The 142083-nt window shown below is 42.9% G+C and overlaps 9 protein-coding genes across 14 annotated transcripts in view; 1 reads left to right on the top strand and 8 right to left on the bottom strand.

The window, feature by feature from the left end:
• Positions 1-2535: 2535 nt before the first annotated feature.
• Positions 2536-13506, bottom strand: wdr45b (WD repeat domain 45B). The gene is made up of 10 exons (XM_058061389.2): positions 13177-13506; positions 11746-11820; positions 11211-11312; positions 11038-11125; positions 10068-10162; positions 9220-9410; positions 9052-9137; positions 7643-7744; positions 6296-6417; positions 2536-5173 (listed from the first exon to the last, which is right to left on the bottom strand). Exons 1-10 carry the CDS (start codon positions 13241-13243, stop codon positions 5067-5069), a joined length of 1035 nt encoding a protein of 344 aa, XP_057917372.1. The 5' UTR covers positions 13244-13506; the 3' UTR covers positions 2536-5066.
• Positions 13507-14924: 1418 nt separating this feature from the next.
• Positions 14925-23671, bottom strand: LOC131109419 (uncharacterized). The gene is made up of 7 exons (XM_058061381.2): positions 23494-23671; positions 20979-21181; positions 19993-20094; positions 18825-18920; positions 18436-18546; positions 17866-17989; positions 14925-17140 (listed from the first exon to the last, which is right to left on the bottom strand). The coding sequence occupies exons 1-7, from the start codon at positions 23525-23527 to the stop codon at positions 15135-15137; spliced, it is 2676 nt and encodes an 891-aa protein (XP_057917364.2). The 5' UTR covers positions 23528-23671; the 3' UTR covers positions 14925-15134.
• Positions 23672-24304: 633 nt separating this feature from the next.
• On the bottom strand, positions 24305-28533 carry LOC131109952 (ER lumen protein-retaining receptor 2). 2 transcript variants are annotated; one of them, XM_058062536.2, is made up of 5 exons: positions 28255-28533; positions 26735-26835; positions 26433-26591; positions 26100-26352; positions 24305-25942 (listed from the first exon to the last, which is right to left on the bottom strand). In XM_058062536.2, the coding sequence occupies exons 1-5, from the start codon at positions 28343-28345 to the stop codon at positions 25908-25910; spliced, it is 639 nt and encodes a 212-aa protein (XP_057918519.2). In that variant the 5' UTR covers positions 28346-28533; the 3' UTR covers positions 24305-25907. The 2 variants fall into 2 exon arrangements, with proteins under 2 accessions (XP_057918519.2, XP_057918520.2); XM_058062537.2 differs by lacking the exon at positions 28255-28533 and adding an exon at positions 26955-27220.
• A 314-nt stretch (positions 28534-28847) lies between these two features.
• mettl9 (methyltransferase 9, His-X-His N1-histidine) lies at positions 28848-32342 on the bottom strand. 3 transcript variants are annotated; one of them, XM_058062534.2, is made up of 6 exons: positions 32210-32342; positions 31910-32009; positions 30568-30758; positions 30287-30496; positions 29405-29589; positions 28848-29333 (listed from the first exon to the last, which is right to left on the bottom strand). In XM_058062534.2, exons 2-6 carry the CDS (start codon positions 32003-32005, stop codon positions 29104-29106), a joined length of 912 nt encoding a protein of 303 aa, XP_057918517.2. In that variant the 5' UTR covers positions 32006-32009; positions 32210-32342; the 3' UTR covers positions 28848-29103. The 3 variants fall into 3 exon arrangements, with proteins under 3 accessions (XP_057918517.2, XP_057918516.2, XP_057918515.2); XM_058062533.2 differs by having other exon boundaries at positions 31910-32071; positions 32210-32331; XM_058062532.2 differs by lacking the exon at positions 32210-32342 and having other exon boundaries at positions 31910-32139.
• An 881-nt stretch (positions 32343-33223) lies between these two features.
• fasn (fatty acid synthase) lies at positions 33224-67506 on the bottom strand. 2 transcript variants are annotated; one of them, XM_058061661.2, is made up of 43 exons: positions 67392-67506; positions 66669-67000; positions 58876-59011; positions 57993-58145; positions 56701-56874; positions 56422-56622; positions 56210-56332; positions 55918-56033; positions 55657-55791; positions 54059-54521; positions 53799-53986; positions 53479-53668; positions 52558-52652; positions 52305-52439; positions 52029-52232; positions 51071-51186; positions 50823-50998; positions 50552-50743; positions 50032-50112; positions 49706-49891; positions 48845-49024; positions 48504-48707; positions 48122-48438; positions 47651-48049; positions 47181-47345; positions 46984-47099; positions 45847-46001; positions 45393-45596; positions 45152-45302; positions 44617-44795; positions 44390-44509; positions 44126-44248; positions 43343-43566; positions 42984-43185; positions 41858-42009; positions 40001-40092; positions 39524-39918; positions 39254-39445; positions 37769-37978; positions 37326-37537; positions 36539-36637; positions 36000-36251; positions 33224-34718 (listed from the first exon to the last, which is right to left on the bottom strand). In XM_058061661.2, the coding sequence occupies exons 3-43, from the start codon at positions 59000-59002 to the stop codon at positions 34581-34583; spliced, it is 7536 nt and encodes a 2511-aa protein (XP_057917644.2). In that variant the 5' UTR covers positions 59003-59011; positions 66669-67000; positions 67392-67506; the 3' UTR covers positions 33224-34580. The 2 variants fall into 2 exon arrangements, with proteins under 2 accessions (XP_057917644.2, XP_078645011.1); XM_078788885.1 differs by lacking the exon at positions 67392-67506 and having other exon boundaries at positions 66669-67326.
• Positions 67507-68526: 1020 nt separating this feature from the next.
• ccdc57 (coiled-coil domain containing 57) lies at positions 68527-86600 on the bottom strand. The gene is made up of 20 exons (XM_078788886.1): positions 86364-86600; positions 84259-84435; positions 83081-83203; positions 82753-82884; positions 82461-82569; positions 80885-80986; positions 80143-80300; positions 80004-80078; positions 78201-78401; positions 76854-77012; positions 76632-76794; positions 76420-76512; positions 74881-75148; positions 74596-74763; positions 72929-73011; positions 71739-71961; positions 71483-71580; positions 71046-71162; positions 69296-69434; positions 68527-68817 (listed from the first exon to the last, which is right to left on the bottom strand). Exons 2-20 carry the CDS (start codon positions 84426-84428, stop codon positions 68624-68626), a joined length of 2775 nt encoding a protein of 924 aa, XP_078645012.1. The 5' UTR covers positions 84429-84435; positions 86364-86600; the 3' UTR covers positions 68527-68623.
• Positions 86601-87266: 666 nt separating this feature from the next.
• slc16a3b (solute carrier family 16 member 3b) lies at positions 87267-93982 on the top strand. Its single transcript, XM_078788890.1, has 6 exons — positions 87267-87508; positions 90354-90618; positions 90696-90839; positions 90965-91575; positions 91645-91825; positions 93110-93982. The coding sequence occupies exons 2-6, from the start codon at positions 90396-90398 to the stop codon at positions 93400-93402; spliced, it is 1452 nt and encodes a 483-aa protein (XP_078645016.1). The 5' UTR covers positions 87267-87508; positions 90354-90395; the 3' UTR covers positions 93403-93982.
• Positions 93983-95799: 1817 nt separating this feature from the next.
• Positions 95800-108200, bottom strand: csnk1db (casein kinase 1, delta b). Of its 2 annotated transcripts, XM_058061717.2 has the most exons (10): positions 107720-108200; positions 104726-104836; positions 103621-103769; positions 101851-102079; positions 101569-101739; positions 101341-101489; positions 100480-100648; positions 99968-100101; positions 99626-99696; positions 95800-96950 (listed from the first exon to the last, which is right to left on the bottom strand). In XM_058061717.2, exons 1-9 carry the CDS (start codon positions 107793-107795, stop codon positions 99664-99666), a joined length of 1221 nt encoding a protein of 406 aa, XP_057917700.1. In that variant the 5' UTR covers positions 107796-108200; the 3' UTR covers positions 95800-96950; positions 99626-99663. The 2 variants fall into 2 exon arrangements, with proteins under 2 accessions (XP_057917700.1, XP_057917698.1); XM_058061715.2 differs by lacking the exon at positions 99626-99696.
• A 28686-nt stretch (positions 108201-136886) lies between these two features.
• The window catches only part of rbfox3a (RNA binding fox-1 homolog 3a), a 335564-nt gene continuing 330367 nt past the window's right edge, over positions 136887-142083 (bottom strand). The window contains exon 17 of the mRNA XM_078788898.1: positions 136887-137750. Within this exon, the coding sequence (XP_078645024.1) occupies positions 137748-137750 (3 nt within the window). The 3' untranslated portion in view covers positions 136887-137747. The remainder of the gene's footprint in view (positions 137751-142083) is intronic.

The following is a 142083-nucleotide window of genomic DNA, read 5'->3' on the forward strand; positions in this document are numbered from 1 at the left end:
AGCGGTAATACTAGGGGGATAAAGCGGTAATACTAGGGGGATAAAGCGGTAATACTAGGGGAATAAAGCGGTAATGCTAGGGTGATAAAGCGGTAATACTAGGGACAATAAAGCGGTAATACTGGAGGAATAAAGCGGTAATACTCGGGGGATAAAGCGGTAATACTCGGGCGATAAAGCGTAGGGGGATAAAGCGGTAATACTAGGGGAATAAAGCGGTAATGCTAGGGTGATAAAGCGGTAATACTAGGGACAATAAAGCGGTAATACTCGAGGAATAAAGCGGTAATACTCGGGGGATAAAGCGGTAATACTCGGGGGATAAAGCGGTAATACTCGGGGGATAAAGCGGTAATACTCGGGCGATAAAGCGGTACTACTAGGGGGATAAAGCGGTAATGCTAGGGTGATAAAGCGGTACTACTAGGGGAATAAAGCGGTACTACTAGGGGGATAAAGCAGTACTACTAGGGGGATAAAGCGGTAATGCTAGGGTGATAAAGTGGTAATACTAGGGACAATAAAGCGGTAATACTGGAGGAATAAAGCGGTAATACTCGGGGGATAAAGCGGTAATACTCGGGGGATAAAGGGGTAATACTCGGGGGATAAAGCGGTAATATGAATATAGTCGATAGAATATGAAGGAACGTCACTGTGCACCTTTGGCCTTAACCCATGCAGTATGTCACACCACGCTTTGGCCTTCTAGAATGTGCCTGTAGAAATAGCTCGGCGTTCTTTTGACGGAGCTTTTTTTATCACTGCTTTCTGTTCTTTCGAATATTTAACCGAGAGTGGCATTATTCCGAATAATGCCTTTGAAGCTTTCCATTGGCTGAAATTGTAAATGACCTACTTATGACCAAAATCAGATCATCTGCATCATGTCCACTATTCCATCCATGCATATTTTCCCAACTGTATATATTTATGTCATCTCTATTTTTCTAAATACTTTTGTCCTAAAAAAAAAACAAAGCCAGCTGTTATATCTCCAGGCCGAGTCCATGTATTTATTCCTGTTTGTACTGTTTGATGTATTTATAGCGACATTCCTTTCTATAGTTAGCGGTCCAGGCTTCTTATGGACTGAAAAGGAAAGTCCGGTGCTGCAAAATGAGCACAGACGTCATGCAAAGTGAAATAACCACTTTGGAATGAAAGCTGGGGCCTTCATAAAATGTCCAGTACTAGCACTTGTCAATAATAAATGGAAGAATGATGGAGAATATGGACGCCACGTGTCTTTGTGCTACTCGCCTGGCTGCCGCCACACGCTTGCACCACGTTGTCCTGGGCTCACCGGTCCCATCAGCCATGTTTCTTGTGCGTCATCTATAGGATTCCATGTGGGGTAAAGTCAAGCGAAGCCATTTGATGCCGTGAACAAGGAAATACACGCAGCCATTTTTGCTTAGCACACAAAGGATCTTGCTAGGACGACGGCACCTAAAGCACCCACTCATCAGGTCCTTAAAGTGGACCTCTTACATGGAGTTACAATGTTGCATTCTCCTGCTAAACCATGACAAAGTTTCACATAATCACCTTTGCATATTATATATCTCTGTGATGTCACAGTGAGCCCGACTTCCTCATATGGGCGTGTCTGGGAATAAGCTGTGTGTGACCAATCACAGCGCAGTGGGCGTGCCTAGAGACTGTGGCTTAGGGTTAGGGTTAGGAAACAGGGTATTTTGGGAGTCCAAGGAAATCCAGCTGGAATAGGTGCAGACTGTGGAAGATCTAGAAGGCTTTGTGTGCGGCTTACGGTGTGAAGCCGCTCTATAGAAGTCCACAACTCAATACAAAGGTCATAGGTCCCCTTTAAGAACTGCAAGGAGAGAGGTTCAGTTGTTGTTTGGTCTTGAGACAGTGCCACAGAGGAAAAGACAGGAAGCAGAACTGGACGTAGCAGAGATGAGGATGCTGAGGTTCTCATTGGGAGTGACCGGGATGGATAGGATCAGGAAGAAGTACAGAGGGACATTACATGTTAAAGGCCATGGAGATAAGGCCTTGGAGAAGTCAAAGAGGCCAGACTGAGATGGTTGAGACATGTCTGCTGCCAGGTAGGAGGCGTAGAGGAAGACCAAAGAGGAGGACATGGGGGTAGTTGGTGTGAGAGAGACAGATGCAGAAGACAGGGTTGGATGGAAGAGATTGGTTTGCTGTGGCGACCAATGAACACAGACAAGCCCAAAGAGAAAGAAGAAGGAGAGGTTCAGTTGTTGTGAAGAGGTTTTCAAGCCGCCCGAGAAGGTCCAGCTTTACTGCCTCTGAAAGGTGATCCAGTAGCGGGCAGGGGGCACCAACCGTGCAGTGGGAGCACAGTCGTGGATAAAGACCTGCACCAAAGCCATCTCACAGAGCAACTTCTCTCAACTTTTAGTGCCGAAGGTGAAAACACTGAAAGCAGCCAACTGTGTGAAAAGCATGAAAACCTTGGTGGGTGGGGCCAGGACTTCATGAGGAAACATGAACTTCTAAGTCAACCCTAGCAGTCCAACCCTGAGAACACAAAAACCTGGGTGGATCTTTACCAATGTTTTATTCACAGGTTCATTCGCCGATTTGCTTTTACAATCCAACTAAACATGTGAGGAGTTTTAACACTTGCCTTGCGTCCCTTTCCTTGTTCAGTAACCCAAAGGCGGCCGAGAGTACAAATATACAATCTGATGAACACAAACGAAATGTTTTGTTTTGCTGTGAAACGGCTAGACCATAGAAGAAAATGAAAGTACATTTCTATTATTTTAGTCAGGTGTGAAGCATCTGTGCAAAAAGCCACGCCCCTGACTGGCATCAGCAGGATGTAGAGTACGTATGCAGATATGCTCTATGCCGTCAATGATGATATTATGTAATACAGTCATGTGACCATCAGATATACATGGCGCATGTCCCCCATAAGCATAGTCAGTCTTATCTAGGTGATGTGGACCACGCAATGCCTCCCTACTAAGTTGCGGTGGCGCGGGACTGGGGTAAAGGGGGGGTATCTCCGCTGGACTTTTGACACTCCTTGTGCAAAATGCACTCCCTTTCCTGTTACATATACATGAACATGACCCAGCTATAAGCCATCCATCACTGACCTGGCTGGGTTAGACGTTGACATCAGTTTCTTCTGGCGTTGCATTTCTTAGCATTCATCTTTCGTCTTCATACTAAGCTGACAAAACCAGCAAAAGAAAGAACAAAAGCATCATTACACCTTTAGTAAGAGAAGGATACCTTGGTAAAAGCAAAGCTTGTATAGCGCTCAACTTTATCAAAAACAAAACAAAAACATGATTGGAACATTAGGTCAGTGTGGTGTTCAGACGGTGAATGATGAATATAGCCTACAGCGGGGGTGTCCTAACATTAGGTCAGTGCGGTGTTCAGAGAGTGAATGATGAATATAGCCTATAGCGGGGGTGTCCTAACATTAGGTCAGTGTGGTGTTCAGAGAGTGAATGATGAATATAGCCTACAGCGGGGGTGTCCCAACATTAGGTCAGTGTGGTGTTCAGAGAGTGAATGATGAATATAGCCTACAGCCGGGGTGTCCTAACATTAGGTCAGTATGGTGTTCAGAGAGTGAATGATGAATATAGCCTACAGCCGGGGTGTCCTAACATTAAGTCATTGTGGTGTTCAGAGAGTGAATGATGAATATAGCCTACAGCCGGGGTGTCCTAACATTAGGTCAGTGTGGTGTTCAGAGAGTGAATGATGAATATAGCCTACAGCCGGGGTGTCCTAACATTAGGTCAGTGTGGTGTTCAGAGAGTGAATGATGAATATAGCCTACAGCCGGGGTGTCCTAACATTAGGTCAGTGTGGTGTTCAGAGAGTGAATGATGAATATAGCCTACAGCGGGGGTGTCCTAACATTAGGTCAGTGTGGTGTTTAGAGAGTGAGTGATGAATATAGCCTACAGCGGGGGTGTCCTAACATTAAGTCAGTGTGGTGTTCAGAGAGTGAATGATGAATATAGCCTACAGCCGGGGTGTCCTAACATTAGGTCAGTGTGGTGTTCAGAGAGTGAATGATGAATATAGCCTACAGCCGGGGTGTCCTAACATTAGTTCAGTGTGGTGTTCAGAGAGTGAATGATGAATATAGCCTACAGCGGGGGTGTCCTAACATTAGGTCAGTGTGGTGTTCAGAGAGTGAATGATGAATATAGCCTACAGCCGGGGTGTCCTAACTTTAGGTCAGTGTGTGTCTATTACCAACTAAATTGACTTGTTAAATAGTGTTTTCCCTATTATGAATATTTCATTCCCATATTTCCCCCAAACTAATCATCCAAAAATTCCAATCCCTTTCCTTAAATCACAACTTAATTTGTTATTGTTTGTTTTTCATAATGGTATGACGTTTTTTTATTTCTAGAATATGAAGTAAAAATGACAATGTTCCATTATTCTTGGAAAAGTATGTCTATTTCTCTTTTGACTGTTAAAATGACAGATTTTGCAGTTTTGGGTTGTATTTCTTGTTAAATGGTATATTATTAGAATGTGCCGTGGGCCAATAAAAACACAGCCACGAGCTGCAAATGGCCCCCAGGCTGCACTTTGGACACCCCTGCTTTACAGCTATGTGGGTACTTGGTTGTTCCGTGTGATCCCGCTGCGAGGACACACACACACACACACACACACACACACACACAGAATGTGTTTGCAGGTTCTGTCTCCAGTCAGAGGCACTCGCTAGGATTAGCTTAGGTGGTGTTAGTCGACAACAATCGCTCCATCTAGGAGTTTTCAAAAATATCCATCCATTGCCAAGTTCAAGTCCTGGGAAGACACGTGGACCAAGGTCCTTGCCGTTTGTTCCTCCTCTGTGGTGTTTGCCTCGAGAGTTGGCATCCACATCACTCTGAAAGTCCAGAGAGACTACCCGGATACAAAGTTTCTTCCCTGTTAATTTTTTGCCACGCTCTTTTGGGCAGAGTCTTGTCAGTGGGAAGGGAAGTCAATCCGTCCCTTCCAGATCATGAAAAAAGGGGTGGTGGTGGTGGAAAAAAAAAAGAAGAAAGAAAAGAGGCTGTGCAGTGGTGTCATATTTTGTCATCGGTCATCTCCAGGAATTGGGCATAGACGTCCCTGGAACACTCCCCCTTCTGGTTGAACAGGAACTTGTAGTAGCTGCCATCAGCACAGATGGCTGCAAAGAACCAGAGCAAGAAAGCTTTACTGCGTACATGCATGTACCCCAACGTTAGCATGGACAAAATACTCACTCTCTGCAGTACTATCACAGTATTATACTCTTTATCGTAGTCTCTGCGGTACTGTCACACTATTATATTCTTTATCCTAGTCTTTGCAGTACTGTCAGACTATTATACTCTTAATTCTAGTCTTTGCTGTACTGTCACACTATTATACTCTTTATTCTAGTCTTTGCAGTACTGTCACACTATTATACTCTTTATTCTAGTCTTTGCAGTACTGTCACACTATTATACTCTTTATTCTAGTCTTTGCAGTACTGTCACACTATTATACTCTTTATTCTAGTCTTTGCAGTACTGTCACACTATTATACTCTTTATTCTAGTCTTTGCAGTACTGTCACACTATTATACTCTTTATTCTAGTGTTTGCGGTACTGTCACACTATTATACTCTTTATTCTAGTCTCTGCAGTACTGTCACACTATTATAATCTTTATCGTAGTCTCTGCAGTACTGTCACACTATTATAGTCTTTATTCTAGTAATTGCAGTACTGTCACACTATTATACTCTTTATCGTAGTCTCTGCAGTACTGTCACACTATTATAATCTTTATTCTAGTAATTGCAGTACTGTCACACTATTATACTCTTTATCCTAGTCTTTGCAGTACTGTCACACTATTATACTCTTTATCCTAGTCTCTGCAGTACTGTCACACTATTATACTCTTTATTCTAGTGTTAGCGGTACTGTCACACTATTATACTCTTTATTCTAGTCTTTGCGGTACTGTCACACTATTATACTCTTTATTCTAGTCTCTGCAGTACTGTCACACTATTATACTCTTTATTCTAATCTTTGCAGTACTGTCACACTATTATACTCTTTATCCTAGTCTCTGCAGTACTGTCACACTATTATACTCTTTATCCTAGTCTTTGCAGTACTGTCACACTATTATACTCTTTATCCTAGTCTTTGCAGTACTGTCACACTATTATACTCTTTATCCTAGTCTTTGCAGTACTGTCACACTGTTAGCTGTTTGTCATCCGACCTTGTGACAGTAACCCCCCCCCAGCCAACCTAATGTGTTCTCACCTATGACGGCGTTGGGCTCCGTCCCGAAGGCACACAAGCAAGGGGAGCCTGAGGGCAGCTGGAACCTGGAGAAGCTCCACTTGGAGCTGAAGTATTTTGGAAGAAAGCTGGCTGATGCCAAACTGCAGAGAGAGATTAAGGGATGTTATATTTACATACACTAGCGCTCAAAAGTTTGGGATCACTTGGAATTTTTTGGTTTTCCACAGAAACATACATGAGATTAGTCTGAATATGAAATATAGCAAATGAAGAGGACATGGTGACATTGTCCGAGTTAGAAATAATGATTTTAATGGACATGATGAATGTGTACTTTGCTTTCATCAAAAAATCCACCTTTTGCAGTAATTACAGCCTGGCAGACTTGAGGCATTCTAGCTGTGAATCTTTCAAGGTAATCTGATGAGATTTCACCATAAGCTTCCTGAAGCATCTCCTACAAGATGCATTATGGAGTCTTCGTACGTACCTTACGGTCAAGCTGCTCCCACAACAGTTCAATAGGGTTCAGATGAGGAGACGGTTCTGGCCATTACAGTCAGAATTCTGGCTTATTCTTTGAATATTTCTGACACATTTTGGAGGTGTGTTTTGGATCATTATCCTGTTCTAGGATGAAATTAGCCCCAATCAAGCGCTGTCCTTCCTCAAGGTCCCTACCACCCTGTACAAATCTCCTATTTTACCCCCTCCAAAGAAACCCCAGACCATCACACTGCCTCCACCATGTTTGATCGATGGTATTAAGCATCTTTTCATTTGTTCTGTTCACCCAGTTTGTGCTGCTCTCTGAACCCACTGTTTGGCTACTTGGCTACATCAGGCATTGTGTCTGAGCAACGCATTCAATGACGCCCGCTTCCTCTGGACTCTGGCTCCCTCTGGTGGACAGCAGCAGTACTGCAAGTGTCATTTTCTATGCTCTCCGTGCTCCTCCAATCAAAGAACATGCATTATGGGAATACTTTAAAATGTTGTTTTTTATATTTAACTCTTCAGGAGGTATAACCGTTCAGTGTTATGTTTCTGTGTGATGAGATGACATCGTGAGCCAGTTTGTTATATTGAGTAATATGTGAATATTAGTATGAATAGCATTAATAGTATTATATCAGCATTTAATAACGAATGCTTCCTGATACATGATACATGCTCCATGATACTAACTAGGTGTTTGTTGGGAAGCGCTTCGTTAAAAAGGAATGGCTGCTTTAACGCGTCTGCACCATCATCATTATCATGTGAGACTGATTCTCCCACTGATGAACAAGGAGTCACCGGGCTGATGTAGCAAAGGAAAGAATGCTTCCGTACGCCAAGTTAAGATGATTCAGATAAACAAACCTGGACTGCTTGTTCCTCTTTGCGTCTTCGGCTGCAAAGATGTGCACTGTGCCATGGTCACTGGACACGCAAATGAGGGATGCGTCTTGGTTGAAATTGATGCTTTGAAAAGAAAGATTGAGAAGAGAAATAAGAGAATAAATACACGCTGGTTCAGGATTGAAACTGAACTTGATGCTTTTTTTTGTCCCTGCATAAAAGATGCAGTCCAGAGTTATTTGGTGCTTCAATTCCACCCCAAAGCAGAAGGGATACTGATGACTCGTCTGAATGCAGGATCTGGCTATTCCACTGATGAATAAATCCACTGAGAAATATCCTTTCCTTCAGAACTACTGCTAGTTGTTGAAATAGAGAAAATAAACCATTCAAGATGGGTTAGCTTGCCTGGGAGCAGAAGTGGGTAGTGGACAGGAAGCAATGTTGTGAGTATTTATTATTATGTTTTTTAATTATGATTATTACTGTGTGTTGTTATTTTTATTGTTGATTGTGATTATTACTGAAACCAGCAGGATAAGCCTGTTGTTCAAGTCTAGCTCTTGTCTGACTGAACAATTACTGACACCTAGTGGCCAATGTAAAATACTACATTCTCCCAGTGGAATGTTGGTACTGTGTATTTTAGGTTAGACATTTTATGCTTGAAAATGCTAAATATGGGGGGGTTAATGTATTTTCTTTTGACTGATAATAGGTCATAGTCAACCATGAAACAGTGGTAGTTGTGATGTCATTATTCCAAAATGGCAACAGAGTGAATGTATTACTCTATTCCAGGGGTGGGCAAACTTTTTGACTAGTGGGCCGCGTTGAGTTAACAAAATTGTGCGGGGGGCCAGACCATATATTTAACACACACACACTATTTTATGCTTATAATTCTTAACAGTCCGCCTTGAATTATTAGTCTAATTGTATTTGTAAAAGTGTCATACTATCAGCTGTATGTTTTCATTTCCCTCAAACTACGCGATTTAATTTTAGGTTTGTTTTTTTTAACTGAATAAGACATCATGTTAAAAGTTGAAATACTCCAAAAGTAACTGGCGGGCCGGATTCAAATGCTTGGTGGGCCGCATGTGGCCCCCGGGCCGCAGTTTGCCCACCCCTGCTCTATTCCCTTACTGAAAGTGCAAAGCTGACATCTGATCGCATAGCAACCATTATGAAACTTGTCTTACCTTTTTCCGTCTTCTGCCCATAACTTAGTTTCACTTAACTGACCATTCGGTAACCCGGCCGTCACAGTTTGCCGTGACATTGAAACAATTTGGATGTTTTGGATACAAAAGTGAACCATAATGTGGATACGCCTCAAAGCGTCGCATGTGGACTCCATGGTAAAGCTCATGGAACAACTGACACCACATTATGGAGATAGGATCTGCCTTGTACTAAAAGCTCACCAGTAAATGTTTGCTGTCTGAGAGCCTCGTCTCAGCTCCTGTATGAGTTGGCCCGCTGATGTGTCAAAAATTCTGATAAGGGTCCCCTGCGGACGACAACACACACGTTAGGTCACCGTGCAGACGACAACAACGGAAAAGAAGAACGGCTTACAGCTTCGGGCCTACCTTCTCTGACGCGGTAGCTATTCTGGTCCCCTGGAGGTTGAGGGCGATGCAGCACAGGGAGCCCTCGTGGGCTGGGATGTCAACCGGGGGCTTCTCTGTGTTTGCCAGGTCTACGATTTGAACATGGCCTGAGTGGGTCCCGGGAAAGGCCAGAAGAGAGTTGTTGCTGTTGGGACACAGCACACACAGTCCTGTGGAAAGACAGGGATTGGGGTACGTGTGAGCATTTCGTGCTTGCACTCATTCACTAACCTTGACGTGGACACAATATCCCGTATTAGGAAATAAGAAGAATACAAGGAAATAGAGGCAAGTCAGTAAAAATGACTTCTACTGTCACCACTCTCAAGAATCAGGAGGGCATGACAGTGTCAATGCCTGACAGAAAATGACTATTTTCAGCAGATTTGGGCTTTTATTGTATATATGTATATATATATATTTATTGTGTATAGCTTTTGATTAGGTGAAAAAAAACCTATTTGACTTCATTCTAATTCTTCAATAATAAAAAAAATTCCAAATGTTTTTTTGTCGCACTCCCCCTTCTGCTTTTGCACAGTGAACTCTACTTCAAACCTCATTAAGGTCCTCATTAAGGTGCACAATGCATATGCATCTAATAATAAACAGCAGTGCAATGTTACAGGCAATATTATATTCTATAATATACTATTTTTCCACTGGCCTTAAGATTTAGATGAGGGCTGTATGTGGTTTTAAGAGTGGTGGTGTGGTGTAGCATCTTGGTGTGGGCATCCTGGTGCCTTCCTCGTCTTCTCAGTGCAGCCCTATTTTAGCTTTATTTTGACAACAAACCACAGGCCATCACCCTACCAACGACTGACCTTTGGGATTGTAGCAGGTCTCAAACACATGTAGCTGGTGGGGGTTGTGGGTAAAGGTGAACACTTTGATCATAGAGTCCAGGACCACCACAATTCTGTCCAAACAAAAAAAAGGTACAACAATGACATGTGCTGTTGTCAAGCAAACATGATGCATCTAAAGGCATCGAGTGATGCATTCTGAAAAGGAAAAACAAACATTATGTCAGAAAAAGAGCCAACCCATCACTAGATGCTCAACTAAACGCTGCACATAAAAGTTGTGGTAGGTGGGGCTTGATGATATCATTGTCTAATTTGCATAATGCAAATAGAAGTGAGTAAGAATACAAACTTGGTAAGAGAATATAAAGGGGGGCTATGCCAGTGGGACACGTGTGCCTTCCTGGCCACTCAGAACATAGAACATAGAACACGCACATCCCTGTAGCTGCTCTTCAACACTATGTTTTGCTTTGCATCTTTAACAATGTGTGAGAATTGTTACATGGTAACAACCATGGTGCACTGGAGTGAGACACCATTTTATGATCACAAACACGTACTGAAGTGGAATAGGCTGGATAGCATCATGATTCCTGTTTTAGAGGGGTTTGGAGGTGGTTTTTCCTGAGCTCTGCACTTACATGGGGGCGCCATGAGACAGTACACGAGACAGCACGATGCACGAGATTGGATCTACGAGGTTTTAAGGTTACATTAATACGAGTACAAGGTTATAATAATAAATATTACATTGTATTTGTATAGCGCTTTTCAAAGTACTCAAAGACGCTTTACAGTGTAAAATAAAGTTGAGTCAAAACAGAGTAGAAGACACATTAAAATACAACATTCATTCATTCGGAGCTAAAAACAAGGCCAAAGGCGGGGCGCAGAAGTCAGGTATAAGAAGTTAGACATTAAAAATGATTTAAACAGGTAGCATTTGAGTTGCTTTGTGATTTCAATTGGAGATGGGTGGGGTCACCTGTCACGTCGGAGCTTCACTGCTTTGACCTCTGTGGAAAACTCAATCTCAATGACCGTCTTCTTCTTCAGGTCATCCCAGATCATCACTACACGGATGTCAAAAGACAACATTTAAGATTCTAAACTCGCAAGCACTAAGCAAGAACCTGGCGTGTTCTGTTAAAACCATACCTTTATTGGTTGGGTACTTGGGTTTCTTCCCCCCTCCCACGAGAGCAAGGTAGTTACACCTGAAGAGCATCTCCACGTGGCCGACCCCGCCCTCCAAGAACTCTGAAAGTAGACAGAAGTGTGATCTTTTCCATCCGAGTGAAAAGAATGTTGGTTAGATTAAGATCATGATAGCCTCATAATCACGTCTCTGGCTCAGAGGACTGACGCAGGATTCCACACCTCCCACTCAAATATCAGCATGGAAAGCCGCCCCACGCCCCACAGCACAACATACTTTCATAAGTAACCCTGGACAAGGTTGTGCTGAGCAATAGATTTCACAAATGACTGGAGGGGACAGTTCCTCTTCCTCCCCACTGATGGTGTGCCAATACGCTCCACGTGCATCCTGAGTCATTGGAACAAACCTCCTTACCGAAAACCTTCCTGGATGCATCCATCACCTAGGTTGGAACCACCCTTCCAGGGGCCACATACAAAAACCATTGCAGATTTTTGGTCACAAATGTGAATAAGCGGGAATATACTGCACCTTGTTTCTCCTTCTCTTTAAGAGGATCCGTGTTGTAAACCCGAAATCCATTCTCCATCCCACAGGCAAAGCACCCTGCAGAGAGGCACACTTTCATGACAATTCCGAGTACAGTCGCCACTTGGCATTCCATTCCAACACTGTGCACTTACTCTATCACGTTTTTGCAAAAATGTACTAAAATGATCGCTGTTTAGTGGGTGAGTACAATCTATTGGTTTAAAATGTATATTTAAGCACAGGTTTATGTATTATTGGACTAAGATATGCATTTTCAAGTATAAGAATGGATAAATGAAGTAAAAGTCAGACAGTTATTAAAAGAGGCATTAAAAGATGTTTCAGAAGTGTAGTCTCCACTGGCCACTAGGTGTCACTAGTAACACACGCACCAGACTTGACTAACATGCTTTTATTGCAGGTTAACACAATTATCGACATATATCATCTCTCAACACTTACTCAAGCTAAAACTCAACTCTGACGTCACTTCCTGTCCACACGTCCGGAAGACATTTTTGTGTTTTAAAGGCTTATTTTATCGGATTCTATCAACTATATGAGGTTCCTTTGGTGTGCTAGTTCATGTCTAGAGGGCTCTAAAACCACATTTTAGGCTCTAGCTACGTAAATATTTGATTTAAAAATAGGAAAAATAGCGATAAACGATTTAAACAGTTGCTGCCATATCACGGACATCTCAGTCTCCACCAATCTGCAGAGTAATGAATCATAAAAATGTGTGTGTGCGCATAAACGGGCGAATTGAGTATCATTCATAGTTAGAAGTCCGCCTAACATTACCGTAATCACTGTAGACAAGTGGAAAGAGCATTCCTTAAAAAAAATAAGGATGACCCTATAGCCCACTTCAGGTATTAATGGCTAATGTGGACGTAGACACTTAATTGGTTAAGAACACGCTACCTATACGCAATGCTACAATAATGGAGAAAAAAAAACATACAGTGTAGGGCACGACTTCGGAACTGTCAAACTTGGCAAGGCTAACAGCTCGTTAGCTCGCTAGAGGTAGCTGTAGCTGTTCCACGGCGTGAATATATTGTCGTTTGCATCCATTACCATGACAGTACTAAAATTGTCTATGCTTCTTTAAGCGTCTCGACTAACATTAAACTAACTAAGATTAAACTCGAGTGTATGGCCACTCACTCTAGAATCGCAACTTCAAGAGCTAGCAAGAATAAGTTAGCCCTGGTTGGCTAACAGTAAGAAGACGGTTGGCGTTGCAAGCTAACGGTTCCACTGGTAGTTGTGGCGGCTTTCGGGTGTTCCTGACTTATGGAAGTCCATTTGCTAGCATTTATATAACATGTTAGGCTCCGAGAAGGCGTCGCGTCAGTAAGGTTAGCCTAGCGTCCGCGGTACTGTGTGGGGGAAGAGGAATAACAAGCAAGCGTCACTTCTCACCATGGTCCTGGTTAAATCCAGCGTAAAGGAGCCCGTTTCCTTGTGGATTGGACAACAGAGAATTCATTGTTTCTCCAAAAAGCGAACCAATCCCAATGAAGTTGTTAGTGAATTATCCAACAACTGCTGCTTGATCAGCAAGCTAGCTGGCTGGCTAACGTCATCATTTCCCCAGTGCGCTGTGTGGAAGAAACGATACAACCGACTGGTTCCTGTTGGCCTGCGTGTCAAATCAATGAGAGGTTGCCTTTGCACTTTCACATTACACGTGTTATTTGTGACAATACATGATTGACAAAAACACCAAAATAGTCGCTTGAATGGAAATGAGCTACATGTGAATGATGGCGTTGCGTGCGGTCATCAAAAAGTCCAACAAACAAACAAGCATTTAAGTGAGTGAAAAAAAAACAACTAATTGATTTCTTTGTCCTGGTGTTTTATGATTACAATCCTGATGAAGTAGAAGGCAAAAATTACAAAATCATTCGATATTGACATTTTTCGTGTAAAAAAATAACAGTATCAATATTGCTATCGCCAATTGGTAGAGGCAGCTGCGCCTCTAAGTGCGCCGTGGCCTCTAGGGGGCGCCAAAAGTCGGGGAGAAGTAATCTTGGCTCTCCTTGAGTTAGCGGTTTTCGGTTAATGTCGAAAATTTACGCGGCAACTTTGCTTGTTTGCGTACATTCTGCGGTTAGCGTACAATATGGCGTCTTGTGTTAACATACTGCAAGAGTCAAACGTTTTTAAAGTATGTTTTTAATAACAAAACGTCCCTCTCTGTTAGCATCCGGTTAGCTAGCTAAACAAAAGGGCACCTGTCATAATGTCTCAAACACCTTATAGTTTACATGCATGATACCAAAGGTTACAATAACACCCACTACTACTGGAGAGCTGCCAGCTGCTGCTCAGGTCCAACATGTGTCCTCTGTGATAGGTCGTAAGATTGGAAAGGGGTGGAACAGTTTGGGGTTGAATGGTTGCAGAATGTTGCAGCAGTAAATGGCACTTGTTCATGCTGGGATTCTAGCCTTACAAAAACTGCCAGTGTTACTTTTGCTTGTGAATTGTGGCTTCAGTACCTGGGGTCAACAGTTCAGAACAACAGAAATTGTGAAAAGGAGGTGAAGAAGCGTGTGCAGGCAGGATGGAACAGGTGGAGGAAGACGAAGTTTCAGCTAAAATGAAAGGAAAGGTATCCAAAACTGCGGTGACATCAGCCATGTTGTTTGGTCTAGAGACAGTGGCACTGAGGAAAAGACAGGAAAGCAGAACTGGAGGTAGCAGAGGTGATGATGCTGAGGTTCTCATTGAGAGTGACCAGGATGGATAGGATCAGAAACGAATACATGAGCAGGACATTACATGTTAAGAGACCTTGGAGATAAAGTCAGAGATAGTTGGGACATGTCCAGAGGAGATATAGAGAATATATTGGTAGAATGATGCTGTGTTTAGAGATGCCAGCTAGGAGCCATGGAGGAAGACCAAAGAGGAGGTTTATGGATGTAATAAAGGAGTTGGTGTGAGAGACAAATGCAGAAGACAGGGGTTGGATGGAGGAGATTTGATTTGCTGGAGCGAAAAGCCCAAAGAGGAAGAAGAAACCAAGAGTGGCTTCAGACTCGCTTTTCTCTACAATCCAGAATGTGCAACCTTGCGATCTAAGATGGCTGATGTGTGATGGTCCACAAATGAACAACACATTTCCAAGTAACTAGACAATCAAAATGAAGTTGGACTTGTTGAAGAAAACATTTATTCCCAAAGCCATTGTTTTATGGTGTGTACATACTACTCTTATGTAGAACTACAGCAAATGTCTGTAAAAATACACTTAGATTATTAGAAGCCTTTTAATTTTCCCAACTGTCACTCCTTTTCATAAGCAAGATTTTTGTTAAACCCATCAAAGTCTTTCATGCCCCCCCCCAAGGAAGAACTATGTGGAACTATGGATGGACAAGCCTGCGGTGTCTTTTTAGGCCGTGTAAACTAGAAAAAGCTTTGTTACAGACAGCACAAACATACGGTCTCTCTCCGGTGTGGGTCCGCATGTGCAGCGTGAGAAAGCACGACTGGACGAAACCCTTTTCACAGATGCCACACTTAAAGGGCCTTTCTCCCGTGTGGTACCTGCGATGGATCTTGAGCTCTGCGGCGGATCGGAAAGACTTGTCGCAGTCGTCGCACTTGAAAGGCCTTTCGCCCGTGTGAATCAAAGTGTGCCTGACCAGGGCGTCTTTACCAAAGAAACCCTTTCCGCAATGCTCACACGGGAAGCGCATGCCTTTGTGATGGAAGTTATCGTGTTTCAGAAGGCATCTCCTGGAGGTGAAGCTCTTCTCGCACTGTGAACACGCAAACGTGGGCAGGGCTTTGTCGCTCAGCGGTTCGCCGGAGTGGTGCACACGTTCCACGTGCCTCGTCAGAGTGACGCCGTGCCGGAATTTCTTGCCGCACTCCCAGCAGAGGAAGGGATACTCCTTGGTGTGCTTTTTCTGGTGCTCCAGCAGGTCGGAATAGGATCGGAATCTTTTTGTGCAGTGGGGGCACTGAAACGGTTGGTAGCCGGTGTGTTTCCACTCGTGTCTGATGAAACGCTTCAAACTGGCAAACGTCATCTGGCAGTGGGTGCACGTGAAGGGCTCGGTGGGATTGTGGACGTCGATGTAGTGCTTGTGCAGCGACTTGAACACGGGGAAGTTCTCCTCGCACTGGTTGCACTGGAAGGGCGTGTGCGATTCCTTGTGCATGGCCAAGGCCTCAGAGTCGCGCACCAGTTTCATGCACACCTCGCAGTAGAGCGGGTTGTGCGTTTGTTTGTGGGAGTCCAAGGTGGATTTGTACTTGAAAGCCTTGTCGCACTCGTTGCAACGGAAGCAGTGCCGAATGTCGTCGGTTTGATCGGGGTCCACCTGCTGCTCGTTGTAGCAGATGTTTCTTAGGTGAAACCTGAACGTCTGCTTGCACTTGAACTCCACACTGCAGTGAGGACAGTAGTAGGGACCGTCCAGAATACTTTTACTGTCCTCTGGACTTTTTTCTCCCAGTTCTTTGACAGAGATCTTCTCCTCAGGGAATGAGTAGTCAGGGTTGTCTGCAGGCACTGCTTGATTGGCTGGATCACATAAAAGTATGCTTGACTTGTCCTCCTCCTCCTCTTCTTCTTCTTCTTCTTCGCCCGTCACATCTTTGTCTTTCTGGGCATCTGTCTGATGTATACCACTTTGACATTTGTGTTGCTGCAAGTACCGCAAGCTCTTGTAACTTCTCTGGCACCGTGTGCAAGAGTACGGGAGCTCCTCCGAGTGCTGGGCCATGTGGCGCTCCATGAATTTGGAATGACTCACCACCTTGCCACACACTTTGCAAGTTCTCTCGTCCACGTCATCGCTCTTAGCAGAGTCCAGGGACTCTGAAAACCTTGTAGGGCTGCTATCCCCACTGTCAGTGGCAGCTGTCCTTCCAGATTTCCTCCACTGTGACAAAAGGCGCTTCATCTTCAGGCCGCGGTTCTTCCGCATCGGCCTTTTCAGCAAATCGATATCTGGATCCATCGCACCAGCCGGCATTTGAAAGTCCTCATCGACAAAACGCTTCTTTTTCCTCCCGCGTCTGTTTGGCGCCTTTCCTATGCTGTCCAGCACAGTCACCTTGCCGTCCTCCCCAATGATCAGGGTTTCAGATAGATGGTCATGGTGGTCTTCCATTTCGCAGTCATCGCCATCGGTAGCAATGTCCGTTTTCCCCTCACTACCCATTCCCAACCACGACGTTTGCACATTCTCTTCAGGGAAGACCATTTTGTTGTCAGACTCAACCTCCATTTCTGTACCAACCGCATAAACAAGGCGACTCTCTGAATCCGTTCCCGTCTGGTCATTGACGATCACGACTCTTTTAGCTGGAGGAAGACACAGTGCGGACAGGATGCCGCTATCGACCTCGCAAGAATCTGCAACAAACAAACAACAGGGTAAAATTAAGCTTCATTGCCGCTATGGATATACAGTCATCCCTTGTTTATCACAGAAACACTCTTCCATACCATGGCTGGCTTCAATATTAATAAATGAAATATTTGATTCGTTTTTTATACCATTATTAGAGCCCTCTACACATGCAATAACACCCCATCGTCACATTTACACTAATATTACATAATATAGTAGACATGATAAGCGTTGGTAGGCCATGACTTGAATGTTAGCATCATTCATTCTCACTTTATTACTCGGAAGCCAGTCGGACATGCATCTGGCATATACAGTCATTCCTCACAACATTGCAGTTTCATTAACTCCATAGCGTGATTTTTGAGAAATGAATCAATAAATGGCTGTTTTGTTATTAAATTACAACTTGTGTGTAGTATTCTGCTCACAAGACAGAAGTAATGACATTAAATACAGTATTGAGACATTACATTACCTTAACACTGCATGAGGACGACAAAGTAAGAAGCCAAAAAAGTACCACTTTCACACACCGTGATACATGTTAAGGTCCATATCGCCCAATCCTACTTGACATATATATATATAAAAAAGTGCAATTTCATACACGTCATCGGCTTCACTGCAAACGGCAAGTGGAATCCTATTCATTTTAAAGGGCAATACTCTTCTAAAGCCTTGTTTTTACCCATGTGATGTTCTAACAATGGATGAATGCTCTCACCAACATCCTCCAACTGGCTGAGGTCTTTGTGAGTATCCAACACAGTTCTCAGCCCCTGGGATGCAGTGAATGACTCCAAGCAGTCTTTCAGGACGGAAGAGGAATCACTGAGCAAAGATGCAATCTGGCAAAGACAAGGCAGCTCATGGTTACTATTGCAGAGGAAACAGGCTCCTGTATGGACTAAGTCATCATGTTTACGTTGATTTAAGAAAGCTGCACAACAAGGTGAACATGCGCATAAGATGGACTGACATGAAATTTCTCACACAGCTCTACCAGACCCCCACGGTAACTTTGGGAGGTGTGGTTGATCACTTTAGAGAACTGACAAGCATGTCTGGAACATCTGAACAAGATTGGCAGACAAACCTGGAAGCCGTCAAACAACAAGGGAATGTGTGGGGGGCTTGGCAACTAATGGTCCGTTGAACAAGGCTATAGGAGTGTTATCTATATTATAGAATATCTGTATTACATTCCATAGCATGACACCAATGTTATTTACCAGTGTTGGCCTGTCCTCCCATCTCGTCACATGACTGTCCAACTGCAGTGCAGATGACCTACCTGATGGAGAGACTGACTTGGAAGAAGCTTCTCAAGTCTGGAGAGGAACAGCCACATCAATGTCTGGATTGCTTTGTCGTAAGTGGGACCAAAGTCCTCAGGGAAAACATCCTGTGTACGCAGATTACATTATTACATTACACAGGGATTGTCATCTATAGTATACAATCAAATATACCGCCTTTATAGCATGACTGCACTCAACATATGTCAAATATTATGAAATCATGAACCCACTTTGATGGCGGACATTGCTAGAACCCTGGTCTACTTGGGATCCCATTCAGCTAACCACATTCAGTTAGCAGTGCATTCTAATCACATCCCAAGAGAATGACCTCGAGCCAAACTACATTTCTGTGACATTAGGGTGAGCGATTCAAACATACTTGAAAGAAGTTCTTCCTTTCTTCGGAATCTCGCAGCAAATTTCGCACCAGTCCCATAAAGTGAGAGTCAGAAATGTCAGGTGCAGCACTACAAGTCTGCAAAAGAAGGGGATTGAAGGTGACAATGGTTATTAAAGACATCCATGATGGCTTCATGATGGCTTCACCCCTCCCTATATGATACAGTCATGGTAAAGAGAATAACGTCTTCACATGAACTATCTAGCCCAGGGGTCACAAACACGCGGCCCGCCTTGATATGAAAGTTTAATGTTAGTGCGGCCCGCGTAAGTTTGATATGGATGCTGTATGGTATCATGTACCCAGAAAAAATTATTACGTTTGATTAATGTTCATGTTAAAGGTTAAATAACTGTTAATAGTTATCCTCCCTATCCGTGTGGAAGTGGTATGTTTTGGCTATTTAAGTTTAAAGGAAATAAGTTGAAGGCTACCGTTTAGGTCGCTAGCTCTGTAGTTTGCGAGGTAACATGTGTCTCAAGACCCTGCAGTTGCGCAATATGTTGTAAATAAAGAGAGTATAAATGTGACTATAGTCATGTTTTGTCATGTCTACAGGGCTCTAATAATGCTTTGTTCATTTTAATCTGAAAAAAATAATTTGTCTACCCACCAACTATATGTGGTTTTTATTATTTGCCGTTTTATTATTATTATTTTATTTATTTATTTCTGATTGATTGATTTTCTTTATTCTTGATTCGTGTATTTATTTTTCATCTTATTTTGTGTAGAAAAATAAAAAGTAAGATATTTGAGAACAGTGGAATGTTTTATCAGAGCTTTTCTTGTAGAAAATCGAAACCAAAGCAAAGTTTATTCATTTATCCGTTTTTAATAAATGCGTTTTTTTTTTTTTTGAAAACCTGATGCGACCCAGTCTCGCCCAGACCCTAGCTCCAGTGGCCCCCAAGTAAAGTGAGTTAAAGTGAGACCCCTGATCTAGCCTTTGCATCTGCAATTAGTAAAGCAAAGACTTGTTACAGAGGAACATACGGCACGATAAGATGGCCAACACCAGCTACCAAACATGAATGTTTTACTATAAGACGGCAACTAATTTCAGTTCCAAAACACGTAGTGCCCCGCACATTCAAGTCAACACGCTGTAAAATAATAACAACAACAACCCGGTGTCAACACTCACCTCCACTTTCCAGAGTGTTTGGAGGTTTTGCATCCTATCAAGGTGTGGTTGAATGATCTGGAGGTCGGCGGTCTCCTCTGAACGGCACAGCTCCAAGATGAGCTGCAATGACACCATATGGAAACGTGAATGGAATATATATTATATTACACATCAAGACAAACGCATACAGCACACCATAGTCAATTGTAGTGTGATCACCCCTCATCTAGATATTCTTACAATACACAGTTGATACAGTAATCCCACATTTATCACAGTTATTGGTTGCAGATATCACATTTACACTCATTTTATCCTGTTATATAGTCCATATCATCGGCGAAAACAGGCCTAAAATGTTTTACGGACGTGTGGACAGGAAGTGGCGGACCCAAACGTAGCCATTTAATAACTCAATTTTGAACCCTGTTTTCTTCTTCAAAGGTCCAGTGACAAGACCAACTAGCAACTAGCACCATATGAGGAGCCAGGACGCCACACTGATAAAGCCAATAACGCATCAAATGCAGCTCTGATAAGTACAAAGACCCTCCAATGAGGCCAGATTAGCCCTCGTGTGTTGTGCTGTAGGTGGCGGTGTACAAATCAAGTGCTCCTTTCCTCCTGCGTGCGATGCACTGTAAACAAGCATGGCATCAGACCATTTCCTTCAGCTCTTTTATCACTCTTCAATTCAAGATGCCTGTATTGAAAGACACACCAGGGCAATGAGTGGAGGTGTAAATAAAGTACAGTATAAACATTGCCAGTCACCTGTCCTTCTGTCAATCATAAACCTGCACACCTAGTTTGTACTGCCCGATAAGCAGGACAGATTTCTACAAGAGATATGACCATTGTTATTATATTCTGTTAATTGTATTAGTAACAAAACAATAATTATTATTATTATTAAAACAATTAATTTCCCATGCGTTAGTAATATGGGCCGACAGATGTGGAGGGGATCAATACTGCCCCATTGTTTGGTCAAAGTGACTTACCCGAGCTCTGAGACCCAAAATAAGCTCAGCACGCTGCCTGCTTGACAGAAGTTGTGGAACTATTTCAGTAACCATGAACACAAACTCCTCCAGCAGTCCATAATCCGATACGATCTTGTGTTCTATGGTCTGCCAGATGGCTGCCGAGACGAGGCGAATGGGTGGAACCAGGAGGCGCAGGGTGGGAAGGGGGAGAGAGGGACCTAAAAAGTGACAAAAAGTGAGATTAGATTGTGTAGCATTTTCACACAACACAACAACAAAGGGGAGCAACATAGCACCCTTGAAGCCATGCAGCAGAAACCCTAATGACATGAGGTTGTTCAACACTTCATAGCTCAAAAACCAAGAATGACATTGAATCAACAAAATATCACAAAATCAACACAACCACAAAAAAATACAACAGACGGAATAACAATATTCTAGAACACCAATAAATATACCTTGATGAACAAAATGTAGTGCAAGTGCAGCGACGAGGATACGTGCGCCATGTTTACCACATGCTAGGCTACGTTCAATGCTTAGGATTCATTTATTTACTTTAAACCAGGGGTCTCAAACACACGGCCCACGGGCCAAATGTGGCCCGCAGGACACTAGTTTGAGGCCCCCGCCTTGATATGAAAGTTTAATGTTAGTGCGGCCCGCGGAAGGTTGATATGGATGCTGTATGGTATCATGTACCCAGAAAAAATTATTACGTTTGATTAATGTTCATGTTAAAGGTTAAATAACTGTTAATAGTTATCCTCCCTATTCGTGTGGAAGTGGTAAGTTTTTGGCTATTTAAGTTTAAAGGAAATAACTTGAAGGCTACCGTTTATGTCGCTAGCTCTCTAGTTTGCGAGTTAGCATGTGTCTCAAGACCCTGCAGTTGCGCAATATGTTGTAAATAAAAGTATAAATGAGTCGTGTTTTGTCATGTCTACAGGGCTCTAATAATGCTTTGTTAATTTTAATCTGAAAAAAATAATTTGTCTACCCACCAACTATATGTGGTTTCTTAAGTTTATTATTTGCTGTTTTATTATTATTATATTTATTTATTACTGATTGATTGATTTTCTTTATTCTTGATTTGTTCATTTATTTTTCATCTTATTTTGTGCAGAAAAATAAAAATTAAGACATTTGAGAACAGTGGAATCTTTTATCAGAGCAAGTTTGTATATATTTCTGTTTTTAATAAACAAGTTTTTTTTTTTTAAACTTGATGCGGCCCAGTCTTGCCCAGACCCTAGCTCCAGTGGCCCCCCAGGTAAATTGAGTTTGAGACCCCAGCTTTAAACAGTGCTACACATGGAGCAGTGGAGATGCCCAAGTGTCTGTCCATGCTGGAGGCAAAAACATTGTGTGTCACCCTCGATGCGCCGCCGGGGTGATGGACTGTTACACGGGATCTGTGTACTTCTGACATGATGTGTTTTCTCTTTAAGGTCGTGTACCGCTCTCTAGCAGCAGAAAGCTCTCCACTGTTACAAGGGACCCATGTACCTGACATGATGTGTTTATTCTCTCCATAGCAGCAGAAAGCTACCACAAACCAACGCCATTACTGTCTGTAAAATGGCATCCGTGGCCTACAAGATTTCGCAAAATCTCATGCAAGTATCACATGATTTCATATTGTGTGTGTGACCCAACATGCTAATATTCTAAACAAGCAGGCAAAATTTTTGCGAATATTTTCGTACAATTAGCGAAAAAAGCAATAACCTGGGTGGAAGTTAACAAAGGTGTTATTGAAGTATTATATATTTTATATATTATATATTTTATATGTTTTATCAGTGAGTACTGAAAGATGGAGGAAAGGATGTGGGGCACACTTGATGCATTTTTAACATTAAAGATGTGGTAAAACCAATCCAATGTTGGTCAAGCTTTATGAATAAATTAGAGATAGCTCTGGTCAGTGTTATAGGTGCAAAAAAAGCAAAATCGTGTCATATGTAATAACATATTTCATTAATAATGTATTTAGAATGCGACAAGGGACCACAATTACGAGCTGCGAGAAGAAAACGGAACGCGGGCCGCACTTTGGATGCGCTCTCTGTAGGCCGTGGCATGTATTTTAAACATTTAAAAAATGAAGGCAGTGTACATATGACATCTGAAGACAGGCTGCGGTATCATTACACGGCCAAGAGGTGAAAAAAAGTCTGTTGAAACTGCGCTGTGACGCAAATAAATGCACACATTAAGTATGTAACACTCTCTACCAGTTGCTAATCTTAGCTGCTGGCGCTAGCTAAAGCAGCGGAGTATACATAATACCGGCGAGGCTGCACTTTGACGCTAACCAGGACTAAAACTATCAAAATATTACAAAATAAAAATGGTCAAAGGCTTCACATTGCGACAAATTGTGTTTATTCGGGAATTTAACTATTCGGCGATGTGTCTTAGCAATGCTATTCCCGCGCGCGGACTGCGGTGCGGCCTAGCGAAACTAGCTAAAAGTATGCTAAACATAAGCTATCCTTGTCTGTGTAGCAGCACTCACCGGGTAGCTCTGAGACACCTTCATCCATCCTCATACATTTATTCACATAACACCGCTCTGAGAAGATTGTCTCATGTGTTTAGCCAGGCCTGCACTTGAAAGTGGGACCGTAGGAACTAATCTTTGTACGTCCAAGAACGCTTTCCAGTGTGTTCCGCCCGGAATAACAATCCGTCGGACAACCACTGGTGTTTAATGGTTCCGTGTCACACCCCATTTTTTATTTATAGATTATTGTTAGATATTTTTCACAAACTGAGAAAGTAAGTTCATTTTGAGATTTTAAAATATTGTTTTGATATTTTTCACAAACTGAAAGAGTAAGTTATTGGACACAGGAATGTCAGATTAAAATTGAAATATGACTTTTTTGACAGCAGTGTCAATGGAGAAGCTCAACACAAAATGAAGCTTTTTATTATGAAAGGACAAAATGGAGGAATTGTTGTCATTCAGCCATATTGCAGGCTTTTTCAGCATCAAGTCTTTTGAAGGTCATGCCACAGCATCTCAATAGGATTCAGTCAGGACTTAGACCAGGTCACTCCAAAGTCTTTATTTGGTTTTAAATATGACATGAATATGAATACCTCAAATTGATAAAGACCAAAAATGCACAAATTCTTATTTTGTAACTTTTTATTGGGAAAGGGCTTCAACAACTTTCTATTTAGTCGACCATTGTTGTCCATTCTCTTCTCCTACGTGTTTTTTTTGTTATATTTTCGCTCCTTTTCTGCATCCTACTAGGCCAGGATGCAGACCCAGTTCAAATTCCATGAAAAAAAGCAAGAGTAATAGTAAACAAAGACCATTTTATAAAAACATTTATTTGTGGCGGCAATGGCAACTTGTTGAAAACTTCTCATAGGAATTGAAAAGATTTTACTAGCATGACATGAAAAGCGGGAGTTTGAACAAATGGATTCAGTGTAAGAGTAGGAACAGTGAACAATATTTGTGGGACAATTCCATGGACTTCCTTGTTTCTTGGAGTAAGTAAGATTAAAATAAATATGCCTGCATCTATACTGGCAATAGTTTGAAAAAGTCCTTCCCTGCCGTCCATTTTTTTTCTATCAGCACATGAGTTTGTCTTGCAAGTGAGAAAATACAACATAAGGAATTTGAGACAGGTATACAGTCTATCGTGTGACAGTATTCGCCGTACAACCAATTCATTCAACGACATGGAGCACGACAACTGTCAAGGCATTTCAATAAGACAACTGCAAGCGTCTGTCATGCTTTTTCTGACTTAGTCACATGGACAAAGGATGATGGCCTTTTACATGGGAATGCATACTTACCACAGAGTATTAGAGCCACCTTGAAAGACAACTGACAATTTCCTCAATAAATAAGATGAGAAAAAGAGGATTCAAAGCCAAATTTACAAGAATAAAGTCGTAAATGGACAAGAAAAAAAAGTTGTAATATGAGAATAAGTCAAATTTACAACTTGCCCAACAAGCCCAAAACAGCTGGGATAGGCTCCAGCATACCTGCCACCCGAGTGAGGATAAGCGGCATAGAAAAAGGATGAATAATTCTCACATCTGAGATTTGGGGGAAAAAAAGTCGCAAATGTATTGAAAAAAGACAAATTTAGAAGGAAAAAAAATAGGTGGGAATATTACAAGAAAAAAAGCTCTGAATATTATGGTAATATACAGTATAATAGTAATATTACAATTAAAAGATTATAATATATAATGGTAATATTACAAGAAAACTGTTGTAAATTTTCAGCTTTATTCTAGTCAATTTACTACTTCTTTCCTAATATTGAAAATTTTCTTGTAACATTTTTCTCTTGTAAACGTACAACTTTATTCTCCAAGTCTTTTGGATTTTGAGGGAAAAAAAGTTGTCAATTTTTGGACAAAAGCCAAATATTTGAGATGAAAGTCAGAATATTGAAAGAAAAAAAAAGGTTGGACTATTTCCAGCCAAGGTTGTGTGGGATGCCATTTCCTCCAGTGGGGCAAACACTCTGTGGTGCAAAGTGCTCAAAGTAAGGAAGTAGTTTTTCCCGCCAGAGCTAAAACGTGCGTGATGGTACATCATCAGCGTGCCATTTCAACCAGTCAATACCACCGCAAAAGTGTTTGGACTTTATACAAGGCTAAATGAAGGACAATTTTGACAACTGTCGAGTGTAGAAAAACACTTTCCACATTTTCTTTATACAAAGTAATTAAAAAGGTGGAAGAAGATGCAATCGGAGACATTCGGCAAGCTAAGTGCAGATGCGGTGGTGCTGGATCTGCTGCTGTGCTAGCCGTGTGTCTCAGGCATCTTGCTAGGAGGGAGTGGCGGCGGTGGTGGTGGTGGTGGAGGTGTCCGCTGCATCTCCTCGTACCGGCCCCTCCTCCCCCCCGTCAGTCTGCCGTGATGCTCCTCTTTGGCTCTTATGCTGGCAGACTCAGCTTCTTCCCTTTTAGAACTAGAAAAGCAAAGCGGCCATGTTGGTGTGGGAGGGCCTAGTATACAAGTGAGCTAAGCTGGTCGGTGGAGGAGTGATGGTGTGACCCATCAATCAAAAGGCACGAGTGACGGTGTGGTTTAGTGTATAAAATAAAAACGCCTGCGTGTACACTCACCTTTGGTTATGTACAAGTAGAAGAAGTCGCAGTAGAGGATGGTCTGCACCACCCCGGCCACAATGGCAATCATGTCAAAGAAGCCCTCGGAGTAGAACCTCCATATCCAGTTGAGGAGGTACAGCGCCCTGTACAGTCCCAGGAAGAACAGGTAGTGTGTGGTGATGGTCTCCGCCTCGCCCGTCTTGCTGATCATGAAGAGCTGGGGCAGGATGGCCACCGACTCCAGGTAGATGGAGAAGGTCCACAGGATCTGGAGGAGCAGTGTACATAAAGCTGAGTGAATGTGGCAAGTTCTAAACATTACAACTTGGATGCAGGCTAAGGTCTGACCTCCAGGGGGGAGAAGTCGTGATTAACCAGAAAAGCAAGGCCGCCCACAGGAACCACGAGAAACTCCACTCGGAATGTGTCGTGGTTTCCATCATAAGTGGCCTTGAACTTGATGTAGATCAGGTAGACGGTGGCGTAGGCACATCCGATGTAGATGATCTGAAAAGACACAGCCAACCTGTTCAGCCAACATGCACCCCCGCCCCACATAGCCTACCAGGCAAGGGCGTGTCAGCGCTGCAGCCGCACGCCCCCGACTGTGGGCTCCATGCGTGGAAGAAAAGGCTTAAAAAGTCCTTCACCTTCATGCTGGTGTTGTAGAGGGAGATGAAGGACGTGAGCAGGTCCAGGTAGCGAGTGGTGAAGACCAAGGCAAACAAGACCTGACTCTTTCCAGAAATTCCTGAGGAAGAGACGGTAAACACAAAAGGAGATGTGGCGTTCAAGGAGTGACATGCTAACACTTCTTTCCACTGAGCTCATCGTTCCTGCATGATGCTCCACTCGGATGAGGTTACGTACGCTTGTGGTAGTGGGCCATCCTCCGTGTGTGTACATCAACCACCTAAAATGGCGCTCACGGCCCACAATGCAAGTATGGCGAGATTTGGCATATTCAAGAAAGGTAAAGGGCCAGTCACGCAGTGCCATCATATCCATGAATAAATAATCTCTGGAAAACCTTTTGCCATTATTATTTTAAAATATATATAATTTTATAATATCTATTGTACGACATGGCGATAGGACAGGTGACTTCTCAGTCATAGCGGTGTCCCTGTCGCACGTAAACCCGGAAATGGGCTGCAACTTCCTGTTTGTATTGGCGCCTCACACAAGCAACCAATCACAAACCTACTTTGGGTTGATTGGCGTCCGGCACCATAATGCTTCTTGCTTCATTGGCTGCCGAAACATTACGAAAAGTAACGAGTAGTAACGATGCTCGTTAGAAATGTATAGGAGTAAAAGATAAAATTACAAAAAATACAGTCGGACCTAAAATAAATAGTATAATACAAACATTTACAAGACTACTTTCTCATTTAGGCAAAAATATTAGCGGGGAAACTAATCTTCAGTAGATACTGTGTTTTTCGTCACTAGCTCGACAAAATATAAAAATAACACTCTGTACGGTAGTGTAAACAACTCATTTGTATAGTCGTAATGGTAGATGGTTTCGAAGTGTTTGGATTCATTTTGAGATAATATTTTAAAGCTGACCGGTTTGGAGTGCAGGGAACAACAGGGAACCAAAACAAAGCTAACACTGGTACATGTATGCCATCCTTATTACTACTACGACGTATTGTCTTTAATGTCCACGTCGCTGTAGAAGCACACATGCTGTATTTGACAACTCCAATACTTTGGGTGCAGTATGACGCCACGTCATGAAGTCAGCTAACAGGCTACCGCTATCAAACAGGAAGCTAATTCCGTTCGCCATTGAAGCACCATAAATGAATGTCGTCTCAAATGACACAAAACAGCAACACACACTTTTGTCCAGAGTGCAGCCTTTTCGGGGTCAAGGTGCGGCGGCCAGGGTATCTGGGACGCATACATGAGCCAAACTGCTTTGAATGCTTGAATAAGTTAGTGTTTCCATACGTTTTACATTTCATGGAGCAGCAGCGACACTGTGAAACGCGACTCATTGAGGACGGGACACACCTGTGACAGACCCTGTTTGCAGGCTAGCAAAAACTAGCCGACATGTAGCATTCGATAATGCTAACAAACTAACTTATGTGTTAGTCAGTCAGTGTGTTGAATATGTGACATATTGTGATGTGAATTGGGGAGGTTTACTTACCGGCGCAGGATCTGGATTTCCATATTTTTAGCAGCAGAATGATGATGGCTGCTAAGTGGGACAGATCGCCGGTTAGCCTGAAAATATTCATGTTTCCAGGAGCTCCAGTACAAATAAGCGCAACTAAGAATATACGATTAGGTAAAAATCGTCTCCAGTAACAAAAAAATAGAAGCGTTTTAGTTTTTTTGATGAGAATGAAGTAATTGTAGCTCTCGTAGATGAGGGAGGAAAATGGCGAGTAGTACGCGACGTGGCCAAGCGGGCAATAGCCAATAGGAGATCAGAAACGTTTCAGGGGTTCGGCCAATCAGAGGAGTCGACATTCTTCTTCTTGTAGTTCATTTCGGTTAGCAACCAATGAGGTGCATAGCGCCACCTGCTGTATTGGAGTGTGTATCATCGGTGCGAGTACTCCAGTGATAAACTCGAGAAAGGCAAAAAAATCTAACGGCAAAATAAAAACATTTAAAAACACAAAAAAATGTTAAGCACATTATGTATTAATCCTGCGAGGCGAAATGCTAAACGAGAAGCTGCTGCGTTCAACTGTTGAAAAAAAAAGTAGGAAATTCCTGCTTCACATGGCTGGATATGCTTTTGTCATAACAAAACATGGAATATATTATTTAGCATCATGGCATTTAACAACGTATGGAATCGTACAGTTGGGACACAACAGCATGAAAAAAGTACAGTACATCAACTAGACCAGCGGTGTCCAAACTGTGGCTTTGGTTTTGAATGCAAGAACCTGGAGGTTCTTGGAGAAAAATACAGGATGTGTCTGTCCCGATTCTCATGGTCATCTTCATCATCATCATTTTGGCAAAATGGCTGCTTTGCCGCTCACCGCTGTGACGTTTCGGTGGCGTCTGAGGCCTTCAGAACAAACACCGCATCATCCAAAACGTAGTAGTCCTCGTACATGTCCCCTTCGCACAAGTACGGCAAGCGCGTCAGCGCCTCCACCTCGAAGCCAGCCATGTGGAAAATGTCACGTGACAGGATGGTGACTTGCTCCTCCCACGTCTTCCCTTGTACGACAAGGTGTTCTTTGGGACGCTCCCACGCCCCGCCTGTGCGGGAAAGACAACGCTGTTAAATCTGCGTTATTTTTACGTTAATCAAGTGGCGCCACCACACGCACCGACTTCTACCCAGGCCTGGAAGGGAAGGACGGCGGCCAGGATGAGGCGTCCAGTGTGCGGAACCAGCGATCGCCGGATGTCCCGCAGGAGATGGAAAGGATTGTCGCAGCGATCCAGCAGGTTTAGACAACTGATGACATCAAACTGAAGTCCACTCCGATACCACTCGTCTACGCCCAGCAGCCTGTGGACGGGCAAGGAAAGAGAGACGGCCATTAGAATTTCAGCGGAATTTCACATCATTCATCTGCTTTCAGCAAGAACCCGATGACCTTCATCCCCATAGCGACACCTTGTTCACGCGGGGCCTTTGTCCTCACTTCATTTCAAAAGCGAATTTTGTGTTGACTTGTCATTGACTGACATTTAATGTGATGGATGGTGTGAAAGATCCAAGTGTGACAAAAAATTAAATTAAATTAAATTAAATTAAATTAAATTAAATTAAATTAAATTAAATTAAATTAAATTAAATTAAATTAAATTAAATTAAATTAAATTAAATTAAATTAAATTAAATTAAATTAAATTAAATTAAATTAAATTAAATTAAATTAAATTAAATTAAATTAAAAACTATATTAGGAAAGCAGGAAATGTAACAGTTACTGATTGTAAAAGTACCAGATGGAGGGGTAGGATTTAATAAGCTTTGCTTCTTCCTACTCCTTTTGGACATGTGGAACTGTGAACTGATTATGGGATGCACTCAATTGTAATCTGATGCATGTTCAAATGAAATTAAACCATTGCCATTTCATTCCCGGGAAGGTCTGGTTCTTTTCCTCCTCCCAATACGACTTTCTTCTTTTGATATTTTGACGACTGTCGTAAAATTATAGTCCCCCCCCCCATTTCTGTTGCCCCATTTCAATCCTCACTTGAAATTCCTCCTTTGTAAATGCCATTTCATGGGGGGAGAGATTTCAGTGGCGTAGACCTCTTGGAAGTGGCCTCGCATCATCTCTGTGACGGCGCCATCTCCAGCGCCGAGGTCCAGGAGTCTTGGCGCTTTCCATTCCGGGCCGATGTTGAGAAGTCGCCGGAACTGCTCCGCCGAAAACACAAACATGGAGCCTCGCCCCAGGAAGCTGAGGAACGGGGCGGCGTGGTCAATAGAATGGCACGCTAAAGTGTGAGGGGCCTGTGTTGTAGGACTCACCCGTTGATGGAGGTGCGTGACACCACAGGAGTAAGAACGGTCGACACAAAGGAATGATAGAGTTGGGTGAACAACCAGGTGGACTTCTCCACGCTCTGCTTCAGGAAAGCCTCCGTGCCCGAGTCCAGGTGGCTTTGAACAAAAAGGGGGCGCACCGCCTCTCCGAGAAGACCAGGACTGCAGTGGTACCACTGGAGACAAAACCACAACAAGGACATCAAGCATCTGGGATGCCCAATTGAAGGAAGGTCGCAATTTCTGGAAAATGCAATGTTTTCATACTAAGACCATTATACTTCCAAGTACACTTCAAAATATATACACTGCGTACAATGTGTACTTCCTTCCTGACACCAAATATATACACTGTGTACAATATGTACTTCCTTCCTGACACCAAATACATTAGTTCCGACTTCAAACACTCTCGCTAGTGGCCTTGTCCGAGTACGCACTACAGCAGGGGTGTCCAATATGTGGCCCGCAAGACATTTGGAGCCTGTCACTATTTCTATTAGAGGATAGTCATTATCACAAAAAGGTTGTTTGAAAAAAAAAATAAATAAAAAAGGGCGCACGGTGTCCGAGTAGTTAGAAAATGAATGAATGAAAACCTGGCGGCACGGCGGTCAAGTGGTTAGCGTGCAGACCTCACAGCTAGGAGACAAGGGTTCAATTCCACCCTCGGCCATTCCAAAAACATGCTAGGTTAATTGGCGACTCCAAATTGTTCATAGTTATGAATGTGAGTGTGAGTGGTTGTTTGTCTATATGTGCCCTGTGATTGGCTGGCCACCAGTCCAGGGTGTACCCCGCCTCTCGCCCCAAGACAGCTGGTATAGGCTCCAGCACCCCCGTGACCCTCGAGAGGAAAAAGCGGTAGAAAATGAACGAATGAAAACCTCCAAAAAGGAAAAGGCAGCTAGCTCCACTTTTCACACGCTACACTTCAGCGGTGGCTCACCACATGACTTACAATTCTCTAGCAAACCGCAAGGGGCAGTGTTTCCCCGAGTGAGCAACAACAACCACATTCAGTTCCTGGTGGAACATCACTGACTTTTGTTGCACAGTCTTTTCTATCTTTTTTTTTCCATATCATCATATTATATAATCATATTTATTCGCTCGGAAGGTCGTCACTTTTGGTCAATTGTTTTTTTTTTAAACTTGTTTACGGTTTACTTTTTTTGAGCTGTTAGCTTACTTCCCATTTGTACTGAACTGTGTAGTCTTAGCATGTTTAAGAAAAAAGCACGTGATTCAATCTTACATCATCGGCACCTAACCAGTTGGGCTTAATAATGATGATAATTGTAATTATCATTATTATTATTCATACCTGATGAGCCTCCATTGCCGCCCCTTCGCCTTCGTTCAACATGTTAGCAAACAGTGCGCGTGCCAGAGGGCGCCGTGCGTGCTTGATGGTCCACATTCTCCTGATGGATAGCAGAAAGGTGACGTAAGCCAGCAGCCAAGCGCCAAAAATCAGCGTCTTCAGCTGTAGATGACACATCATGGACACTTTATTTGCGTGCCTGGAAGGCTAGCTCACTCGGCCGGAGAGCGGAGCAGGCTGCTAATGGAACTTTTGCCAATCGTAAACCAATAGGCTTCCGAATCAAGAAAGCAAACAAACCTGAGGGTGTGGTGGAATTAAAAGGGCGGCGGCTGTTTACTTGTTATCTTATGCATGTCAAGCCACCAACGGTGTGTTGGGACAACACAGCACACTGGTGGCACGGAAAAAAACACTTCCGCTTATTTGTACTACCTGTGTTACTGCTGAATGTGTCCGGAATGGATTTGTCACAGAACAGTTCCACAAAACGAATTGAATAAAATTTTATTTTTTTTCCTATTTCAAATCAGAACCTAAATGCTCTTTGTTTGGAAAAACGTTGGGACAGGAGGCCTTTTATAGAATGTCCCTCAATCGTATCATTACTGTCCAGAAATAGACGGCTGACGCTTCATGGAGCCTTGAGGCTTTCCTTTTCCGCGAAAAGCAACATTAGCGACATCTGGTGGAAGAGTGAAGTATATGTCAGTCTATGTCACTAAACGAGGTGAAATACAGGCCGCCGTTACAAACACACAAACTCACCAGTGCTCTCACTAGAAGCCAGCATTGTTCAAGTGCTTGCTGGTTATTATTTTATATTTTATAATTATTTTATTTTATAACCAGTCGGTTTGGGGTCGTCAATGCGTGTTGTGACGTTGGGCTTCAAACGTAGACGGTCACGTGACGACAGAAAAGAACGACGTACAAAGCTCATACTCGGACAGAACACGCCGCCATATTGTGAAGCACAACTTGGCACCTCAGCATGCGCAGTGTATAGGCATATATAGGTAGTTTACAACCCCACAGTAGGCCATTTTAATGTCTTATCGCGTCCAGAATCTCTGAAACCATCATTAGAAACGTCGAAAGTGGCAAACGAACTAGGTAGTGCTACACAAGATGGCGGACTCGCGGTGACAAAAACGTACGGCTCACGAGTTTTCTACGTGATATAGTTCTGTTCTAGTTCTATGAGCGCGATGCTAGCTCTATATGTCTAGACTCATTGGAACTTCTCTACTAGCCAGGCCAAAAACTACAATAGAAACATTCATTCTTACAAAATATACCAACACGTAGCAATTGAGTTCACAGAGGCCTTTATTAGCTGGATGTACAGATCAGTAGGCTGTTCTAGTACACGTGTCTCCAGTCACCTCGTGCTCTTCATTGACTAGCCAGGCATCTCAGAGAAGAGGTGAGCTGTTGCATTTTTCACAGCCAAGAACCCAGTTGACACTCATTTAGGGGCTAAAGGCTCTGCAACGCATACAACAGGCATTAGTATCACAGACAACTACTAGTCCCACCTATGTTATTCAGAGTAATACTATGGCTGGGTGGGGTCTTCCATGGAAGGCTGTAATCCCTCCATTTACCTTTATTATGGGTCCATCACTGTGGACACTTTACATCTCATCAGTGGCCATCTTGGCTAAGTTGCAAAAGGAGAGGGTCTAATTGGGAGTGGTTGTTCATGTCCACATACAGTCGCCCCTCGTTTATTGCGGTTAATTGGTTCCAGACCCAACTGTGATATGAGTTCATTACCACTATTAGAGCCCTCTAGACATGGAATAACACCCCTATAGTATGACACATAATAGAAAATAAGACATCATTTCGACTCACGTTTTTTTTAATACTTTTTTTTTTCAAGTACCAGTATTTGTACTGTGGCTATTCTATCAATGTAACATTGCTGCCACCTAGTGGCCAGTGTAGAATACTACTACTTCTTCCAATAATACTTGCAAATGCATAGTTTAGGCTGAAATATTCCGATTTTCAGTTTCAACCATGAAACACAATGATGAATGAATATATGTTGACAGAGTGAAGCCACGAGGGACGACTGTACGTAAATGACTTTCATCTTAACAGTAACAAACGCTCTCAATTCCGAAGTCATTGAGGAGAAAATTAAATAAAAACCATTTTGCCAAAAAGGAAAGGGTGAACATGACCTCCTTTTCAATCAGCGTCAGCTCCGTAACGACGGGTCTTACAGTGAAATTCAACATCATCTTCATTGAAATGTGCAGCATGATTTAGCGCTGCTGTGTGCGTCCCATTATTTGGTATCTATCATTCCCTGTAACTGTCATGTGAAGAGAGTCAGGATGAAAAGTAGACACGTTAAATAGACGTACGGGAATATTCATTGTGAAAAGCACTAAAGCTCATTCAACATCGGCCTCCATTTGCATGTTTTTTCTGTCCGAGTGAGGTCCAGACAAATGAAAATGAGCCCAGGCCCAGGCTGCATGACAGACTAACATGCTTGTATGTTGAAATAGCAGTTTAGGGGCATTTAAGATCATGGCTAATGTAGCAAAATGGCACAGATTGTAAACATTGAGTGTGTAAGACTTAGTGTAGGATCCTCCCTCAATGAAAGAAAGCCAAAGATATCCTAAACTAAGTGGCCCAAACGGGCCTAACCCTCCCTTGATGTGACTCTGGGCTCAGTCAGTGAGCTGTGAATGATGCCGACGATGGACTCCACACCCTCTCCTTCCAAAAACGTGTGGTGGTCGCCCTCGATGATGTGGACTGACACCTTGCCGCTGCACACCTGGAAAACCAAAAGTCATTTGGTGAGTATTGCCCCTTTAAGACCCACATCGCATGGCAGCACAGAGGTGGAGCTCCGCTCCTGCCGTTTGCGTTTCATTACTGAATAAATTTTGCATTACGCCAGAAACACTTCAATGCGCAGCCGTGCCTGTGATTACTGCGATCGTGTCCACGACACGGCGATCGTGTGGATAAAACAGCCACGTCACTCTCTTAAAACTGGGAACACCGGGGTAGGTTGCATTGCAGGGTTTATCGCTTACACTGGTAACACCGGGGTAGGTTGCATTGCAGGGTTTATCACTTACACTGGGTACATCGGAGTAGGTTGCATTGCAGGGTTTATCGCTTACACTGGGAACACTCAGGTAGGAACACTCGCTGACACTGGGAACACTCAGATAGGGTGCATTGCAGGGTTTATCACTGACACTGGGAACACTCAGGTAGGAACACTCGCTGACACTGGGAACACTCAGGTAGGGTGCATTGCAGGGTTTATCACTGACACTGGGAACACTCAGGTAGGGTGCATTGCAGGGTTTATCGCTTACACTGGGAACACTCAGGTAAAGTGCATTGCAGGGTTTATCACTGACACTGGCAACACTCAGGTAGGGTGCATTGCAGGTTTTATTGCCGACACTGGGAACACTAAGGTAGGGTGAATTGCAGGGTTTATCGCTGACACTGGGAACACTCAGGTAGGAACACTCGCTGACACTGGGAACACTCAAGTAGGGTGCATTGCAGGGTTTATCGCTGACACTGGGAACACTCAGATAAAGTGCATTGCAGGGTTTATCGCTGACACTGGGAACACTCAGGTAGGGTGCATTGCAGGGTTTATTGCTGACACTGGGAACACCGGGGTAGGGTGCATTGCAGGGTTTATTGCTGACACTGGGAACACTCAGGTAGGGTGCATTGCAGGGTTTATTGTTGACACTGGGAACACTGGGGTAGGTTGCATTGCAGGGTTTATGGGTTTAATGTGTGGTTCCAATAATGCCTGCATGCACTAATACTTATTTTCCTCAATGAAATACAAATTCCTGTGTAAGAATGTTACATTTTTAGAAGGTTAATTTCCATTGTGTCTGTGGTTACAATTAAGCTAACAATCTTTTCCTACTTCCAACCTGGACATGATATTTATGAAACATCCCATCAAAGTATTGATGACGAAATATTCCTATGTCTGTAAGGGATGGGAGCTATGAACTCAACAGGGGATCAAATACATATGTTCTCCAATAGTGATACTGCTGAGCGTTACCTCGCTGAGCTTGTAGTCCGCCCCCAGGTTTTGCCCGTATTCACTGCTGGTTTTGGCTCGCAGTAGCATCACGTCGCCGTCATACTTGGTGGCAGGGACGTAAGCGTCTGCCGCCTTCAGCTTGTAGTAAAAGGTGGTGGCGGCAAAGTGCAGCATGTTTCTGCTGATGTTCTTGTGGCTGGACGTGATGAGGTCCACAGCTGCGGTGACACGGGCCTCCAGGTCTGGCAGCGGGAGGAGCGTCTCCAGGAGCTGGTGGGAAAGCAGGATAAAAAAAATGAAGTAAAAACAGTTCGCTTTGCGGGTGACCAGACAGGCATTACACCACCAAGGCAATTCCCTCATCACCTAACTGTCCTTGGTGTCCACTAGGACAAAGACCTAATCCCTCGTTTGGTTTCAGACCCAAGCGTGACTTCCGCCAAACAGGATTCCTTATTTATAAATGGACTATTGTCATAGACGTGGCTTTGAAATACATACATACTACATACAATTACCATAAATAATGGTAATCTGCGTACATTGCAGAGGGTTACCTTGTTGTACTCGGTGCCAGTGAACTGCTGGATGAAGGCACACAAGGCCTCCGTTTCAGCCTCAGACTCCTTGTCTGGTGTCAGCTTGGCTCTGTAGCTCTGCAAAGCAAAACCATCTGGTGGTTTACAACAACATACAGCACCAGGAACAGGACACATGATGATTCAATCTCACAGCGCTTTCAAGCGACCAACATGTTTTATCATCTTCTCATCGGCGATTGTTGCAATGCTAAAGAACGAGCCATCCTGACTGCATCTTCCTGTGGTACCTTATTGTTCCACCCCAGCTGCCCTTTTCAGTCAGAGCTGCATCTAATATGATTATAGATGATCCATCCTGACTGTATCTTCCTTTAGTACCTTATTGTTCCATCCCGGCTGCCCTTTTCAGTCAGAGCTGTATCTAATATGATTATAGATGATCCATCCTGACTGTATCTTCCTGTAGTACCTTATTGTTCCATCCCAGCTGCCCTTTTCAGTCAGAGCTGTATCTAATATGATTATAGATGATCCATCCTGACTGTATCTTCCTGTAGTACCTTATTATTCCATCCCCGCTGCCCTTTTCAGTCAGAGCTGTATCTAATACGATTATAGATGATCCATCCTGACTGCATCTTCCTGTAGTACCTTATTGTTCCATCCCAGCTGCTCTTTTCAGTCAGAGCTGTATCCAATATGATTATACATGATCCATCCTCACTGCGTCATCCTGAAGTACCTGTTTTTTTTCTGTCCCTTGGCATCTTGTGTACTCTATCAGTGTGTATGCATCGCTAACCTGCGTATAGGCTGCCACGTAGGAGTGGGATCCATCAAACAGAAAGAGATTCTCCACAGCCAATTTCTGGTTCTGCAGCTGAGAGCACATTTCAAACGCCACACAGGCACCAAACGAGTAGCCGGCAATTCGATATAGGCCGTCTGGCTGAACTTGTCTGATGCAGTCAATGTAGTACGCCGCCAGAGACTGGATGCTGTCCAAAGGAGCAGCTAGGAAGGGAGGGGAGCAACATGCAGTATTTAACATATTACGAGCAGTAGAAGACATAGTCAAAGACATATATTGGAGCTTAGACCTTATTTGATAGTAAATACTGCTTTGTCTCAGATGGAATACTTCCAACAGGTATACTTAGTTCTTAGTTCATACTTAGTTCTATGACTGCAAGCCCCATTGTGGCCACAATGAATGCAGCACAGTGGCAGTGCAGGCATTGTTACCTTTGGTGCATTGCAAGCCGTAGCAAGGCAGGCTAAGCTTGGAGGCCAGGGTCTTAAAAGCAGCAACAGATCCCTCAATGGGGTGGACGAGGAACAGTGGCGTCTCCTGGTTCTGCACATTGTTCAGCCGCGTCACAGTGGGGCCGTCCGGGTTGACCAGGAGCTGCGTCAGATTGGATTCTGACAATGTGCGGATGACGTCCTTTTTAACTGTGGGACACACAAATTCACAGTGTTATTCATATCTTCAACATAATACTAATTCTACCATTAAGTATGAGGGCCACATGGGAAAATAAAGTCTTCATCAGGAATTTCCGGCCACACAGCCAGGAGATGGGTAAGACCTGGGTTGGATTTCTCCCCATGTATGCATGGCTTTTCTCCGGGTACTCCACTTTCCTCCCCCACATTCCAAAAACATGTTCATTGGCCACTCCAAATTGTCCATAGGTATGAATGTGAGTGTGAATGGTTGTTTGTCTATATGTGCCCTGTGATTGGCTGGCGACCAGTCCAGGGTGTACCCCGCCTCAAGCACAAAGACAGCTAGGAGGAGGCCCCGGGGCAGATCGAGGACACGCTGGAGAAATGATGTCTCACAGCTAGCCTGGGAATGTCTGGATGTCCTCCCTATGGAACTGGAGGATGAGGAGGCCGGGGAGTATTCAAATAATCGGATATTTGAAGAATAAAGTCATAATATTACACCACTGAAATCATAAATTGAAGATAATGAAATCGTATACTTACAAGAAAAAAAACTATTTTATGTAATGAGACATCTATGAAAAGGGGGGCTTATGTGACCTTTGCAACAACACTTTTTTTGCGTAATACTTGTGACTTTACTTTTGTTAAATTAACTTCATTCATTCATTTTCTACCGCTTTTTCCTCACGAGGGTCGCGGGGGGTGCTGGAGCCTATCCCAGCTGTCCTCGGGCGAGAGGCGGGGTACATCCTGGACTGGTGGCCAGCCAATCACAGGGCACATATAGACAAACAACCATTCACACTCACATTCATACCTATGGACAATTTGGAGTACCCAGAGAAAACCCACGCATGCACGGGGAGAACATGCAAACTCCACACAGAGAAGGCCGAGGGTGGAATTGAACCCTGGTCTCCTAGCTGCGAGGTCTAACCACTAGACCACTGTGCCGCCCCCTCTGACAGACATGACACCCGATATTCCCACTTTCGGTTGTAAATGGAAGACTCTATTCTCAGCAACAACACTTTTTTTGCGTAATATTTGTGACTTTACTTTTGTTAAATTAATTTTATTCTGGTAAATGTTTGATGATTTTTTTTCTTGGAAATTTGCAACTTTGTCATAAATTTACGACCTTTTCATCATAAATGTATGACTTCATCGTTAATTTCTAACTTTATCCTCCAAATCGCTCATATATAGATATGTATACAGTATATATACACATACACACACAATATGGCCCTAATAGATACAGATGAGTACCGTTTGATCCTTCTGGCTTCATATGGGACAGTTCCCGCAGCTTGTTGATGGAGAGCTGGCGGATGTCTCTCATGGCCATAACAATATCATAGTCCCGCTCTAGAGTCTGGCGGACTTCCACGCCCATCAAGGAGTCCAGGCCCAGGTCAGCCAGTGAGGAATCAGCATTTAGGCTGGTGACATCCCGCACACCTAAAGGGAGAAGGGAAAACTACAGGTAGGTGAAATACATACACAGGAAGTAGAAAATAATCAGAATGTAAATATTACCCAGGATGTGAGCGACAGCTTCTACCAAGTCCTTCTGACTTCCTGCCTCACTCTTTACGGCCGTTCGCTCCGCCAGCACAAAGCTGGACATCACCGGCCTGCGCTGGCACAGGAAGTGGTCCAGCACGTCCAGGCAAGATGCCATGCGCTGCGGTAGGGTGCCACCAATCACCGCGTCATTGCCGCCCATGGTCTCCAGCACCACGCCGACATCACCGATGGCGCCCCATTGGATTGCGAGCCCTGGCAGCCCGTCGTGGCGCCGCTTCTCACACAAACGCTCCATGGCAGAGTTGGCGTAACCGTAGTTGCTTTGCCCGGCGTTGCCACGGCCGCAGCTGACTGAGGAGAATGCCACAAAGTGAGCGAGCTCTGGACAGGAACTTCTTGTGACTCTGGAGACAGAAAGAGACAGAGCGTACTTCTGTTGTCTACTTTTTCCAAACAAAATAAAGATTATGGAATGCTGTGTCTCACTTGTCCAAGTTTATGGTGCCATCATATTTGGGCTTGTTGACAGCAATGAAGTGCTGAGGAGTCAGATTCTCCAACATGCCGTCCTTCAACACCTGCAGGGAGGACAAGCAAGGAGGGATGAGTACCAAAAACACAAAACAGGATTACAACAAAGTTGTAATACTATCTTATAATAGCATCTTGCCATATTTTCATGATTTAAAACAGGGCATGCTAGTTCCTTCATAATGTCCATCTCCTTGGGATGGCTGTGTCTTCCAGCACAAGACGTGTGCTCCAGTCCTCAGGTCAAAAATGCTGACAGCAAACCAGCATCTTGCTGAGTCTTTGTAGCCAAATGGAGAGCTAGCTAGCAAGGTGTGGTGTTTATCTAGTCCAGCAGATGAATATACAGTAAAGTCTTGTTATATCGATATCGGTTAAAACGAATTACTACTTATTACGATACTATTTTCATTTCCCGGCAAATTTCTAGTCTTTTATGATATAATTAGCTCAGTTAGTACGATACACGGTTATTATGATAATCCGGTTATTACGATGCCCTTTTCATCTCCCGCCAGCCAATTTGGTCTGCTTATATCGATACAAAAGCAGCTTAAATCAATCTTTGCTTAAGGATTTCAATACCAAAAAAGAACACGGCGAACGGCTGCTTCCAGTCAACTTTATTTTTCACACTTCCACCACCAGAGTGCAGCACACACAGCGGAAAACACCCGTCCCTCGCGCCTACCCCTCCGGGTGGCAACACCTTCCCTATCGATAGTTCCGGGGTGAATTATGTCCCGGTAACCGGTAATCACTACAGCGTAAGTTTATTTTTATTTACTGTAGTACAAAATTTATTGTAGTACAAAAGCATGCTAGATACGCAATCCATGAACTCAAGGAGAAAATTACATGCCATATCAAAGATCCGCCCACTTTTAATGCAGTTCAGCGCAGGATCGGATATATGGATAGTCCGGTTATATCGGTATTTTTTCCGACTCCCGAGAATATCGATATAACGAGACTTTACTGTAGTTTTTCCATGTTAACTGCTAACAATGTTAACATGCTAACCATGTTAACATGCTACAATAACAATATGGCCGTAACTTGGATCATATACAAGTCACTTATGGAAATGCAACACTGTTGGTGTTTTTATTAGTTCTCTAGTTTCAAAATAGGTACCTCCAATGACATGCATTGCTAGCTAGCTCATATTTACTGGTTTAGTGGTGCTGGAATGCAAAGAAAAGGGAAGAAATATGTGTTCATGTTTCACATATGATGTGTGATGATGGGAAAAGTGCAGATGAAGGAGGAATTGGTGCACACGTTTTAAACTACAGGCTTATACACCAATCAATGATGCACGGAACAAGAGAAGTAGAATAAGAAGTAGAATAAGTCGTCACACGTGATTTTCCCTCTTTTTAGTTAACGTGATGCCCTTTCATTATGTCTGTCAAGCCTAGGAGACTGATGCCGTCTTCCGATGGCTGTGCATCAAAGGAAAGTGAAAGTGAAATGAAACATGGAAATGGCAGACAGGTTGATCAGCATTGGCCGCATGCCTGCTCCAACGCCTGGACCGCCACCAAGAATGAAGATGCTATCTTTGCTTCCATGGACAGTGATAACTAAGGGGTGTCATCATTGAGACTTCCTTCTCCCACTAAGGCTGTCTCTCCCTCCCTTAGTGTGAGTGACTTGAGGTGTGTGGGTTCCACTAGAACTGCTCTTGGTAGTACTAAAATAAAAAATAGAAGAACTGACTTGACCTGAAGCCACCAATAAGCGCATGTGGAAGACAGCTAAGCCACACAACTAAGGGTTGATACCAGGACTGATGTGTGTATTTACCATGGCAAGGTGGAAGACCCCACCCACTGTGCCCAGCCTGGAGGCCTCAGCCACAAGCTTCTCCGCTCCCTCCAGTGTGCTGACGTCACTGGTGGACACCAAGACATCCACGTTCTGACTCTGCCACTCACGTACACGCTTTGCCTGGTAACCTAACAAGAGGTCAGATGGGAGGGTTACAGCATCACTCTTTATTTCCAGATGTTTAAGTCCCACTATAAGATGCTGCAGGTCCATGGCCATCCTGGTATGTATGCCAGGCATACATAATCAAACATTGTTGGATTGATGAAGTTATGTTTAGCTTTTAGCTTACTATCTACTAGTGCCAAGGACACATGCTTGTGGATACTGAACAGTTACCATAGCAACACAGACACAAAATGGGATGCTGCGCTTTTATAAAGGTGAAAATAAGCGAAATAGGTCAAAAAAAGCTGTTATTAAAAAAAAAGCCCTTGTAATTCAGTGAGGAAACAAGAGCCAATCACAAGCGAGAACTCACAACAAGCTTGCCAACCCACTGGGAATGAAAGGATGTGATATAGAACCCAAACAATCTCACGCTGTCACAGAATTTACTAACACTAAATTCATCACACAGCAACTTAATCAAAATGTGTACCTGATAAATATAAAAACATGTACCAATGTGAGTTCAAAATGAAAAACAAAAAAAAAATGTTTTTCCAACCAACTGTGTCTGACCAACGCATTCATCGGGGCACTGCAATGACGTCTGCCTCCCTCTGGCTTCCTGTTGGACAGAGGCAGCATTGCCATGCAATCCATCATTTTCTCTGCCACTTGTCCTCCAATGAACTGGTCTTCTGGCAGTCATGCATTATGGGTAGATGTTTCTTTTAAACTCGTATTGGTACTTGAAGTGTTGAGCTGTGCGAGGAGTTTAATGTTTGTAAGATGACACCGTGTGTCAGACTGTTATATTGAGTCTTGACTTCCTGCAATGACCAACAAGCTCATTGTGAGTTTTTCCTTAGCTCATGATTGGCGTCTGTCAAACAAAGAGCTGCGGAACTGACGGTATTTACTTTTTGTAGTTGTCCAGGTTAGTCGGAAGTAGGTGGCTGCTATCAAACACTTCAGCTTTCTTATCATGGCTTACCATTCCTGATTCCAGATCTGGACGTAAGCACCAATTTCCGGGCTCCTTTTTCCGTCAGCCACTGAGCAAGTTCGAGTCCGAAGCCCCCAAGTCCTCCAGTGATGATATAGGAGTGAGAAGGGAGGCAGTAGGTACGACATAGGGCTGGAAGCCTCACAGGGGCAGCAGACTGGAGGCAGGCACCAGTGGTCTCACCACACACCTAGTCACATAGACACTAGTTGGTCAAACGATGCAACATGTCCTCCTTTTTACAACATGGTTCAGTTCTTCAAATAAATGCAATGACTTCCCTCACTGTATAGAACATGTAGGGATATAACAACATATAGTACAGTGTATGTCGAAGCGTGACTGACCTGCAGAAGGACCTTGCCAATATGTCTGCCCTGAGCCATGTATCTGAACGCTTCCTCTACTTGGTCCCTTTGGAAGACGGTGGTCTTGAGAGGCTGGACAACACCTCCTGCAACGCCCTCCTTCAGCAGCTCAGAAACTTCCTCCCATTCGGTGTTTCCTTCTTCAAAGAGAGCATCCAGCAAGATGCCGTGGAATGTCACGTTTTTTAAGAATAGAGCCATGCCTGTGCAGATGACAATGAATCCCATGAGTCTACACCGGCGATATTCACATTTCTACGCAGCAAATGTAAACATGGACCTATGTTTCCAGTCTGGTCTCCAGCCAGTAGATGCGATGCCAGTAGTTCCTAAACACTTTCCAATTACTCTCCAAAGGCTCTATTCATTTATTATCAACTCCTATACCCACTACATTAGAAAGTGGGGTTCAGAAGTAGACTGGAAGTACTTGGGAGTGTGACCAGTCACAGCAGGTGTGCATGCTCGGAGGGGGGGGGGGGTGGTTGGAATAAATTAAAAACAGACTGTTTTGGAAATCCAAGGAAATACAGCTGGAATAGGTGCAGCTTGTGGAAGACAGAGAAAGCTTTGTGGGTTATGGGCTGAAAAATGAGCACAATAGTTCCCCTTTCATAGGAATTGTAAATTTAAAATGTGCTGTGGACCACCAATGGCATCCATGCTGCACTTTGGACACCCCCATTCCACTTGAACTGGGGGGGCAGTCTGCATTTGAAATGAGTGTAAGGCTGCATTACTACAGTGTGACTTCCTACTGACCAAGAGGGGAGTTGTTGGACAGGTCGTATTTGCCAATCTCCAGGAATCGGCCATGTCGTGCAAGACAGCGAATGCTGGCTTGAAGCTTCTCCTCGGCCAGAGAGTTCAGCACCATATCCACACCTGAAACACACATCCACCAAACTCCTCAGCATCGACAACTGACATTTCAGCAAACAAACAACACAGCTTAGCAGTCAACAGCGTTTCCCTAATGGAACGTAACTTAGCTCCCTTTTACGAGGGTGTGTTACACATACAGACCTTTGCCTTGCGTCTGAAGGAGGATGTGCTGTTCAAAGGATGTGTCTCTAGAATTAGCAAAGGACTCTGCTGACAGCTTGGGGAACCTTTTCTGCAGGTAGGCGCGCTTCTCTGCTGAGCCTACAAAGCAAGATGACAGGGAACTTACTACACAGCCTTTGGCTCTACTGGGAATGACACTTGGACATGACAACACTGAAAGGTGAATTTCACATCTACTGACTGACCCACTGTTGTGAAGACTTTGCAGTTTTTGCTGAGGGCAATGGCGATGGCGGCTTGGCCAACACCTCCTGATCCCGAGTGTATGAGTACAGTCTCTCCAGGGCGGAGTCTGCCCCGAACCACCAGAGAGTAGTACGCTGTGGCATAGACCACCGGTACCGATGCCGCCTGCTCAAGAGTCCTTTAGGTCACAAGACATATGACAGAGAGGCAATTAGACACGCATAAAAATATGCAGTACATGCTGTGTTTATGCAGGTACTTTTACTGTACATTTCATTGCAATCATAAGCTGTAATCAAGTAGCACAGTAGTAGTAATACTAATAGTAATAATAATGGTAGTAATAATAGTAATACTAATAGCTATAATAGTAATACTAATAGTAATCGTAATAATAATAATAATAATAATAGTAACAACAACAATAATAATAATAATAATAATAATAAGGAAAACATACATGTCAATCAAATTCTTTGCAGAATGGTGCATCATTGTTATTAAAACAGGTAGCACACAACATGGGCCAGTTACCAGTTAGTGGGGACATCCCAGAGGAATCTTTCATCCGCATCCACACACGTCGCCAAACCTTTAGCGGGCAGCAGTCCCATCACACGTCGCCCGTTGGGGTCAGAACCAGAAAACTCCATGCCCAGCATGCACTGCTGCAGAGCTAGGTCCCCTAAAACAGGATACATGAGATGAAGAGTTTTCTAAAGTGGAGTTGCCATGTGGCTACGGAAGATAATATCACGTGTCATAGTAAACAAACCTGGGATAGCGTCGGGCGGTAGCTTGCCCGTGGCGAGCATTATGTCTCTGAAGTTGAGCGAGCTGTAATAGACACGACACAGCTGCACGTTGGGCTTGCCGGCTACAAAGTGACGCAGCGGCGAGGCAATCCAGCGCAAGGACGACAGGTCACCCCGAGTCAACACATTGACGTAGGCTTGCTCTGTCAACTCTTCATTTGTATCTACAATAACAAACATACAAATATCTGTTTATGGAGGGGTGGAATAATGACATTGTTCCTTGATGAGTTTCCAAAAAAACAGAAATAATAGAATATTTTCAGAGAAAACCTGTCTTTCTAAATCAACATTTATGATATTATTAATAACACCCCTATCTAGTCCTTTTTACACTCATTATTCTTTGTATAGAGTATTATTAACTATTATAATTAGTATTATTAACTATGATAGGGTTAGGGTCAGTCATACCAAGAGTTACACGTTGGTGTCTGAAGACTCCCCAGTGCCCATCTCTGAATACGTTCATGACAAGGTCCCCTTCCAGCACCGACTGCATGGACGGATGGTCCGGCTGGAGTGTTGGCGCATCTGACGAGCAGTCAAGATTCGACACAAATGCACAGCTGGAGAGTGAAGAGGAGGAAATGCAAACATTTTTAAAAGATGATACATGATACACTCCCAGCAGACGTGCCATCCTTTGCAACCTGGGAACGGAACCAGGAACCAGAACCCCCCCCCCACTTCCTACTCTGTGAGTGGACCTAATAACCCACAGTGGTGATTAAGAATATACAGTATGCTGTTTCCTGATCTGATAACAAGGGTGATGCTGCTCCATTGGTACTCAGGCCTGTCTTACATCAGGGTATCATTCGTTGACATGCAGTATTGTTTGGGCTGCTTCATGTCCCTCATACCTTAATCACTTGGTCCATCCTGAGAATAAAACCTAGCCCTAAACGCTAGTGTGTCACCAACTTCAATTTCAATGTCAATTTCTGTGAAGAAACTTGGTGCTGAAGTTCATTCTACCACAGTTCACCAGATGAGACGACACATGAGAAGAACAGAATAAGGTGGTAACAAGGTTTTAACGCCACTATTTCTTCTGGCGCAGGATGAACATGCGTATGCCCTGTGTGAGCCTCGTCTGAGGGAATGCAGCAGTGGATGTGGAACCACAAAGGGGAACAGCAGAAATGGACAAGGGGGCAGACGGCACTCGCAAGGAAGACCACGGTTATTTTCATCTACTGTTGCTTTGAGGTGACTTCTCAATTGCCAGGATCTCCTCCAGTACATGAGGAGACAAGGGCTATTTCCCTGAGTCTGAGTCCACAGAATCCAAAAGACTTGCCAGCTCTGTCATAATAATCCATGACGTGGAAACACAGGTCTGGTCTCTTATGTCAGTACAAAGTACACTAGGATCATTTGATCAAATTTCTACAAATCATGTGCAAAGAACCCTAGAGCCTTAGCACCTGTAAAGCAGTACTCGCGTTGGAACTGGATAGGGTGCATGTGTGCAAGCCTTTGTGTGAACGCTCCCACCCACCATACCAAATATATATATATATATATATAAACATGACGACCTACCGTATTCGGCTGCCACCTGGTTCTTGCCGGAGACAGTTGACCATTCCCACAACACCGCAGTGCGCCTGAGAAGCTGTCAACCACAATGGCGAGTCTGAGGGCTCAGCTAGTCTTGCCTGTCCCAAGAACCACAAAACAAAATGAAGTCATGGCAGGACACTAGTGGACAAATCACATGAGGAAGATACGGCACAAACCTTGAGTGTTTCCACCCACTGGTAGTCAGCACTGTCTACAGGTAGCACAACTGGCTGCACGGTGGGGGCCCGACGGCGACAAAGAAAGAGCACAGAGCCGTAAAAGGACTTCTTGATGGCCACCAGGGTGAGTGAAGCCTCCAAAAACACCTTCTTCCACTGGGCCTAAATGGGAGCACATTAAGCAGGTATTGACATGCAGCCAGTGAAAAAGTTAAATGAAAGAATCAACTCTTATCAATTCTAAAATAAGAAAAGCTGACAGTGAAAATTGGACAAAAAAGACAAATTCAGCGAGGAAGCCAAGTGTTTACTGTGAAAGGCTGTTTTGGAGGACAGAACTTTGGACTTAGCGGCCAAAGTGGACTTGCTGCAATGCAGGTAATCCACGTCTGTTAACAGCGACAAAGGCTAATGAATGGTCCTCACAGTGTCTGCCAAGAAGGGATTCTAACCTGTTTTCCACTGACCTGTGTGAGCAGTCCTTGCTGACAGTTGTCATTTGTTCTGGAGAGAAAGTTCACCGTCTCCCCGAGAGTCTCCCCTTTCAGCAGCGTGTGGAGGAGAACAAAGCCCCCTTGCTTGGCTCCAGAAGCCAGATTTGCCACCAGCGGTGCAGGGTCCATCCTGAGCGGGCACCATGCATGGTTACAAACCACCAGGTCAGCCCCGCCGATGGTGCCTCCGGGGGCGGGGCCTGACATGGGGTCCCATTGAGCTGAAGTAACCGCGAGTTCGTCCAAAGTTGTCTGATGGGGAGCTAGAAGATCCCGATTGGCTGCTGTAGCGATGTAGTCCACATGTAGCATGGGCTGGATGTTGAGGAGTTGCATGATGTGGGAGAAGAGCTGGCCGTCACTGGAAAACGCCTGGCGAGGGTGGAAGATAATCAGAAGTTACACAATGCTGACCATTTTGCCCAATTCCTTTCACCGTCTTACTTCCACAACTTTCATCCTGCCAGGCATGCTGTTTTCCATGACAGTGTCCACACAGTGTCTGAGGGCCGGGCCGTGCAGAAGCCCCTGCAGCAGACCGTCTTGCAGCAGACACGCCCGCTCCTTCTCCACGGTCTGCTCCAGCTCCGAACAAAGGTTGCCATTCAGTTCCAGGTCACAGAGCAGGGCCAGTAGCCGCACCAAGCTGGGTTCTGAGGGCACAGGGCTGGGCAGAGGGCTTTCAGACACCCCCTGCAGCCCGGGGATGGAGAGCTTCACCCCATGAGAGGTCAACTTTTGCTGCAACCTGTGGATCAATCCTATGGAGAAGATGGATCGGACAGTTTAAATGTCGAATACTCACAAGTCTATGTGGTTCCAGTACCTTTACAAAGTCTCAGCTGCTCCACAAGCCTCCCGTTGGCTGCCAGGCACTGGTTCTCCATGTAGGGAACAAACAGGAACTCCTCCAAGGTGGGAGGGGTCTGCTGCTGCTGTCGACGCGGTGCCACAGTGGCATGCAGGCCAGTGATCTGGACTCCACCGGCAGCGATTGTGTCAAGGCAGCGGGTGAGGTGGACTGCCACAGCTGTGAAAATTATTGCAATAGAAACAAAAGCAGAAGAAGCTGTGGGGGGTCCACATGTGCGTATGTACGTTTACAAATAGTGATTTGACAACCGTCCCCAGAGAGAAAAGTGTCAGTGTCCAAGAGGTGACACATACCTTGCTGTTCATCGGAATACTTGCAGACCTTCTCTAGATGGACAGCAGGATCAATGCAGACCGAGCGGATCCTGGTTGGCAAGCGAAGACTCCGGCCCGACAGCCCGACAACAATCATCTGCAGCATGGTGTCCAGGAAGGTCACCCAGTTTCCTGTCCATTGCAGCATGCCGGTGTCTCCTGCCCCACAGAATACCAGGACAATAGAAACTTGAGTAATGCCCAATATAGACATTATATTTTTTCAATAAAACACAATATAAAAATAGAATAGGGTGCCCTATAGGTGGCAGCACTGTCTGCTGTCTCCCATGGAAGGGCCACCAAGCTAGACCCCACCCTGACAAGTGAATGTCAGCATTGTAGGACTCCTTCTTTTTGTAGTTGAAGCATACCTTCTACTTAGTAGATATGTTTTTTTAACATTATTAGACATGAAATAGCATCCATATAGTCACCTTTATATTTGCATGACCCAAAATACCAGCTCTAATTACAGGAAATCATCCATTTAAGACATAAATAAGCCTTATGCTTGTGTGTCTTGCGGACATATGGACAGGAAGTGAGGTTGGGGGGTGTTAGGCGGTGTTGTTATTATGATTATGTTATGACTATTGTGCCAATTACTGACAACTCCATTTGCGATACACCATTTTAAATTCCTTCTATTGTATTGTGTTCATCTGGACACTGTTATGTTTAACAATACCTCGTGTAGGCAAAAAATATGATTTGAATATTCAGCCAGGAAACAGTCAGTGTGAAGAACTGTGATAAAGAAGCGTGGTGACGACGCCTGTACTGCAATAACAACACATTTATCCCCAAATACAACCTGCTTGAGCCGGACTGACATACCTGCATTGTCGGCTTCCAAGATGCCTTGGAAGGTCTTCCCATAGTCATACCCACGAAGGCGCAGTTCCTTGTAGACATCGTGCGCCAAGAGCTTCAGTTTGGGGTCATGGTGGTCTTTGTGAGATGCCTGCCTTAACTGACTGTGGAACGACTCCAGTGCAGCATCCTCCAAAACGCTCACCTTTCCTGAAAATGACTTTATTATTGACAAGACTGCATTTCAACATGCTTTTATAGTCAAAAGCATGTCCTGATAAAATGCCATGCATGTGATGAATCTGACTGTATCTAAAATGAAAACCAGTGGGGGGACAAAAGATGCCTACCGCTGACAGCCAGGTTTCCATTCTCTGAAACCTCAAACTTGTTGGTAGCAGGCATGAAACGTACTTCCAACTGTACCAAGCCTGTGAAGAACAAAGTAGAAAAAAAACTTAAGTACTTAAGACAATAAATAAAAATAAATAACACTCATTTTATCCATCCATCGTCTATGCTGCTTATCCTCACTACGGTTGCAGGGGAATGCTGTGGGAATAGTTGTTATTGTTGTTTTTCAATCATTCATTCATTTTCTACCGCTTTCCTCACGAGGGTCGCGGATATGCTGGAGCCTAACTCCACACAGAGATGGCCGAGGGTGGAATTGAACGCTGGTCTCCTAGCTGTGAGGTCTGCGCGCTAACCACTAGACCGCCGTACTTTGCCGTAATTTGCATAAGAAAAACATCAAATAAAGCTAAATAAAGTGCTGGAATGTTTGTTACAATAATTTACCATAAAAATGAGCGGGTACACTAACTAAATCAAAGACCTATTTCCGCAACATTATGTGATGCAACTCACCAGCCTTTGGCAGAATGGTGGCCCTGTGGATGGCGACATCCTCAAACATCACAGGAGTACTACCCATGACAAGACCCAAGCTTTTAACCAAGGTCCGCCAGGCCAGCACCAAGTAGCCTGTCGCGGGGTAGAGGACTCGCCCATCGATGCAGTGTCCTATCAGGTAGTAGTCCGGAGACTCTGGATTTATGTCTGTTGGTCAGAGTTGGACATCACATACAGTAAGTGAGGGAAAAGAGAAACAATGGTGAAGACAAGAAGATGTCCATACTGATGTTGTAGACAGCAGCAGAATTGGATCCAGCAGCACCAGAGGAGAAATCCTCCACCTTGGGAACATCCCAGGTCTGGGAATGGTCCCACTGAATCAGGGGCGAGATCATCGGGGTGCCAACCGGCACAGGGTATTCAACTCCTGAACACAGCCCATTCCCATCCACGTTGATGCTAAAAAGAGGCATGGGGGATTAAAGAAACAGCCTGTGTAGTCAATGCAGACAGAATAGAGCATTCACTGACCCGTTCATGTAGAGTTTGCCAATGTGTGAGAGAAAGAATTCAAGGTTATTGGGGTGACCTCTCTTCATGAGGGAGAGTGAAACACATGTCCCCTTCAGGCTACGCTTGAGGATGGCCTGTGGTAGATGACAGGAAGCAGAAAAATGTATACAGTATATACCATAAATGTGGGTGTATAAGCCACACCCACTCAATTTAGAGGAAAAAAACAGATTTGTACATATATACGCTGTGCCTGTGTATGTCTTGTACAAGTGTGTGAGGACCAGGCAGCTCTTTATTTGACAGGAGCCAATCGTGAGCTATGAAAAAAAACTCACAACGAGCTTGCCAACTCATTGGATATTGCAGGAGGTCATTACTCAATAGAACAGTCTGATTGACTGTGATATCTTACAAAGAACACTAACCTCACCACACAGCAACTTAACACTCAAAAGGTAAAATAAACAACATTTTACAATAATGCATTTTTTCAGAGTAATTCAAGCAAGCATTTAATTGGAGGACAAACGGCATAGAAAATGGATGGATGTGCAGCAATGCCATCTCTATCCATCAGAGGGAGGCTGATGTCATTGCAGTGCCCCATGAATGCATTGCTCAGGTGCAATGCATTATGGAATAAGTTTTTCCCCCACTTTGAAATCATATTGGTACATGTCTGTATATATACAGTTTGAGTGTTATGTTGCAGTGTGATGAATTTAGTGTAACCCGCTTGTAGAGGGTGCCCATCTCCCACACATGCGGTGACTTGGGGAAATGTGCTGAACAGACGCAGTATAAGTGGGATTTTTTTCTTTCCTCCTGGCAGCACCCCCAAGCGAATGCCACCCTGGGCACTTTTAGCTAAAACTGCCACTGAGCGTAATGGAAATTGGTTCGCCTCTGCACCCAACTAAAAGTTTCCAGACCAATAAAACACTGTGTGATAAATTACATTTGCTTTGCGTACCTGAAGGAGACCATGAGGTGCTATCTCCAAGACAACAGCGTTGTCAGGCACCAGGCTGAGGCCCTCCTGGAACAGAACGGGGCTCACCAGGTTGTTCACGTGATAGTCGGCCGAACTGTACAAAGCCAGCGAAGAGTCCCACTCCGACTGGGGGATGCTGGTGCTCACCCAACGGGATGAACGCTGCCGTGGATTCTTAATGACCTACACCAAAGCCAATATTTATTTATATTTATCCACCATACCCGTAGACCTGCATGTTGAAAACCAGCATACCGCCTTTAGGGCCGTTAAGAGGGTAGGAGCGATGGAGGCCATGTAGTGGGAATGGAAAGCCACACCTGCGCTGCGCACCTCCTTTGCAAACACCCCTTGTTCCTTCAGCTCCGACACAAACTTACTGACCGCCTCCTGATAAACAACACAGGTTACACCAGGCGTGGCCATAGTGCGGATGATGGTGATGAGAGGTCATCCAGGGGTCATTCTACTCTATTGTTGATTGTCTGTAAAGGAAAAGACATCTGACCTGAGGACCGGAGATGGTGACTGAATCTTCAGCGTTGTGGCAGGCTGGGACGATGCCCTTGGGACACTGAGCCATACACTCCTTCCAGGTCAACCCTGAAACATCAAGCACCAAACTATTTAAAACAGGGGTCTCAAACTGTTCTCAATTATCTTAATTTTTATTTTTATGCACAAAATAAGATGAAAAATAAATAAACAAATCAAGAATAAAGAAAATCAATCAATCAGTAATAAATAAATATAATAATAATAATAACACAGCAAATAATAAAAACTTAAGAAACCACATATAGTTGGTGGGTAGACAAATTATTTTTTCAGATTAAAATTAACAAAGAATTATTAGAGCCCTGTAGACATGACAAAACGCGACTATAGTCACATTTATACTCTTTTTATTTACAACATATTGCGCAACTGCAGGGTCTTGAGACACATGCTAACTCGCAAACTAGAAAGCTAGCGACCTAAACGGTAGCCTTCAAGTTATTTCCTTTAAACTTAAATAGCCAAAAACTTACCACTTCCACACGGATAGGGAGGCTAACTATTAACAGTTATTTAACCTTTAACATGAACATTAATCAAACGTAATATTTTTTTCTGGGTACATGATACCATACAGCATCCATATCAAACTTGCGCGGGCCGCACTAACATTAAACTTTCATATCAAGGCGGGGGCCTCAAACTAGTGTCTTGCGGGCCACATTTGGCCCACGGGCCGCGTGTTTGAGACCCCTGATTTAAAGGATGTATGACAAGACATAAAGTCACCCATTTGTCATAGAAACGACCGCTACGGCTTTTTATGTCAACAAAAGTGGTCTGAAATGTACGTCGACTCATTTTATCAAGAAGAAAAAGTTGTCATGGCACAGCAGACGTCTGAATGTGAGTGATGTGCACTTGCTCTCACCAACTGCAGCCATGGCCCCGGGAGGAAGATCTGCCTCTTTGATGCAACGGCCCCTCCAGTAGGCTGCGAGAATGGCCTCCTCATGGCTGAGGGAGCCGTCAGCATAGCCGCACGCCAGCTCTCCCACCGAGTGACCCACGATACCGTCAGGCTTTAGTCCCAGCTTAGCAAGCAGGTCTATCTGAGCTATCTGCAAACAGATCAAGCACACATGTGTCTCAATTGCCAGACTTATACTTTTGAAGTACTTTTGGGTGATTTTTGTTTATATGTTTTTTTTTTTATTGTATACATTCTTCCTGACATTGTTGCCACTCTACCTGTACAGCGGCGAGACCCACAAAGGCATTGACCGTGTCTTCGAAAGTAGACTCATCAGCTTCCTGGAGCAGGCGGGATATGACTAGACCGGTGTCCTTTAGGGCCTTGTCTGACCGCATTATGGACTCTCTGAAGTCAGGCAGCTGCATCATGCTGCGACCCATGCCTGCCCACTGCGTCCCCATACCTGGACGCAACACAACGCATCGTCACAATGAAAATGTCAGGAACCTATCATTCAGCCGATATTGATTCTTACCTGAGCAGATGTACCACAGGGGCCTGGGAGTGGCCTGCACCTGTTGCACCTCACTGATGTCAGCCTGAGAGCCAATCAGACTGTAGCCTCGATAGGGCATGCTAGCAGTCGTTCTTCCAGAGACTTCATTCAGCAAAGACAGGAAGCCGTCATCAGCACTGTGTTCCTTGGCGCTTTGGAGAAGCACGTTCACAGCGGCCTCAGTACGCCCACACGCCTGAAGCACACGTGGGACCGTTCTCGTCTCAGCCGGTGTCCCAGTACTCCGCTCAGTGGGGCCAAGAATCACATGGACATTTGAACCCCCAAAGCCGAAGGAGTTGATTCCAACGATGCCGCCACGTACAGAGATAGGCCGGTCCACGACTTGAACCCGGCCATCAATGAGGGCAGGAATGTCAGTGTTGGGGCTGTTGAAGTGAAGGTTGGGGGCCCACACGCCTCGCTCCAGACTCAGTAGCACCTACGTAAGGGAGCACATTGATACATGCCATCATAGCCCCCTTCAAACCTTCTCCCTAAGTCAGGGGTCTCAAACTCAATTTACTTGGGGGCCACTGGAGCTAGCGACCTAAACGGTAGCCTCCAAGTTATTTCCTTTCAACCTAAAAAGCCAAAAACTTACCACTTCCACATGGGTAGGGAGGATAACTATTAACAGTTATTTAACCTTTAACATGAACATTAATCAAACGTAATAATTTTTTCTGGGTACATGATACCATACAGCATCCATATCAAACTTGCGCGGGCCGCACTAACATTAAACTTTCATATCAAGGCGGGGGCCTCAAACTAGTGTCCTGCGGGCCACATTTGGCCCACGGGCCGCATATTTGAAACCCCTGCCCTAAATAGTCTTTATTCCCATAATATTATTACTTTTCTCCTACTTTGTTTGCCTAAAGGGACAACTTTACTTTGTTGTACTCCTTTCTCATAATACTACACTATAGTGTACTACACTATACTCAGATTTCAACACTATATTATTAAAATCACATTATTTTCCCTCATAATATTATTCTTGGAGATGTAATACTTTTTTCTTGTCAGAATAACACTTTTTTTTATCTTATATGAAATTTTAGGTTTTTATTCCCATAATACTTTTGACTTTATTCTATTATTTATTCATTACTTTAACTATTTCTGCAACCTCATTTTCCAAAAATTTAACTTTATTGAGTTTTGCTCCTCATAATGTTACACAATTTTCTTGAATATTTCAACATTTTGCTACTAAAATGACACATTATGTTATTCTTGTATAATGACAACTTTTTCCTCTTTATAATTTAACTTTAGTGTTTTTACTGCTGATTGATATTGTTGCTGTTTTTTTAAATGTTCTACTTTTTACTCGAGTTTAATCTTTAGTTTTCTATTTAACAGTGAAAAGCCCCGTGCTGCAGATGGCCCCCAGTTTGGACACCCTGACTAAGTGTATACTATATCTGCGGTAATGTCCCTTTGAGTAGGATCATTTCCCCACTAAGTAAGCTTGTGGTAGGATATATGTATTTGTCATTTGCCATCAAAGTAAATCATCTAATAATAACAACATATTTATATTAACTAAACAACATCTCGCTCACCTTTGCTATGGCAGCCAAACCAGAGGCCGGTTCTGGGTGACCCATGTTGGACTTGGTGGAGCCAATGAGCAGTGGCTCTCGCTTGGACTGACAGAACACACTGACGATGCCGTTCACTTCCTGTGGGTCACCCACCTACATGTACATGCATCAGAGCACAGGCAAAGCTAAGATGAGCTAAGAATGAGTGGGTGTTTAAACCACCATTTAGTGCATGTGTATAGTTGGGTTGGGGGGGGTCTAGACCGGCTAAGAACTGACCTTTGTTCCGGTGCCGTGGGCTTCAACATACTCAACCTGCTCTGGTGAGATGTTTGCCTCCTGGTAGAGCCAATTAACCAGGGTGCTCTGCATCTCACCTGAAGGAAAGGTCACTCCTGCAAGACAAAGGCACAGTCATGGAGACACCAAAGCCAGGAATGTTATGCTTTATTTGTTTCCCCCATGGTTACACATCTTGGTTACCCATGCCAAACGTATGGCATAATTTCACCCTTGAGCAGGATGACTCTAACCCAGGGGTGCCCCAAGTACGGCCCAGGGGCCTGCTCACCTTGGTCTTTGTATCCATCTGTGTTGTTCCCAGCGTTCAACACTGTAGCATAGACCCTCCTAGCTGCCGACCGCTTGGTCAGCAACACCACCACTGCTGCCTCGGAGCGACAGTATCCATTGCCTGGTGAAAAGAATGGTAGGCATGAATGAATGGAGTGCAGTGAAGGTGTAAGCCTTACAGACTAAAACAGTTTCAACATGTTCTTCTACCTGAAGCATCAAAGGACTTGCACGTCCCGTCAGGACTGAGCATGCCGAGTTTCATGAACTGCACTGAGGTGTTTGGTTTGAGCAGCAGGTTGACTCCCCCAACTAGCGCAGCGTCGCATTGGCCCAAGCGCATGGCGTGGAAGGCGTTCTCTAAGGCCAGCAGGCTGGAAGAGCAGGCGGTGTCGATAGCCGTGCTGGGGCCTGCAGCAGCAAAGACATCCATGATGCAGGCGGCGTACAGTGTACTACAGTGTACCATGTGTACGGCGTACAATGTACCATTGAAGTCAAAGAAGTAGGAGAGTCTGTTGGCCAACATGGCGCGCTGGCAGCCAGTCATGCTGTAACCGAGAAGCTCCTCTGGGTCTCTGCTGAAGGCCTCGCTAGCTTCTGAACCACTCACCCCGACGTAGACACCCGTCTTACTGCCACGGAGAGTAGCTGGCTTCAGTCCTGCAACACATGCATGCAGGTTCTCACCAAAAGAACTAGTTACGTGTGCTAGCTAATAGTCAGTGTCGCTACACTGAGAAAGGACCCCACTTGCCCCCACTTGTTATTCATACTCTACCAAGTTTGAGTCAAGTGCAACTATCAGCAAGGGTAAACATGCTATCCTTGAACATGAAAGGAGTGCTTTTTAGGACTGTTTCATCCAATTCTTCATCTTTTTTATGTAGTTATGTCATCAGTACAGTGGAAGAGTGACTTTGGTGTCAACTTATTCATTTCAAATCACACTAGATCAGTGGTCTCAAACATGCGGCCCGTGGGCCAAATGTGGCCCGCAGGACACTAGTTTCAGGCCCCCGCCTTGATATGAAAGTTTAATGTTAGTGCGGCCCGCGCAAGTTTGATATGGATGCTGTATGGTATCATGTACCCAGAAAAAATTATTACGTTTGATTAATGTTCATGTTAATGGTTAAATAACTGTTAATAGTTATGCTCCCTATCCGTGTGGAAGTGGTAAGGTTTTGGGTTTTTAAGTTTAAAGGAAATAACTTGAAGGCTACCGTTTGGGTCGCTAGCTCTCTAGTTAGCGAGTTAGCATGTGTCTCAAGACCCTGCAGTTGCGCAATATGTTGTAAATAAAAAAAGAGTATAAATGTGACTATAGTTGTGTTTTGTCATGTCTACAGGGCTCTAATAATGCTTTGTTCATTTTAATCAGAAAAAAATAATTTGTCTACCCACCAACTATATGTGGTTTCTTGAGTTTTTATTATTTGCCGTTTTATTATTATTATTATTATATTTATTTATTACTGATTGATTGATTTTCTTTATTCTTGATTTGTGTATTTATTTTTCATCTTATTTTGTGTAGAAAAATAAAAATTAAGATATTTGAGAACAGTGGAATGTTTTATCAGAGCTTTTCTTGTAGAAAATCGGAACCAAAGCAAAGTTTATTCATTTTTCTGTTTTGTTTTTTTTTGGAAAACCTGATGCGGCCCAGTCTCACCCAGACCCTAGCTCCAGTCGCCCCCAAGTAAATTGAGTTTGAGACCCCTGCACTAGATCGTCTCCAGCCAGACTCTCTGGTTACACTTTCTACGTGTTCCCACCTGCGTCTACAATGGCTTCGTAGGAGACCTCCAGCAAGAGACGGAGCTGAGGGTCCATGGTGTTGGCCTGTTTAGGATGGACTCCAAAAAAGGCTGCATCAAAGCAGCTAATGTCCTTCAGTTTCCCGTTCCTCCTGGGGAGAGCGTACAGGCCTGAAGAAACAACAAAGGAGACAAGGAGGAGCAATGAAAACCACACTGGAGTTTTTTTGTATGATGTGAAGGAGCAGGTAGCATATGCAGCTTTGGCAAGTCAAATACCCAACATCAGCATCTAACAGCTTCACGGTGGAGACCAGCTATCTTCACTGTTGGGCAACAATGTTCTTCAAAGCTTGTTGTGAAATTTTTGGTTGATCAGATTTTGAAATGTTTAATTTTGTCAGATGTTTCACATAAAAACATGAATATATGAACCTGTATATAGTGGAACAGCTTAGTACTGAACACTGCAACCTACACCTTTTACAGTACAAAGCCAAACCAGCAAAGAGTGGACTCCTGAAACATACATACGTACATATCAGGTGTGCCGAGGAGCAATGGACGCCTTATAAACCTTGGTATCAGTCATCTTTCCCAAAGGTATTACACATACAACTAATGGTGACATACAGTACTGTACATTCATTACAATACCACAGGCTTAGACGTAGACTTTCTTTATTGTCATTGCACAATAACACAGCAGTAAAATTGCCAACGAAATGTCGTTGCGTGGCTCCCGTGTAATAATAAATAATAAATAATAATGTGGAGAATACATAGATGACATCAAATGTGATCAACAATGTACAGTAAACAGTAAATTGCACAAATAATTTAATTAATTTTGGATAAATAATAATAATTTAAAGGTTGATACACCTTCCCTATTACTCACCTGGTGTCCACCTGCGGTCATCTTCTGTCACCATGTCCACTCCATTGATGAGGTTCTCCCAGAACTCCTCCAGGTTGCTGGACTCAGGCAAACGGCCTGATATTCCTGCAATGACTATGTCATCCATGGCAGGTGACTGCAAACAAGAAAGGCAGTTAGGATGACATGGTCAATGAAGTACAGCACGAACATCAGCATTTTAAGGTGTCTTATATAGAACATTAAGATCATGTACAGAATGCAACAAGACAAATAAAAGACAAATATAACAACAGGAAGGAATGCAGCTCTCCCAATGTTGCTGTCATTTGTTACTTTGTACACCACTAGATACTTTCTTCTACAGGAACTTCCAACATGGCTGAACTGGCCATGGATGATGAATTGTTTGTTTTTAACCCGTAGACAGCTGTCTGATTTCCATACTCAAAACAAAAAGGTGTTATCTTCCAAACGTACGACAATTGGCCCCATGCTAACCTAAAAAGAAGACTAATTATAATAAAGCAGTCATTTTCAAGACTAAGTCTAAACGTTGAGAGAAAAAAGAAAGAGCAGGACTACAATGACAAACAAACACCAAAATAAACCAATCATGTTGGAACATTAGTTTGCAGTTAAAATCAGAACCTCCAAATATCATATAAAGGTCTGAATTACAAGAACATACAGAAGGTTGAAATAAAACTACAAAGCTGTCATTTGAGGAGAATTAAGTCCAAATATGAAGACAAAATGTATTCTCATGAAACAATCTTTTTTTTTTCTCTGGAATAAAAGATGACGTGCAGTTTTCCTTGGAATATATTTCATTTATCAGTGGGATATCCCTCTGCTAGGATGTGTCTGATATCATCCAGGTGGAATAAAAGCTGATTTATCAGTGGGATATCCCTCTGCTAGGATGTGTCTGATATCATCCAGGTGGAATAAAAGATGACATGCTGTTTTCCTAGGAATATATTTCATTTATCAGTGGGATATCCCTCTGCTAGGATGTGTCTCATATAATCCAGGTGGAATAAAAGCTGACATGCTGTTTTCCTAGGAATATATTTCATTTAATCAGTGGGATATCCCTCTGGTAGGATGTGTGTGATATCATCCAGGCGGAATAAAAGCTGACATGCTGTTTTACTAGGAATATATTTCATTTATCAGTGGGATATTCCTCTGCTAGGATGTGTCTGATATAATCCAGGTGGAATAAAAGATGGAATGCAGTTTTCCTGGGAATATATTTCATTTATCAGTGGGATATCCTTCTGCTAGGATGTGTCTGATATCATCCAGGTGGAATAAAAGCTGACATGCCGTTTTCCTAGGAATACATTTCATTTATCAGTGGGATATCCTGCTAGGATGTGTCTCATATAATCCAGGTGGAATAAAAGCTGAAATGCAGTTTTCCTAGGAATACATTTCATTTATCAGTGGGATATCCTTCTGCTAGGATGTGTCTCATATAATCCAGGTGGAATAAAAGCTGAAATGCAGTTTTCCTAGGAATACATTTCATTTATCAGTGGGATATCCCTCTGCTACGATGTGTCTGATACAATCCAGGTGGAATAAAAGCTAAAAAGCAGTTTTCCTAGGAATACATTTCATTTATCAGTGGGATATCCCTCTGCTAGATGTGTCTGATATAATCCAGGTAGAATAAAAGATGACATGCCGTTTTTCTAGGAATATATATAATTTATCAGTGGTATATCCTTCTGCTAGGATGTGTCTGATATAATCCAGGTGGAATAAAAGCTGACATGCTGTTTTCCTAGGAATATATTTCATTTAATCAGTGGGATATCCCTCTGGTAGGATGTGTGTGATATCATCCAGGCGGAATAAAAGCTGACATGCTGTTTTACTAGGAGTATATTTCATTTATCAGTGGGATATTCCTCTGCTAGGGTGTGTCTGATATAATCCAGGTGGAATAAAAGATGGAATGCAGTTTTCCTGGGAATATATTTCATTTATCAGTGGGATATCCTTCTGCTAGGATGTGTCTGATATCATCCAGGTGGAATAAAAGCTGACATGCCGTTTTCCTAGGAATACATTTCATTTATCAGTGGGATATCCTGCTAGGATGTGTCTCATATAATCCAGGTGGAATAAAAGCTGACATGCAGTTTTCCTAGGAATACATTTCATTTATCAGTGGGATATCCTTCTGCTAGGATGTGTCTCATATAATCCAGGTGGAATAAAAGCTGAAATGCAGTTTTCCTAGGAATACATTTCATTTATCAGTGGGATATCCTTCTGCTAGGATGTGTCTCATATAATCCAGGTGGAATAAAAGCTGAAATGCAGTTTTCCTAGGAATACATTTCATTTATCAGTGGGATATCCCTCTGCTACGATGTGTCTGATACAATCCAGGTGGAATAAAAGCTAAAAAGCAGTTTTCCTAGGAATACATTTCATTTATCAGTGGGATATCCCTCTGCTAGATGTGTCTGATATAATCCAGGTAGAATAAAAGATGACATGCCGTTTTTCTAGGAATATATATAATTTATCAGTGGTATATCCCTCTGCTAGGATGTGTCTGATATAATCCAGGTGGAATAAAAGCTGACATGCTGTTTTCCTAGGAATATATTTCATTTAATCAGTGGGATATCCCTCTGGTAGGATGTGTCTGATATCATCCAGGCGGAATAAAAGCTGACATGCTGTTTTACTAGGAATATATTTCATTTATCAGTGGGATATTCCTCTGCTAGGATGTGTCTGATATAATCCAGGTGGAATAAAAGATGGAATGCAGTTTTCCTGGGAATATATTTCATTTATCAGTGGGATATCCCTCTGCTAGGATGTGTCTGATATCATCCAGGTGGAATAAAAGCTGACATGTTGCTTTCTGGTCTCACATTCACCTTTCACTTCTCATTTTTTGTGTGCTGTTGGGCAGTCAGCTCAATGAGCCGCAGTCGAGGCGGCCATCTTGCTACTGGCAGCGTAGAATGTATTGATTGACAGTAAAGATGCTTTGCTTGAGGAGCACGTGTAATCATGCTGGCATTGACTGGCAGTTTTGGAGATGAGAAGCCCTACTAAACACGCATGAAGGAGCACGTACAGCCAACAATGTAGTCCATGGAGAGCAGCGTACAAATGATGTGTGTCTCTTGCTTTGTTCCCCGTTTCTGGGCCAAGCCTTTGTGTCAGCGGGAGCTCTGTGACCAATATTTAACATACAGCTCCTCTCCCTAAGTTGACCCGCTGATGCACTTAAAGGGGAAGTGCTCCTTTTTTGGAAGGTTGCCCATCATTCCCAATCCTTATGTCAAACATCAACACATATTTCTGTCATTTTTCTGTGCATTATATCATGAGAAAGCGAGTTAACATGAGCTAGCTAATAATGGATGTCACGGAAGTAAAGCCCATGCAAAAACATGCCAGTGTTTCATTTGTATAATTATATTAAGCAAGCTACAGCCATATTGTTACTGTAGCAGCCATCCCGAGGAGACGGGACATTGGACCTATACGACTGTTAGCAAAGCTAAGCTCCATGTGAAATCAATGTGCCTAGGAAAGACGTTTGGCTAGTTTTAGCCAAATTATGTGTAAGTATTTCATGCTATCATCAGTGTACCTGTTACTGCATAATCACAGCATGGCTTCGTCAAAATAGGTGTGTTCCAATGACATGCATTGTTAGCTATCTCTTATTAACTCCTTTCCTGGTGTAAGAAATATGTGTTCATGTTTCAGAAAAGAATTGGGAATCATGGGAAAAAAAAAAAAAAAAAGTGTAATCCATATCCTAAATGACACGCACAGATTTCATGCGAGATAGGTGGAGGGGATTTGTGGACCAGGATGTGCTGCCATGAGGATTAGAATGAGGAAGCACCTACAGGAGCAAAAAAGGACTCGGATCACACGCCAAGACCGTGCATGTGACATCTGGGGCCACAAACTCAACCGAGCAAAGTGATCAAGTCATGTGTGTGAAGGTCACATTGTTCTATTGTCTATGTGTAAATATATGCAGCTTATCAATGTATTCCGTGAGTATGCTCCTTTATCAAACAGCATACAGTGGCAGTATCACAGTAGCTAGCTTTTATCAACGATAGCGAACTAAATATGGCGTTTCCTTCACAAAACCATGCTGCTATCAGCTCAGTAGAAAGTGTTAAGAGGAAAGGTTATCAGCGTCGGCTGTGTGGCGGTGTCTCAAGCTAACGTGCGAGGTATGTCAGTGGTTGGTGCGCTCCCAGCACTGCTTTGACCCATCTTGGGTCACACTTCTACAGACGTACGAAGTATGAAGAAGTATGAAGTCTAAAGCATGCATTGTCATAGTTGAATATGTAAAGCAAGGGTCTCAAACACGCGGCCCGCGGGCCAAATGTGGCCCGCAGGACACTAGTTTGAGGCCCCGGCCTTGATATGAAAGTTTATGGTTAGTGCGGCCCGCACAAGTTTGATATGCCCAGAAAAAATTATTATGTTTGATTAATGTTCATGTTAAAGATTAAATAACTGTTAATAGTTATCCTCCCCATCCGTGTGGAAGTGGTAAGTTTTTGGCTATTTAAGTTCAAAGGAAATAACTTGAAGGCTACCGTTTAGGTCGCTAGCTCTCTAGTTTGCGAGTTAGCATGTGTCTCAAGACCCTGCAGTTGCGCAATATGTTGTAAATAAAAAAAGTATAAATGTGACTATAGTCGTGTTTTGTCATGTCTACAGGGCTCTAATAATGCTTTGTTCATTTTAATCTGAAAAAAATAATTTGTCTACCCACCAACTATATGTGGTTTCTTAAGTTTTTATTATTTGCCGTTTTATTATTATTATTATATTTATTTATTACTGATTGATTTTCTTTATTCTTTGTTTATTTATTTTTCATTTTATTTTGTGCAGAAAAATAAATATATATATATAAAAGATATTTGAGAATAGTGGAATGTTTTATCAGAGCTTTTATTGTAGAAAATCGGAACCAAAGCACTGAAAAAGTTTGTATATTTTTCTGTTTTTTGGGGGGGGGTTTTTTGAAAACCTGATGCGGCCCAGCCTTGCCCAGACCCTAGCTCCAGTGGCCCCCAGGTAAATTGAGTTTGAGACCCCTGATGTAAAGGATATTTTCAAGTATGCAAATGTGCCACGATCAGGCAGCAGATTGGCTCTATGAAAAGGAAGTGAAACTTTAAGAAGAGTAGATGAGATGATTGTATGATGCTGGGAACATGGAGGATATTTACATCATTCATTCACCGCAGCCACAACCAGTTTGGACAGGTTTGGACAGTGTGGTTGTTTCCTATACTCACACGTATACTGACTTTACATTGTTCAGGAAGATGGATCTACTCTATCAATACATAAAGCATCGTTCCCAATATCAGGAAATAATGCCACCAAGTTAAGCATGGAATAAAAATCCTAATGAACTGCCTAGCTGTATTTACTCGGCAGTGTTGTCCAGTTAGTAGGTACTTAGCATGCATGCCATTGAAGCGTCCTGAAAAGCAGAGCTGGCAATGTGCCCGTGAAGAACACCTCCCAGGCTCTTTCCATTACCAGCTTCCTGGTTTGGCACACAGCATTCCTCAGCCTGCTTTGGAATGTCTCACGCTAAAGAAATAAAGACAACCAACCTATGTGGACTGAACAGACCACAGTCATGGTGAGGGGAAAGTTTCCAGCGTGATATGATGTCATCTACACTACTTCCATTCAGCCATCAGTATTGAAGACCATTACAAAAATCAATAGGATCAATACAAATCATCGGCAAAGTGAAAAAGGATGTCATTGATTTGGTAAAAAAGCATTAGACTAGATTCAGCATCTGCATTTCCTATGAAATATGTCCCGTTTCAACAGGAAACACATCTTGTTCACCTAAGCGGCTATTGTTTCATACTAGGCTGCTCATCTACGTTCCAATGAATGAATCATGGTTCCTAACTGTGTGTCATACAGGCCCTATTTATTACGAAGAAAAAGATGGCAGTGGTATATACAATGGTATATTTGTATTTGTTTGCATGGACAGCCCCTAAAGGAAGCTGAACGATAGCACACTAAGCATGCAAACACAGCATTTGCCTCAGTGTTTTGAATGTATTTTCTAAATCAAATTGTACTTCTACAGTAAGCGTTATTACGTTAGTGAGCAAAAAGAACAGCCACTTCCTGTGTTTCTTTGTCCTTGTCTTTATTTAGACCACACATTTGCACCTAACAAAGATGCTGTGGTGATTAATGCACCTTGCTGTGTGAAAGGACACAACATGCACAACAGGATGTGTAGTATTCCACATTGGTCACCTGTTGTCGGTAATGGTACACCACCAAAAAAAGCTAACATGACTCTGTTGTGTTATATTTTTATTAATTCATTCATTCATTTTCATTTCATTTTACACCCTGGACTAGTGGCCAGCCAATCACAGGTCACATATAGACAAACAACCATTCACACCTATTCATACCTATGGACAATTTGGAGTGGGCAATTAACCTAGCATGTTTTTGGAATGTGGGAGGAAACCGGAGTACCTGGAGAAAACGGGAGAACATGCAAACTCCACACAGAGATGGCCGAGGGTGGGATTGAACTTGAGTCTCCAAGGTGTGAGGTCTGCGCGCTAACCACTCGACCGCAATGCAGCAATATATTTTTATTTTATCTTCTATTCATACGTCTGCATTATTGGGTAATAGGAGTGTAAATGTGACTATAGGGATGCTATGTCATGTCTGTGGGGCTCCAATAGTGTTCGAAATTCTATTTAGCAGCCCCTCTATGCTGTAACTATAACGATATTCCATTTATAAATAAGGAATCATACTTCAGCAAGTCATATGTCTGCATTATTGGGTAATAGGAGTGTAAATGTGACTATAGGGATGCTATGTCATGTCTGTGGGGCTCTAATAGTGTTAGAAATCCTATTCAGCAGCCTCTCTATGCTGTAACTACAACGATATTCCATTTATAAATAAGGAATCATACTTCAGCAAGTCTCCCCTGGCTTATTATGGGTTGCATAATAAGAGTGATTCTTCGTAAGGTGTAGATATTGTTATTAGAAGTAGTGATGCATACCTTTTCCTCTCTTTCCTCTTACATGTTTGCTATTTTTTTGTAATTATTTTTAATTTTACATTTGGCAGGATGGATCATTTGACCACAAATGGCTCTCAGCCACACTTTGGACACCTCAACTACTGGAACAACTTGTAGCATAAGATCACTGTCCACAACATTAGCTCCATTCAATGCCCTGAGTATACAATGATCTGGATGAATGGCAATATCCACAGGCACAGTCCAATACAATCCGAATAACAGTGTAGTGTTTCTAAGGAGAGGAACGAGGGGTTAGTCATGTGTTCATGGGTGTGGTTGTAGTTTGCATCACCAAGCGATGTTTCAAGTAGTTATGAAGCTAAATACAGTAACCTAGAAACCACTGCACTGTTGAATTTAACATGTTTCTCTGTAAGCATCATGAAGTAATTGTTTGTCGGTGTGCCTCGTGCGGATACATACAGGAATGTAAAATTGTGAATTCGTCTACGTCACTTCCGGCCCCTCATCATGAACCATCAATCAAAGCGAAGTTAGCTATCAGAATGCTAACACAGTAGGAGTCCATATTGTTTGTTGGCAAGCCACTTTTATGAATTTACATCATCCTATTGACTCGCATTAATTATTTCCGCCACGCGTGTAAGACGGAGTCACGCAATACTTGGAGGACCTGTAATCCGCTAACTAAAACGCAGCTAGCTAAAATGCTTACCTGTTTGGCGTCTTTCTTCCTCAAAAGTCAAGAGCCAAAAACACTTGAATGGGATGCGAGGACTCCTGGACCACGGGGGTTGGCTCGTTTATTCCGTCCGTCGGTCCACAGCGGGCGGGAGTACTTTACAACCAGGAGTCTATTTCCGAAGTGAAAGGCAGCATCCGCGCTTGAATGTTTTTTCTTTTCGTCCCCCTGCTGACTTTAAATGTCTGATATTGTGCCTCGCCACGCCACATGGGCTGACAGCTTCGTCTGGCCGACTAGTCCAATGAGAAAGGAGGCCCGGCTCTCGCATCCAGCCAGCAGCGAGCAATGAGCTCAACGCCCCTCTCATGAAAAAAAAGTGAAAACAAGACCCGGGGTTAGTGGAGTTCAAACCTGCGGTCACTCTCCGTGTCTCCATCAAACATCCTCCGTCCAATGCCAATTAAATAAGCCATTAAATTGATGTATTGTCAAAGATAAATATCAGTTACAAGGGATTCATGTTTTATCTAGTCTTAATTTCAACTCAAATGACACATCTATAAAAAGATGGAGTTTCACATTATTTCTCACACATTTAGACTCACGTGCGCGCCAACGAACCTCTAGTTAAACCAATGAGCCAAACTAATGACCAGCCAGCTAAACTAACCAAAATAAAGTTACTGAATGATTACACCCTCTCTATACATTGTATTCTATTTTCATATCATTTATTTATTATTAAGATTTTACCTTTTTGATCTTGATAGCAGTCAAGGGGAAATTAACCGGGTCACGTTCAGACATGCGCAGACTCAAGTCCTGTTTAGATTACGTAACTGCTTTGAACTCGGCGGTTATGTGAGCACGTGGGTGACACGCAAACAGTGACTGACAGGAACGTTCACCAATGCCGCTACGGAGGATGCTGAGGATCCGGAGAGCCATCCAATCAGCGTCGAGAGGAAGAAGGATAGCGCGATTAAGAGGCGGGGCGACTGATGACGAACCCGCTGGCGTGACCCCCTATGAGGTTACCGTAGTTCATGAATTCAGTCGGCTTGCATGATACGCTGTCTGTCCTCCTGACCCACTCTGGTTGAAAGGCAAAACCAATGAAAATGAACACAATTATACATTTTGTTTGATAATACCATCATAAGGGTAGTTTGATTTTCAAATCATCAGAAAAGGGTGAGGTTTTCTTGTAGTTTTAAGATATTTACATAGTAGATTGACTAAACAAAGAAAAAATTAGGGCTGATGGGGTACTAATTGTGTTCCATTTATTACTGTGAACAAAAGGAGAAATACTAGCTGGACATGATGACAGTATATACACAGTATTTGTCATTTGTCAGTAGCACAAGTAGCACAACAGTAGTAGCACGAGTGGCACAACATTTTAATCACACTTTGAAACCGTGTTGAGCAATGAGGGGTTGCGTTCAAAGACGCTACATCATTTAAGTTGAATTACTATTTTTGAGTGTACCTGTACTTGATTATGCATTGCTGTGAAAAAGCAACTTCACTTTTTATGCATGTTTGTCACACTTAAATGTTTCAGATCCATCCATCCATGCTGGAGCCTATCCCAGCTGTCTTGGGGCGATAGGCGGGGTACACCCTGGACTGGTGGCCAGCCAATCAAAGGTCACATATAGACAAACAACCATTCACACATGTCAATTACAACTCAACTGAACACAAAATGTGAAAAACTGAAAATGTGAAATACATGAAAGACAAGTGAAATGAAAAAATATAATTGGGTTGATTTCAAACCTTAAAGAACACTGTAGCAACTGTCGGTGAAGGTGGTAGCAACATCATGTCCTGGGGCGCTTTGGTGCCACTGGTCCTGGTGCTCTGCTCAAAGGGAATGGCATCATGAAGGAGGACTACCTCCAAATTCTTAACCTTCACCTCACACCCGCAGCCAGACGGATGACACAATGATGTACTTACTGGATGGATATACGTCAGTCTTTAACATTATAGTTCCTGATCCTATCAGGGGCTTTGTGTCTCAAGTTCTTGGATGGTGCTTTGGAAGGGTTCTTCTTTTGCTGGAGCTCGGCTGGAGGACGTCTGTGGATGGGCGCGCTGGTCCCTGCAACCGTGACTCCAGAACCGCCAGGCTTAGTTGCTCTGGTCCTGCTCGGCTGGCTTTCACCTTGATGCAGACATAGGGGTGGCATCACAGTCAAGTACTAGACCAGGGCTGTCCAAGCTCTTCCCAAGCCAAGAGTCTGGGCCGCACACCACAAAATGAAAGGATACTCCAAGGATATTCATTCATTCATTTTCTACCGCTTTTTCCTCATGAGGGTCACGGGGGTGCTGGAGCCTATCCCAGCTGTCTTCGGGCGAGAGGCGGGGTACACCCTGGACTGGTGGCCAGCCAATCACAGGGCACATATAGACAAACAACCATTCACACTCACATTCATGTTCCCCGCCTCTCGCCCAAAGACAGCTGGGACAGGCTCCAGCACCCCCCGCGACCCTCGTGAGGAAAAAGCGGTAGAAAATGAATGAATGAATGAATGAATGGCCTTCCTTGACCAGCTCAACAACCCAAAAAGCTGTACGTAGAACCTCCTTGAGATCCAACAATGCAAAATACAAAATGAAGACAGTAGTACGCTTACCCTCTGAGTGGAGAGATGAGCTGAGTCCATGGTCCAGTATTTCCCAAATCTCTTTCAACGATGGGAGCGAGTCCTCCGAACCAGACGCCATCTTCACCTCCAACGAGACTGCGGGACTTTGGTCTGACACTTTACATGTCTGAGAAAAAAGAAGCGAGGTTCAAATAAAGCTGTATATGTTGCACATGTACAGTACATACGTATCTATATACAGTATATCTGTTGGTTTAGCTCATAAAAGTGACTACACAGGAAGCTCAAATCCACTTTCATCACTCTAAGCCAGGGGTCTCAAACATGCGGCCCGCGCAAGTTTGATATGGATGCTGTATGGTATCATGTACCCAGAAAAAATTATTACGTTTGATTAATGTTCATGTTAAAGGTTAAATAACTGTTAATAGTTATCCTCCCTATCCGTGTGGAAGTGGTAAGTTTTTGACTATTTAAGTTTAAAGGAAATAACTTGAAGGCTACCGTTTAGGTCACTAGCTCTCTAGTTTGCGAGTTAGCATGTGTCTCAAGACCCTGCAGTTGCGCAATATGTTGTAAATAAAAAGAGTATAAATGTGACTATAGTCGTGTTTTGTCATGTCTACAGGGCTCTAATAATGCTTTGTTCATTTTAATCTGGAAAAAATAATTTGTCTACCCACCAACTATATGTGGTTTCTTAAGTTTTTATTATTTGCCGTTTTATTATTATTATTATTATATTTATTACTGATTGATTTTCTTTATTCTTGATTTGTTTATTTATTTTTCATCTTATTTTGTGTAGAAAAAAAAAAGTAAGATATTTGAGAACAGTGGAATGTTTTATCAGAGCTTTTCTTGTAGAAAATCGAAACCAAAGCAAAGTTTATTCATTTTTCTGTTTTTAATAAAAACGTTTTTTTTTTTTTGGAAAACCTGATGCGTCCCAGTCTCACCCAGACCCTAGCTCCAGTGGCCCCCAAGTAAATTGAGTTTGAGACCCCTGCTCTAAGCAATATTGGGAGGAATTGGCAAGGCAGCTGCATTAGTGGTGCCAGCATGCACGTACGTGTGTGTGGGGGGGGGGGGGGGGGTGTTTGCAGAGGATTGGGCTGATGAAAGCCGCACCAGTGTGCACCCGTGTTAGCATGCAGCACAGGTGACTGGATTGCATTTCAACATTCCCAATACTCCAAGTTAGTGCACATGTCATGTCGGGAATGCCGTGGCTTTTCCATACGCCAACCAGAGAACACATGTCAAACTGTAAAGGTCATCATCTTTTGATGACGTCATTGTGATCTGGCGCCATGTAGGATGTACAAGTGACCTTGGAAGAGACACTTTTCATGATGGGGACACTCGGATCCTGGAAGAGGATGTTGTTCTCTGTTGTTCTCATTTTCCAGGAGTTTTCAATGTGTAAATGAGTTTGGAAATCCAAACCATTATCCCGGCTGGCATGGATTGTGTCCAAGGACAAGTAGTATAGCCCATAGATGTTTTTGGTGCACTGTAGTATTTATTTTGTTACTTTCCCAGTGCAATATGTTTTCAATGACTTACTGAAAGCAGTGTTTTGAAATGGGATCCATTCATACTTTGATACAAAAATAAATATCTTTAAATAGTCCTGCATGTGGCCTGCATGGAATAAAATTCCAGGTGTGTTGGAAATGTCATACCGTAATTTTACATTGTTTTAGCCTACTGTTGATTATGGCACAGTGATTTTAAAACTGGCACTCCTTGGCATAGACAGTGAAATTATTACCCCAGACCCATCAGGGGTGTTGGGCCCTCTGGACCAAAGGTCGCCAGCTCCTTCCACGGTAGGATCTGCCCTCTCAGACGCCCTGTAAGCCATTTGTCTTACAGCATACTGAAGCTCCTAGGAGACAAGGGCATTACAACGTGGACGAGTGGACCACTGCGACCTCTAGTGGTAGAAAACACAACCAACATCTGATCTTGACAATATGCTAAGAAGGTATATGTACTGTATTTGAAGAATAAACTATAGATTACCATCAAGTTCACTATTTCTATGTGCAATTCTTCTTCATGTTCAACTTTTTGTTACATTTTGAACAGGCATGTGTTGGTCCTTCAAAGCTATGATGTGCGTCTATGTGGCAGTGGACCACCTGATAGCACTGTTGGCTTATTGGCAATGGGAGAAGACCTGTAGAGTACCTGAAGGGCCTGTACCTGTGTGGTAAGCTTGTACTGTAGTTGCTCCACAGCAGAAAGTCGATCATGTTGATGTCCTTCTTCCACTGGAACACAATCCTTCTTTTCTTCTATATCTGTATGGCACACAACAGAGCTGACTCCAGATCTGTACATGACTTATTATACAGCATCTTGGCACTTATCAAACTTGTAAGACACTATTCTAAACACTGTTTTTGTTTAGAAGCAAATACGTGTAAATACGTGACTGAATGTGACTTTCTTACTATACCCTGTCCTTCAGCGGCGATGCGGGCACGGAGGCAGTTGCCCATCCGGATGAGCTGTTGCTTCTCCCTGCTCAGATGGGCAATGTACGCCACTGCCTGCCTCAGCCTGGCGTGCACCAGCATAATCTTCCTTCTGATGCTCTCAACATTTCCACATGCAGCGTCAGCCATCAGAGACGAGGTGGCGTGCTGCTGCTGCCACAGGTAGAGGTTCTCATCCTGGATCTGTCCCACCAGAGCACCAGAAAGTCAGTCACAGTTAATGGTTTTATTTCATTTGAACATGCATCAGATTACAATTGAGTGCATCCCATAATCAGTTCACAGTTCCACATGTCCAAAAGGAGTAGGAAGAAGCAAAGCTTATTAAATCCTACCCCTCCATCTGGTACTTTTACAATCAGTAACTGTTACATTTGTTCACTTCCTGCTTTCCTAATATAGTTTAAATTAAATTAAATTAAATTAAATTAAATTAAATTAAATTAAATTAAATTAAATTAAATTAAATTAAATTAAATTAAATTAAATTAAATTAAATTAAATTACAAGGTGATATGAGCATCCAATGACATAATGGGTACCATAGTAAGTGTCAATATAGTGATATATATAGCACATCATGACTGGTTCAAGACTCTTCATCCTTGTATTTAGCAAACATCAACTGCTTGTATTGTTTCTTGAATTGGCTCATCGTTGTGCATTGTTTGAGGTCCTTACTCAATCCATTCCATAGTTTGATTCCACATACTGAAATGCTATGGCTTTTTAACGTAGTCCTAGCATAGAAGTGTTTCAAATGTACTTCTTCCCTGAGATCATATTTCTCCTCTCTTGTAGAGAAGTATTGGATGACATTTTTAGCTAATTGGTTATTTTTAGCCTTATGCATTATTTTAGCTGTTTGAAGATGAACTATATCAGCAAGTTGAAGTATTTGTGATTTTATCACAATCCAGCAACAACTGGAGAGCAGCAATTGAAATGCATTAAAGATATTTTTATGTTCTGCTGAATGTGGAGGATTTGTAGCCAAGCTCACCAGGAGATGATCAGTCTTGTACAACAAAGTATAGGTATAGTAGTGTAAGTATAGGGTACATGTACTTCATATACACACAGCGATCCTTCATGATACTTCCATGGAGAACAGATTTACACAAGAAATTATACTTCATTCTTCCAGTACCTGATCTGTGGGGTCGGCATGCGGCCCTCTCAGAACCCGCGTCCTCCAAAAAGTGGAGCCTGCATGTTTCTCCAGACACAGACCTGAGGATGCAAAGTCTCAGTGAAGATGGTGATATTTTTTTTTTATCACATACTACAGTATTAATTGTCCCTGTACCCTAGAAACCGCCCATGAATGATACGGGAAAAGGCCGAAATGATACTGTGTCAAAGCCCAGGGCAGTGATACTGATAAAATATAGAGTTTAACCATGTCCAGTATCAGCCCCCGTAGCTGTCCACTCAGAGCGCGCTGCTCTGGTATCGTGCCTGTGAAACAACCAATCAGAGAACAGCTCACGAGTGCTTAGTGCCTAGTGCTTCTCCAGTCACCAAAAAACCCAAACTTGATTAATGGAACTTTAATTGTCAGACATTGATAAGATAAGACTGTTGATAAAATATTATTGTTTGAAATATTTTTGCAATTATTGTGTTTACACTGTTTAGATATAATACATGTAATAAACTGAACATTTTCTGGAAACAAAATGTTCTTTTGATTAAATAGTATGTGATAATAAGCTCATGATTAAATAGTATGTGATAATAAGATCATCACATGGTTTGTCTGGTATCAGGCCCAGTATCATGCCCCCAAGTGTCAGTATCAGCCCGAGACCGAAGGTCTGGCCTGATACCAGACAAACCATGTGATAACCTATAATCCTCCATCTATACATCTCTTTCTCTCCCTCCCTCGGTCTCTCGCTCTCTCTTACAGGGCCAACAAAAAATTAGCTACGTGCCTTATATGGCCCCCTGGCCGTACTTTGGAGAGGCCTTGGCTCCGAGGACTGAGCTTGAGACCAATATTAGCCTGCACGGGCTTGGCTATGAAAGACTAACTGGCACAGCTGCAGGTTCAATGACCCAGGATATTGAAACACACACTGTGCTTTATACAGTGGATGCTTAAAGGTCAAACACAATGTGTTCCAGCCTATGTCCCATGTCGTCATATTTTCATACACTATGTCCATTGTAACTGTAATGGCAAGGTTAAGTTAAAAATAAGCTCATTTTCTCTAGTGCCTGTCGTCAGTCGGGTGACAGGTGAGCTGGAGCCTATCCCAGCTGAAAATGACCTCGGCTAGTCAGCTGCAGAGTTCAACCACTGGTAATGATTATTGGCAAGTTGAATGATATGCCTTTATTCGTCCCTCAGTGGGGAAATTTGCAGTTTTTTTTTTTTTTTTTTTTTTAATGAAGTTATTGCTAACTTAGCTATATTGTACTCAGCAGCCAGAACAAAGATGCACGCAATGCTACCCCATCTCGCAATCAATACAATTCACAGTGCAGTCATATTCCTCTCATCACTGACTTGGAGGTCTCATGACATCTGCTGACATCTGGTACAATTTTATCATCTGACCTCCAGGATTTCCTGCAACTTTAAAGGCATCACTTTTTCACACAAGGGGGCTTTGTCCAATCCTGTTATGTTTCTTCTGAGTCCATTGTGTCTGAACTGAATGGTATAGTTCCATATTCTAGATGATTTGCCCCCAGTTTGGCCTAAATTCCAACACAGTTCCATCAAATGAGAAATGAAGATGCCATAAAATGCCGGATATAATATGTGACTTCATATGCAAGCCTTAATATTGCACTGAAAACTACCTGTCTTCGATTCCTGGTTGTGAGGATGTGGTTTCTCTGTAGATGTGTGGGCCAGGGACTCAGCAGGAACTTGGCTGGAGAGCCCTGAAACACCTTGCAGCTTCCTCTCAAGTTGTCCGCATTGAGCCTTCAACAGGCTCACCTCCTGCTTCAGAGCCTCAGTGTAGTCTGGAAAAGAGAAACCAGTCAGAAAGGTTGGTGTTGTTTGTTCACCAACACGGTATGATTCACGTTTGTTTGGCTGGCTGGAGCCTCCGGGTAACCTTTGAAGATCATCATTTATACTTCTGTGAAAGAGACCTGATAAATCTGCTGGGGCGGTGTTGGCAGAGATGTCAGAATGCTTGGCAGGGGGGTCAGTTGCGGAGGTGATGGACACAGCGGTGGGGGGTTTCAATGCATCGGTAGAGGAGGCCTGTGGATGTGGTCGGAGAGCACTAAGGTCCTCCATGTCTTTTCTCATCTGGGAAACCACAGCTCGCAACATGCTGTTCTGCTCCATCAGCGAGCGTATCTTCTCAGATGCTGCATCGTCGGTCTTTGACATGAGGTCCTGCAAATACATAATACTGACTACTAGGGACCAGGACTGTCCTGGTCAAATGTGGCCCGCAGGACACTAGTTTGAGGCCCCCGCCTTGATATGAAAGTTTAATGTTAGTGTGCCCCGCGCAAGTTTGATATGGATGCTGTATGGTATCATGTACCCAGAAAAAATTATTACGTTTGATTAATGTTCATGTTAAAGGTTAAATAACTGTTAATAGTTATCCTCCCTATCTGTGTGGAAGTGGTAAGTTTTTGGCTATTTAAGTTTAAAGGAAATAACTTAAGGCTACCGTTTAGGTCGCTAGCTCTCTAGTTTGCGAGTTAGCATGTGTCTCAAGACCCTGCAGTTGCGCAATATGTTGTAAATAAAAAGAGTATAAATGTGACTATAGTCGTGTTTTGTCATGTCTACAGGGCTCTAATAATGCTTTGTTCATTTTAATCTGAAAAAAATCATTTGTCTACCCACCAACTATATGCGGTTTCTTAATTTTTAATTATTTGATGTTTTATTATTATATTATTTATTACTGATTGATTGATTTTCTTTATGCAACACGCTTGTGGTTGCCATTTTGTTAGCAAGCTAAGGATGCTTACAGGATGTTTTGTGATAAAAAGAAAAATTCATTAAGAACACAGTTGGATTCACGGGGTGTATTAATAACACAACATGCTAACCAGAGCATGTAAACCAAGGCAACATTTTGGATGTTAACCAAAAAACAGATACTACTGTATCTTTTACAGTAGTATATTAACATATTAAACTTTACACATTTAGTTAAAAATAGTTATTTATATTGTATTATTAATTTATGATAAAAACTCATAATTGTACAATATAAGCAATTTGATGTCTTGATTCGCAGCCTTCAAGTATTTTCCAATAAATGACTTTTGGACCAATACAAATACATGGACAAGATGGCCAATCATGCAATTTTGATGATTATGTCAGTACATCACCCAGTCCCCCAACCAACCAAGGCCACAAATAGATTGCAGTCCTGTGGGAAACACTGTTATTTCAGGTGCTAAAGATGTCAGAAGTTGACTGGCAGTGTAGCGGGGCAGAGGGCCAGACTGAAAGGCCAGTATACCCTCAGGGTGCTGGCGCAAAAAGGCCATTGCCTAAAACTGGACGGGCCTGAATGCAGAGTACTTGAACTGAAGGGTATGAGGTGCAAAGGGAAATACTGCAAGCGTTTGACCTAACAAGCACTGCATCAATAAGTTTATGTAAGTATAAGAACATGGTGCATGATGTCTTACCTGCGATGCTTTGTCTTGCTCCTTTTCCACAGAAGGAATCAAGGCGGTCAGGCCTTTCAGCGCTGCTTCTTTTTCACTGAGCTCCGCCTTTGCCTGATAAAGGGAAATATATCGAACCAATGGGGCGGATGAGTCTGCGCATCACAACCGTTTTATAATTCAGCTCTGTCAAGGGACCATGTTTGTGCATTGCAAATGTTGCAGATGCTAACCTGGTCTCTGGCCCGGGTCAAATCCTGAATAAGCTGCTCATTAGCCAGGTAGTGTTTAGCCTCGGCAACATCGTAGCGCCTCTGCCACTCCAGCTCCACCTGAACCCGTGACTCCTCCAGATCCGCCTCTCTTTTCAAACCGGCGCTCACATCCTGTTTGTATCTGACAGCACACAAACATTCCAACCACTCTGAAGTCATAAATGAGACCAAATATCGCACCTCTTTATGTCCTCCGTGCTCCGCTCCAGTTCTGCTTTAAGTTTGTCGTTGTTTTCCCGCAAGCTCATCAACTCTGCATCCTTGGCGACCATCTCGCTGGAGGCTTGGCTCATGTAACTCTGGCAGACAGTCTGGCTTGCATCCACTTCCAGGCGGAGCCTTCCAAATCACACATGACAATAAACACCGGGATGAAAAATATAAAAGGGGCGTGGCCGCTTACTTACCTATGTGGAAGTGGTCATGTGGCATTTTGGCAGAATCTGGCCATATTAGCTACTATTTACTATACTACACCCGTGACCTGAGTTTGACGCCCCTGGTCTACATTGAACAACTCCTCCAGTCCACTGTGGTCCAAATGTGGCCCGCAGGACACTAGTTTGAGGCCCCCGCCTTGATATGAAAGTTTAATGTTAGTGCGGGCCCGCGCAAGTTTGATATGGATGCTGTATGGTATCATGTACCCAGAAAAAATTATTACTTTGATTAATGTTCATGTTAAAGGTTAAATAACTGTTAATAGTTATCCTCCCTATCCATGTGGAAGTGGTAAGTTTTTGGCGATTTAAGTTTAAAGGAAATAACTTGAAGGCTACCGTTTAGGTTGCTAGCTCTCTAGTTTGCGAGTTAGCATGTGTCTCAAGACCCTGCAGTTGCGCAATATGTTGTAAATAAAAAGAGTATAAATGTGACTATAGTCGTGTTTTGTCATGTCTACAGGGCTCTAATAATGCTTTGTTCATTTTAATCTGAAAAAAATAATTTGTCTACCCACCAACTATATGTGGTTTCTTAAGTTTTTATTATTTGCCGTTTTATTGTTATTATTATATTTATTTATTACTGATTGATTGATTTTCGGCGGCACGGTGGTCTAGTGGTTAGCGCACAGACCTCACAGCTAGGAGGACCAGGGTTCAATTCCACCCTCAGCCATCTTTGTGTGGAGTTTGCATGTTCTCCCCGTGCATGCATGGGTTTTCTCCGGGTACTCCGGTTTCCTCCCACATTCCAAAAACATGCTAGGTTAATTGGCGACTACAAATTGTCCATAGGTATGAATGTGAGTGTGAATGGTTGTTTGTCTATATGTGCCTTGTGATTGGCTGGCCACCAGTCCAGGGTGTACCTCGCCCAAAGACAGCTGGGATAGGCTCCAGCACCCCCGCAACCCTCGTGAGGAAAAAGCGGTAGAAAATGAATGCATGAACGAATGTCTGAGTTGTCAAAGTGTAATATGTAATATTTTGTAACCATTATTGCTCAGCACCATCATGGAACAGCGGCAGCTGTCTGCTGACAGTGTTCTGGTCTTCTGGTCTTCATGTCATGAGAGCGTCCCACCTTTTTATTGTGCCATTTTTCTCATCCAAGGCCATCTGCATGTCTTTGCGTGCCGAGTGAGCCTGAGCGGACGTGACCTCCATGTCTTCCTGCAGTTTGACCATGCGCTCCTCAGCTTTCTGTAGCTGCTCTCTGTGGGCCTGACAGCGAGCGTCCAGCTGCTTCTCCTTCTCCTTCAGGGCCTGGACCATGTCCTTGTTTCTTCACAAGGTCAGGGTTGATAACAAGAACAGTTAAAACATTTGTTTTTTTCCTTTCAGTGATTCAGTTCTATTAAGTTGCGTTGGTCAGCTTATTGAGGTCACGTCTCTACATGGACACTGTGATAATTAACTGGAACTGTGTCTGTGTGGATTGGCTGATAATTGACGCAAACACGTGCACACGTGTACACACAAAAAGCCTAGCCGACTGTAATGGCTCCTCCAGTTACATTTCACAAACGCTCATAATAAAAAGCACATGATAAAATTGCCAACGTGACCATGCAGAGACAGAAATAACACGCTGCCATGTAAAGAAGATAAGATAAGGCTATTAGTTTGTTGAATCAATGATCACCGCCTAGACACGTCTTATTGCTGGCTTTCAACCACGTGACCTCCAGGCAGGTCACACAAGACTGGGTTAAAGCATCAGACATACAGGTAGGCTTCCAACATGTCTACTTTAATTTCTACGCCAATATATGTCCTTCATTGCTTTGCTGCACTGTTTGCCAAAGTGTGCGCCCCATGGCCCATTTTTAGAAGCTGGCTAGCTGGCCTGGAGTTCAGGAGAACCAGGGCGGAGAGGGGCCAGGGACAAGTGTGTGGAGCCCCCGGTGTTGGCGGATTTGGGTGCGGCAGAGCAGGCTTTGTAATTTTTGTGAAATATTTGTGCTGTTTATTCAGCGTTTAGAAACACGCGGCCCGCGGGCCAAATGTGGCCCGCAGGACACTAGTTTGAGGCCCACGCCTTGATATGAAAGTTTAATGTTAGTGCGGCCCACGCAAGTTTGATATGGATGCTGTATGGTATCATGTACCCAGAAAAAATTATTACGTTTGATTAATGTTCATGTTAAAGGTTACATAACTGTTAATAGTTATCTTCCCTATCCGTGTGGAAGTGGTAAGTTTTTGGCTATTTAAGTTTAAAGGAAATAACTTGAAGGCTACCGTTTCGGTCGCTAGCTCTCTAGTTTGCGAGTTAGCATGTGTCTCAAGACCCTGCAGTTGCGCAATATGTTGTAAATAAAAAGAGTATAAATGTGACTATAGTCGTGTTTTGTCATGTCTACAGGGCTCTAATAATGCTTTGTTCATTTTAATCTGAAAAAAATAATTTGTCTACCCACCAACTATATGTGGTTTCTTAAGTTTTTATTATTTGCTGTTTTATTATTATTATTATATTTATTAATGATGATTGATTTTCTTTATTCTTAATTTGTTTATTTTTTTTTTTTATTTTGTGTAGAAAAATAAAAAGTAAGATATTTGAGAACAGTGGAATGTTTTATCAGAGCTTTTCTTGTAGAAAATTGGAACCAAAGCGAAGTTTTAAAAAAATTTTTGTTTTTAATATATGCGGTTTTTTTTTGGAAAACCTGACGCGGCCCAGTCTCACCCAGACCCGAGCTCAAGTGGCCCCAAAGTAAATTGAGTTTGAGACCCCTGATTTAGATGAAGCAATACGAGGCCTCTGTTTTGAAGCCATCGTGTCTACGTTCCAACATTTTAGCCTTGATTTAAGTAGAAATTGCACTCGTTGTTGCACACGACAGCTAGTTTGCAAACAACAAAAAGGTAGCTTCCTCACTTCCTTATGTGGTCAGTCTCCTTCTTCTTCAGCTTGGTCTGCATCTGCTTCAGCTTGTCCTCTAGCTCCTTTATCCTGCCACAGAAGGCTGTCACAACCACCCATGTTTGACACACACACAGCGGCTGGAGGGGCATACCTGACATCTTTGACCGTGGTGACATCCTCCATCACCCGCTCCTTTTGTTGCAGCTGAGCTTGTAACTGCTTGAAGACCTCCTCAGATGCTTTGAGCACCTCCTTGGCTTCCACTTTGGCCTGACTCTGAATTTCATTCTCTTTCGACAGAAGCTTCATCTACACACGCAGAGACGTAAAAGAGATATATTAACATGGAAGATACCGTCATCTCCCGTGTATAAGCCAGGAGTGAGCCTCAATAAAATGGTCTGACTCGTGGTGTTGTTGTACAAAGAACACTAAACTCATCATACAGCAACTTAACACGCCAAAATGAGTACCGAAGAAACATACAAATAAGTACAGATATAGAAAAAAAAAAACATGTTTTTAGGTTTGCCCATCATGAATTTCATCTTTGGTGCCTGCTGGGGTGCTGCAGTGATGTCCGCCTCCCTCTGGCTCCCTCTGATGGACAGCATTGCAGCAGCACCAATCAATCAAGGCAAATTTTGAAAGTTTTTTTCATTGTAAACTCATATTGGTTAGATATTTGTACATTTCCTAGGTGCCTTTTGAGTGTTAAGTGGCTGTGTGATGAGTTTAGTGTTGCACACGCCATAATATACCATTTTATGACGTGGACTGTGCATTCTATAGTCCAGGGCAGGTTATATATGAACAAATCTGTATTTCCTCTAAATGTAATGGGTGAAGCTTATACAGCAGAATTGATGGTATTTATTTTATTGTTATTGTACCCTGAGATCCTTAGACAACAGCACTGCATGCATTTCATCCAGCTTCAAGTTGAACTCATGTCCTTTCTCTCGTAACTCTTTGTCCATGGCTGTTGTCATCTCCTGGTAACCAGAGGACAAACATGTTCAACATGAATTTTTTCAGTCTATTTTGCATTTTTTCAGTCTATCATGTATTTCTCCACATAGAGAAATGTTTACTGGTTGACTATGGCTTATTGTAAGTTTTCCATATTTTTGGCCAAATTAATAATTTCCGAGCATAGAAACGGTAAAATGGCCTCAAATACAAATATAAGGCATTCAAAGGATGCATTAATAAACATGGTGTGATGTGTAGTATTCTACACTGGTCACTAGGTGTCAGTATTGTTACATTGATGAGACAATACAGTAGCTGCTGCAGGAAGTAGTGTACAGAGAGGGGAAGTAATAAAAAGGATCAACAAGGAACTCTCTATATCAGGGGTGGGCAAACTACGGCCCGGGGGCCACATCCGGCCCGCCAAGTGTTTGAATACGGCCCGCCCAATCTTTCCAAAGTATTTCATTTAAACTCAACATACAACCTGGCATCATGGCCTGAGCCAACCTTTTGATGGTTTTATCAATTTCGTTTTTTGACATGGTCTGTTGTTTACAAAGTGCTCCTGAAAAAAGGGACACAAGCACATAATAATAATAATAATAATTATTATTATTATTAGATTATTATAATTATTATTAGAACTATTATGATTATTGTAATTATTATATTAATGCTAATTATTATATTAATGCTAATTATTATATGAATTATATATAATATTATTGTTATATTTGCATATTTTACATAATAATAATATAATCATTATTATTTTAATTTTATTGTAATTATTATAATATTTTATTAATTTTTAAATATTTAAATATAAATATAAAATAATAAATAATAATAGCAGATTGCATGACAATTTTACAGATACAATAATACCAGGTGGACTGTTACGTGTAAAATATATAGTATGCCCGCCCCCGTAAATTTTGTCATATCAATGCGGCCCGCGAGTCAAAAAGTTTGCCCACCCCTGCTCTATATGCTATACGCCAATGGTTATAGGGGTGTTATTTCATGTTTAGAGGGCTCTAATAATGTGGAAAAAAACACATTTAGAAGGTTTGGAAATGGACTCATCCCGCTGACAAACGAGGAATTATTGTATCACTGATTTCTTCACAAATAAGTTTGCCTCTAAAAATGTCTACTAATGTTTTATTCTGATTATTAACAAATTAAAGGCAAAATCACAATTTCACGCTGGAAGCACTGACTGTGGAATTAACTTGGTTTCAAATGAATGCCAAAATTCACACAACTTCCGACAATGATGATGATGAATGCAGATCCATTTCAGTGTTTGATCAAACACACACACACACACACACACGTGGACACTAAACATACGGACACTAAACATCGTTATGTGTTTATCTGGTGGGGTTCTGCAGGGCTTTTGGTGGGGCTACTCTACTCCCAGCTTAGAACGAGTAGATCAGCACTGTGCTATCTTCAAGAAAAGACAATGGGTCCATTCACCTGTCTGTGCCGAGTTAGTTCTCCTTCAAGGTCTTGTATTCTGTGCTGCAACTCCAATTTCACTCTGTCGTGTTCCTCCATGTGCTTTTGAATTTTACCTGTCATAAATCTTTCATCCAGTCACACACACACACACGCACACTTAAAACACACCGCTTGAGGGATTCTTCTCTCAAAGCAGAGCAAACAAGCGATGAAGATGTGAAGCCATGTGACATTAACATTAACAAGTTGATGCAGGATAAACGGTGGATTTGGGTATTTCTGTACATGGTTGTGTCCTCAGTCTTACTGCGTGAGCTCTTCCAACTGCAGCTTGTGCTGAGCAGATTTGTTGTGGCTGATAAGCTGCTGCTGTCTCGCCTCAGCGTCTTTGGCCTCCAGTATGGCAACCTGAATTTGGAGCCGACTCAGCTCCTCCTGCCTGTCAATGAGGGTAGAATTACACAGTTGCTCGGGGCTACAACATTAGGTCCTGGTGCTTCTGCAGTATGGTGTCTCCTTGGGCTGTGTAATATTCTATATGAGCTTTTCTATAGCTTTTTTTTGTGGCCAGCCAGTTTGCTCCATTGTAGTGCAATTTTACAAATATTGACTTGGATGTGTGGTTTTTGTTGTACCTGTTCATCTCCATGGTTACAGCCTTGGAGGAGATGGCATCGTATCGCTCCAGCTCTCTGTCTCGTTCCTCCAGGATGCTTAGGTTGTACTGAAAGTCCTCCTTCAGCTTCTGGTTCTGCTGTCTTAACACATTTAGGAACACCAAACATCATAATAACAACCACACAAAATTTCCAAAATTGCTCTTTGGGGGGGATGTGGAGACTTTGCTTTGTGAGCACTGCGCTACTTTTGGGGGATCATCAGGATGTTTTACCAGCTTTAATGTTCTTTTTGTTCAGCAGTGGCTTTGGTCTTGGAACTCTGTTTTAGCCTAGTGTCTTTCTTATGGTGGACCCATGAACTCTGACCTTAACTAAGGCAAGTGAGGCCTGCAGTTCTTGGATGGGTCATCACTGCGCACTTGGGAGTCATTTTGGCTGGCCGGCCACTCCTAGGAAGGTTCACTGTTTTCACCATTTGTGGATAATGGCTCTCACTGTGGTTGGCTGGAGTCCCAATGCTTTATAAATACCTTTATAAACTTTTCCAGACTGACAGATCTCAATGAATCTCAGTTAAGCTATGTTTTAACAATGGGGTCAATCATGTTTTCATTCTGGAATGTGTAGTTTTGGATTTATATTCTGCTTTAATAATAAATGTTCATATAAAAAGTGCATTTTGCGTTAAGTTCATAAATGAGACAACAGCAATGTGTGTGTATAAATACTGTATATACTGTCTTGCAACTCTTGACAGTACACAAAGGTCCATTGTATTGCGCTAAAGGCTAGATACTATTGAGAGACGTTTCAAAACCTTTGCAAATAGAAGCGGTCGTGTGTGTAGGGTCCAATGCTGTGACTGCTTGGTGAGGAAATATGAACACTAGAGGAGTTCATACTGCTGTCACATTGTATAACAGGATATTTAACCTCTTAAATCCTGGGCAATTTAAAGACATATTTCCAATAAATGAAAGCTTTTCTCAGCATTTGATTGTTGGTGCATCTTTACCACTAGATATGGAATAGGAAGGATTACATGACATGCCAAGTCATCCTTGTCTTTTGTCTTCACAATAAGAGCCAAATGGAAGCATGGCGTGTATGCTGTCAATAACCTGTCATGTTTAAAGGGATAACATGAAAAAAAATTACATGACTATATTCATCTTAAGTTGAGATATAGACACCTGAGAGACAGACACTCCTCATCTGCCTTTCTGAGAGAATCCTCCAATAGATGAATCCTTCTAGCCTGGAGATCCTTCCATTCTCTCTCTTTATTGGCTGCCTGGGCCTCCAGGTCTTCAAGTCCGCTGTAACCAATTGCCTGCATTTTGGTTTCTGCAACACTCAGCATCTGAAACCTACAAAGACACATGTGTTATTATACTACAGCATGGACATACTGCAATATACACACACATTCAGCATCTTCTGGAGTAGCCATTGTAACTTTTCTTCATGACGTCTATTGCCCTCTGCATAACACCCATTGTCATGTTGTTTTCACCTCTAAATGCGGTCTACACAGGCAAAAGCTGTCCTACCCAGTTTGAACGTGACTTTACTGGCTGATTAAACAATGCAGTCGGACACACCTGGGAAACAAATACTTCTGTCACGTTCTGTCATGTCCCAGTGCCATACTGACAAACAATAGGGTGGTGTTCAAACTAAAGATGCATGCAATCCAGACGGAATAAAAGATGAGACATATTCCTCTGTTGATGACAAACCCAAATGTTCCTAGAGCTAACATTCATTCATTCATTCTCGACCGCTTCTTCCTCACGAGGGTCGCGGGGGTGCTGGAGCCTATCCCAGCTGTCTTCGGGCGAGAGGCGGGGGACTGGTCGCCAGCCAATCACAGGGCACATATAGATCAAACAACCATTCACACTCACATTCATACCTATGGACAATTTGGAGTCGCCAATTAACCTAGCATGTTTTTGGAATGTGGGAGGAAACCGGAGTACCCGGAGAAAACCCACGCATGCACGGGGAGAACATGCAAACTCCACACAGAGATGGCCGAGGGTGGGATTGAACTCGGGTCTCCTAGCTGTGAGGCCTGCACGCTAACCACTCATCCGCCATGCAGCGGTATAAATAAAAAAAAGACATACATATGATGAATGGAATGGATAAATGAACATTTAAGGTTACTTTCCCCTTCAATGAAGACATCATTCTTGAGCAAGATCGACACAGACACCACCTTCCTGTTTGGCCATGTTGTTTCAATAGCCTTTCTCATCTTGGTAACCTAAAATGGAGACAGCTGCAAGGGCCTGTATGTTAACTAAGAAGGTGGAAATACTATTGAATTCCAGAAATAACTCATGGCAAAACAGGCAGGTGGTAAATGTTTATTTATCGTTTTCATTCCTCATTTGTATGGTTTCACTATTGTTTTATGTAAGTAAATTCAGTGACTGTGAAAACACACCTTGGAAGGGTTTGAATGCTAACAATGCTAATGTTAACATGCGAACACCTAGCATAATAGTTTGTATCGGTGCCTGCCTCTGAAAATTCTAAATATGTTAGTGTAATTATGTTAGCATGCTAATATGAAAAAATGCTATTATGCACATGGTGGCATGCAAGCAATGTTACAGTTAGCATGGTAGCAATGCTAATGTTAGCATGCTAACACCTGGCATAATAGTTTGTATAGGCGCCTGCCTCTGAAAATTCTAAACATGTCAGTATAATTATGTTAGCATACTAATATGAAAAAATGCTAGTACGCACATGATGGCATGCAAGCAATGTTACCGTTAGCATGGCAGCAATGCTAATGTTAGCATGCTAACACCTGGCATGATAGTGCTAAGTGTTAATATAAGTACCTACCCATTAAAAACAACTACAAATTGAACACAAATTGCCAATATTAGCATGCTAGCGATGCTAACGTGCTCTTCCTGTCTGTTTGGAAGCTATAGACAAGAAAAACAGACAGCATGCACAATTATATGTTGGCCAGCAAAGAGACATTTTCTTTCAGAACGAGAAATCCTGTCACGTTTTAATCTTTTTTACTCTTGTCGTCACGGCCCATTAAGACAAGTTGCTGTCAACAAATGGCCCCAGGCTGCACCTTGGATACCGCCGTCATACTGTCTACTAAGTTATGAAACACGTCTGTCTTTTGTGTGTACGGACTGTATCATATATGCCTAACTAGCTTCATTACGAAATACCAATAGAAATGTGGAAAACCCGTAGTTCAAGTACTAAAATACACAAGCACGTAAAACTAATAAAACGTATTTGACTTTACCGTGTAGCTGCAATTGTTTCCGTAAAAAGTATTTCAAGTCCTCGGGGGGGACAAAGGCAATCAAAGCCGCCACTTTGGTTCCAATATGTCAGCCTTGGAACAGCAAAGAGTTAAAACATAACATAAATGTTCAAAGAGATGCTGAAATCTTGGCGGAGATAATAACTATTTGTTTTGTTTTTTAATTGTTTACTCGCTTGAGACTGCTTCGTTCGAGAGTAAAGGGTTTCCATAGCAACAGCACGTACGTTAAATCCTCCCGTCTAGATACATGTGCAGGTGTAGATGGTTCCGAGCGTGTCTAAATTCAAATGGGTGACTTCATTACAAAAATATCCATCCATCTACAGGTCTATAAAAGCCTACATAACCAAAACCTTACTTTAAAATAAAACAATGGCGGAGGTCCATATTGTATTACTTAAACAACACCGGCCCATAAATGTATTAAATGAATGAAAATGTATATTTTTTTGTAAACAGTTGAATAATGTAATTATGACACAAGAGTGCCAACGCAAGGACGGAAGCACGTCGATCCGGACTGCGTGGACGCGGCTCCCAAGGAGACAGAGGAGTCCCCCCCCAGGTACGGTGACATTTTCTTCGTTTTTTCTCTGATGATCTTAATTAGTTGACGCCATGTGCTGACTTTAGTTGTTCGGAGCAGCAAAGCCATCCGCCAAGCAACAGGTAACACGAAAATACGGGTATGGACCAGAACATGTATTACCTTTATTAACATGTATTATTTGGAATAGTATGTTTATCTTTGCGTAATGAATAAGGATGAAACATTGGTGTAACATTGTGTGTTGATGGAGTTGGGGGAAGAGAGAGAGAGAGAGAGAGAGAGAGACGCCTCCGTCCTCACGTACGCCAGCCGGGTTGCACGAGCAGCATCAGTGTGACGTCACGGCATGCATCACCCGCACGCGCACGCTCGTGTACATATATAATGTAACACAGCAAGTGTCCCACAACACTGCTGATACTACTGCTCCAGATTAGACGAGTTATATTATAAATATATCACAAGAAACGGACTTTTTTTTCATTTTCAAAAGGAGGAAACAAGAACGGAGGGAGCAAAGAAGGGGGTCGTGAATCAGCGGCGGAGCTAAGGTGGCTGGGCTCGGAGTAAGGTAAGTGTCGCCCCCCCCCCCCCCCTCCACTATTACCTTGTAGTTGCTAGTTGCTAGTACTGTTGGTGATGAGACACCTAGCATTACAATTGTAACGTAACCACCATATTACTCTCATGAGCACTAAACCAATAAAATATTTTTAGGTCTCCTACCCTATATCTCGGTAAAAAAAATATTTTTTTTGAAATTATTTGTGAATAACTCATTATTGAACGTCTGTTTTTGAAACATTCATTCATTCATTTTCTGCCGCTTTTCCTCACGAGGGTCGCGGGGGGTGCTGGAGCCTATCCCAGCTGTCTTCGCTGGCGAGAGGCGGGGTACACCCTGGACTGGTCGCCAGCCAATCACAGGGCACATATAGACAAACAACCATTCACACTCACATTCATACCTATGGACAATTTGGAGTCGCCAATTAACCTAGCATGTTTTTGGAATGTGGGAGGAAACCGGAGTATCCGGAGAAAACACACGCATGCACGGGGAGAACATGCAAACTCCACACATGGCCGAAGGTGAAGGGTGGAATTGAACCCTGGTCTACTAGCTGTGAGGTCTGCGTGCTAACCACTCAACCACCGTGCCGCTGTTTCATAAGTAATTTTTAATTCAATCGTGTTTTCCACCTTTGTTAAAAAAACAAAACATAATGACATAATGTATTTAACCATGATTAATCACATTTTGGCCATTGGTAATGCATAATTAATCACAATTAATCACATTTAGAAAGAAATTTAGTCCCCAAATAGCTCAGCTAAGCCAATATTTAGCTGACGGTTCAAAGCAAAAAAAGGACATCTTGCATCTAAAAAGCACACGTGAGTTGGGACACTTCCAAGTTATCCCAAGTTATCCCAAGTAATCCCAAGTAATCCCAAGGTACCACTGTATGAATGAAATAAAAAAATACTTCCCATGCTCCAGTAGCGTGTGGCTTCTCTCCGGCATGGCGACGTATTCGTTAACTGGGCTCCCAGCGACAGTAGAGACAAAGAACTTTGCTGTGGCGATGAAGTCAAACTTACCCTTCCAAATACCTTTTCCTGTGGCTGCACATACACATCATACTACTACATACAGTACTGTATATACAATATATACAGTATATAGTAGTAATGATGTCATTTGGTGTCAAAAGGGAGGGTTGTTAGAAGGTAAGGCACATCAAATATCTCTGCCAAGGTCCTGCTAGCTGACAGAATCTAAGATAATTGAAAGTGTTCCAAAATGAAATGTGTTCCGTCATGGCCGACGGTGCGTTGCCAAAGATTATCCTGGTCGTTGGTGTTGACGTCCTGTCGACAGACAAAATAGCGCATGAAAACACGAAGGCCAAACGTGGGGCCGGCCAAACTTTGTCCACCGAGGAGGCCTGCACACTAAAAAAAGCATCCCCGTATCAAAATGTTCCGCTCACGCAGGACTTTGGACATATCTATTGGAAGATATGAAACAATTCCAAAACAATTCCCACATTTTGCATGAGAAAATTCACCCGAGCGACGCATTCCTTGTATGAGTATTCTCTAACATGGTGTCATAACTACAATAGAATTATTCAATGTTTTAATTTTAATGTTTTAATTTATTTTCCTGCACCTCATGTTAAAAAAAACATTTTTCAGTTTTTCCTAAAATTACAATTTCTTATGGTAACATTTTTCCTCATATCACATTATTCTCATAAAATGCTGACTTTTTCACATTAGATTATAACTTTATTCTCTTCATATTTTGACTTTGTTGTTGTTGTAAAATCACTGCATATATTTTTGGTTGTAGTTTTCTTGCTAAAAAACAGCCATGGGATGCAAATGGCCCTGGGGCCACACTTTGGACACCCCAGCCTTACGTCACAGGAAGGAAAACCCCACAAACATGACAAAAGTGATAATACAGAAAATAGACAATGCAGTACAAATATTTTTCCAGTAAAATGAAGCAATATTTAATAATGTAATAAAATAAATAAAATAAATAAAAATAAATAAAATATTTATAAAATAAATAAAATATCAATACCTTATTTCATATTTTTGTAAATCTAAAATTTGAGACTATCCAAATGTAATGTAATTCCAAAGGACAGAATATGTACTATATACAGTACAATACAGTATATACTGTATTTTATGCATGTTTTAAGTAGCCATTGCAATGCACTGGGTCGCCACTGGGTGTCAGTAGAGAAACAATTGCCTGTGGGGCTTTTAAAATTCTTGTAATATAAAGCGCTTAAGCCAAAATCAGTATGCGGATCAAAAAGATCTGCTGTGGCGACTCTATAATCAGGAAAACGCTGTCAGTAATCAGTAATAAATAAATATAATAATAATAATAAAACAGCAAATAATAAAAACTTATAGTTGGTGGGTAGACAAATTATTTTTTCATATTAAAATGAACAAAGCATTATTAGAGCCCTGTAGACATGACAAAACACGACTATAGTCACATTTATACTCTTTTTATTTACAACATATTGCGCAACCGCAGGGTCTTGAGACACATGCTAACTCGCAAACTAGAGAGCTAGCGATCTAAACGGTAGCCTTCAAGTTATTTCCTTTAAACTTAAATAGCCAAAAACTTACCACTTCCACACGGATAGGGAGGATAACTATTAACAGTTATTTAACCTTTAACATGAAGATTAATCAAACGTAATAATTATTTCTGGGTACATGATACCATACAGCATCCATATCAAACTTGCGCGGGCCGCACTAACATTAAACTTTCATATCAAGGCGGGGGCCTCAAACAAGTGTCCTGCGGGCCACATTTGGCCCGCGTGTTTGAGACCCCTGCGTCATGAACAAATGTCTTTTCGCAGCTTCATTTGGCCACACCTGAAAGCTATCCGAGTGGTAACAGGATGGGCGGGGCCGTGGTGGACGACGGACCCACTGGGGTGAAGGCACCAGACGGCGGCTGGGGCTGGGCGGTGTTGGCCGGCTGCTTCGTCATCACTGGATTCTCCTACGCCTTCCCCAAGGCTGTCAGCGTCTTCTTCAAGGAGCTGATAAAAGAGTTCCATGTGGGCTACAGCGACACGGCTTGGGTGTCATCCATCCTGCTTGCCATGCTCTACGGCACGGGTAGGCAGGCGCCCATACAGCAGGGGATGGTCACTCCAAATATGCACACATGAAGCTGACGCGTGTGTCCCCTGTAGGTCCTCTCTGTAGCGTGATGGTGAACAAGTTTGGCTGCAGACCGGTGATGATGGTTGGAGGGTTCTTCGCCTCGCTGGGGATGGTTCTGGCTTCCTTTGCCACCAGCATTGTGCACATCTACCTTTGCGTTGGCGTCATCACAGGTACGGTCACGGCAAGTATCTGGTGATACGATCACATACGATGATGAAGATGCATGTGAAATTGTTTTCTGCATGTCCGTTTTCCGATAAGTCCGTCATGCTTGTCACATGTTTGGTCTGCTCAGGTTTGGGCCTTGCATTGAACTTCCAGCCATCCCTGATCATGCTCAATCGCTACTTCAGCGAGAAGCGCCCTTTGGCCAACGGCCTGGCGGCGGCCGGCAGCCCAGTGGCGCTGTGCTGTCTCTCCCCACTGGGTCAAATCCTGCAGTACCAGTACGGCTGGAGGGGCGGGTTCCTCATCCTGGGAGGAATACTCCTCAACTGCTGCGCCTGCGCTGCCCTCATGAGGCCGCTTTTGCCACCAAAGAAAGCCAGAGAGCTGAAGGACGGCCTTTTAACTGGCACAGACGAGGAGAAGACGCCCCATCCCAAGAAGAAACTGCTGGACTTCAGTGTGTTCCGAGATAGAGGATTTGTCATTTATACGGTGGCTGCCTCCATTATGGTGCTGGGCTTGTTTGTGCCGCCCGTCTTTGTGGTCAACTACGCCAAAGGACTCGGCTATGAGGACACGACTTCTGCACTGCTGCTCACCATCCTGGGATTCGTGGATATGTTCGCCCGTCCCCTGTCGGGGGTTATTGCAGGCATGGAGTGGGTACGGCCCAGGTGCGTCTACTTCTTCAGTTTTGCGATGATCTTCAACGGATGTACCGATCTCATTGGATCACAGGTGAAAATGAAAGCTTCTGCATTCCAGCATTGGTCACATTCCTAGTTGAATGCCTCTTCTCTACTTCAGGCAAACACCTACGCAGGTCTGGTGGTGTTCTGCATCTTCTTTGGCATATCTTACGGCATGGTGGGAGCGCTACAGTTTGAGGTCCTTATGGCCATCGTGGGGACAGAAAAGTTTTCCAGTGCGATTGGTCTTGTGCTGCTGATGGAAGCGATGGCTGTGCTCGTGGGCCCTCCTGGGGCAGGTAAGAGCATGCTGTTCCCCTCTTCCTGTTTACTTTTCTTGTTCTTTAACATTAGCACGGCCAAACTTCCATCCATCCATTCTCTATGCCGCTTATCCACATTAGGTGGCGGGCGTGCTGACTTTGGTACACCCTGGGCTGGTCGCTGGCCAATCAGAGGGCACATATAGACAAACAACCATTTACACTCACATTCTTACCTATGGACAATTTGGAGTCGCCAGTTAACCTAGCATGCATGCTTCTAAGTACCTGGAGAAAACCCTATTTTCATGGGTAGACACATTAACACTTGGCACTATCATGCTAGGGGTTAGCATGCTCATGTTAGCATTGTTAGCTGTTTTCATGGGTAGACACATTAACACTTGGCACTATCATGCTAGGGGTTAGCATGCTCATGTTAGCATTGCTAGCTGTTTTTATGAGTAGACATTTACATAAACACTTGGCGCTATCATGCTAGGGGTTAGCATGCTTATGTTAGCATCGTTAGCCATTTTCATGGGTAGACACAAACACTCAGCGCTATCATGCTAGGGGTTAGCATGCTCATGTTAGCTGTTTTCATGGGTAGACACTTATCTAAACACTTGGCACTATCATGCTAGTGGTTAGTATGCTCATGTTAGCATCATTAGCTGTTTTCATGGGTAGACGCATAAACACTCAGCGCTATCATGCTAGGGGTTAGCATGCGCATGTTAGCATTGTTAGCTGTTTTCATGGGTAGACACTTATCTAAACACTTGGCGCTATCATGCTAGGGATTACCATGCTCATGTTAGCATCGTTAGCTGTTTTCATGGGTAGACACATACGGGGGGCCTAACGCCACCAGATGTCAGCGTTAACCCCGGACGCAAAGGAAGAAAACACAGCGACATCAAACCTTGAATCCTGTCGGGCGTATGCTCTGAGACGGCTCGGGCTATTATGATGATGTCTGGTTTCTGGAGGCTGCAGGTTTGGCATGATGGTGCATGTCTAGTGGTAATGTAATGTAATGGTGTACTGCACATGCACCATTGTGACTAAGCTTGTTATTAACGGTCAATCATTAAACAGCGTCCATGGAAAAACAAATTGTGTTGTCCATGGTGTGTCAGCGGCCTGTACTTCTAAAACATTAGAATGATTATTGATTTGCAACCGGTGATAAGTAGATGTTTTTTTATTATTCCTTAGCAGTTTGTTAATTTTTTTTAAGTAAATGAAATGTTTGGGTTTTCAATTTGCTACGAAGATGCCAAAACAGGTCATGTTATTTCTCCTGTCCGCCAGGTCGTCTCTTGGACACCACACAGCGCTACATGTACGTATTCCTACTGGCGGGCTGTGAGGTCACGCTGTCGGCCATTGTCATCGCCGTGGGAAACTTCCTGTGCATGAAAAGCAAAGCGGAAGACCTGTGCCAGCTGGAAATGGGCGCCACGGCTGCAAAGGAGGAGACGCGTGAAGGAGAGGAGCAGAGAGAAAAGGAGAACGGGAAGGTGGCTGATTTGCATTTGCCAGGGGATGCGGGGGAGGAAGTGGAGAAAAAAGGTCAGGAGGAAGTGGATGAAGGGTGTCCATGAAGACATCGTGACGACCAAAAACACCGCAGGTCGATGATTGGCATTGTTTGTGTGTACCTGAGACACTTGAGCTGAAATGTTTTCGCTTCTATCTGCTGCTGTTCTCACCTTATCAACTCCCAATTTGGCCACGCGACAAACATTCCCCTCAACATCTCACGGCCAGAAACGCAAAGCTAACACTAAACATTGACATTTAGCGTAGATTCCTGAGTGTCTTTGGGTTTTTTTTCCTTACGGAGCCGCCACTGCTAATCATTTTTTTGAATGCGAGTTTCAAATGAATTCAAAAAACATTTGAAAGTTTTCCCATAATGCATTCGGTTTGAGCAAACATAGACGGAGCAGAGAGAGGCTGACGTCATTGCAGCATGTGTCGCTCAGATGCAACGCAAGATGGGAACTTTGAGTTGTTTTTTTTCCATTTCAAACTCATATTGGTCCATGTTAATACATTTCTGGGGTATACCATTTGAGTTTTAAGTTCCTGTGTGATGAGTTTAGTGTTATTTATAAGATGACAGCTTAAGTGTTCTATAAAACGACCTAATGTGATTGACAAGCTGGTTGTGAGTGCACCGATAGCTCGTGATGGGGAGCGCCACTGCTTCTACGTTCGCTCTTGAGCGGGCAGTATTTGACCCCTTAGTAGAAATTGTCATGTAAAGGAAATCAGCTGTGGGGTTGAAATTAGCAGCTTATAGAGCGGAATATGTGGCATTATAGCATCCCCCAAGCCAAGAAGCTCTACTTCTACTGGCTGTGCTGCAACTTCACATGCATTTTCTTTAGCTGATGCAATTTTCCTTGATGTGACGTAAGCACAGTGTGGTGATTTGTGTACTTTGATGCAGAGTACTGTACTTGTGTAAAAGCAACATGCTGTGATGTCATTGCACAACGCTAGTGTCATTATAGCTTATCAGTACGTACATACGTACGTACGTACAAATGAAACATAGTGATGATGCTATTTTGTCTCAAGTCATGTGACAGTGTATCTTTCTTGCACTATATTCTAATAAAGAAATCATGGTCAAAATGCATCTGGGTAGGTGTATGGCATTGACCAAGCAAGTTAAAAAGGTGGAAAAAAGGTGTAATATTACAAGAACAAAGTGGTACATTTACACCTTTTAATGTAAATTAACACTTTATTCTCCTTATACACGTTTTTTCTCATGAATTTAATTCTTGTACAACTTTTTTCCTCGCAAGATTTTTCAAGCTTTTCTTTTGTTGAAAAGCCGAAGTTTATTTTGACACCTGACGCGTTTTCCGGTGTTTCCCCTACTAGTCATCAAAAATAGACTTGGAAGTGTACGTTTGGCTCCAGATGCGCGCGTGTCGCTGGAGGCCGCTGTCCAGACTGAGTAACATAGAAGCCGAAAGAAAGCAAATCATGTCTCGTGTTACTAACAGAAGCCAAAAGAAAGCTAATCACGGCTAGCGTTACTAACATAGAAGCCAAAAGAAAGCAAATCACGGCTAGCGTTACTAACATAGAAGCTTAAAGAAAGCTAATCACGGCTAGCGTAACTAACATAGAAGCCAAAAGAAGGCTAATCACGGCTAGCGTTACAAACATAGAAGCCAAAAGAAAGCAAATCACGGCTAGCGTTACTAACAGAGAAGCCAAAAGAAGGCTAATCACGGCTAGCGTTACTAACATAGAAGCTTAAAGAAAGCTAATCACGGCTAGCGTTACTAACATAGAAGCCAAAAGAAAGCTAATCACGGCTAGCGTTACTAACATAGAAGCTTAAAGAAAGCTAATCACGGCTAGCGTTACTAACATAGAAGCCAAAAGAAAGCAAATCACGGCTAGCGTTACTAACATAGAAGCCAAAAGAAGGCTAATCACGGCTAGCGTTACTAACATAGAAGCCAAAAGAAAGCTAATCACGGCTAGCGTTACTAACATAGAAGCCAAAAGAAAGCAAATCACGGCTAGCGTTACTAACATAGAAGCTTAAAGAAAGCTAATCACGGCTAGCGTTACTAACATAGAAGCCAAAAGAAGGCTAATCACGGCTAGCGTTACTAACATAGAAGCTTAAAGAAAGCTAATCACGGCTAGCGTTACTAACATAGAAGCCAAAAGAAGGCTAATCACGGCTAGCGTTACTAACATAGAAGCTTAAAGAAAGCTAATCACGGCTAGCGTTACAAACATAGAAGCCAAAAGAAAGCAAATCACGGCTAGCGTTACTAACATAGAAGACACTAGAAGCCAAATGAAAGCACATCACTGCTAGCGTTACTAACAATAACAGAAGCCAAATGAAAGCACATCACGGCCGGCGTTACTAACATAGAAGCCAAATGAACGCATATCACGGCTAGCGTGAATGCTAATATCAACAGGCTAATGCAGTCAAGACACACACACCCCGATACAAGGAGTTAATTTATTTACAAGTCAAGTAGACAAATACAGTGGCAAATAGAAGTGTGCTAAGGTAAATGCTCAACTAAAAGAAACCAGAGTGAGCAGCACAAAGAATGACAACAGGGCGTCGCTTTTATTCGACCCTGAAAAACACGCAAAAAGCAGAAAAATCAACTAACCCCTTAGAAAATGTTACATTTCAAAGCATTGCCAAAATGAGTCTTTGAAAAGAGGATCCGGGACCCCCTTATTGACAAGTAGCCCTGACAGCAGTGTATGAAAAAGACCCCACGGCCTGTGACGGGGTGAGGGTGGGGGGGACACACTGACGAGTAAGACACTACACTTATTGTACGGCTGGTGAACCAAAGGATGCTTAGACTCAGCCCTAACTAGGAAAGTCAATCAGAAAGACAAAATATATGTACACATCTATATTGCAAGTATTTCACAGCTTCAAAACAATAAGACAGAGCAAATGTTTGTTTTTTTTTCAAGTGTTTTTCTTTTTTTTTTTTTTAATCTGTACACAGTGAATAGAAATCTGGTCCAAAGTGTCCAAATGAAGCTCTTGCACCCTTGCCAAAAGTAGACTAAAAAGGGAGCAGGACCCACTCAACACCTGGCTGGGAAGCAGAAACTAGCTAAGGTGAGTATATGAGCCTCCCGTGAAATACCAAATACCGTTTGGTACCTTCGTTGATGGAGACATGTGACAAGCAGTAGAAATGTCGGGCCAATCAGCTCTCAGAGTCTCTGCCATTAGCAGAACAACTCTGACTGTGGATGTGCTTGGTCGGGGGGTGTGGCGGACATGTCGCCATGTTGCCGCAATCATGATCTTGTGCACACGTGATTAGAAAAAGGGCGTGACCTGATTTTTTTGGGGAGGGGGGCACTCCTGAAAGAAGTGGACAGAAAACCTGAGCTACAATGCTCAGACCCAGACATAAGAAAAAGAAGGGGGGGGTGGGTAAAGAGGACACGACTGGTGGAGGTGAGCATACTGACGGCGGTCAGTAACAAAGTACTTCCCATGTTTGCTGTTTTGCACGAGTGATTGGGGAGTAGCGGCGGCGCTATTTTGAGGCTGCGTGATACCGGCTCATCGAGGAGCCAGGGGATGGAGACCTGCAGGCAGTGCGCTTGACACCATCTAGGAGGAAACAGCAGACAGGAGGAGGTTTATTGTGCTTTATCCCAAAGCTGCATCAATTTTTAGCTCTTAATTTAAGTTTCTTTCATTCTTTTTGTTAGTTTTTTCATTCCTTCTCCTTTGAAATCTCTGGTATTTCGCCGGTAATAACAATAAAGGAAGTCTATCCATCTATCTATGTACGCCCATCACCATAACTCAACTTGCTGGTCAATAATTCCGCTACAAATGATCCTCCATTTCTCTACATGTTAAAAGACCATTGTCATGAGGTGTCATTCACGTTTTCACCACTAGATGTCACTCAAGTATAATGTACCTGTAGCAGCCATGTTAGCTTGGCTGAGTGGCAAGCTGTAGAGCAGAGGTAGGGAACCTATCCTTTGATGACTGTATCTGGCTCTCAAGCATTTCTTACCACAATAAAAATGTATTTTTGCTAACATTTTAAAGTAAACCATCACAGAAATGACTGTTAAAAATAATATTCAAAATCAACAACTTTCTTATGCATTTTAATTCGTCCATCTATATTCTGCTGCAATACGGCCAACCATATCTATCTTTCCTGATGATATTTTCCAGGTCAAACACCAAAACTTGATTATTACTGGGTAATGCTGTAATCTACCTCGGTCATTGAGATGTCAAAAAAAACATGTAAATGTAAACTTTCCTCCTTTAGTCAAATAGCTAAAGCCGCAGAACCAAGCCTTCTGGCAAAGATGGCCAAAAGAATAAAATACGTCTACGGAGTACGGTGCAAAACTATGCAGCAGCAGAAGTTGTATTAATGGCAACAAGTATTTGATTTATTATTATACACTGCGCTGCTCATGAACGTGTGCTGGCCACACCCAATTGGCGTGGGGTAGTGTGCCTGGTCTACACAATTAGAGCCCATTATATCTAAAAAAAACTGTTGGTCTTACATAAAAATGCACACATTTTATTGCATTCAATGTTTAAAAAAATGTATATGGCTCTCACAGATACACATTTTAAAATATCTGGCCTTCATGGCTCTCTTCGCCAAAAAGGTTCCCGACCCCTGCTGTAGAGTGTAGACAGTTAAGAGACGTGCCATCAACCACGCTGCTGTTCTTAATGTTTCATGAAACATCTCAATTATATTATCTTATGATTGCAATATAGTTAGCGACACTGTATGTGAGTGCGCATCATTTTGCAATGTTGTGTTTATGTTGGGAATTTGAAAGCCTCGTCATGCAAGAAGGCTTTCAGGCGTGACAAGACGGCATCTCAGAGCCAAGATCGGTAAGCACGTGTTTCCCTAAAACACAGTTTGCCGTGCGTGTCACCAATAAACCCAAAACATTTTCACACACAATCGAAGAAGAGCGTCATCCAAAGAATTCAAATCACAGCCAGGAGGAACGTTTGCAGTCATCCAGTCATTTCTCAACACGGTTACATGAATGAATTGCTCTCGAGCTTTTCCATGATTGGGAATCCATGTCGGAACGAATGGATGACGGTGCTTTTCAGCCACAGCCACAGGGAAGCACCAAGCACAGATGCAAAACAAGTAGCTTCAAGGGTTAAGGCGTGGGGGGGGGGAGGGCAAGACTGTGTAGGGAAAAACCAAAAAGAAAAGACCAGGACTGCATCAATCCACACTGAGGGGGGTGGGGGTAATAAAGGTGTAGGAGTTCCTATTGTGGTCCTGTCATTGATGTTTGTGGTATCAAGGCAGGACTGCACCAATCCACACTGAGGGGGTGGGTAATAAAGGTGTAGGAGTTCCTATTGTGATATCAAAGTCATACTAATTTGCAGGCGTGTCACTTCTGACATGGTAGTGATACTGCAGGTGTGTGTATCGGACAATACCAGTATTGCTCCAGTATGAGCAGAAATCCTACATACTTTTACGAGTTACTTTGTAGGGTGCTCAATAAAGGGTTTGAACCCACCGTCACTCACACTGGCTCTTTTCTATTACGGCTAAATGACATGATGCCATCCTGTGGGAGAGTCCTATATGATGCCACTTCATATGGATAATAATAGTAATATGTATTCATTAATTGAATGTATAAGCATTGTGATTGCTAGAAAATGGAAGCACGCGGCCTTGAATATGGAGCCATTTTTTTTTTATGTTTAACATACATTTACAATCATGATGGCCAACAAATGCATTTTAAATATGCAACACATCTCCATGTTCGGGGCCCTGTGCTTACAACACTTTTATACACACGCACACACTAAACAAAATGGCCCCAGATAAACATCTGTCCCCAGAATGGTGCAGCCCTACATGAAACCAACGCTGCAAGCAAAAAGCCACAAGGACAAAAAGCTGTTTCAACAGGGCATTCTTTTGTTGTCGAAGTAGGCAATTGGGGGGGAATACATTCTTGGACTAGGGTACACACTGTGATGCATTATCCAGACCAGTTCTGAGGACTGCAGCCTCCTACTCAACCTCCATCTCATTGACAGGGGAGCCCAAGCCACCTCCAGCTACGGCTGCCTATTAGCTCATATGAAGTAATGGCTCATTTCCTGCACATCGACTCACTTTGTCTAAGGTGAACAGAAGACATTTGGCTGAAAGGCTTATTCTGAGGCAGTCTAGGTAGAACTGGAAGATGGATGAATGCATTCTTGGTGATTTTAGGGGGAGGGGGTGGTGTGCGACTCACCCAGTGCTGCCGCCGTCACACAAGGACATGGCGAGCCTCTACTTGGCGTGATGTTCGTAGGGAATGCTATTCTGAGGTTGGGGGAAGGGAGAGACAAGGTCCAATATGTCAAGTCAGAAACCTTGTCGTGTAGCAACCGGGCTAAAGAGCTGGTAAGGTCACTTAATGGGTGTAAAATACTGAGCTATTCTACCACGTTTTTCTGCCATAACCCCCGGGGATGACGATCAACAATGGTGGTCACCCAATGAGCACCAATCCATGCCACAAACCCCAGCGAGCAGGCAACATTTATGGTTAGTTCTCAAACGGGTCCTTGGTGTAAAGTGTTGTGTCTTGTACCTGTGAGGTGGACATGCGTGAGGTGTCTTGTCGTCCAGTCAGGTCTGAAGACGAAACATTCACAGGGGCACCGCGGTGCAGTCGCATACTGACTTTACGCTCACGCTCCATGCCGGACGCTTGACGAGGGGAAGCTGCACAACACAAAAATCAAAACTTAAAAATACAAAACACATTTGTAGGACTCAAATACCGCTCAAAAGGCCAAAACACGGGCGCACTTTATCACTGGCAAAATAAGAAACTTGAGTGCTGCCAATAAAACATGGAGAATCCGATTTTTGGGTTAGAATAAAGGTGATGATTGAACAAAAGATGCATGTTCATAATTACATGGTGATCTGTTTGGATCAGATCACCATGGAAGCTGATCATGGCGGCTGCGTCCTTGGAGGTATAGTATCACACTTACTATAACGCCTCACTGTTTATCATCAGTCAGGATTTCTCCATTACCTCTTACTTTGGACTTACTCTACGTGCAAAACAACACTCTGCTGGCTTTAACTTACCTGTATGCGAGGTGGGTGTGAGTGGCGTGGGTGGGGCTCCATCCTGGGCCCCCCGTGGTCGACCCGAGGCAGCAGGCACACCCCTGGCCCCGGGGTTCCTGCCATGTCTCAGCCTGTCTTCCCGGTCCCGGCGCTCTCTCTCTGCCTCTTCTGCTGCACGGTTGGCACCCTGAGTTGGGGTTGGGGGGGGGGATATGTTATCTATCATCTAAATCATGACTTCATGTTACATATACTGTACATACAGTGGTGGGACTACGTGTTGGCCCCTTCTCGATTTAGTTTTTTTTTTTGCATGTTTCTCACACTTTTCAGATCATCAAACAAATGTAAATATTAGTCAATGACAACAACGCACAAAGGAATGAAACTTAAGGGAAACAAAAAAACTCCTGTGTGAAAAAGTGATGGCTCCCTAAAGCTAATATGTGCTTAGGTGCAATCAAGCCTTTGTGACATTCTCCTTCAGGATTTTTCATGGTTCATTCAGAATTCATGGTTGATGATCACCAACGAGCCTGCGTTACCACTCTGAGGTCATACATGGTAGTCAATGGTCTCCAACCCACTTTTCAGAGCATAATAGGTCCTCTTTAGGTGCTTTTGGTTTTTGCTCCCCAGTGTCTTTCTTATGGTGGACTTGTGAGGCCTGCGGTTCAGTTACACAGTCACACAAGGCCACCTAGGTTTGGATCCACTACCATTTTTGTTCTTCCTAAATAATAAAAAGTTTCATTTAAAACCTGCATTTTGTGTTCAGTTGTGTTGTCATTGGCTAATATTGCTGTTTGTTGGTGATCTGAAATTGCTAAAAAAACACAAGCCAACACAAAGCAAACCCTTTTCAGGTTTAATACTCACAAACTTGAGCATGTTCCAGTCAAACACATAGTCATAAGAGAATCCCTGTCTGTGAAAGAGGTTCCGGAACAGCTGACGTAGGTATGAGTAGTCTGGCTTGTCATCAAAGCGCAATGAACGGCAAAAATTCAGGTAGGTTGCAAATTCAGCTGTGACAGAAGAGAAGCAAAAAGTCCCGTCAGAATGAGTAAAACACATTTGAAAAAGGTGTACAAGAGGTTGACTCACATGGGTATCCCTTGCATAGAACCTCAATAGGGGTGGACATTTTCTTCTCACTAATGCGTTCATACTTTTGCCTCTTGGTGGCAGCCTTGAGACCTTGCCAAGGCAGGGAGCCCAAATTAAAATACATAAGAACATAGCCCAAGGACTCAAGGTCGTCACGCCTTGACTGCTCTGTGGAAAAAAAAAACAAAAAACTTGCTATTCCCCTTCTAACAAGTCTTAGCATGTTTGCATCCTAACAGGCTTCTTCCATTTGTACTGCTGGTGTGCGTGCGTTCATACCAATCCCCAGATGGGTGTTGATTGAGGCGTATCGTGCGGTGCCAGTCAGGTTCTTGTTCTCGCGGTAGGGGATGTGCTGGTGAGTGCGGGCGTCGCGATACTTCTTAGCCAGGCCAAAGTCAATAATGTAGACCAAGTTTCCCTTTTTGCCGAGTCCCATCAGAAAGTTATCTGGCTTCACATCTCTGTGGATGAAGTTCTTGGAGTGAATGTATTCAATGCGACTGATCTGCAGCGGAGGAGAGAGGAGAAAAGGAGTCCATATTGTTCAAATCAGTGAAGGAGCGTGAAATGTATCATGGTGTTTTCCTGCTTTATACACAACTATATTGCAAGAAAGGAAGAGCAGCAATGAAGGCTTGGCCCAGTTGGCCTGGAAGATCAGTTTTACTTGTGTTTGAAACACAAATAAGAACTAAGCACTGAAGTGCATTAAAAATCATTGAAATAGCTATTTCATCATTTCTGACAAAGAAGGTTCTTTTTGCTGATGTGAATTCATTTTGTTGCCTTCTAATTGATCTTTTAGCAGGACATCTGACCACCAACGAAAAACAATATTTCACAATTGACTTTTGTTTTTACGTGCTTTTACGTCTATGAGGGAGATTGCACAATAACTTCCAAGACGTGTCCAAGCAGGGCCCACAGCAAGAATGCATGGAGTTTGGGACGCATGCTTACATAACAGTGAGCAGCAATGTCTGTAGGGAAAAATCCATTTCGGGTAACTTTCTATAGTATATTTGTAATATGGGATTTCCAGCTCATTTTGTATTTGCAACTAAATGTTCTTTCTGCTGTTGCCAAATGAATAGGGATGACCCCTGGGGTATGCCACATGATACAGAATACTGTATTGATAACTGAAGATGTATCGTCTCCTAGCTTCACATATTGATTCCTGTAGCCAAGTAGCTTAATACCCTTTACACCCTCTGATGGCTTAAAAGGGAAGCCAGTGGTCATTTCAAAAAGGTATGGCCCAGAAGTGGCTCTGTCATCAGCTGTATACACACACACACACACACACACACACACACAGAACTAGAACTTTTATATTTAGTTTGATATGTATTTTTTTTTTACATTTTTGCAATTTGTGGTTGCAGCAGAATAATGTGTTAATTTTCAGTTATTTTGCCATCATTTTGTGCGTGTTAAACTTAATGTGTGTTTAAGAAAGCTGATTCCTACTGTGTTCAGTGTTAACATTTCAATAAATATTTGTTTAAACTTGAAACCTGTAATATTTGTTATCATTGTCATTTTTTTCATGTAAATTGAGGGAGCAAAAGCAGTATTGGCCACAAATATCGGCCCAAGCAAAAATCGGTCATCGGCTAAGGGTGATGGAAAAAAAAACGGTATCAGCCCCCCCCCCCCAAAAAATATCGGGCGATCCCTGACCTGCCAGTGTAGGCCAGACTTTTCAGAAACTTGCGTTTCAGCGTCACATGAGTAATTTAGTGTCACCGCTTTATACCACTCAATCATGAGTAACATGTTGGATGCTAGCATACCGCTGGATGCTCAAGAGGCAGCTAATGGTGCCTGTGCTATCTAGCCCATAAATCACACAGTCAAGCCCAGTCTCAACTGGCAGAACTAACAGGATGGGACAAAGTTCCACGCAGTGACCATGCTGGACCTCCACTTTCATATCGTGGAAAGGTCACAACACTAAATTGGAGTGGTTTAAGCGGCCCGCGCCAGGAGAGAGTGAGGAGTAAAAGGAGAGAGGGTGGAGAAGTCAGCCAGGCGTCTCACCATTTGATCAGCGAGCAGGAGGACTGTCTTGAGGCTGAACTTGCGGGAGCAAAAGTTGAAGAGATCCTCCAGGCTGGGTCCCAGCAGTTCCATCACCATCACGTTGTAGTCACCTTCAGCGCCACACCACTTTATTGTTGGAATTCCAACTACAAGCATAAGAAAAGAGATGAATTGATAGAGAACAGTAACAGGAGACAGGAATGATGTTCAATGGAGAATGTCTATGTTTGAATTCTGTGGTGATCATCCATGTGGCGACAGCTGAATGCATCAAACATTCATCATATTTGGCTAATAGCAGATAGCCATTCCTTTATTAACAAGATACCACTTGTTCCTTTTCTCTCCATGTCGGGTGTTTTTTTTTTTTTTTTTACAATCAAGCGCTACACAAAACTGTTTGTGGCTACCACAAGTAACCCAATACTTTCTTGTATGCAACATTATGCTTTACATTGGCAATTGGAAGCAATACTGCATACCATGTTTCTTTCTTTGGAAGAAACACACACATAACGGTTGTCGGGGCAGGGGTGTCCAAAGGGAGGCCTGCAGCACATTCTACAACTAGATTTTAACAAACAACAAAACGGCACAATTGGGAAAAAAATATATCAGCAGTAATTTCACAAGAATATAGTCTAAATGACCTTGTATATTTTAGTAGCATAGAGGCATAAAGTAGAAATTTTAAACAAAACAAGCTGTGATATTATGAGAACCAAATGGAAACCAACATTAAATGTGTAACTTGTAGAAAATCAGGTGGGGAAAAGTTATTCAGTTATGGCAATAAGAGGCAAAAGAAGCGTTGAAATAGTTTTACACTCAGATTCCAGTCAAAATAGAGAAAAAATGGTCCTCTAACAAATAAAAAGGTTAGAACTTTAGGAGCATAAACATGTCATATTATGAGGAAATAATGTGACTTTGCTTTTTGGTGACTGGACTGTCATCAAGCGTCTCTCAGACCTGCTGCTCATCACCAAGGCTAATGAAAGGTACTTTAGGTACAAGACATTTTACAGCTTAAATTTGAGCTCTCTGTGTTTTTTGCAGTGATGAACCAACAACCTGGAATGAGATAAAGTGGATATGTCACCTCCGCCTTGCATCATCTTGTAGATCTTGCTCTCGATGTGGAGCTGGGGGTGCTTGGTCTTCACACATTCCAACTTAATAGCGACCTCTTCCCCCACAGAAATATCCGTACCTGGAAACAGACAAATATCGGCATGCATGGTGAATCGAAATACTTCTCCCCCAGCCACTATCATGTGCACAACGAGGCAGGAGGAGCAAAACATTTTTGTGGAATTGACCTGAAAAACGGTTTACACACCACAGACTTTTATAACTAGCTAAAAAAAGATCATAATTACTGGCAGCAGGACAGAACAAAAGGATTACTTCTGTGGATGAACTGTTGATTTTATTGGCCAATTGCTCAGGGTGTGACGGTACATGTATTCTTTTCAGTGCACAACCTTTCCCACACCAGGCTGGGATTTTTTTGGCCAGTGGCTCAATTCAAAAATATGATTTTAAAATCAAAAGCTAAAAAAGAAGCACCAGCAGTAAGTTTACAAAAATAAAGTCAAAGTGTTTGGATGAAATAGTTGGAATCTTAACAACAAAATGCCATTATTTTACAAGAATAACGTTTTTTAGTGGCATAAAGTAGCCTAGCATCAAGTTGAAATATTAAAGAAAAAACGTGATGAGGAAAAGGCATTTTACAAAAAATACACTTGTAATTTGAGGGGAAAAAAAAAATATATATATATATATATATATAAATAAAATATTATGAGAAAGAAAAAACTTGTTGTACTTGTGGGGGAAAATAAAACGAGTAACAACAGATGGTAGCTTACAAAGCTACGGCTGCCCTGGGGTAGTACGGAAACATGGCTGCCAATTTATGCCTACGGCCTCTCCGACCAGCACCAAACGTTCATTCCTATTCGTAGATCAGTGTGGGGATCCACTGGAGGCAAGGCGGGTGACGTGTCTTGCCCACAGACATCACAGCAGTGACTGGGTGGATGTGACGGGTATCGAAGCGCCAACCTTCTGCTTTCTGGACGACCTCCTCTACCTCCTTTCTCTTTCCGAAAGCAATGGTATACATGGAAAGGAATATTCCAATCGCGTGTCTACCAGTTTTTCATTCGTCCAGTCTTGAAATTTTGTTTGAATCAAAAACAAACTTTCCGCAGCAGTCCAGTGCCGATTGCTTGCCTCCATTTTTTTAAAAATCGAAGAACGTCTCGAACTGCGTGTTATGTCATATCTCAGCATTCGCTGAAAGAACACACCCAGGAACAGGAAAAGATAAAGTTCAATCTTGCTAATATTTTATAATTAAGCTCGGCACATGTTTTATATAGATATATATTTTCTTTTTTAATAAAACTGGACTTGTGAATGGCGATGGCGCTAATGCACACGAAAGCTGCTTGCCAACCGCCAATAAACAACAGAAGAAGAAAAACACGCACACGGACTACTTTCCGTTTGAGCGGGTACAAGATGCCTCAATCGGATTGGGGAAAGGAATATTCCACTCCTGTGAATCCGATTATATATTCATTTGGATTGGCACTTTTGTTTCGGAATGAGGCGTATACAAAAGGTTACATTCTTTCCGTTTGCGCAAATAAACCGAATGCAATTGGAATATTTGGGTCCATGTAAACGTGGCTAATGCTAACTGCCATGTCATCATTCCCACCCATCGAATGATCAAGAGGACGACCCCCGCCCCCAATAACATAACTTCCCCTTTTGTTTCTCATCATAGTATAGCCTATAAAATAACAGTCATAAAATTGCAACTTTTTACTTTTTTGTAATATTTTGACTTTATTCTTGTAAAATAAAGCTTTTTACCATTTCTGCTTTCTTTACCCCAAAATTATTTTAACTGTTCTTGGAAATTTTCTTCTCACCATATTTTGACCTTTTTCTAGTAACGTAGCATTGTCCACAACCTAATTTCCTAAAAGTACAACTTTCTTAATTGTTTTATTATTCATAACATTATGAAATATTATGAAAGCATCCTAACTATTTCAATGTTATGATGCTGAACATTTTTTACCCGTGTCAAGCGCAAGCAACAAGGCTTTTGCCAGCATTTCTTTGTGGTCAAAATAACTTTAGAAGTTAGTGCAGATTTTTATTACATTTTCAGGAATTGTCAGAAATGGGATATGAATGAACTGCTTTATTTTGGGGGTGGATCCAAGATATTTTTAAAGGATTCTTTAATTTTTGCAACATTTTTGCCATAAAAAATTGCCAAAAAAGAAGTGTCCAACAAGTTCTACAAAATATCAAAAGACCGATCCAAAAAAATGTAGGGTTATTATTTTGGTGTGAATCACAATATGGGGGTGAACTATGACGCTTGGTGGGGGTTTCTAGATTTCTCATAATATTACGATATTATTGTTATAAAATCAGGAGCTTTTCCCAGCAGATTACAACTTTATTTAAATTTTTATAAAATTGCTGCTTATTTTTTCATTTAAAAAATTCTTAAATGATATTTTTTGAATGCTTCAAAGTGTCAGAACATGTATTGTGGAAGATCTCAATGAAAAAAATATAACAAACGTTTTCCATCGCATTAGAGACGGGTGTCACATAGAACCCCGAAGACAGCAAACGTGGATGGCAACCGAGACAACAGCTTCAACATGTCATCGACGCATCCTTGGAAACACAAAAGCAACAAACCCAGATGGTATCACTTCCAGCAGCAACACCAGCGAGAAAGACGAGCCTGTGGCCTTGTCGGTGGGGACGGGCTACAGTGGGGGGGTTGTATTGTGTAAGGACGACTGAGAACGTCAAGCTAGCAGCAACCAACAACTGCAACTTTTACGTGAACGCAACACACAAATCTACTTAATTGCCCTTTATTTGTGGATATCGGGAAATATGATTTTGTCAAATAATCTCATGAAACAAGCTAGCCTTAGCTAGCTTTATCATATTTCCTCAAATAAATATACGCCGCTAGTACATGCTAAAATGATACATACATATACAAAAATGCCATTTTTTACAATGACTTTAAACTTACCTAAATAGATGTCGCCGAACGAACCACTTCCGATTTTTCTGCCGAGTCTGTATCGGTTCCCCACTCTTAGCTCCATTCTGCCGCTGGCTAATGTTATAACAAGTTAATCCTTAATTTATTTCCGACGTTTACTGAAATATCGTCCTTTTCTTTGTCTCGGCACCTTCCTGAAGTGGTTGACAACCCCTAAAAGATTCTCAATTCTTCTCTCCCCGGAATCTGATTCTTCTGTACAATCCAAAATTCACCATCCCCTTTTTCTTTGTCCAAAAAACGGATATCGATGATTTTGGTATCAATCGATAGTATAAAAAACGTAGTTTATGTTCTGTAATTTAGGGGGATCATTTTAAGTCCAAATTCAGAGGATTGAGATGGATTTAAACCCGAACCAGTACTCTTTCAACTCCCCTTTAGCGTAAGGCTATTTTTCTTCCCCTTCGTCATGAAAGCTGGTTGTCACCTACGTCACTTCCCCTAGCAACCGCGGGCAGATAAGGAAATTGGTTGAATATGTAGGCGTGCCGGACCAAGTGTTTTTATGAATATTTTGGAATATAACTCGGGTGGTCGTGTAAGAGAGTGAATCGTATTTAATCAGCCATTCGAGCACATATTTAAGTTGATGAAGACAACGACAAAAGTGTGTCTTTTGTTAAATCTCCGTGGTGTTTAAACCCTCTGATGTTGATGTATTTTAAGTTTGTTGTTTTTGTTTAAATACATTTAGCAGTCTTACAATGATAATATATGTACAATAAATAAAAGTACACGACTACGCCCAGGTCAGCCCAAATGTGTAGCCCAGCCTCCGGTTGCTATTTTCTCATTGGCTGACTGTGCGCCAGCTGCTGAGGATTTTTCTCATTGGTTGTCAAACAGACCAATCGGAATAAGGAAAAGGGCCGCTCACATGGCCAAGCTGTCGTTGTACATATTGGCTAACCGGCTGGCACGTGTACTCCAATGTTCTGCATGCTGTGTGCATTCCGCGGTCACACCCTGTCGGATTAAAGGTTTAACACAACCTGATGAGTGCTCATGTAGGAATAATTCACTTCATAAATATATATGTTCTTGTCCAAATCAAAGTTATATGCATTTTGATTTGGACAAAATTCTTGCAAATATTCTGCTTTTTGCAGGTACTGTCTCCTGGTGGATGGTCCAATCACAGGAAGGCATTGGGGTCCAGTGAGGACCCCTGACCAAGCATTACATCACACATGTCTGATATTACATGAGGTTGTGGCAGAGTTCTAGTGGTGGGTGAAACGTGGTTCCAGTCATTCATTGGTTCCAGAAGGGCCGACTCTAAGCGAGTGGGCCAGAAGCTAACCTAATACGTTTTTCCCATAACAAATAATGTCAATCCAGTTGAACCACGCCAGAAAGCCCAAAATGCAAATAAAAATTACAATTTTATTGTTTATTAGTTAGTTTTTAGTTTTACAATTATAGTTTTGTATGCAGAAAACAATTGGAAATGCATAAAAATGATAAATAAAATGGATACATGAACATTTAAGTTCATCTGTTCCTTGTTGATGCAACTGTTTCCAAAGACACCGTGTCTCACGAAGAGACCACACACGGACACCACCTTCAAATTCAATCGTGGTTCACACCTAAATAACCCAAAATGGAGCCAAGTGTTTGGATCTTGATAAAGAAGACAAAAACACTATGGAATTCTAGAAATAAATAATGGCAAAACAAAACAGAAAGATGGTGCCCCTGTGGCATCTCGCTGGCACATTGTGTCTTTGGGAGCAAGTCCTTTCATTCATCATTCATTCAATCATTCATTTTCTACCGCTTTTTCCTCACAAGGGTGCTGGAGCCTATCCCAACCGTCTTCGGGCGAGAGGCGGGGTACACCCTGGACTGGTCGCCAGCCAATCACAGGGCACATATAGACAAACAACCATTCACACTCACATTCATACCTATGGACAATTTGGAGTGGCCAATTAACCTAGCATGTTTTTGGAATGTGGGAGGAAACCGGAGTACCCGGAGAAAACCCACGCATGCACGGGGAGAACATGCAAACTCCACACAGAGATGGCTGAGGGTGGAATTGAACCCTGGTCTCCTAGCTGTGAGGTCTGCGCGCTAACCAACTCGACCGCCGTGCCGCCTTTCATTCATCATTTCTATGCGATTTGAATTGTTTTATGCAGGTAAATCTATAAACACGTGTTGTTTGTTTTTATTTTTGAGTCAACCACTGATTACATGACAGATGGGTCTGTTTTCAGTTGCCACTTTGCTAGCAAGCTATGCTAACAAGGACGTTTGTGATAGAAAAATATACAAATACATTAAGAACACAGTTAGACTTGTGCAGCGTATTAACAACAAGATGTAGTATTGTACGCTAACCGTTGAGTACATCTTTCCACAGTGGCGCATGACAGGTATAAAGGCACAGGGAAAATACTCTTATGTAAACCTCGTAAAGCCTGTTTGTGCCCAGTATCTGTTGATTCAAGATAATTGACTGATACCGGAACACAGTCCTGTCATCTGAGCAGACATTTCACCCCTCCTATATATTGGCCCTTTGAAAGCCAATGGGACATGAACCTATTAAAAGCGCCGGACCCCAGTACAGCGGGGCAGCGGGGTTGTGTTGTTACATTTGTATCAATATACACATGCTATACGCCCACTTGAAAGAGTCGGCAGAGTGCCGACATGAAGACCACCAAAAGCTATTTTAGCCACAAAGGGGGCGGCACGGTGGTCGAGTGGTTAGCGCGCAGACCTCACAGCTAGGAGACCAGGGTTCAATCCCACCCTCAGCTATCTCTGTGTGGAGTTTGCATGTTCTCCATGTACTTCAGTTTCCTCCCACATTCCAAAAACATGCTAGGTTAATTAATCAGTAACTGTTACATTTGTTCACTTCCTGCTTTCCTAATATTGTTTTTAATTTTTAATTTTTAATTTTTAATTTTTAATTTTTAATTTTTAATTTTTAATTTTTAATTTTTAATTTTTAATTTTTAATTTTTAATTTTTAATTTTTAATTTTTAATTTTTAATTTTTAATTTTTAATTTTTGTCACGTACCGAAGTAGGAGGTGATATGGCCATCCAGTGACATAATGGGTATGTAGTATTTGAAGTATTTGTGATTTTAGAAATAAGGAGTTAGTATGTTCTCTGTAGGCGGCATTATGAATTATCCTTACTGACCTTTTTTGCAGTACATTTACATCGAGTGAAGATTGCTTTTATAGTTATTAGCCCATATTTCCACACAATAAGTAAGATATGGTGGAACCAGAGAGCAATAAAGAGTGTGGAGTGATTTTGTGATTGAGAACAAATTTTGCTTTGCTCAATATTGAAATATTTCTGTCCACCATGCTGCAGTAGAGTGGAAAATATTCCATTCCGAAAATGGGTAAAATAGTATTAAAATAATTCAAATTCATTCATTTTCTACGGCTTATCCTCACGAGAGTTGCTGCAAGTATTAAAATAATTTCACACAAAAAAAGAACTCCACCATGTCGGCCCACGTGAAATGATGGGCAAGGCTAGCTCTGCCAACAAGGTGTCCCTTATGTATTTTTCAGAGAGTTGGCAATACTAGGCGTGACAATTAATATGTGATCCACTTAATCTTAACTTCATTCACCCTAATTTCCCTGAGGGCACATACCCAAGGGATCCATACTGTTTGATGGATGTAATGTAATGTAATGTAATGTAATGTAATGTAATGTAATGTAATGTAATGTAATGTAGTAATGTAATGTAATGTAATGTAATCTTGTTTTCTAGCTACAGTGGTGAGAATTATTTCTTCAATTCAATAGTATTTCTCACCTCCATAATCCAAAATGGAGCCAAAGAAATTGTACTGATTCCAAGAATAAACAGGAAGGCGGTGTCCGTGTGGTGTCACTGTCTTTGGGACCGCTTGTGTCCTCATTTAAGGTAAAAATAAGCTTTTATTTCTTCCATTCATCAACCTAAAACATGCTAACCGTGCAGGACATGCAGCATTTTAGCACATTTTAGCACATTTTAGCACATTTTAGCACATTTTAGCACATTTTAGCACATTGAAAGTGCTCCTGACATTGCTTCACCTGGCTTCAAAACACCTAGATGTACTTGATGTACAAGCTGGAGTCATAACACCTTTACACCACATGAGGGCAGCATTGGCTACTGAATATAAGCTATATGCAATATCAACAACTCCAACAGTGTTCTTCTATTGGATAGTGGCTACCATGTGAACATCTAACTATTCTAAAAGCTTCAGTCATGAACTTGGTAATGGCTATACCTAATGTGCTGCACTCCCTCTGGCAAATTAGCTGACAGTGTTATAAATATTAGTGTATCATCACAAATAATTGATTCAATAGTTCCACATTTTCCTTAGGCTTACTATGGGTTACCATGGGTTACCATGGGTTACCATGGGTTAGCAATCTCCACTACTGACTCATTTCCAAGTCCGCCTCCATAATTGATTTTGGTGAACAGTTTTGCTCTGATCCACCAATCATATCTGGCAACGTGCCAGTTGGCCCTGAGAGAAAAATTAGAAATCTGCCAACTAATAGCGCGTATGTGACATAGGCCAGCACTCCTGCTTCTGAAGGCCCTGGGCTGATTATACACACACACACACTGCTGGAAAAACTTAAGCGAGGAAAGACAGTATGAAACATTAACACCAATGAGTGGTAGTGGTTAGGCCAGCAGAGAAGGCCTTGCTGGCCCTGACTGTCCAGCACGGTCTAAAATAACCTATGAAGATATATGTTTATGAGGTGGCGTAGTGGTCAAGGTGCCAAGAATGGCGTTGGCTAAGTGTTCCAATGAAGTACTGCATATGTTTTTGCTTCTACTCAAGTGCCTTTGCCCCTAACGATGTAGTCACACCTTCTACACGCCGCTCCCACTCTGCCGCTCTTCACAAAGTCATTCATTCATATGTGGTGGCCATTTTGTCTTTCATTACGGCCTACCATCAGCATTACAGGCATGTTGTTCTTTTTCTTGGCCCAAATGAAGCATTTCCAAGCACAGAAATGGTTCATTGAAGTAAGTAAATGAAGGTGAATGTAGTGCTGTATTCTACATTGGCCGCTAGGTGTCAGCGTTGAGTGAGGTGAGGTTTAAATGATGTCACAGCAGGCACAGCAATACCAAACATTCATTCATTTATTTTGTACTGCTTTTTCCTCACGAGGGGGTGCTGGAGCCTATCCCAGCTGTCTTGGGGCGAGAGGCGGGGTACACCCTGGACTGGTGGCCAGCCAATCACAGGGCACATATAGACAAACAACCATTCACACTCACATTCATACCTATGGACAATTTGAAACACTTCTATGCTAGGACTACGTTAAAAAGCCATAGCATTTCAGTATGTGGAATCAAACTATGGAATGGATTGAGTAAGGACCTCAAACAATGCACAACGATGAGCCAATTCAAGAAACAATACAAGCAGTTGATGTTTGCTAAATACAAGGATGAAGAGTCTTGAACCAGTCATGATGTGCTATATATATCACTATATTGACACTTACTACGGTACCCATTATGTCATTAAAAAATAAATAAATAAAACTTAAACTGTATTATGGAAAGCAGGAAGTGAACAAATGTAACAGTTACTGATTGTAAAAGTACCAGATGGAGGGGTAGGATTTAATAAGCTTTGCTTCTTCCTACTCCTTTTGGACATGTGGAACTGTGAACTGACTAGAAAGCAGGAAGTGAACAAATGTAACAGTTACTGATTGTAAAAGTACCAGATGGAGGGGTAGGATTTAATAAGCTTTGATTCTTCCTACAGTTACTATGGTAACCATTATGTCATTGGATGGTCATATCACCTCGTACTTCGGTACGAGGTACATTATTAAAAAAAACAAAAAACAAAAACAACCTTAAACTGTATTATGGAAAGCAGGAAGTGAACAAATGTAAAAGTTACTGATTGTAAAAGTACGTAAAAAGTAAAAAAAAGTAAGATGGAGGGGTAGGATTTAATAAGCTTTGCTTCTTCCTACTCCTTTTGGACATGTGGAACTGTGAACTGATTATGGGATGCACTCAATTGTAATCTGATGCATGTTCAAATGAAATAAAACCATTACCATTACCATTACCATTACCATTACCATTACCATTACCATTACCATTACCATTACCATTACCATTACCATTACATTACCATTACCATTACCATTACCATTACCATTACCATTACCATTACCAAAAAACGTATTTAGAAGATCATAAACAGGTTGCCAGCGCCACAACGGCAAAATGTTTTTATTTATCAATACTGAATGCTACTTTGTGGAAATTCATTGTTTCATTGTTTGCCCCCCATCTTGCTGACCTCATTAAAATGACGGAAACATAAGAAGACAGAGCATATGGTACATTTGCTTAGATATACAGTATACTGTAGATACTGCATCCAGTATGTACTAGTATATTTGTCAGCCACGCACGGCCATGGCAATCCCAACGCCTCAGGGTCATGTCTTCTTCCATGCATCGCCCCAAATATGCGCATTTATCACTCTTGTCTTGCATGGTTGAAAGAGCCAGTCATCCTATTCCCGTGTGGCTCGTGGGCACTCAGGAAATACAGCTATCAAGGCGCTGGCTGTGTGCATCTATATGAGAGGGCCACGAGCGCTATCAATGTTTCATTCAGCACTGTTCCAGACATGCCAGCTTTGTCTATTCATTAGCATACGCCGATGGGAGGCCTGCTCTAAATAATCAGCCTATACGGGGACAGCGGCGCACTGAAACATTAATATTTCATCGCACATTGTGTACCTTGGTATAGAGAAACATAAATAGTCTGGGTTCATGATGCTTTATTAGGTATTAAAGAATGAATACGACAGCCACCCTGCCTCATGTTGTCAACAATCAGGGCGCTGTGTGATATTGTAAAAAAACACCCTCCCAAGACAAAACAATGGAACAGCTGGGGGGGGGGGGTGGTCCTTTCATTCATGGACGCCGGCTGTGTTTGGAAAATTTTTATCATGTGAAGAACCTTATTCACCTTCTTCTGATACATATTTCTCTTCATTATTCGGATTCTGTCATTTCTTCACAAAATGTAGCATACTTGTGACACTAGTGAGGATAAGTGGCGTGGATGGATTAATGGATGGATGGATGGATTTTAAATATATATAAGATGTGTTATACGTGTAATATTTATATTTGCTTGATGACCTGAACCATGGAAATGTGACAAACATAGGACATCAGGAAGGGGGAACACAGTATGTCTCAGCACTGTAATAGAAAATAATGTGGACCTGTGTGTTTGTGTGTGTACCTGTACCTGTGTGTGTGTATTTGTATCTGTGTGTGTACCTGTACCTTTGTGTGTACCTGTACCTGTGTGTGTACCTGCACCTGTGTGTGTACCTGCACCTGTGTGTGTGTACCTGGACCTATGTGTGTGTAGCTGCACCTATGTGTGTACCTGTGTGTGTGTACCTGCACCTATGTGTGTACCTGTACCTGTGTGTGTACCTGTACATGTGTGTGTACCTGTGCCTTTGTGTGTACCTGTACCTGTGTGTGTACCTGCACCTATGTGTGTACCTGGACCTATGTGTGTGTAGCTGCACCTATGTGTGTACCTGTGTGTGTGTACCTGCACCTATGTGTGTACCTGTACCTGTGTGTGTGTACCTGGACCTATGTGTGTGTACCTGTACCTATGTGTGTACCTGTGTGTGTGTACCTGTACCTGTGTGTGTACCTGTACTTGTGTATGTGAACCTGTACCATATATGTACATGTGTGTGTGTGTACATGTAGCTGTGTGTGTGCACATGTACCATGTGTGTACATGTACGTGTGTGCACCTGTACCTGTGTGTGTACCTGTACATGTGTGTGTACCTGTACCTTTGTGTGTACCTGTACCTGTGTGTGTACCTGCACCTATGTGTGTACCTGTGTGTGTGTACCTGGACCTATGTGTGTGTAGCTGCACCTATGTGTGTACCTGTGTGTGTGTACCTGCACCTATGTGTGTACCTGTACCTGTGTGTGTACCTGGACCTATGTGTGTACCTGTGTGTGTGTACCTGTACCTTTGTGTATACCTGTACCTGTGTGTGTACCTGTACCTTTGTGTGTACCTGTACATGTGTGTGTACCTGTGCCTGTGTGTGTGTACCTGTACAAGTGTGTGAACCTGTACCATGTATGTACATGTGTGTGTACCTGTAGCTGTGTGTGTGTGCATGTACCATGTGTGTACATGTACGTGTGTGTACCTGTACCTGTGTGTGTACCTGTACTTTTGTGTGTACCTGTACATGTGTGTGTACCTGTACCTGTGTGTGTACCTGTGCCTGTGTGTGTGTACCTGTACCTTTGTGTGTACCTGTACATGTGTGTGTACCTGCACATATGTATGTACCTGTACCTGTGTGTGTGAACCTGTACCATGTATGTACTCGTGTGTGTGTGTGTACCTGTAGCTGTGTGTGTGGACATGTACCATGTGTGTACATGTACGTGTGTGTACATGTACGTGTGTGTGTACCTGTACCTGTGTGTGTACCTGTGCCTGTGTGTGTGTACCTGTACCTTTGTGTGTACCTGTACCTGTGTGTGTACCTGCACATGTGTGTGTACCTGTGCCTGTGTGTGTACCTGTACATGTGTGTACCTGTACATGTGTGTACCTGTGCCTGTGTGTGTGCTTCTCGACAGGACCTCTCTTTGATGGCAGCTGTCAGGGTGACAATTACTGTCCACCCATTCCTTGACCCCAGACACCTAAAAAGGAGGACAGAAGAAACAGAGCCTTTCTCCTGTGCCAGGGTTACATGAAACATTAATACACACACAATATTCAAAATACTATTATCAAAACTGAATATTTTCTTTTAAAAATAATTGGCACCGAAAGGGTTCATTCAGATGTAGAGTTAGCTACATTTTAATTATGAAAAAATGACATTTACCTTAAACTACGTGATGTCTGTGAACACAATCCCTCATTGTTCATAATAACAGTTTAAAGTGGGATTCAAATGTTCTACTACTATCCAAGAGACTAGTATTACACTCATGGATGTTTAGCTTGATTGGCATAGTCGCTTCATTTGGAGCTCTTAATACATAATGATATATATCAGCAATTATCTTTCTATTCGTTAAATACGGTAAAAATATGCATATGTCAGACATAGTTGTTAATGGTGATTAATCATGATTAATTTGTCAAAACTCTGTGATTAATCTGATTAAAAATTGTAATCATTTGACAGCCCTAATATATATATATAATAGATACTGTGGTTATGCCTCTGGGAAGAAAAGCGAATAATGACGATGAAAATGCAGCAATGATTAAAAGTTGCTTCTATGTAAGAACAACATTAAGACGAATGAGTCGGATGAGAAGAGATACGGATAGAGGTAGAAATAAATGGAAGGCCTGATGGAGAATGCGAGGAGAAAAATGAGCATCCGTACGAAGGAAGGCATGAAGGACGTGAGACCAAGGCAGCAAGGGAAGACGGGTCGAGAGAAGGCTGAGACTGACAGCCGGCGTGTCTGGCGCTCGTTAATATTCTCAGGCTTGGCTCGCCCATCCACCTCATTTCTGTCTGCAAATATTTAGACTGGATAGCCTTGTATCTGTTTTCTTTTATGGCCGCCACACACACACACCAGTGCGCACATCAACTTATGACAAAGCATGCGGCGACACAGCAAGTTAAAAGGTCATATCCACACATGAGACATGCGGATCTTTTTTTTTTTTCATGTGCTTTTATTTTGTGAGGACATCTACTTCCTGAAAATATTCTAATATTCCAAGGGTGTCCAAACACTGAAAAGTCAAAGGATGCGGGGTCACTTGTAGTTAATCCATACATAGATCCATCTTCTATGCCGCTTATCAAGTATATGCTGGAGCCTATCCCAGCTGACTGGTTGTCAGGCCCGTTTAGGCAGTTTTTTCCACAGCTAAAATCAGTTTTGTCTTAAATTGCACCAGATTATTCATTCATTCATTAATTCATTCATTTTCTACCGCTTTTTCCTCACAAGGGTCGCGGGGGGGTGCTGGAGCCTATCCCAGCTGTCTTTGGGCAAGAGGCGGGGTACACCCTGGACTGGTCGCCAGCCAATCACAGGGCACATATAGACAAACAACCATTCACACTCACATTCATATCATACCTATGGACAATTTTATCAATTATACATGGGGCAAATATTTTTTATTGACTTTAAAAAAAAACAGAAAGTGTTTACTGTGTGTACTAATAAAGTCATTTTCTGTGGGAGGGGTTCCCTCCTGCCCTCCTGTGCCTGTATACTTCATTAATTAAAAATAATCCCTTTTCTCCTCGACTGCCCATCCTCCCCGTTGTCCCCTTTTCTAATTAAATGTTAAAAAACACTAGCTTGTGTGTATTTGTCTGTGTGACGTGCATAAAAGCAGGAGGAGGGGGGCCTGCCATGTACAATTTCATTAAGGCAGATGCTTGGGTCTTGTCGCCAAGGCCACCAACCTGAATTTAATCCGAGAATAATTAGCTGAACTTGAAAACGCCAGCAGTGATGAAGAAGACGCGTTCATGATCACTGCTTCTCCCGGAGTTTCTGGCCCCCGGTCACCAGCCAATGTGCAATCGGTGGCTCGCTTTGATTTCGGTTATGTTGCTACCTGCTTACGTTGATGAGGGACAGCAAGGCAGAGAGGCGTTTGTACAAGATAAACGTATGAAAAACCGAACAAGGCAAACTTTGACTCAACAAGCAAAAACCGATGTTGACCAGAATATTTGTAACACAAAGTCATGTCTGAAGAAACTTTCGTTTTCAGCAACTGAACACAGAATAATTTTAGAGATGGATGGATGGATGTATGGATGTATGGATGTATGGATGTATGGATGGATGGGTGGATGGGTGGATGGGTGGATGGATGGTTTGGATGGATGGGTGGATGGATGGATGGATGGATGGGTGGATGGATGGATGGGTGGATGGGTGGATGGATGGATGGATGGGTGGATGGATGGATGGGTGGATGGATGGATGGGTGGATGGATGGATGGATGGATGGGTGGATGGATGGATGGGTGGATGGGTGGATGGATGGATGGTTTGGATGGATGGGTGGATGGATGTTTGGATGGATGGATGGATGGGTGGGTGGATGGTTTGGATGGATGGATGGATGGATGGGTGGATGGGTGGACGGTTTGGATGGATGGGTGGATGGTTGGTTGGATGGGTGGATGGTTTGGATGGATGGATGGATGGATGGATGGGTGGATGGTTTGGATGGATGGATGGGTGGATGGTAGGTTGGATGGGTGGATGGTTTGGATGGGTGGATGGATGATTTGGATGGATGGCTGGTTGGATGGATGGGCGGATGGGTGGATGGTTGGTTGGATGGGTGGATGGTTTGGATGGATGGCTGGTTGGATGTATCGATTAATGGATGGATGGATGGGTGGGTGGATGGTTGGTTGGATGGGTGGATGGTTTGGATGGATGGCTGGATGGCTGGTGGGATGTATGGATTATTGGATGAATGGGTGGGTGGATGGTTGGTTGGATGGGTGGATGGTTTGGATGGATGGATGGGTGGATGGATGGATGGGTGGATGGTTGGTTGGATGGGTGGATGGTTTGGATGGGTGGATGGATGGTTGGATGGATGGGCGGATGGGTGGATGGTTGGTTGGATGGGTGGATGGTTTGGATGGATGGCTGGTTGGATGTATGGATTAATGGATGGATGGATTGATGGATGGGTGGGTGGGTGGATGGTTGGTTAGATGGGTGGATGGTTTGGATGAATGGATTAATGGATGGATGGATGGATGGATGGAAGGTGATTGATTGATTGATTGGTTGGTTGGTTGGTTGATTGGTTGATTGATTGATTGATTTTGAGTGCCAAGATAGACGATACCCGAGCTCACCAGAAGGTGATCAGACTTTTACAACAAAGTATTAAACCTTTTCCCAGGGAAGGAAAGGCTGCATGTACGTACATAAAAGGTAAGAACACAAAATGTTTTGTAGTTCATAGAAAAAAAAACACGGTTCCAAGGAGTATGTGAAAATATTTTATATCCAAAGTAAAGAAATTGCATTCTGATGCTCCATCGTAAAAAATACTTGTACAGTTACTATTTCTACATATTGTACTGCGTTGGTTCCAATAATATGTTCTTAGTCCAATTTGTTCTACCTTGCTCCAAATAGCAATGCCCTTGGACATTTGGAGTGAATGCTGAAAAGGCCAAATGTCAAAAAAACAAAATGAATTGCAGGTTAATAAATCGCAGCACATCATCTAATCCCAAATGACATGTAAATATGCAAATGGTCCTACGCTGTTCACTGCAACTTCTGGAAAGGCTTTTCCACCCTCAGGTGTCACATGACACAGGTCGTAGAAGGTAACCGGTTTCATCTCCACCTCTTCCCGGTGCCTACACTGTCAAAAGAACCCCAAGCAAATCCTGAACCAGCATATGTTCCCTCATCTGTCTTGCCATTAATCATTGCACCCTCTGTTCCGTTCAGCGTGTTACTCCACTCGCCTCAAGTGATGCTGACTTATGCTTGTCTTTCTTGTGTCCCACACCCAACAAGCATCCACAATGTATGCAGACAATGCATACATTGTCGGCTTCCACGCTTGGGTGTCTTTTACACGGAGACGCTGCAAAGTAGCCACATTATAGAGTCTTGAAGCAGACATGATGTGCTATATATATATCACTATATTGATACTTACTATGGTACCCATTAAGTCATTGGATGCTCATATCACCTTGTACTTCAGATTTTCTTTATTCTTGATTTGTTTATTCATTTTTCATCTTATTTTGTGCAGAAAAATAAAAATTAAGATATTTGAGAACAGTGGTTTTATCAGATCTTTTATTGTAGAAAATCGGAACCAAAGCACTGAAAAAGTTTTTATAGTTGTGGACTGGCTACTGGCCACTGGCTACTAGCGACTGGCTACTAGCGACTGGCTACTAGCGACTGGCTACTAGCAACTGGCTACTAGCGACTGTCTACTAGCGACTGGCTACTGGCGACTGGCTACTGGCGACTGGCTACTGGCGACTGTCTACTAGCCACTGGCTACTAGCGACTGGCTACTGGCTACTGGCTACTGGCTACTAGCGACTGGCTACTAGCGACTGGCTACTAGCGACTGGCTACTAGCGACTGGCTACTAGCGACTGGCTACTGGCTACTGGCCACTGGCTACTAGCGACTGGCTCCTAGCGACTGGCTACTAGCGACTGGCTACTAGCGACTGGCTACTAGCGACTGTCTACTAGCGACTGGCTACTGGCGACTGGCTACTGGCTACTGGCTACTGGCTTCTGGCTTCTGGCTTCTGGCTTCTGGCTTCTGGCTTCTGGCTTCTGGCTTCTGGCTTCTGGCTTCTGGCTTCTGGCTTCTGGCTTCTGGCTTCTGGCTTCTGGCTTCTGGCTTCTGGCTTCTGGCTTCTGGCTTCTGGCTTCTGGCTTCTGGCTTCTGGCTTCTGGCTACTGGCTACTGGCTGCTGGCTGCTGGCTGCTAGCGACTGGCCACTAGCGACTGGCCACTCGCGACTGGCCACTCGCGACTGGCCACTAGCTACTGGCCACTAGCTACTGGCTACTGGCTACTGGCTACTGGCTACTGGCTACTGGCTACTGGCTACTGGCTACTGGCTACTGGCTACTGGCTACTGGCTACTGGCTACTGGCTACTGGCTACTGGCTACTGGCTACTGGCTACTGGCTACTGGCTACTGGCTACTGGCTACTGGCTACTGGCTACTGGCTACTGGCTACTAGCGACTGGCTACTAGCGACTGTCTACTAGCCACTGTCTACTAGCCACTGGCTACTAGCGACTGGCTACTAGCGACTGGCTACTAGCGACTGGCTACTGGCTACTGGCTACTGGCTACTGGCTACTGGCTACTGGCTACTGGCTACTGGCTACTGGCTACTGGCTACTGGCTACTGGCTACTGGCTACTGGCTACTGGCTACTGGCTACTGGCTACTGGCTACTGGCTACTGGCTACTGGCTACTGGCTACTGGCTACTGGCTACTGGCTACTGGCTACTGGCTGCTAGCTACTGGCTGCTGGCTACTAGCGACTGGCCACTAGCGACTGGCCACTAGCGACTGGCCACTAGCGACTGGCTACTGGCTACTGGCTACTGGCTACTGGCTACTGGCTACTGGCTACTGGCTACTGGCTACTGGCTACTGGCTACTGGCTACTGGCTACTGGCTACTGGCTACTGGCTACTGGCTACTGGCTACTGGCTACTGGCTACTGGCTACTGGCTACTGGCTACTGGCTACTGGCTACTGGCTACTGGCGACTGGCTACTAGCGACTGGCTATATTGGACATGATTTGGAAATATAATAACTGTCTATATAAGGTCCCACAGTTGACTGTGCATGTCAGAGCACAAACACCAAGCATGAAGTCAAAAGAACTGTCTGTAGACCTGCGAGACAGGATTGTCTTGAGGCACAAATCTGGGGAAGGATACAGAAAAATTTCTGCTGCTTTGAAGGTCCCAATGAGCACAGTGGCCTCCATTATTCGTAAATGGAAGACGTTTGGAAGCACCAGGACTCTTCCTAGAGCTGGCCGGCCTTCTAAACTGAGCGATCGGGGAAGAAGGGCCTTAGTCAGGGAGGTGACCAAGGCCCCGATGGTCACTCTGTCAGAGAGAGAGGAGAGCCTTCCAGAAGGACAACCATCTCTGCAGCAATCCACCAATCAGGCCTGTATGGTAGAGTGGACAGACGAAAGCCACTCCTTAGTAAAAGGAACATGGCAGCCCGTCTGGAATTTGCCAAAAAGCACCTGAATGACTCTCAGACCATGAGAAACAAAATTCTCTGGTCTGATGAGACAAAGATTGAACTCTTTGGTGTGAATGCCAGGCGCCATGTTTGGAGGAAACCAGGCACTGCTCATCACCAGGCCAATACCATCCCTACAGTGAAGCATGGTGGTGGCAGCATCATGCTGTGGGGATGTTTTTCAGCAGCAGGAACTGGCAGACTAGTCAGGATAGAAGGAAAAATGAATGCAGCAATATATAGAGATATCCTGGATGAAAACCTGCTCCAGAGCGCTCTTGACCTCAGTAGACTGGTCATGTACCTTGACCATATAGACAGTAGACATTAGCACACAGCCAAGATCTCAAAAGATTGGCTTCAGAACCACTCCGTGAATGTCCTGGAGTGGCCCAGCCAGAGTCCAGACTTGAATCCGATCGAACATCTCTGGAGAGATCTGAAAATGGCTGTGCACAGACGTCTCCCATCCAACCTGATTGAGACTTATTGCAAAGAAGAATGGGCAAAACTGCCTAAAGATAGGTGTGCTAAACTTGTGGGATCATATTCAAAAAGACTTGAGGCTGTAATTGCTGCCAAAGGTGGATCAACAAAGTATTAAGCAAAGGCTGTGAATACTTATGTAAATGTGATTTTTTTGTTTTCTATTTTTAATAAATTCAAAACATGTCAAAAAAAACATTTTTCACATTGTCATAATGGAGTATTTTGTGTAGAATTTTGAGGTCAGAGATTAATTTAATTCAGTTTGGAATGAGGCTGTAACATGACAAAATGTAGAAAAAGTGAAGCGCTGTGAATACTTTCCGGATGCACTGTATATATATATATATATATATATATATATATATATATATATATGTGTGTGTGTGTGTGTGTATTCAAAAGGCAAAGTGTAATGATTGCACATGGCCCATGTCCCAAATGTATACATTGTCACTGCCCATCTTCCCTCTATCTTGTGCCCCCCCCCCCCTTAGGAGTTATATAGTTTTCTGGCACCTGAAACAAAAGCCTTTTCAAGTCTGTTGGATTTTCTCCCGGGGAGGGGCAGTCTGTCACAGAACAGACTTCTCTGCACACTGCTGACGGCGTGCTGAGGGTGTCTGGCATCATCCATGACGGCCAGCACTTTTTGTCCAGAGATGATCTCTTCTCTGCAAGGGGTCGCCAGGGAGTCCGCATGCACACGCTCATCCTGAGCACGCCCTGCGTCAGCGTGCCCCAGAACAATAAGGACTAATTTGAAAGAATGAATCTGTCTTCCCTCGGAGGAGTCCTATGACTCTCAGATAACTACAAAAGCATGTGATGGCGTGCGCGTGTACTGTATGTGTCAGAGCGCAGAACAAAGAGAAAGGTTTAGCTGCGGTAAAAAAACACCCGGTGGCCTTTCAGGTCTTCGGTTTGGGCTGCTGAGGGGCCGCCATCTGCCAAAGATGTTATCCTTTCAATTTCCTCTTCTCCTCGGTCATCAAGCCAAACTGCTCCAGTAAACCCCGACCATGCCCCCCACTATTCCCAGCGCTGCTTTTAGCAATTCCACAGCTCCAGAAGCAGCATAAGCGATTGCTGTACGGGTGCAGACGGCAGTAATTAATGGATTTAAACATTAAGCTCTTGTCAAACACGTCAAGGGCATGGAGTTATCCCCAGCCCACCATAAGCGATTAACTTCTCGCAAACACATTCACACACTAGTGAATTCTGTTCCTCGTCCCTGTGACATGAAGACCTATCTGGATGTTGACGTGCACACCCAAACACACAAAAGCAATTATCTCAAGCTCAGACCCACTCCAGAGTTTGCAAGCCTTAAAAAACAACACAAAACAATATGACATTTAGGGCGAAATAAATGCATTTAGTTACAAAAAGTCGACAGCTGTCCTATCTGGTCTTTATGAGCTGATGATTTCTGTTAGGGATAGAATATGGATGATAGTAAAGGGAACATGGAATATTGAAGGTATTCCATTCCGCACGGCGGATGAGTGGTTAGCGCGCAGACCTCACAGCTAGGAGACCAGGGTTCAATTCCACCCTCGGCCATCTCTGTGTGTTTGCATGTTCTCCCCGTGCATGCGTGGGTTTTCTCCGGGTACTCCGGTTTCCTACCACATTCCAAAAAACATGCTAGGTTAATTGGCGACTCCAAATTGTCCATAGGTATGAATGTGAGTGTGAATGGTTGTTTGTCTATATGTGCCCTGTGATTGGCTGGCGACCAGTCCAGGGTGTACCCGGCCTCTCGCCCGAAGACAGCTGGGATAGGCTCCAGCACCCCCCGTGACCCTCATGAGGAAAAAGCGGTATAAAATGAATGAATGAATGAGTATTCCATTGTTGATATATTGGGTATTCCTTGACCTGGAATATATGTTCCCTCTGCTATCAACAAGCTTCCAACGGGTCTTCTTCAAAGCAGAAGGAACATATTCCATCCCTAACAGAAATCATCAGCTCATCCTCAAAGACCAGATAGGACAGCTGTAGACTGAGGGGATGGTTTGAGAGCCAAACATGTATTCTCTGAGGTAGAAGCACAACCTAACCAAGACTGTTTTCAGTCTTTTGTTGACGAAAACCAAATCTGAGCGAATCAACAGCATTCGTTCAGAAGCGCTGACAGAAGTATGCCCGGCGTCATGGGAAAGGAAGGGTGGTCAGCAGAAGTCATCAGTGATCCCGACCCAGCTACAGCAGTTCAATGAGGTCTGATGATGGACACTTGATCTGGCAAATAAGGCTGACCTTTGAAATTGACGATCAAACTGGAAAAATGAGCAAGGCAGATTTTGGCTAGGATGATTTGAGAAACCAAATCGGGAATTATGAGAATGGACTGTTAGAAAGAAGATTGCATGCGGTATTCCGGACCGTAGACATTCAGCGTTGCTTAAGAAGACCACAAGGTGGCTGACACGACTCTGCTCCAGAAGAGACCCATTCAGCAGGGATTTATTTTGTGGAATGAATTACCCCGGATAATTAAAAGGCCTAATCTTTTTTTTTTTTCTTTCTTTCAACACAACATTTTTTTAAACCCACAGAAGCAATCCAAAATTAATTTACCGCACCACTGAGTAGTATTAATGCTTTGGCCTTCACCACCTCACCCACCCGTCCGCATCCTCATCTGTTACATGGCTGGTTTTCGGGGATATTCCGACATGGGACGCTCCTTGTCATCATTACAAACATATCAACACACAACGGATGCCCCGACTCTCTGGGCCTGGACATGCTGTCATGTGGTCTGACGCTCTAATTGTGTGAACATATCATCATTCAGTGTGTTTGGCCTTCAAAATAAAAGCTCTAACAGTACCTAGTTTTACTGTTCTTTTCCGTTCTGCCTGTTACTTATTTAGTTCTTCTGCTTGTGTTTGTGTTTCCTGTCCACAGACGCCCTAAAATCTGGCTGCCACTTCTGCCCATCATCCACACATCTTTCTCTTTACACACACGTCTTTCTCTTTATTGTGCGCTGTAAAGATATATAAACAGATAAAAATGAGACACCTATTCCGCCTGTAACTGCTGCATTTCCATATTAACCAGGTTACTATTATTGTAACTATTAACTTGATTATGTTCCTGGTGTAGTGACACCGTGTCACACCACAGCTACTAGCTACTGGCTACTGGCTACTAGCTACTAGCTACTAGCTACTAGCTACTAGCTACTAGCTACTAGCTACTAGCTACTAGCTACTGGCTACTAGCTACTAGCTACTAGCTATTGGCTACTAGCTACTGGCTACTGGCTACTGGCTACTGGCTACTGGCTACTAGCGAATAGCTACTAGTGACTGGTGACTAGCTACTTGTGAATAGCTACTAGCGAATGGCTACTAGCGACTGGTGACTGGCTACTAGCGAATGGCTACTAGCGACTGGTGACTGGCTACTAGCCACTGGCTACTGACTACTGGCTACTGGCCACTAGCCACTGGTCACCGGCTACTAGCCACTGGCTACTGGCCACTGGCTACTAGCGACTGGCTACTAGCCACTGGCTACTAGCGAATGGCTACTAGCTACTGGCTACTGGCTACTAGCAAATAGCTACTAGTGACTGGTGACTGGCTACTGGTGAATAGCTACTAGCGAATGGCTACTAGCGACTGGTGACTGGCTACTAGCCACCGGCTACTGGCCACTAGCCACGGGCTACTAGCCACTGGCTACTGGCTACTAGCAACTGGTTACTAGCCACGGGCTACTGGCTACTAGCGAATGGCTACTCGCGACTGGTGACTGGCTACTAGCGGATGGCTACTAGCGACTGGTGACTGGCTACTAGCCACCGGCTACTGGCTACTGACTACTGGCTACTGGCCACTAGCCACTGGCCACGGGCTACTAGCCACTGGCCACTGGCTACTAGCGACTGACTACTAGCCACTGGCCACTGGCTACTGGCTACTAGCGAATGGCTACTAGCGACTAGCTACTGGCTACTAGCAAATGGCTACTAGCAAATGGCTACTAGCAACTGGTGACTGGCTACTAGCCACCGGCTACTGGCCACTAGCCACTGGCCATGGGCTACTCGCCACTGGCTACTGGCTACTAGCTACTGGCTACTAACTACTAGCCACTGGCTAGGAGCAAATGGTCACTGATTACCATTGGCACAGATCGATAGATTCATGGTACTATAGATCTGCCCATTGTCCTTTGGTACCTGGTGCCTTGGTGCTTGTGTATCACTTGCATAAACCTGCCCACCCCCAACCCTATTTGAAATAGTATTGGAAATGATATAAAGATATAAACAAGAAGATAACAAAAATTACCACTGAGACTACAGTACTGTAAACGCATCAGCTTAGAAATCATTACCAGAGAAGCCAACTCTTGAGTAAAGAAATGTTTATTGATAATAATCATGGTTGGAATAAGTGGAATAATCACCGTGATAGTGATGTACCAATATCATTAGAAATAGTGTTCTTAGTTTTGGAGCACATTGGCGAGTACAGAGAGGAAAGAAATATACAGTCCATAAGTATTAGGGACACAAATGACATGATGATATGCCCCCTTTTGACTTTAAGGGTTCCAACTTAACAGTATCATCTAATTACAGTATTAGTTGTAAGGATTGCTTTTAATATTAAGATGCTTGATAATTACTTAATGCTTTCAGTTTTACAGTAAATATATTCAAAGCCAAATAATTAGCATTTTGTATTTTAAGAAAGGATAAAATCTGCTGTAAAAGCACGTTTTGTTTTTTTTGTTGATTTGTTGTAGTGATGCACAACGACAACGAAGAATGGGGATTGTGTAGCTGTCCCAATACTCATGGACTACCTGTACATAGACACAGGACTGTAGTAAAGAAGATTGTGTGACTGACATGCAAGTCGAAAGATGGACCGCTTCAACCAAACAAAAATAGCAAAACGCTTGCACATTGTGATGCCAAATTCCTCCTAATCTGAAAGCTTCATGGATCTAGCATTTAAAGACCGTTACTTCTGTTTTGAAGAGGCGCGTGAATGAACTACTCTTCACTGCAGTCCTGTGTGGAAAGAAGTACGGGAGAAACTATTGGTGGAAGAATATCTGCACTTTAGACCACAAAGCACATTGAAGCCTCAAACACATGAACAACTGAATGCATAGAACGGAAAACAGAACACAACCAAATGGATCTTTTGCTTTCTGTTTGACTCACAATTTCCCATTCAAACCTTTGTGCTGTGCGGGATCTGCATAGGATCGGATGACTGATGTTGGTGGTTGCCACGGTAACAATATACTTAATGGAAAAAAAATAAATTTTGCTCAAAACTTAAAAAAAAACACCAACATCTGGTGTCTGAATGGATGGCAAAACACACAGTAAATCATGTGTATTCATGGCATGACAAGATTTATAGCGTTTCATAATGTATGCTAACCAGAGAATGCTTGCAAAACCGACGCACCCTGAAGGAGTAAATAACCTGGCATAGTCACATGACAAACCACCCCACGATGTTTCCTGTACTCACGATATGACCTTTGAGTTGAGTCTTCTTATGTGTATTCTCAGAGTTTCAAACATAAAAACGACAAAAAACCCAGAAATGTAATGGCATGACGTGATTGCGCTGGAGTATAGATTTATTCGTCATTTCCAGTGTTCTTATTTGTCAATCTGTTCTTTCTTTTTTGGAAAACGTTTCAGGCTAATTCCAGCATGATATGCCATTGCCTGATTTGCTACTACCAAAACACTACTACTACTAAATACTACATTTCCGATATAAGTATACTGTGGCCTTTGTGGTGGAGGTTAGCGAGTTACCGGGGAGGTAGGTGTGGTTTTTGCATGTGTATGTTAGTCAGGGTTCAACTGGCGTACAAGCAGAGCTCAAACAAGGGCTGGTTGCCTGGACACTTGACAGGAATAGCTGCTTTAAGATTTTGCATTTGAGGAAAACACAATAAACCATCATATGCGATATCGCAGATGTCTCATCGGAAGCTCAAGGATTTGTCATGTTGTGTTGTCTGCTGTAAAGATGGAAGTGTAAGCGAAGTGTCATTAAAGTCTCTTCGCAATTGAACAAATGTATTAATGATGATCAAAGGATTATCAATGACGAGCAGACATCGTGGAACATGTCTCGGATTGGCCAAAATATTCTTGGCTGCTTTCACTTATGACTTAGCCAAGCGACATACAGTAAAGTCTCGTTATATCGATATCGGTTATAACGAATTACTACTTATTACGATACTATTTTCATTTCCCGGCAAATTTCTACTCTTTTATGATATAATTAGTTCCGTTAGTACGATACACGGTTATTATGATAATCCGGTTACTACGATGCCCTTTTCATCTCCCGCCAGCCAATTTGGTCTGCTTATATCGATACAAAAGCAGCTTAAATCAATCTTTGCCCCGCCCCACATAGCTGGCCAAACACATGCCTGTATAGAATCTATACACACGAGAGAAACCACTAACGCAGTTGGTTCTTCTGTTGCAGGCATGTGTTTGGCCAGCTCTGTGGGGCGGGTTGAGCATGACCTGTGAACCAGGAAGTGCGGGAATCGGTGTGTGTGCTGCACTCTGGTGGTGGAAGTGTGAAAAATAAAGTTGACTGGAAGCAGCCGTTCGCCGTGTTCTTTTTTGGTATTGAAATCCTTAAGCAAAGATTGATTTAAGCTGCTCGACATTGTTCTATACTATAGAGTGCATTATTGCCCACTTTTAATGCAGTTCGGCGCAGGATCGGATATATGGATAGTCCGGTTATATCTGTATTTTTTCCGACTCCCGAGAATATCGATATAACGAGACTTTACTGTACTAGTAAGTAGTATGGGCAATAGGACATTTATGGCAGTTTGTTGACATCTTTGTCCTACATTTGTGCAAAAGTGAAACAGGTGCATTTGATATTTGTGGTAAAGGGCAATGAGAGAACCGAACCAAAAAACAAACCTTTGATCCGATGCCAAAGCTTTGACTCTTTTGCAGAACCACTGTGATAACGATAACCGATTTGTTATTGGTATAAACTTTATATTGGCAAATCGGTTCACTACTCTTGTCGACATGTCGGTTTAAAAAAAAAAACGGTGCACCTGGACTTGATGAGTTGGTCGACTTGGACTAGTTGTTGACAAATGCGGTAGCCTTGAGTGTTTTTTGCCTCATTGAATGCACCACCATATGTGCACCATTAGCAGACAGTTGATTTCTTGCCATGTTCGCTGGAGCTAAGCTTCATCAATGGTTGAAATAGAATCAGGGATCTTTTGCTTTGGGGTGGTCGATATCCCGATATATCGTTCTCTTATATGCACGATATCTTTAATATAGCCGCATAAAACTAATTATCGGGGTGTGATACCTGATGAATAGGTGCCCAATTCCAAAGAACGAGATTAAGGTTAGTGTTCACCCATTCCAGATAATGCAGCACATTTGCATGAAGCCTTGGGGTCTTGTTCAGGAGTCTGTATTAGACCGTCTTGGTGAGGGACAACTGAGCCAAAAGGCAAAGCTGTCAATTTACCAGTCGATCAATGTTCAAACCCTCACCTACGATCATGAGCCTTGGGTTGTGATCAAAAGAACATGATCGTTTCTTCAAGCGACCAAAATGAGTTACCCTATCAAGACGAGCCAGATGGCTTGGGTATTTAGTCTGGATGCCTCCCTGGTAAGACATGTCCAGCCGGGAGAAGGACCCAGGGCAGACCAGAACACTCAGTCGCGACTATGTCTCACAGCAGGCCGAGAAATGCCTTGGTGTCCTCTCAGTGGAACTGGAAGAGGTTGCCAAATACCCATAAGTCTGGCCCTGCTGGGACTGTTGCTTCTGCAACCTGGACCCAGATCAACCTGGACCCAGCGAGAGGCGGGGTACACCCTGGACTGGTGGCCAGCCAATCACAGGGCACATATAGACAAACAACCATTCACACTCACATTCATACCTATGGACAATTTGGAGTGGCCAATTAACCTAGCATGTTTTTGGAATGTTGGAGGAAACCGGAGTACCCGGAGAAAAACCCACGCATGCACAGGGAGAACATGCAAACTCCACACAGAGATGGCCGAGGGTGGAATTGAACCCTGGTCTCCTAGCTGCGCGCTAACCACTCATCCACCGTGCCGCCGGACCCAGATCATGACATCTTCCAGGTTACAGATTTTAGTATGATTTTTGTTTCTGTGGTGGAACCAGCTGAGATGTAACAAAGGGTATAAATGACATTAATACGCCCAATAGGTTCCTTGGGTTCCTCTGTTTTACACTTGTGTGGAGATGGTGGTTTTGCCCAAACTGTCATTGGGTAATAGCTTCCCCATGTTGTTTAAGCACCTTGGAGAGAAGGATGAAACGTGATGTTGTATGATTAAGTCTAGTTTGGAGTATCTTCTCATGGTTACAGGAATCAAGAATTCAATACTTGAACAAAAAGTCTTTATATCTTCTCCAAATGAGATCATTAAGAGTAACAGGATGGAAGCGTAAACAGGATGGAAGACTTCAGATTGAGAAGAACAAGGCAAAGATCAGCGTAAACCTCGATCTCCGCCTTGGATTGACATCGTTAGTTGTTTTCATAGTCTTGTTCTTGTTCTTGGTTTCCGTTACGTGTTTAGTCCAGTTTTCCTCGTTTTTTTTTTCCATAATCCAACTGCCAAGTGCGTTATCCCGGTTAAAGTGCTCAGTGGTGGATTCCTGCAAGGTGTCTTGAGGGGTATCGCTGTGATTCTTTGAAACACAGAGTAAGCCGTTCCTTGTTCAGGGGAAGAGAAAGAAACGGATTTAGCAGAGATACCACAGTCGAATCCCATTGTATCTTTTTTGTGTCTCGGCCGTCTGTCAAGAGATTGCTGCAAGGTTGTCCAAAGCATCCTGATGTTGATGATTGATTGATTGATGATTTATTGTTACACTGTGCTCTGTACAGGAAGTGGACAAAATGCAAACACATATAATAATCAATATAATAATCAAAGCGTGATTATCCCGTTAAAATTCTGGGATGTTCGAGTCTAAAACCCAAAGCAAACCTTGAACCATTTTGCGGTCGACGCATGGAAGTGGAATGAAAAGTCTCATCACTGGAAAGTGGCCCAAATAAAAGGCCAGTTAATATCTGGCAACCAGTCCAGGGTGTACCCCGCCTCTTGCCTGAAGACAGTTGGGATAGGCTCCAGCACCCCCCGCGACCCTCGTGAGGATAATTGGTAGAAAATGAATGAATGAGTATATTTAGGGGTGCAGTATAATAAATACAGATACTGGTATCATAAAAAAAATAGCTCAAAGAACGGATACATAAAAAAGGCAAGATTACCCGTACTGTGTTGGAGGTGGAAGGGGCGGGGGAGTCCGTGTCAATACATAATACCTTATCAGCCACCCGAAACGTTACGATACCCGGGGATTGTTCGGTTGCCGGTTGTTCGGGCATCAGATTGCTTTAAATCTGATTTTAATCATGGAAACAACGGCGCTGGATGACAAACCTTTTCCCATCGTTTCAGGTCAAAATGTCATCCCCACGGTAACGGCGTTCCGGGTGCCCTGAAACAGTATTTTTGGGAAAATGTTTTCCAGAGTGGGAAAATCTGAAAAAACGCGAGCAAATAAAACGCCGACATGACCGATCAGTCGCTTCCACGTGAACAGAAGTGAGCCGTGACGACAAGCCGGCATACTACAGTAAACCTCGGATATATCAGATTCAATTGTTCCCACTGGTTTTTTAAGCGAAATCTGTTATATGCGTATACCGGAAAATGTCCGTTTTACGCATATATAGGATTTTATCCGTTATAAAAAGGCACTTCCTTGACTATGTTTCCAATGTACCTGGACGCGCAGGCAATGCTGCAAATGACGTCGTATAGCGGTCTCGATTCGGCGAATCGGAGCGCCACGATATGGCCATCCGATATATGCGAGGGAAATTTAATGGAAATGCATTGGAACGGGACTGGAGATTTTGTCCGAAATAGGTGAAATCCGTTATAAAAAATCCGATATATGCAATGAATTTTTATTGGAAATGCATTACAGAAAAATTGGTTTTTTTTTATCTGTCCGTTGTGAGCGAATTTCCGATATATCCGAGTCAGATATATCCGAGGTTTACTGTATCTGAATATTTGGACATCCAAAATTTTCGACATCTTGCAGACATACTTCCGCTGTCGCACGTCGAGATGGGCCATGGAGGGCGGAACATGATGGACCTATAGTTTGGTGTGTCACGTGTGTAGACACCCATACATCGGTGTATTACAAGGTTTTCACCCATTGATCTGTTCCATCTGGATCCGGCACAGGTTTTTCCAACCTGCCAAGAATAAAATAAAACTAAAACCCCAGGAATGTTTCCATACCAGCTTTTGTCGGGCGAGTACACCCCTCAGAGACACAGTTTGTACTTCCGAGGCGCCGTGAAAAACAATTTTTGCATCCCTAATCATCGTGACAGAACTTAGCAAGTTATGCTTAAATATGTTAAGCAACATGTTTTCATTGATATTTGTTCTTTGAACTTAAAAAACAGATTCTGACTTTGTGGATGGGCGGTGCATGGTTCCAAGGATAAACCTTCAAAAATGAATATTCAAGGTCATAATTAACAAGAACTGAATTCAGAGTTTCCACCACCCACTATATACAGCCTTTACCGCCCCTGTTAGTCCGTACCAGACCACAGCACCTTCATGGCACTGCCACTCAAGGCTTATTATGGAGGAAAAAAAAAAAATCCCAAACTCTGTATTTCAAAAGAGCTCTTTTCATCTTATTCACGTGGGACAGTCTGCTCCTCCGTCTTCTTGTTCTCATCAAATCTGAAAAAGGCCGAGCAAAGAAAAAAAAAAAAACTCCAATTGATCCTGCAATGATTAAACATTTCTGTCTCTCCCACTTGGCTGCAGGATGTTCTTTCTGGATGCTAATTTCAGTACCACCTTCCACACTTTGGGGTCAGTAGAAGAAGTCCAGCATATTATAAGAAACATTTTTTTTTTTTTTTGCTATGCCATTTTACATATCATTTACAGAGCACTGTATCTTCATGTATAAAACAACAACACCTACCTAAAAAGTTCAGAGAGGTTTTTTTTGAATTACATTCAGTAGCTGAATTAAAAGAAAAGAAACCAAAAGTGAATCCTGCGTGGAAATTGAACATGAAAGGCAAACATATTCTCAGTAGCTGCAGATGACAAATAGATATATATATCTATATTCATATAGAAATGTTTTCTTCTTCTTACCGGTAATACAATAAATACACATTAGTAAATGGCTACAATTGACTCTTCAACCATGCCTGACAGCATGTTATTAGTACAACGTTTAAATATAGAAGGATCCATATAAATAGAAAGGATTAATAAAACTTTTTTTCTTCACCATCTTTTTCATCTTTATACATTAAGGTCCAGAAGTATTCGGACATGACAGAGTTGTTGTTATCCGCACATAAAAAAGCGACAGCAGGGGTGTCCAAAATGGTTCTTTTGAGTCATGATAACCGACAAGATTTAGTCTCTTGTTGTGAATGGCGTATCAAAGGAAAAAAAATTAAAATTAAAATTAAAATTAAAATTAAAATTAAAATTAAAATTAAAATTAAAATTAAAATTAAAATTAAAATTAAAATTAAAATTAAAATTAAAATTAAAATTAAAATTAAAATTAAGAGTTTATCCTTCACATGTTTGCCACCAGTTTACTGAATAGCTTGCAAAATGTACCCAAAGTGATGCCATGGCTTCAGCTTGGGTGATTATTAGTACTAGTTAGTACTAGAATTAGTACTAATTACCGTCAAAGTAGCTATACTGTAGCAATGTCCCAAATTTCTCTCCGTTCACCACTTTCCAATGCGCTACAACGCCATTATTTCAAAGTCGTCCTTCCCCAAGATGGCGACTATTAAGGGTGCCCACTCACCTTTTTGGGTGATTTTGACTGCAACATCGAGCACCGACTTCACGCCTTAAAAGTGCAAGTACGGCCATGTGCCAGAAATGGGGTACTAGATGGCGAGGAAAGAATCCAGCGGTATGGAGAGGCGTGAAAAACACAAGAGGAATAATCCTGCGTCTGCCTGCCTGCGCTCCTGCTGCCCATTTTTTTGTCTAAGCCTTCCTTTTCATTTCATTATTAGACTCTGCTCATGATGCACCTTTTTCGTCTTTCCTCCCACACCGGCCATTTTTGTTCCAAGTTTTCGTCAAATCCCCGTTTTTTGGCTTTTACGTTATCTTTTGCCAGTCTCAATTCCTGCACTTTGTCTTTTTTGAGTGCATAAGTGCATCCTCAGTGGAAAAAAAGCACAACAAAACGCAGTCAAAATGAGTGTGCATGTGGCGGACACAATAGTGGCCATCTTGGTTATCAGTGTGGATGCACCGATGCACTGAAAATGAAGACTTGGAAGACTTCGCCTTGAGATACAGTCCTTGTCTTCGGATGCAGGGCGTCCGACCCAGAGCCCAAATGTTAGAAAACAATAAAAAAAAAAATACATGGTAGTTGGGTTTTGGGGTTGTAAAAAGTTGTTTTTCCAACGGTTCTGTTGCCCAACAAATGTTGACTATTCCCGTTTACTACTCTTCCAAATAATTCCTCACACACAATCAGTCGCTGAAACTGCGTATTTGCACTTTCCAGAGTAACGGCCCTTAAAAAATCCATTCAGACTCCAGAATTGGTTGCTGCAAATATTTTTGAATAGAAATTGAACAAGACCCCGAACCAAAATGTTTGATTGACCCACTAAAAGCATTTGACTTGGGATAGGATAAATCCAGGATATACAGGAAATACAAATATGGAATTGTGGCAGAGAATCTAACCTTTTCTGGGCTTAAGTAATTCAAAATGTGATTTTCTGGGAAATAAGAAAGGTAAAAAAAAGAAAAAGAAGAAAAAGAAAAGAACAAAGTAGAGAGAGAAAAAAAGAAAACAATATGGTCTCTTCCTGTGCTTTAAGAACCTCACCGATAAGACTGCGACTGCCCCCCTGACGGAACATTACAACTCAAAATCAATCAATCAATCAACCAAACAATCAATCAATCAATCAATCACCTTCCATCCATCCACCCAACCAACCATCCACCCATCCATCCATCCACCTGTCCATCCAACCAACCATCCACCCGACCAACCACCCATCCAACCATCCACCCATCCATCCATCCATCATCCATCCATCCATCCATCCATCCATCCATCCATCCATCCATCCATCCATCCATCCATCCAATCATCCACCCAACCAAACCATCCACCTGTCCATCCAACCAACCATCCACCCAACCAACCACCCATCCATCCATCCAACCAACCATCCACCCAACCAACCAACCAACCAACCACCCATCCATCCATCCATCCATCCATCATGCATCCATCCATCCATCCATCCATCCATCCATCCACCCACCCAACCAACCATCCACCTGTCTATCCAACCATCCATCCACCCAACCAACCATCCACCCATCCATCTATCCATCCATCCATCATCCATCCATCCATCCATCCATCTATCCATCCATCTATCCATCTATCCAGCCATCCACCCAACCAAACCATCCACCTGTCCATCCAACCAACCATCCACCCATCCATCCATCCATCCAACCATCCACCCAACCAAACCATCCACCTGTCCATCCAACCAACCATCCACCCATCCATCCATCCATCCATCCATCCATCCATCCATCCATCCATCCATCCATCCACCCAACCAACCATCCACCTCACCGATAAGACTGCGACTGCCCCCCTGACGGAACATTACAACGGTATTGGTTTAGAACCCGAAAAACTGTCATCGTCCAAAATACTTCTGGAGCTTTTTTTTCACCCATCCACGTCCCCTTCACGTTCCTCCGGTGACGCTTTACAGACATAAATACGCCTTTTGCCCCGCCCCTCCCAGACCCCACACAAAATACAAAAGCACAGCACAGCCACCTCCACCACAACACTACAATAACATGTTCGGTTGTAATGCTGGGGGGGGCCATCCAGCAGACATGACCTCCACCAACTTCCTCATTCCATTTGTACATAGCATGGTATTTTGTGGGGGGGGGGGGGGGGGGCATTGGACACGCCAGAGGTAAGAAGCACTCTCCTTCTGCATGTCTGCTGGAGCGGCTACCGCCACCATCTGATCTGACACCCCCACCAGCCCAAGAGAGGTGTCGTTGGTGTGAGTGAGTCGTGCGGTCGGAGACAATCAGACGACAGGTGCCTTTGTTCCTTTTGTAAATCATAAACAAACATTTTTACAAAAATAAAATGTTTTATGGTGATCAGTCCAATTGGTCTCTTCCGCTCAGCAAGGCCTGTTTTTTTTCTCCAAGGGGGTCAGAACCAGCAGGCCCGCTTCCCCAGAACTGACTACATCGGCTCAATGGTCCGCAGAGTAGGCAAACGATCAACCCCCCCCAATCCATCTTCTCTCTCTCAGGGCTTTTTCCTTCTTTGTGTTTTTCTTGCTGTAGTTTGATGTCCGTCTGTTTCCATAGTTGCTCTCCCCGATTCCTGGTATCTTTGTCTGCATCTCTTATTTACTAGCAAAAACAGAGAACAAACAATCGGTAAATGTTGATGTACAGAACATGGTGGGAAAAAGATTACACTGATTCCCGTTACAGATATGAGGTTCCATATTCTAGAACCTTTTTGCATGCTACAAACCACAGTAACGTACAGTGAGGTTCATGGCTGGTGCTAACTACTTTGGGTTATTTTTATCTTAACAGCAATAATTCAGTTTGGTTAAAAAATATTTTCACATACTCCTTGGAACCGGTTTTTTTTTCTATGAACTACAAAACATTTTGTGTTCTTACCTTTTATGTACGTACATGTAGCCTTTCCTTCCCCGGGAAAAGGTTTAATACTTTGTTGTAAAAGTCCGATCACCTTCTGGTGAGCTCGGGTATCATCTAGCTAGGCACTCAAAATCAATCAATCACCTTCCATCTATCCATCCAACCATCCACCCACCCACCCATCCAACCAACCATCCACTCAACCAACCACCCAACCAACCAACCAACCATCCATCCATCCATCCATCCATCCATCATCCATCCAACCATCCATCCATCCATCCATCCATCCATCCATCCATCCATCCAACCATCCATCCATCCATCCATCCAACCAACCAACCATCCACCCACCCACCCACCCATCCAACCAGCCATCCATCCACCCATCCATCCATCCATCCATCCATCCATCCATCCATCCAACCAACCATCCACCCAACCAACCAACCACCCACCCATCCATCCATCCATCCATCCATCCATCATGCATCCAACCAGCCATCCATCCATCCATCCATCCAGCCAGCCATCTATCCAAACCATCCAACCAACTAACAATCCACCCACCCACCCACCCATCCATCCAAACCATCCACTCATACAGCCATCCAACCATCCATCCATCCATCCATCCATCCATCCATCCATCCATCCATCCATCCATCCATCCATCCATCCATTCATCCATCCATCCAAACATCCACCCATCCATCCATCCAAACATCCACCCATCCACCCATCCATCCAAACCATCCATCCATCCACCCATCCATCCACCCATCCACCCATCCACCCATCCATCCATCCATCCATCCATCCATCCATCCATACATCCAAACCATCCATCCATCCATCCATCCATCCATCCATCCACCCACATAAACATACAGATGCATTTAATTTTATCAGAAAGAAAAATGTTGGGTTTTCTTTGGTTTCAGAAACCATTGCAATTATTTTGATTGCGGGGAAAGTTTGGAAATAACACTATGAATCTGTTTGCCGTCGAGGTTTGGTGTGAAAGTAATAAAACCATTTGGAAAAGTTGGGCGGGGCCTGACGAAAAAAATATACTGCAGCTTCAAGCGATTGGGTGACAAATAGCCAAACAGACGATGGAGGAGATGACAATAGTGCACGGCGAGGTGAGCTCGGATCTCACTGGAAATCCAGCAGCGCTTTGTAGTTGCTCAGCCCCGCCCCCCCCATGCATGACCGGCAGTGAGACAGGACCCGTGGAGCTGTGCCAGCGTGTCGCCAATCACGGCCGATAACCGCCTCCTCTTGTCTCAGCTTAACAGTCTCGCACCCTCCGAGGCTCGCTTCATCGCCGGCGATGCTGCAGAGAAGAGGCCCCAGAGGGGGGAAAAAGGAAGCGGGGAGCAGCAAAGGCTGGAGGGCAAGGGTGGCGCTCCAAACCCACCGCTGGGGCTCAGGTATACTAGAACGTTTGCAGATGCCTGATCAAGGATGAGCGTTGAAGCAATGTGACAAAACGTGTCATCCAAACTTAATGACTTCAGAAGTCTGTGCAGATCCACCAAAAATCCCAGCGGGTTTCCCGTGTGCTTCTGCACACATGCTTGGATCTGACTGAGGTGTGTGGGAACTTTCGTAAAGAGTCCGCATAGAACGACGGAGACGAAGAACCTGAGAGGTGAGACCATTGAAGAAGAAGCGACAACCTGAGGTGTCTCTGGTAAGAAAAGGGATATTTTTATTTCCACAGTTGACAGCATATAAACATCGTGGATACAACCTTAGTACCTGATGGTTCGGCCAATAGAATAAAATCATTAAAAGTACTGATAGGTCATTTAGAAAAATTGGACAAGGCAGTCCCAGTGGGAATTACGTGTGAATGCTGAAGTGTTTAAAATGTGGAATTATGGGAAAGTGGTAATGCGGGGGATGTGGACCACTGAAAATTCATACACCAGAAGCACTGGAGGCAAGGTAGGTGATGCGTCTTGCCCAAGGGTGCAACAATGGTAATGGTTTTATTTCATTTGAACATGCATCAGATTACAATTGAATGCATCCCATAATCAGTTCACAGTTCCACATGTCCAAAAGGAGTAGGAAGAAGCAAAGCTTATTAAATCCTACCCCTCCATCTGGTACTTTTACAATCAGTAACTGTTACATTTGTTCACTTCCTGCTTTCCATAATATAGTTTAAGTTTTTTTTAAATTTTAAATTTTAAATTTTAAATTTTAAATTTTAAATTTTAAATTTTAAATTTTAAATTTTTAATTTTTAATTTTTAATTTTTAATTTTTAATTTTTAATTTTTAATTTTTAATTTTTAATTTTTAATTTTTAATTTTTAATTTTGTTCACTTCCTGCTTTCCTAATGTAATTTAATTTTTTTACTTTATTTTTTTAATTTTAATTTTAATTTTAATTTTAATTTTAATTTTAATTTTAATTTTAATTTTAATTTTAATTTTAATTTTAATTTTAATTTTAATTTTAATTTTAATTTTAATTTTAATTTTAATTTTTTATTTCATAATTTTTTTGTCCCGTACCGAAATACGAGGTGATATGAGCATCCAATGCCATAATGGGTACCATAGTAAGTGTCACTATAGTGATATATATAGCACATCATGACTGGTTCAAGACTCTTCATCCTTGCATTTAGCAAACATCAACTGTTTGTATTTTTTCTTGAATTGGCTCATCGTTGTGCATTGTTTGAGGTCCTTACTCAATCCATTCCATAGTTTGATTCCACATACTGAAATGCTATGGCTTTTTAACGTAGTCCTAGCATAGAAGTGTTTCAAATGTACTTCTTCCCTGAGATCATATTTCTCCTCTCTTGTAGAGAAGTATTGGATGACATTCCTGGGATGGAGGAATCAGGGATCAAACCCTTTCTATTTCTGGACGACCTGCTCTACCTCCTGAACCACAGATCGCTAGCCTGAACATCCCGAATAGAATGCATCACAAATGTGACGGTAGTAGGAATTTTCAGGATCAAAATAATTTAGGCTTGGAAAAAAGTGGGATTTTGGGAAGTCAGTCAAGAATGGTCTGAATGTTTTGAATCAGTGAGATGGGAATCTAATTATGGAAAGACGATGTGGGGAGAATTAGAACTTTGGGCGTGTGGCGGTATCGGTGGTGTGCTTAAGGTTTAGATGTTGGAATGCTGACCATGCGGACCTTTGCACTCATTCCATTTATTTTCAATGCTAATGTTAGCACAGGAAACGTGGAATCTTTGGGTGCACGTCAATACTTTGCCACGGTATCCTGAGGGAGCGCGGCATTGGAGCGCTGAGGTACAGAATAACAAGTGCAATGCTCTTCAACGTTCTCACATGATCATTATGATCTCATTATCTTTTCACATTGACCATGAAGCCACAGTATGAAAACATGGAGACCACAAATAACCAACATGTTTATGAAGTTTAGGCCGTGTCGTTCATCTGTACTTACTTTTACTTTGCTTCTCTTTGAAATTGCTGCGAGTCCGAGAGCAAGACTTTATGAAAAATATGTTGCTTTTTTTAAATGAGCTCCCATGTGGATCCTTCCTGCTCTGTTCAGAATTCTTTGGTCCCCCCCACAAATCCCACAGAGGGAAGTCTTTGTGTTCCACATCACAAGAAGGTTCACCAAATTGATGACAAAAGGTGCGAGAAACAGTGAAAACACATTTTATTTATACGTTTAAGGGCATGATACAACTGATTTCAAAGGTCACCTTTCAAGAGGTGGCGCTTAGGAAGGGGGGGGGCAACACTTTTACTGTACGTCGAGTACCTCAGTAGCGATGACTAACGCCAACCAAAGTGACGCACGCCTCGGTTGTCTCTTTGGGCAAGAAGCATTCATACACCTCAATGGCATTATCACTTTTAATGCATATGAATAATTCATTCTACGGCAGTCTGGACATATAATACACACATAGTATACAAAACACGGGTCCCATTCATAATGACAATCGTTAGTCATTATTAATCATGATTAATCATCAATTAGGGCCGCATTAAAAAGAAATCTGAATTTTGAGAATAAAGTTGTACATTTTCAAAAAT

The sequence above is a fragment of the Doryrhamphus excisus genome, linkage group LG2 (genome assembly GCF_037039965.1).
Source record: "Doryrhamphus excisus strain RoL-2023G ecotype Guam linkage group LG2, RoL_Dexc_Guam_v1.1, whole genome shotgun sequence".
NCBI classification, from domain to species: Eukaryota; Metazoa; Chordata; class Actinopteri; order Syngnathiformes; family Syngnathidae; genus Doryrhamphus; species Doryrhamphus excisus.

What these genes read in the sequence shown, in the direction of transcription:
- csnk1db (XM_058061715.2), bottom strand. Translation starts at nt 107,795, where the DNA reads ATGGAGCTAAGAGTGGGGAACCGATACAGACTCGGCAGAAAAATCGGA. An exon ending in TCCTGCTCGCTGATCAAATG is followed by an intron (nt 102,080 to 103,620) that starts GTGAGACGCCTG and finishes CCTCCGCTGCAG; the next exon opens with ATCAGTCGCATTGAATACAT. An exon ending in CACACCCACCTCGCATACAG is followed by an intron (nt 100,102 to 100,479) that starts GTAAGTTAAAGC and finishes TGTGTTGTGCAG; the next exon opens with CTTCCCCTCGTCAAGCGTCC.
- ccdc57 (XM_078788886.1), bottom strand. Translation starts at nt 84,428, where the DNA reads ATGCTGAGTGTTGCAGAAACCAAAATGCAGGCAATTGGTTACAGCGGA. An exon ending in GAGACTGACCACATAAGGAA is followed by an intron (nt 78,402 to 80,003) that starts GTGAGGAAGCTA and finishes GACCTTGTGAAG; the next exon opens with AAACAAGGACATGGTCCAGG. An exon ending in AGCACGGAGGACATAAAGAG is followed by an intron (nt 76,795 to 76,853) that starts GTGCGATATTTG and finishes GTGTGCTGTCAG; the next exon opens with ATACAAACAGGATGTGAGCG.
- mettl9 (XM_058062532.2), bottom strand. Translation starts at nt 32,089, where the DNA reads ATGATGTGTCATCTACAGCTGAAGACGCTGATTTTTGGCGCTTGGCTG. An exon ending in CGGCAATGGAGGCTCATCAG is followed by an intron (nt 30,759 to 31,909) that starts GTATGAATAATA and finishes TTTTGTCTCCAG; the next exon opens with TGGTACCACTGCAGTCCTGG. An exon ending in TCACGCACCTCCATCAACGG is followed by an intron (nt 30,497 to 30,567) that starts GTGAGTCCTACA and finishes CCCGTTCCTCAG; the next exon opens with CTTCCTGGGGCGAGGCTCCA.
- LOC131109952 (XM_058062536.2), bottom strand. Translation starts at nt 28,345, where the DNA reads ATGAATATTTTCAGGCTAACCGGCGATCTGTCCCACTTAGCAGCCATC. An exon ending in GAAATCCAGATCCTGCGCCG is followed by an intron (nt 26,836 to 28,254) that starts GTAAGTAAACCT and finishes TCTCTTCCTCAG; the next exon opens with GAATTTCTGGAAAGAGTCAG. An exon ending in ACGACTTCTCCCCCCTGGAG is followed by an intron (nt 26,353 to 26,432) that starts GTCAGACCTTAG and finishes CTGCTCCTCCAG; the next exon opens with ATCCTGTGGACCTTCTCCAT.
- wdr45b (XM_058061389.2), bottom strand. Translation starts at nt 13,243, where the DNA reads ATGAATTCTCTGTTGTCCAATCCACAAGGAAACGGGCTCCTTTACGCT. An exon ending in AAGAGGAACAAGCAGTCCAG is followed by an intron (nt 6,418 to 7,642) that starts GTTTGTTTATCT and finishes CTCTCTCTGCAG; the next exon opens with TTTGGCATCAGCCAGCTTTC. An exon ending in GGAGCCCAACGCCGTCATAG is followed by an intron (nt 5,174 to 6,295) that starts GTGAGAACACAT and finishes GGTTCTTTGCAG; the next exon opens with CCATCTGTGCTGATGGCAGC.
- fasn (XM_058061661.2), bottom strand. Translation starts at nt 59,002, where the DNA reads ATGGATGACATAGTCATTGCAGGAATATCAGGCCGTTTGCCTGAGTCC. An exon ending in AGCAAGGACTGCTCACACAG is followed by an intron (nt 47,346 to 47,650) that starts GTCAGTGGAAAA and finishes GCTCCCATTTAG; the next exon opens with GCCCAGTGGAAGAAGGTGTT. An exon ending in GTCCAACAACTCCCCTCTTG is followed by an intron (nt 43,567 to 44,125) that starts GTCAGTAGGAAG and finishes TCATCTGCACAG; the next exon opens with GCATGGCTCTATTCTTAAAA.
- slc16a3b (XM_078788890.1), top strand. Translation starts at nt 90,396, where the DNA reads ATGGGCGGGGCCGTGGTGGACGACGGACCCACTGGGGTGAAGGCACCA. An exon ending in TTGCGTTGGCGTCATCACAG is followed by an intron (nt 90,840 to 90,964) that starts GTACGGTCACGG and finishes TGGTCTGCTCAG; the next exon opens with GTTTGGGCCTTGCATTGAAC. An exon ending in CCGATCTCATTGGATCACAG is followed by an intron (nt 91,576 to 91,644) that starts GTGAAAATGAAA and finishes TCTCTACTTCAG; the next exon opens with GCAAACACCTACGCAGGTCT.
- LOC131109419 (XM_058061381.2), bottom strand. Translation starts at nt 23,527, where the DNA reads ATGAGGATGGATGAAGGTGTCTCAGAGCTACCCG. An exon ending in AGGTGTCTCAGAGCTACCCG is followed by an intron (nt 21,182 to 23,493) that starts GTGAGTGCTGCT and finishes GTCACTTTTTAG; the next exon opens with GTCCCTCTCTCCCCCTTCCC. An exon ending in AAAGGAAGAACTTCTTTCAA is followed by an intron (nt 18,547 to 18,824) that starts GTATGTTTGAAT and finishes CTGCGTACACAG; the next exon opens with GATGTTTTCCCTGAGGACTT.